The sequence below is a fragment of the Diadema setosum genome, chromosome 4 (genome assembly GCF_964275005.1).
Source record: "Diadema setosum chromosome 4, eeDiaSeto1, whole genome shotgun sequence".
NCBI classification, from domain to species: Eukaryota; Metazoa; Echinodermata; class Echinoidea; order Diadematoida; family Diadematidae; genus Diadema; species Diadema setosum.
In genome coordinates this window covers 45071561-45191431 of record NC_092688.1, presented here as the reverse complement: position 1 = coordinate 45191431, position 119871 = coordinate 45071561, and the positions used below count along the sequence as shown (strand labels likewise).

Here is a 119871-nt window from a genome sequence, read left to right as displayed (position 1 = left end):
CACTAACCTTTCAACTCATTATTATGATTTCATAATGAAGAAAATAAAAAATCAGTCATTTCTTTTTGTTTCCGATGAGTAGGCCTACATCAAATGAAAGTTCCAAGGTTGTTTAAGCTGAATATTCTATTCATTCTTGAAGGTGATTTTTTTTATTGCATTTTACATATTTATATCATTTGCAGTCCATGAAAATAAAAAAAAAAATAAGGTTTCCTCCAGATCGGAAAGGAAAAGTTAACATTTCAAATGAAAAGCAGTGGCTGCATACACAGAGGAGACAAGCTACCTCACCTTTAAGGCATGTTGATCCAACCTATTCACACTGATGTATGTGTTCATAAGATTCCTCTTTCTTGGCCAGAACGTGTCGTCCGGAAGTATTTCTTCGTGACCTCTCCTGAATGCGTCTATACCGAACTTACCGAAGTTATTCTCATCAACAACCAGTCGCACCGAACTGTCAAACATCGATCTGATATTTGTCCCGATGGAAGACGTTGACATATTTCTTGTCGACCTCGACGTCGTCGTCGTCGTTGCCGTCGGAGAAGAAGAATCAGAGGGTAGAGTGGTCATGTGTGATTTACGTTTTTGTCCGCACAGGGGAGACATAAATGGCATTGTGGTTGGATAAGCGGGGCTCACTTCATCCGATCCTGCCCTGGAAGCTCGGCGGGCGTCGCTGGCACGGCGCCGTTGTGTATACCCTTCTTCTGTTGCTGCCTTTGTTTCTCGGGCATTCCTCTCTAGAGCGTGTGTGCTGTCTTCGGCAGCACATGGAGTAGGCCTACTCCTAACTGAAACTCCACCATCAGCAGCTTGCGGGGCGCTGACTCTCGGGAAATGTGTCTCACTGTCACTGTCAACTCTCTCTAGACGCCAAAACGACTTTGAATCAGTACATCCCATCTTCTTTAGCTGCAAAATCTGTTGAAGGCAACAAATCATTCATTTCCAAATCAATTAGGCGTACTATTAAAAGAAAACAAGAAATTTCTAGAACAAAAAGGAAAAATACAGTACACTACTATTTCACTTATTTAGTCAGAAGAAACAAAAATTCCACATGTTACCATGGTTACGATCAGATGAACTTGGAATGAACGCCGACTGACATGCGAGACCATACTGGGTAGTACTCTAGGTAGTTGCACTTCAAGTAGACAGAGTAAGCAAGATGAAACAAGATACGTGTATTTCGAATATTTTCGATAGTATAAAAAGTAGTATACTGTAAGTAACGTGTGTATAATAAAGGGGAAGAAACAGATAGTTCTTACCCTAGGACTCCAGAGCAATTATATCTAGAGACAGAGAGTCAGAAAATTCGGTCCTACTACCGGCCAAGGTAGTTTAGGGTTTCTAGTAATTGCTTTTCTCTGCATGAGTTTGGCCTTCATCTCATCTCCTGAATGTTTAGTCCAAGTGCAATACTACTAACATGTTAAAGGGATGGTACAGCATTCGTGGAGATGAGAATTGGGCGTTAACTTTTTGCGAGATACCAAGAAAACACTTATGATACAGTACAGAGCATACCATTTTAAGAGGAATTCAAAGTTTATTTGATGAAAATCGGATTTGGAATGACTAAAACATCCAAAAACAAAGTAAAACAAAGCAATCGCAATAAAGTGTGGGTCCCACACTTTATTAAAATCGCTCTTTTTTGGATATCTCAGCCATTTCAAAACCAATTTTCATCAAATGAACGTTGAATTCCTCATAGAATTACATGTTCTTTCATAATCATATTTCATAAGAGGTTTCTCCTTATCTCATCAAAAAATGTTAGACACCTGAAATTAGGTCTCAACCAAAACTGTACGATCCCTTTAAATCAAACGGAATCGTCGTGAAATCATTTTCTCAACGTTATAATTTGTCGGCAAACATGACACATGGATTATGTTGAAAATTGCATAAGGCAGTGTACTTTTGCTGTATAGCTCCTCTATAGGCCTAGATCTAGAAATAGAATGTTTGAAAACGGTACTCGGTAGGCCCTCTCACAGTCTCAGATGTAACTGTTAGGTCGGCGCACGTTTTCCAGAGTCATTCTTTGTATTAAACGTCAGATTACTAAAATTCTTTTTAGTAATCTATGATTGAAAAAAAAATTAGGAGTATAGGACACGACACGTGCATGACGTAATTGCATAATCAACTTGAGACAACCCCACCAATATCACTGTAGATTTGTACCATGGTATTGTCATGACATCTCAACACCGTTCAAGAGAATTTTATAGTAAATAGGTAGAGTGAAATTTGCGTTGTGATTGGTTGGATAGCATCACGTGATTGTGCAAAAATTTTGTTATAGTGGCACGACCGTGCCACTATCGAAAACGCTTGTGACAGTGCGAAGAGATTCGCGCAAGGCCTAGGGCGGGCCGCCGAGGGACGTAGTAGTAAGACGAGGCCAAGCATTTCAACGTATGCGCGTGTTGAGCTCTGAATGTAGGAGTTTATAAGCGAGTCTGCTCTGTGATGTGCAATACGCATACACGGCTGTACTAGCGTATCGCACGCTGTGTACGTAAACTACGGTAGGTTGCGGTTTAACTCTGCGTACAACAAGTGCAGTGCCGGCGGTACGGTGAGTCTTGTTAGATCTAAATTAGGGCCTAGACCTACGGAAATGCATGTAGATCGAGGAACTAATGCACCAGGACTGGACTATAGAACTCCAAATACTAAATTATCCCTCGTGCAGTTCTATTCACCTCGGCCTGCGGCCTCGGTGAAACAAAACAGCACTCGGGATAATTTAGTATTTTTGTCGTTCTCTAATCCAGTACTACTAAGCATGCACTATCTGTATACTGTAACGTTAACTGTTAAGTTAGAGTCTAACGTTTAGATCCCCTATGGCCTAACATTAGGCCTAGGCCCTACTCTGATTTTAGTCATGAATTTATGTAACTAGTGTGGATCTAATGCAGCTACTCCATCTAGCCTATATAAAATACTTTTAACACACCTGGAAGTTTGAATGTCACATAATCTGAGAGAGTTCGGAGAACAAAATGTTCACGTCGAATTCGTACATATCGTCGTAATCGCTGTCACGCGCCCCTTGATGTTGATTCGGTATTCCACTGTCTCCTGCGGAGTAACGATATAAAGATCCCCGGGCCGGTAGAACGTGATTTCCTCTTCTTCCTCCGCCTCAGGACCGAACAGAAGATATAACAAGCCAAATAAAAATGTCAGCCACCAGAAGAACGGAACTAGATCCAAATTTTGAGAAGAGTGGATTCCAGTGAGCTCCATCCACGAGCTCATCTTGTTGTAAATCAATCATCTATCCAAAGGTAAAACTTGTGAATGTCCCCTCTTGCATGCACCGTTGTGAATACACGATGAGTATCAAACCAGTCTATTTTAGTTACAAACACTCTGTATGGCAACAACGCGCGAAACAAATACCTAATTACGCGCAGTAGTAGCATGTTAAGCACAGGTCAATCGCCCATACAAGTATTACAAGTGCGCGTGGGCGACATGTGCGCGTCTCCATTGAAGTACACCGCTTGTCCCTTGTGACGTCATGAATACTACACTTCAACGGTAGTACTCTGTAAAAGTGGAAATTTTCGCGCATTTCGCGCAACAAGAAACTAGCGCGAAAATAAAATCACGCGAATATTTTTGCTTGCCATACGTTCCTGTGCGTGATGTCTTGATTCCGCGGAATTAAAAACACGCGAAACTCTTCTGACCCGGCCTAGCGCGAAAAATTAGTCGCGAGAAAATATCCACTTTTACAGGCTAGTAATGTTTTATTTAAAGGGAAAGAGTACTCTGTATGAGCTGTCATTTCCGCTAGTGCTTGATTTTCGCGAATTTCGCGAACCACAGTTGGACCGCGAATTCAACAACATGCGAAGAATATCGCTATGCGTTAAGGTATTAACTGTGCATTAACAATAAGCTTCAATTCTCGAAAACATCATAATACTTTATCATGAAAATGTCTTCGACCTCCCCAGTCGCGAAATGGATCTGCACGCGAAAATAACAGCTTATACAGAGTACTGTAGTATGTAATTGCTTTGCATGAAAAGTGTATCAGAGGTATTTCAGTTAAAATTGTGACAAAATCGATAGCATGAAAACATTTATACATTTTTTACAAGTCTAGAGAGTAGGACATATTTGGCAACCCTGCATGTGTGATCTATATGTTCAGCAACGGCGTAGCCAGGATTTGATCGGGGGGGGGGGGCGGTTAGTCTGCGAGGGAGCGAAGCGACCGAGCCCGAGCGAGCGGAGCGAGCGAGGGGGGGGGGGGGAGGGTGTGGGAGGGGGCTGTCCCCCCTCCCTCGGTAAGAACTTTTTGCATTTTGATATTGTAAATGGTGCAATTTGATGCACGTTTTTGCGCGTTTTATCGACGTGAAACAGTCCCACTTGTTTAAGATGGCAGTATATTTTGATGTAGATTATTATTGAACAATTTGCCTATAAAATGATATAATTTAAATACACTTCTTGTATTAATTCTTTTCACTGAATATCATGAACATGACTGAACCCGAGCGAGCGGAGCGAGCGACAGGGGAGGGGAGGGTGTCCCCCCTCCCACGGTGAGAACTTTTTGCATTTTGATGTTGCAAATGGTGCAATTTGATGCATGTTTTTGCGTGTTTTAACGAGTTGAAACAGTCCCACTTGTTTAAGGTTGCAGTGTATTTTAGTGTATATAGATTATTATTGAACAATATTTGCCTATAAAATGGTATAATTTAAATACACTTCTTGTATTAATTCTTTTCACTGAATATCATGAACGAGACTGAACCCGAGCGAGCGGAGCGAGCGAGGGGGGAGGGGAGGGTGTGGGAGGGGGGCGTCCCCCCTCCCACTGTGAGAACTTTTTGCATTTTGATGTTGCAAATGGTGGAATTTGATGCATGTTTTTGCGTGATTTAAGGAGTTGAAACAATCCCACTTGTTTAAGGCTGCAGTATATTTTAGTGTACATTATTATTGAACAATTTGCCTATAAAATGGTATAATTCAAATACACTTCTTGTATTAATTCTTTTCATTGAATATCATGGACGAGACTGAACCCGAGCGAGCGGAGCGAGCGAGGGGGGAGGGTGTGGGAGGGGGGTGTTGCCCCTCCCACGGTGAGAACTTTTTGCATTTTGATGTTGCAAATGGTGCAATTTAATGCATGTTTTTGCGTGTTTTAACGAGTTGAAACAGTCCCACTTGTTTGAGGTTGCAGTGTATTTTAGTGTAGATTATTATTGAACAATTTACCTATAAAATGGTATAATTTAAATACACTTCTTGTATTAATTCTTTTCACTGAATATCATGAACGAGACTGAACCCGAGCGAGCGGAGCGAGCGAGGGGGGAGGGGAGGGTGTGGGGGGGGGGGGGGCGTCCCCCCTCCCACGGTGAGAACTTTTTGCATTTTAATGTTGCAAATGGTGCAATTTGATGCATGTTTTTGCGTGTTTTAAGGACTTGAAACAATCCCACTTGTTTAAGGCTGCAGTATATTACATCTTAGTGTACATTATTATTGAACAATTTGCCTATAAAATGATATAATTTAAATACACTTCTTGTATTAATTCTTTTCATTGAATATCATGAACGAGACTGAACCCGAGCGAGCGGAGCGAGCGAGGGGGAGGGGAGGGTGTGGGAGGGGGGTGTCCCCCCTCCCACGGTGAGAACTTTTTGCATTTTGATGTTGCAAATGGTGCAATTTGATGCATGTTTTTGCGTGTTTTAACGAGTTGAATCAGTCCCAGTTGTTTAAGGTTGCAGTATTATTTCAGTGTAGATTATTATTGAACAATTTGCCTATAAAATGGTGTCATTTAAATAATCTTCTTGTATTAATTCTTACACTGAATATCATGAACGCTGTCTGTTCAGCAATCAAACAGAAAAAGCATGAAGACGAGGGTGTAGATAGGGGCATATCCCCTCCCACACGAAGATGATTTTGCATTTTCAGATCTGAAATTCAGTGATCTGGTGCAAATTTTTGGTGCAATACTTTTTCACCGAAGTGTTAAAATCACGGAATTCAGCTCTTATTCCGAATGTGCATAATCTGTGTGTATGTTGATGTACAAAGTCTATTGAGGTAGAGCTTAAGGGAAGGGGGATTCCCCCTCCCGCTCGTAGAGCTTTTGCGTTTTTAGAATTGAAATAAAGCGATCTGGAGCACACTTTTTTGTGGAAAATTCAGAAATTGTCATTCCCAAAAATGTACTAAGTCTATAGTGGGTAACAATTAAGCAATGGAATGGTGGCATGATACCTCTCCCATATTCAAGGGAGCCTTTTTTTTTCAGTTTTAAGCTTTTAGAACTGAAAATCAACAAGCTGGCGCTCACTTTTGTTGGAATATCTGGAAATTTGTCAATCAGTAGAGAAGTGTAGCAAGTCTATGGAAAGAGATTCTGTATAATTTTCTGATTGCATTTAAACGTTTTGGTGCACACATTTTGTGTCATATTTGGAAAACTGTTTATGTTCAAAGTGTAGCCACAGTCTTCTTCTGTGCATGGAGGGAGGGGGGGGGGGGGGGGAGGGGCGGGCGAGCAGGGAGAAGGCGTGGGCGAGTGTTATCTCCACCCTTCCCGTGCGATGGAGCTTTTGCCTTTTTCAGGTTGAAATTGAGATATCTCGTAAACGCATATTTGATGAAATATTTGGGAAATCATTTAAAAAAAATGATGGGGGGAGGGACTGAGAGAGGAAAGGGTCGATTAAAAGGGGAAATTCCCCTTGTACATGAGGGAACTTTGAGTTCTCGGAATATAAGTGATAAGTCTTGTGCACTCAGAATTATTCATAATTTTTTGTAAATCTAAAAAGTGTACTAAGCTAGGGAAAGAGGCAGAGAGGGGGAGGGTTTGGGAGGGGGATACCCCCTCCCAAGCACGAGAGATTTTGCATATTTTGAATTGAAATTCAACGATCTGGTGCACACTTTGAGTGAAATATTTAAAAAAAAATATGATCTCATTTGATGAAAGGTTGCAAAGGAGACCCGCTTCATGTGCATGCATACAGTATACACGCATTTTTTTTTTCGCCTCCCAAATCGCCCCCATCGCCCCCCCCCCCCCCCCCCCTGGCTACGCCAGTGATGTTGAGTAGCTCTAAATCTCTTTGGTACATATAATTTCATCGACTCTAGTTTAAAACCTGTAAACACTGCATGTGATTTACCCTTATCATACACCAAAAACATCTCTTAAGATTCGTTTCTCTCAGTAGGAATGTTTTTAAATAATTTTCGAATTTAAACCACGTCACGAACTTACACATGATTGCATTCTTTGCACTCTTTTTCAACACCGTTTCTGAATTATGGACCTTCACTCGTTCTCTTCATCCATGTATATATTCATTCTACAATGTAGATATATGTATATATACATGTATACATGTATATGTATGTATATATATATATATATCTACATTGTAGAATGTATGTACGTTAATGTTCATACACACATACATGCAGTCACCATCAAGCTTGATCAAGTCGCCTTAACTTCAGTTTTGGCATTATTATGTATAATCATTTAGCCCCTCTTTACAAACTTTCAAGCCCCTGCGATACTCCCAATGGTAAGAAAACTACCGGAACTCAGAAGATTTAAAAAGTGTTTTGCGGAGATCGGCGCTGACTTCAAGCGTACACAGCAGATATCCACTAAACCAAATCAATTCAAAACACACTGTGACGTCACGAACTGTAGCGGTCTTCTTATAGTCAGCGCTGCATGGCTGCAGTGAACGGGTCGTCTGCTTACCATCAAACTTTCACTGATGTCGATTATGTGTTCTACTAATATTTCTGCATTTGCGCAATCCATTTGTATATTTGGATTTCATTCCCCCTTTAAAGGACGTTTTTGAATGCACCTACAGTGGATATAATATATGGAACACTATAAATGGCACACATTGAAACAATGAAATTAAACATTAGGCATTTTATTCCAGTAACCAACACGGAATGAACTGATGATACGGAACAACAAAAACCAATGCCAGTTTCCTAACAAGAGCAATCAAATAAGTCCGACCGAATAATGTGAATCAATGACAACAACAAAACAAAATGACTATTTTTCTTTTCTTAAAAAACATCAATCGGTATCAAGGAACCATGAGAAAACATTTTATCCATTTACAAAGTAGTTAAATAGATAGTTCTACGAAATGGAATTGGTTCATCTGATTTGATGCTTTAATCTTTCCTCACTTCTACGAAATCCTGGAAAGAAAACAGTTATACATGTCAATGGCAACTTCAGTACATTACTCACTTTACAAAATAAGCACTATTCTTATAGTAAACAATTGCACTTGGAATTGGCCGCCGGTTACAGTCGCTTTTTGGGGAGGCTGAGGCTGTCTAAAAATGAGACAAAACATAGGATTATAAAATAAAGACAAAATCTCTTCCAACTGTTCCTTAGGAAGTAATTTAGCATATTGTACAGTAGGTACCAAAAGATTACAATCGGATTTCGCATTGATATCTTTGAAAATAATTAAGCAATATTGGTGCTATTTCAGGGTATGAAACTATCACATCTTACCTACATCTTGCAAAAATTCCCATTCAGTTTGGTAAAAGTGGTCACAGAGAAATGTGGATCGTTGTTAAGCATGTCATGGATCGGTTTCCTCCAAGTTTGGCACTTGCATACTCTTTGCGCCCATAACTTAATGGACTACATTCGGAGGGAAGGGATTTTTGACGTGCTCAGCAAGGTCCCCATTTCTCTGTGACCACTGAAGCAAATCGGATGGGGTTTTCTGTAAGATGTTGGTTATAAGTTCTATATAGTTTCATACCTTGAAATTGCATTTGGATTGATTCGCTATTTTTAAAGTTATCGTTGCAGAAAGTCCCGTTGTGATTTTTTGAGACATATTGGTCTTTTGTCGTCAGTTGCCGCTGTCGATTACACGTTTTCAAGTCCGTTTGTCTGATTGAAGTGCTGCTGGTCTACCTCGAACTGTCTTGTCAGTGGGTGTCTTGTTCACTATTCTGTGTCACCGCTTTAAACAAGCCGTTTGTCTGTTCTGTTGAGTAGTAGTCTGTCCGTGAGTCTGTCTGTCTGTTACTTGCTATTTTACTGTCTTTTAGTCACGTGAAATAATGGAACGTATTATATACTTTTTACACCGGGGTGTCCATGATTAAAAAAACCCCAAAGATTTCAATTTCAGAAATCAGAAGTTGTTGACAGCCAATATCACACAAACCTGCTCCTTCCATGAATGAGAGAAAAAAAAAAAATGAATATTGACTATTTCATTTCAAATTTAACGATGTCAACTGGAAGTCTCTCATCCGTTTGGTAGATTGTATAAGAAAAGAGATGAATTTGAGTATGGTTAGATGTAAAGATGTATTAGTTAAAAGAATCAGGAACAAAAAAAAAACAAAAACAAAAACAAAAACAAAAACAACCCAAGCGTCTGTGACAGTCTTGTTACATTAATCCATCATTGCATGCACTCTATCACATCCTGCTTTCCTTCAATTACTATAAGAATGTGAAACAAGAGACCCGCGGGTCTAGCGCTCACCTGAGTATCGCAAGTTCACCTTTCACGCAGTCACTAATCTAAATTATTCACAGCTCTACTAAAATTTGACCAGGCATTTTCAAGTAGAAGATGAAAATGTACAATAAGGGCAGAAATTTTTTAAGATTCCTTAATTTTGGGGATTGGGGCCCCCTGGGGCCCTCTGGGTGGGGCATGGTGCCCATTTTGATAAATTGAGATCCTGACCCCCTAGGGATGCTACCTGCCAAGTTTGACGAAAATCCATCATGAGGTTTTCAGGAAGAAGATGAAAATGTACAATTCAGGCCCCCATTTGGACATTCCCACCCCCGCCCCCAAGAGGGGCACCCCTGGATTTGCTATGAACAAACTTGAAACTACAGTCATTAATGTACTCACTCATAGTATTATCTTAGCTCTGTAACTTCTGATTCTAGAGAAGACTTTTAAAGATTCCTTCATTTTGGGGGGTTTGGGCCCCCCTGGGGGCCCCCTGGGTGGGGCATGGTGCCCATTTTAACAAATTGAGTTCCTAACCCCCTAGGGATGCTACCTGCCAAGTTTGGTGAAAATGGGTCATGGGGTTCTCAAGAAGAAGATGAAAATGTACAATTTAGGCCCCATTAGAGCCCCTCCCCACCCCCTCCCCTGGGTCCCAAGGGGGGCACCCCTGATTCTGCCATGAACAAACTTGAAACTACAGTCATCAATGTACTAACTCATAGTATTAACTTAGCTCTATCACTTCTGGTTCTAGAGAAGAAGATTTTTACAGATAACTTAATTTTGGGGGGTTTGGCCCCCCCCCCCCTTGAGGGCCCCCTGGGTGGGGCATGGTGCCCATTTTAACAAATTGAGTTCCTAACCCCCTAGGGATGCTACCTGCCAAGTTTGATGGAAATCGGTCTTGGAGTTTTCAAGAAGATGATGAAAATGTAAAAAGTTTACGCACGACGGACGACGGACGACGCACGACGGACGACGCACGACGCACGACGCACGACGGACGCCGGACGAAGGGCGATCGCAATAGCTCACTTGAGCCTTTGGCTCAGGTGAGCTAATAAAAGCACTAGAAATGACTCGGACAGGATACAGAAAGCAATGCTCAGGTCAAGACACAGCCTTTTTGTTTTACAGATCTACAAACCCATTAAAGAAAACATTTGTGATTTTGTTATTGTCATGATTGCCATATAAATGCTAATTCTCATAAGTTTGTAAAACTTCCATTGATTTTTTGTTTCATCACTAACGGTCTTAAACGAAGGTCCAATTAAAATGAAAATGTATGAATTCTATTGTGTCTCTCATTCTAATCACAAGCATACGGGATTTCTCCCAACCCCATTACCCTTAGACAAGAAAAGATGTACACGTATACAGAATCAATTCGCCGGTGCAAAGGAAATGCATTTAAAAATCGCGTTCCTTTCCTTCCAATTCAAACAATACCGACTAGATGGGGATCGTTCGGCCATCGATGCTTCTCCTTTCAATACCGATTGAACAAAAAGATTTTCTTTTCCCCATCATCTCTGACGAAACTAGAAAAGGACAGGTATACTGCTTTGGCAAGCAAAATGCAAGAAATTTGTCTTGCGTTTGTTGGAAGTACATTTATGGATTCTGTCTATGGTGAAGTATGTTTATGCTTTCCCTGAATAATAACTATTCGAATGAAAAAAACAAAGCAAAACACAACAAACCTCTCCAGACAATAAAAACTTTCTGATATAGGATTATGGAAGTACCATACATTGTGTCTGGTTAAAATACGGTGTTTATATTCTAATTCATTCAGCATTATGCGTCCTGCAAAAGCCCCCCCCCCCCCCCAACCGCATATAGTTATCACGTCAAATCATATTTTACAGCATTGTCAGCTATGCTATTTACATACATTATATAATACTTTGGTCCACTAAAAGTACTCAAACTCAACGTCTAAGAGTACATCAACGCGTGAGAAGACTGTTGTGACACGAAATGTACTGCCATCAAGTGAATGTTTGTATTTCAGCGATTAACTTTTTATTTGTACAACGTATTCAGTCTGCTAGCTTTTTCAAAAATATGTCCTACGTTTCCTTTACAACAGCAGTCCGCAAGCTCATGTGTGTATAAAAATGTTCGTGTTTATACTCATTGACAAAAACGCGATTCTCGCGGATTGGCAATTCCGTGCACAGAGTTTAACTTCATGAGGTGTCGTTGGTGGAGAATCGCATGCCCTCTACTGTCGAGACGGCGTTCGCGTTTGCCTTTGTGTTCCTCACTGAATTGTTCGGATTCATGGCACAAATACACGGGAACATTTTGGCGAACGTGCGTCGGTATCCCATGCGGAACTCTTTACCGTACGCGTATAGAAACGGGTTGATGGCCGAGTTGGCGTGAGACAGAACAATGGACACGGGCACATAGTTCGGCGGCTGGACCACGTGGGGAAAGAGTGCCGAGATCGAGTTGCTGATGCTGAGCGGTAGCCAGCATATCATGAACACGAGCACGATCACGGCCACGGACTTCACAGCTTGCAGGTCCTTCTTGTAGGTCTGGAACCGCTTCTGTCGTCTGCGCGCCGTCTCCGCCGCCTCCGCCTCCCGCGCCGCAGCCGCCGCCTCATCGTCTGCTGCTGTTCCATTTCTGCCGCTGGTGGCGGGCTTCGAAGTTACCGCTATGGTGACCGGCTCAATTTTTCTCATCTGAAAAGGAAGAAGAAGAAGAAGAAGAAGAAGAAGCAATAAGCATATAGTGAAATTAAACAAAAGCGGGTATAAATCCATCGTCAAAGCAATACTCTGAGTTGACAAACAGAAGATACATTGTAAGACGTGATTTTCCACTGTGGCTGATGTCTCACTCGGGACGCCTGCAAGCAGCAAAGTGAATTAGGAGGAAACTTATGTTGTCGAATACCTCCTTTTCTTCTTTCACAAGTTTTGCCCCCCCCCCCACAAAAACCACACAAAAGTTAATCCTAATAATGGAATTTACCGAGCAGAATCACGCTAACAAAAAACTAGCGAACAAGTGAAAATAAAATCACCATATAGACACGAAAATCCTTGCAAGTTGTAATATTGTTGGATCTCTTTACCGTAGTTTCCACCGAGATTGTTATGCTTCAAGTCTTTAACCTGTTAACTTTATGGATCTAGAAAGACAGGACTCAGGACTGACAAGAAATATTTCAAAGGTTGAGCAAATGCAATTGCAATCGTGTCGAAATCCATTGCTGTCAAGATCATCCTCAAGGGAAATGCAATGCAATCTGATTGCTCCGCAAAAATCAAAAGTTTTCAGATAGTGTTGACAGTCGCTAATAGCCGTAGAATTAAACATGACAATACTGTGATAAGGACAAAAAGGGGACATGTGGGGTGGAGAGGGGTTATTGGAAATGTCGCATGTCTCTCTGCGACAGACCTGACCCGATTGCCTAATTTTCTGATTATTGAATTTGTGGGTTGCAGCGATGAACGTCGCGGGATTAGCCAGCCCGCCCTCACCGGACGGACTAGAGCAGGTGGGTGAAAAGTGACCCCCTATCTTTCCCTCCTCTTTCTCTCGCTTGCTCCCTTGTCTGCCGAGGCAAGGGTTCCATTAGGGGAGCTGGTAGGATCATGTTCGTTCCAACGCTCTATTCGAGGAGCGAAATGCGAGCTGTCAGGGATAAAGACATTAACCACGTGTATATATTTCTGGCCTGATTTAGACGGCAACCGTGTGGCATCAATGCATGAGAAAGTACCCCCATCACTCCGAGTACGAGCGACGCATCATGCCACGGAACAGCTGCATTATGTTTTAAGGCAAATATACACGCCAGTGAAGCTCCTATAGCTCATTGATACGCTGCGGGAGTCGAGTTGATAGAGAGCGATCAGATTCATTCGTGAGTTGCAAAAAGAAAGAAATAAAGAAAGAAAAAGGTGCTCAGCAAAGCGGTGCCCAGAACACATGCAAGCATAAAGAAGACACGCGGAAACAAAGAAAAAGAATACAATAAGATTCCAAACAAGGAGAAGAAGATGAAGGATGAAAGAAATCGGACAAGGAAGAAAGTGAAACAGGAGGACGACAATCAAGGAAACTAACAGATGTTGAAGGAAAAGAACAGGAGAGGTGGAAGAACAGAAGACGCAGAAAAAAAGGATGGAAAATAGAAGAGACATTGAGGAGACGAGGAAGTGACCGGAAGACGTTCAAGGCAAGAAACAAAAAGATGACGAAGAAACAGAAGAGTGGAAGAAAAAGGAACAGAAGTAGAAAAGCTAGTAATGATAGGATAATGAAGAGAGGCGGCAAGGAAGATATTAATGTCTGAAGAGGAAGACAGGCAAGACAGAAACACGAGAAGGTGATGATGTTGGGGGAAGCAGTGGAAAGAAACAATGGAAGAAATGCCACTTGTATCAATTAAATCTGCAGACAAAAACTCAATTGAACAATAGCATCGAGATTCCTTACATGACAATTTACAACCTGCTGAATAGATAATGCATTTCTGACTTGAAATTGACACGGATGATGTGGACTTTGTTCTTTTCATTTTCTTAGCCCCCAAACAGCCATTGGTCGTTTAGTGAATCATCACTCTGGGGGGACCAGCCGTAAGCTAAGTGATCGAGGGGCAGCCACAACAAGACTGATCTGCGGGCCTCTTCTCGGCAGCTTCTGTCCAAGGGTCAAGCCTGATCGGAGATTGGTCCAATTTCTTCACGTCCTCTGCAATTCATCTTCATCTTCTTCTCTTCTTTTTTTTTTTCTTTCTAGCGCTCAAAATAAAATGACTGGTTTAGAGGACGCGAAAGCTTTCTAAGACAGTAGATTCTGTTCTCTGCATATGGCGATTTTCTCTTTTACAGGATGGGCTTGCCAACCTCATGCTTGTCCACGTGTTTTTAAGGGCGGATAAAGAATTAATGTCAGCGTTGCGCTCATGACAGAAGTAGATTTAAAACATCCACATTGTTATCACTATAGTTCCTTGTATATAGAGAAATCAATGATATATTGTATCGCATTTTACTATATACCGGAGTGGATATAATGACTTTTGTTAGTTTTTAGTCCATCTTTTTCTGTTTCTGGCTATTTCAGGATGCTCCGTAGGCTGCAATCATCAAATTGAAGCTACATCCAAGGGGAAGAGGAAGAAAGAAAGAGAGAGAGAGAGAGAGAGAGAGAGAGGGGGGGGGGGGAGGGGCCAGGAGGGTGAGAGAAGTTAAGCCAAGTTGTTTAGGTGAGATGGATGTTGATAGGAATGGGGGTAAAGAAATATAAGCAAAGAGACAGGCAAATAGGTCGATAGTTACCGCAGAGAAATCGCAAGCAATATATGGATGGACAGAAGATAGACAGACAGACACTCGCATGGATAGATAATGTCGATTAACGGGTCAAGATGAAAAGAAAATAGGTAGAAAGAGAGAAGAGAAGAGAAACATACAATGATGGACTGTCGCTATGCGAGAGTGATTACACAAACTAGAAAAGAAATCCTGTGTGTGGGTCTCTGAAGACAGCCGGTCGCACGGACGCACACGAATGATATATTTGCGCAAGAAGTAGTTCCTTCCGATGGGCATCTCCGCCAACAGAGGACGAGGGGTTGGTGGCCGAGCCTCGGGGTGGGCGAATCAGGACTTGGGATTCATTGTCACGTGCGTCAATATTGGCTCTTCCTTTAGATTCCACCGCGGAGTGGCACCTGTGTAACTTTGTGCACGGCGGGGAAAAACGGCAGAAAAACTGCCTAGACCACTACCGACTCATTCGGTTGAAACAACACTCCAAAACAATGAGAAACAAGGACGAAGGAACTATCAAACGGAGGGAACAAAAAGAGAATGGCGAATTGAAAAAAATAACTTACGGATAATTAAGTTCAAGCTGAAGAACTCCGTACCACAGAGTAAGAATATTGACCGTTCACGACGTGACTATTCTTAATTTTCACAAGGCGATTTTCGAGTTTCGAGAACTTTGCCACGTCGTATATGCACTATGAGAAAAGAGAACTGCTTACACTTACAGCCTTAGTTAGATTGTGTACCATAGTTTATTTGGTTGCAGGATCATCGGATTTATAATTGATTCTCAAATTAACATCACATTAAAGAGATTAAAGTTACCGTTTCTGTGTCTAATTGGCAAAAAAAAAAATAGTCAATGTAGGGCAATATTTGTCAATCAGTTGCTATGGCAAATTATTGTAGTTCGTCTTCTGACCTCATGCCGATTTAATAGATTTAACAAGTTCCCCCTCTGTTTTTTTTTCGCCTTGTTTAACATAAGTGGTAAAATTAAGAGTTGCCAATTTAAGAAGCATAAGTGGTAAAATTAAGAATTGCCAACTTAAGGAGCATAAGATGGTCACCTTGCAGCAAAATTACCGCAGAAATCAGTGGGTGAAATGTAACTTTAAACAAAACGTAATGTGGTAATAAATTCACCGAAAATAACCCGACTAACGTTCAACGGAGCGACCTCTTCATCAGAAATCATTCCTCTACCCTTTACATGCGGGATAAACAGGAAACTGGCTCGATCCGTTTGTGATAGATCTTCTGGATACCCCGAGAGATGCCTACGAATTTGAGCGATTGCCTGTGACAAATGGCAGAGGATGATGCCTAAAAATCGAAAGGATATGACTAGATGGGCACTTGTCCATCTCGATTCATCGAAACGCACAGACAGACAGAGAATGAACAAGAAAGTGAAAGTGAATATACGGAGAGAGTGCATGGAGAGAGAGATAGTCAGACAGGAGGAGGAGGAGGAGGAAGAGGAGAAGTAGAAGGATGAGCAGAGCGAGCCCGTCATTCAATACAGTGATTGTCAACCATTATCTAATAGAAGTAATCGTGTCGTTAGGACTGAAATCATTGAATAACGTTTAACGAAAAATCCAAGCAAAACCACACGTATATAACTTTCGTTCATCCAACAGCTCATGTGGCAAGTATAGGTATTGCATAACCTGGCGGACGTCATCTAAAACGAAACATAATGCATTCCATTTTTTGATCATCTAATCTTACTTTTTTAATGGCTACGGAATCAGTGTGTTGGCAGTAAGCTTTTGCCAAAACAAGAAAAATCCCCAAGATCAAGAACAAAACCAAAAAACAAAATCACAACCCCAAACTGATGAATGTCACCATTTGTTATGAACGGTAGGACAAATGCAGTAACATGGAAATAATCCTTGAGAATTGAAAAGTGATTCTTAACCACGTTATATAGGAAAGTTAACCCGGACGAGACCTTGATGAAGACAGGGGAAAGGGCACACAAATCCACAGATCCATGATGGTGTGCGTGAGTGTGTATGAATCAAGGTGGATTTTACAGACGACACAGAATGTTGTGCAATGGGACAAGAGGGATGGGAAGAGACAGAAGTGATAAACAGACATGTTATGAAAGCCAACCTGTGTTCTGAATTCTTAAAGGTACACCAAGTGGTAAGGGAGATGCATACAAACACGATTCTTGAATTTCAGCCGTGTTTGTAGAGATGGTTCAGTTACAACGGTTGACTCTTTCGCGTTTGACTTTTCGATAGTAATATGCGATCGTTTGTATTTTTCTTCTTCTCTTCTTTATCTTCGTCATCATCACCATCTTCTTCTTCTTCTTTTTCTATTTCTTTGTTTTCCCACTTCCACTTCTTCGTTTTATTTTAAGCAGTTACTCCCCAGTTGGATGGCTGTTCTTTTACCTTTTGAAAGTCGAACACGGCTGTACTGATCGATTGTCGAAAGAGTGAATGTTGGCAACGCTTCATTTTCACCTTACAACAGGAGAAAAACAGCCCGAATTTGGTTTATAGCTTTAAGAGTGTTGCTTTATACTAACTTGTATCCTTGATTTAGATTGTGCTCAAGATGGATCACTCTCCATTTTTAGTCTGTCTGTTCCACCTTTCCCTTTATTCTCCTTTTCTCACGGAATATCTCATTTTCTGTTTATGAAGTCAAAACTTTATATCTTCTTGTAAGAGTGTGTTTGTGTGTCAGTGTGTGTGTGTGTTTGTGTGTGTGTGTGTGTGTGTGTGTGTGGATCTATTTCGCTTCTCTCAGCACCAGAGTGATGTGATTCCCACAGGAAATCTTGTACGGATGGATGATCATTTGCGATTTAAAAATGACTTGGTGACTAGTATACCTGGCACGCCGGAAAGAAATGTGATGCTGTGCTTAGCTTGAAAGAACTACTAATGAAAGAAGAGATCTAACACATTCACATAATCCGTCGACCTTGAATACTTTTGACATGCGAGCAAAAGGGAAAAATCAATAAAAAACAACAACTCGAAAACAAAATGCAATTCAGACACGAAGGTCTATGACAAAATGGTCATTGCATGATGTAACTTCGCTTGCCTGCTCGTGTTGTGTCTTCTGAAATTCTAGTTTTCCAAGTACAAACTGCTAAACGGTATAACTTAGTGAGCTTAGCATGGACTGCATCTCCCGCATCAATATTGTTCTCTTCACTGTGTTTCAAGTGAAGCTCTTGTATTCAGGATTGATTCAAAGGCATTGCATATTTATTAGAAAAACCCATTCAATCACGGTGGAAAAGAAACAACACACTCACAAGCACACACACACATACACACACACACACACACACACACACTATTCCAACTTGCATTTCTAACCACCAAAGTCTTTATGCACACACACACACACTAACATTAACACACAAAGAAAGCAAACCATCATGATTCGCCAAGGTTAAAATGCCACATGCAATACGGCGCCCATGCATGCCCAAGTTAATGAATGCCCTCGCCATGTTCTCATCTAACGGAGATAACCATTTGCTTTCGTGACTAGACGCCGCGTTCCGAAGGTTAAAGATTAAGATTTACCAAGGATCCAGACAGGAAGCGGGCGTTTAACGACAGGTGTTCCTGTCGACTTTCTTTCATTCCTTTCGATACGATACTGAAAAGAAAGTTCATTGCCACTGTCTGCTTTGCCACTGCAAACATTGTAAAGCCGGAAAGAAGGAGAGAGTGAAAAGGAAAGAAAGGTGATGGGGGTGGCGAGGAGGAGAGATAGATAGTGCACGTGTAAAGGGAAGAAGTGCGGAAGGGTGTGTGTGCATATATATATATATATATATATATATATATATATATAATATTATGAATATATATATATTTCATATATCTACTCAACGATAGAACAGAACTCCAGAAATATATAATGCTGTCAATATCGATAGGTTATTCAGATAACACACTTATTCTCGGACACCCTGCCCTTTGTAAACAAAATCACTTGACAATGGGAATGGTGCCCAAATTCGCGTCTTTTATAATATATATATCTATATATATCTATCTATCTATATATATATATATATATATATATATATATATATATATATGTGTGTGTGTGTATATATATATATATATATATATATATACATGTATATATGTATATATATATACATGTGTGTGTGTGCGTGAGTAGATAGAAAAAGACAGACACAAAGATACACATAGAGAGACACGGAACGGGAAAGGAAGGAGGAGATGGATAGAAAGAGAGAGAGAGAGAGAGAGATGGTTTGGACAATCAATGGTTTACAGAGAAATGGAGACTGGAGGGACAGATAAAGATATTTGATAATCAGAGAGAGAATGAGAGGAAAGAGAAATAACATTCCTTTTACCATTAAAAAGAAAGGAAAACACCAGGTGCTAGAATGACACTAAAACATCGCACAAAATACCATGAGCAGGGTAGACTGCACGATATGGCAATTTCCGATGTTTCATTTCTTTCAATTCACTTCTATGATGATTTTTCTCTACCTACATGAAACATGAGCAATTCAAACATCCGGTCATGAACAATCCCTACAGTCAGTATCCCAATAGGGATAGCAAGGGATGCTTTTGTGCATTCGTTTTCCCTATAATTTCTCCTCTCTCTATCACCATTTTATACATCAATCGTCATTTTTTTTGTCCTTTTCTCTTTCTGGCAGAACCTCTAGAACGGATGGCACACGTGCACGGTATTGTGTTCTGTGTGCATGACTGTAACATGATAAATGCTCCTAAAGTAAGAGGACGGGAGGGGGGGGGGGAGGGATGAAAAATGAGACAAAAAAGAGGAAAAGGAGGAAGGAAGTGAGAAAACAGATGGGAAGGCAGACGAAAAATCGAAGCTGAAAGCGACTATAAAGCGATAGAAAAATCATACCGTGTCATCTGATCGGGATCCAATCTCCGATCGATCGAGAAATGATGAAAAGGATCGGTTTACCGAAACCCGAGTGGCGCTCGTCCAAGCCAAGCGATCGCCGATATCAATCTTTACTCATCGCATGTCGCAACGAGAAATCCCATCCTTATAAAAATATTATTCTGTTTTCCTTTTCGATAAGAAGAGGTAGATGACAGCTTAAGATGTTTATTGTTGGGATACAAGAAACCACTGGAAAGACAACTAGTTCATGGACTATTAATGATCTCAGATAACAGATGCACATCTTTATGTAAGTGATTTTTTTTTCTTACAAGCTAGGGTCGGATGGCAAAAAAAAAAAAAAGGTAAAAGAAGAGGGAAATAGGTTGGGGAAAACGGAGTGAGGGTTTGAAGAACTAATATCGTTACGGGTCTGCGGATCTTGTTGTCCTATACTTGTACGATCAAGAATGAAACAGATTGAGCAAGTGACATTATTCAAAATCATTTTTTATCATCAACAGAAACTTAATTGATGATTGCAAAACTTTGTGAAGGCATAACTTTTCTTCGTGTAGCCTTTATTTTGAATAGCTTCTTATGAAGAATGTTGGGTCGTTCGCATCACGCTTTCAATCATTTAAGTTTGTTTGTGTAATGGCTTGTTCGTGTTTACCAGTTGGAATGACAATTTACTGAAGGAAGTCCTTTGCTCTTCACATTAAAATCTTGTCTTCTGCCCCATTTTCTTTGATTTCGCCAAAAAGAGATGAATTTCCGCTTAATTTGCCAAAATTCGTCTAGATGTTAAGGTCACGCAATTCGCAGCAATTTTCGGTCATTTCTGGAAAATTTCGTTGACTCGATGATTGCAAGGAAATGGCAATAGATAATGAAATTCCCAGAATATTCTTTTTTTTTTCCACTGAGATGGTATCTTTAGACTTGCTTCTTTAAATTAAAAAAAAAAAATGTTGACTTCAACGTGCACTCCCAGGCGTGCACTGTTAACTTTTTACATCTGAAATCCAAAACCCGTCTGCGTTGCTTGCTTAAAGAAATTTACAACAGTCCTTTTCCCCGATCAGAATATTGATCGAATTTAATCTCGTCTCCTTGAGAACGAAATGCACGCCCCTGCAACGTGCTCACTGAACAATTCACGCCATTCAATCTTTGGAATGGCTTGCAGGTGTTCTTTGCATTCCTTACATCGCTGCATTTGTCTTCTCGTGATCTGTCAAAAACATTCGAAAAACATTAAAGGAGCTCTAGCGGCAAATATTTTCCCCTTGTAAAATTCAGCGTACGAATTGAATGCTATTTTGTGTTTGTTTCCTGTAGCTTTTCAGGTTGAAGGTTAGTCTGACTCGTTAATGGATACGGCAAGTCAATAAAGCATAAACAGACATTGCATTTGCTTTTGAGTGTTTCAAGGAACAAACTTGACAACAGCAACAAGAAAATATAGCTTAGATGGTATACATGTAGAGCTCTTTGTAGTTGCGTAGATGACTCCAAAACTTTTTCAGGTTGAAGGTTAGTATATGACTCGTTAATGGATACAGCGAGTCCATAATGCATACAGACATCATAATAGCATATTGCTTTTGTGTGTTTAATGCAACAGAATTGACAACAACCACAAGAAAATAATAAGTATAGCCTTGATCGCACATAAATACGTAGAGCTCTTTGTATATTTGCATAGCTGACTCCAAAACAATACATTATCATACACCGCAGCTCTCAGATTTTATCGAAGAGGTACCAGGCTTGCCTATAGTACCTCCTTGATTGTGCACAATTAAATGCATGACATCTTCAATTTGACTGACGGTAAGTGAAGTTTACGAAAGAAGATGATGTAATGTGATAAACCTGCCGTCCATGTCAAAATTGTTGGCATCTGGGTTAACTCTCCTGGAAAATATGAACGCTCCTTCACTTTCACGTCACGTTGCCTTCCGCCATTACGCGCCATTACAAGCGAAATCAATCCACGCATTAACTACACCTGCAGAATGCCATACCATTAGAGCGTGAAACGCGAAGCGAGAAATCGCATTAATTTAACGTTCAGTTGGTTCTAATCGGAAAACGCCACTTGTTTATCAATATTATTGACAAACCTGTCTTACTGGCAAAACCACCTGAAACATCCATGATCAATGTTCATGTTTCAGTTCATGATCATTGTGCTCCCTTTCTCAATCTTAAACTCGTTTTTAACCGGGACCTACGCTCAACAAGCTCGCTTTTTAAGTAGGTTCCTTCATATTTCTTTAGCATTCATTCACAGATTCCAAATTGAACAGATCGACCACTATTATGTTTTACATATTTGCAATATTCCATGTACAAACTGTATGTCATGTATTTCATTTAATTTTGTTATATTTGATGTAATTTTTCATCGAGAAATATGAAAATAAATTGAAATTGAAATTGAAATTGAAATTGAATTGTAGGGAAACATCAAAAGATATACAAACCGTATTATGACCAATTTTGGACAATCGTTTCCAAACTTGTACTGCAAGCGATGAAATAAAGAAATCATTTTTCATGTCAGTCCCACATTAACAAATCTGTCTCTTTTAGTGTTGTCAGCACATACCATCTCCTTGAAGATTTTGGAAAGTTTGTTTGCGCTTTGCTGGTTACTATATGTTAAATGTCTAAATGGTAATCAATAGCAATGAGACTGCATTGAAAACCACACAGGGTGAGTAAAAATAATCTGACTCGCTTACTATTCCACTTTACAGGGTCTGTAGACATGAATGGTACATGCTTCTAAAGACCCAACTCCACTTCACCTCATCTCAACCTGTATATTATCAATGCCCAGAAAACATGTCAACAAGCTTCAATTCGAATAGATTCCAACACAACTGAGTCGTTCTAAGGAGGGCCTTCGCCTACATTCTTGTTTACCTCTGTAGAACAAACATCTCTTTGATTTTTTTGGAACAACCACTTTGTTCAGTGAGCTATAGATGAGCTTATCATCCAGCTTCCGACCTTGAGTGGAAATATAAGAACGTTTCATCGGACCGTAACATCAAATACTAGAAGAAGAATTATTTGCTATCTGAATAACTTCCCCTTTGAAGAGACGTTAGAACAGTCTCTCGCTCTATGCCTTGGCCTTCGTGAAGTCGTGGTGTCAATAGAGGGCGGGAGAGAGTTGAAGGGGAATTAGTTAACCGTTTTTAATTTCCTTAAATCCCAAACTGACAAACCAAGGCTTATCTCTCCTTGCATCAGTCCGCCCACTGTCCGTCTGTCTGTGTATGTCCCATGTACTGTCTTTTCTCTGTCTCTGTCATTAATCTCACTTTGTCCCTTCACTTCCCGGTTGATCGCACAACATCGTTTTGACAGCCGTTGCGAGCTCTGCTCTTGATGGGGCTTTTAGTATGCTTCCTCGCCTCGTTACCCCAAGAGTTGCATTTAAACAGCATGCTGTATCCCCCTAATTGGACGCCTTGCCAAGAAACGATGGTTTTTCGTCCGACACTCGTGACTTCTCGGGTACGATATCGCCAACAAGATTGGACCACTGTTACAACATTGTTGGTGATAACATTTGTGTGTGTGTGTGTGTGTGTGTGTGTGTATGTGTGTGTGTGATACCTTTAAACGGCTTGTATTTTCATACGCGAATAGAAATTATTCAAATAAAAAAAACATGGAGATGAATGAGTTGAGGGCAAATCCATGCATCTATATGTCCGCAATTTACCTTTTTAGATAACATTTTCATACTATAAATCTATTTATCACACCATTACTTTCCAGTCACGTACATCAATCTGCAACCAAAACTTATTATCACGGGGACTTGTAAGGTCAACGAACTTGTGATTAAAAGCATTATCATTTCAAAAAACCCTTTTCAGTTTCATATGAATTCACATCATTGCAATTGTTGTATTGTCTTCGTCAATTTATCGCACTGTTAACAAGCAATTACGGTCAAATGGCACCATCAATCGTTAGCATTGGTTATGAATCATAGATTTTGGTTTTATTTTCACTTTTTTAAAAAGTAGTTTCAGGTTCAAGGATCTTTGCACAGCTACCGAGTAAACCAAGAGAAATCAATATACGAGGGGAACTTTTTGATTAACCACGGGAAGCAATGATATTCATAAACTAAGTAAGATAAATCAAAACATAAAACAAGTTTAAGCTCAGAAGGTGACGGTTCATAAGGTTCTTTACATTATTTACACGAAAACGATTTGAACACTATAATCACCAGAACATATAACAATACTCTGAGATTCATTGTGGAAAGTCTACTAGCAGCAAGCCTGCAATACAGTGCATTCTTGTTTTTTGTTGTTGTTGTTGAATGATAATGTTATATCTTCATCTCTTACATGACGATCATTCATCATGACAAATGAAGCAAACTGGTCATTAGCTAGCTCCCCTTTTCAGAGCCACTGACATTTAAAATCAGTATACACACAACGTGTGCACATGTCATAACTAAAACAATACAAACATAACGGATCTAGATTTCATTCAGCTACGACTATACGTTTTTTTTTATGTTCAAAGATACGAACGATACGACCTTGGCATTTTGTGACATGGCATACTGAAAGACGAGCGGAGAATGAGAAGGCTTCTCGGTATTGCCATAATATCATCATTATCATTCATTTTGAAAGAAATGTAATCATCTTCTTCCTTCCTGCACGATTTCCACTCGTCTTGAGAGCGAAATGCAGAGGACGGACATTTATACGACGGTGTAGATGCACTGTCAAGCCGTTGCACCGTTTCTGGAAACCTTAGAGGAGTTTTCTCGTTCAGAAGGCTTTTCTGCACCTTCTGGGTGTCACCGATAATCGCTGTTTTCTTGCTTGTTTTGAATTAATTGAGTTATGACTGAGGAGAGAGGAGGTATTAAATGGGTGCGCGTCACGAGACCAACACCCAAGAGTCATACAGCCCATGAGTTATACAGCCCATAAGTCATCACAGCTCACCAGTTATACAGCCCACGAGTCATACAGCCCATGAGTTCGACACTAAGCAAACAAAGCCCACGAGACTGACACATTAAGCCCCGTGTTGTAATGTCGAACTCGTGGGCTGTTTTTACCTATATTGTCGAACTCATGGGTCTTATTTGCTTAGTGTTGAACTCATAGGTCGTATGACTTGTGGGCTGTATGACTCGGACATGGTCCTTTTTTCAATGTCGAATTCGTGGGCTGTACGACTCGTGGGCGTCGGCCTCGTGGGATGACCCTTGAAAGTTACCCAATCAAGTCTCAGAAAACCACATTTTAGTGGTTTTAGTGCCGTATCTTTTTATTATTTTCTTTAATTAATATTGCTAGTGTTTCGTTAGGGATCAATTAAGCAGTGTCTTTCTTCTGAACCTTGTGTTGCTCATAATTTTTGTGTCTGTTGAAGAATTTGCATTTAAATGCTATACATTTATGACGGATACTTAAACTGGCAACAAATTTAAGAGGATTAACGTTTAGTTTCCTCTTAAATTAACTTTTTACGTGGTGTCCTTGATTTTGTGAAGATTTGCTGAATCTAATCAATCCTAGTTAAGCTATCCCCAACAGAGAACACTTGGTAAAATTCGGAGTTGCCAATTTAATAAGGCTAAAGGTCATAATGTCTGCACCAAATTGTACCAGGACTTGATGGGCTAGTCAAATAAGATCTACGAGCACTGTTGAGTGTGTGTGATTAAAGAAACACGAGGGGCAGGCGATGGGACTAAAAGCAGAGATCAAATCTCATTAGAGAACACGTGACCTTTCTGCATCTACAGCACTGCTCACCGAAGGGAGATTAATGGGCGTACAACTCATCTGGGCTTTCAAAGGAGCTTTTATAGGGATGAGTGGTATTTCCCCATTCTTGTCTCCAGTTTCGTTTTCTTCTATAGTCGACCGCACAGCGCACGCATGCTGAAATGGGATGTGGAAATTACGGAGTCATGTGATGTAATACAAATACAAGAAAGTGGACTACATGGAGTAGTGGTAATGATGACGATGATGGAGAAGTAAGTGATATTGATGGTGATGACAACAACTGTGATGATAATGAAAATAACAATTTTAATGATCGTAGCTAGGAAAGCACTCGGACAGCGCAGACCTCCATAAAGCAATATTCATCTCTACCCATAGGATCCTGACGGTGATCCGGATCACTACCAGAATTTAATGGTCTGTTTCTGGGTGTCATTATCAACTTTTCATGAAACTTTCACGCAAATCCGGTCGTAACTTTTTGGGGTTACTTTTGGAAACAGACAAACAGGCAAACAAAGCATCGCCAGCCAAACCCGACCTCCGTGGCGCAGGTAATAATACTAGTGATAATGACAATAAAAATAATAATAAAGCTACTGTTAATCATGAAAAAAAAAATACAACACTACTGTAATAATTATCACCATGAAGATGGTGTTAACATGATAACCATACAAAACACATAGCGCTTAAATTAGTCAGTATCCGCATACAAATACTAAAAAGATATTGACGTGTTTAATGGAAAACAAAATGGAAGGAAAAAGAGCGGGAAAAGGGGGGGGGGGGATGGGGGAGCAACAGAGACTGCTAGCAAGTGGTTCTTTTTTCTCCATCTTTCCAGCGCCATTGTGAATGACTCTTACTAATGAGAGCTTCATTCCTCGGCAGCCAAAGCGATCTTTGGAGGATGAGGTGGGAGGGAGGGATTGTAAAAGAATTCGACACCTTCCCAGACACCATGTCTCACATAAGGAGGCCGTCCTGAAAAGAAGGTGGAAAATTGCCAGGAATGCAATTCTCTAAAAATCACCCGACTTGCTCTTAATACATCATCGCTTGGCCTGCTCAAATGCCAGTTGATGTTTAGAGGCGCAGTGGAGCGACGGAACACTGCTTAGTATACTGCATGCTTATCAGAAATTTGGCGATGCGAGGTTTTTCGAAGAGGTATTCACAAAATAACGCGAGCGAGAGAGAAAACAATAATCAATAACTCCTCATGAAACTGAATAACAATAATTATTCTTTAAGCTAAAAATATCTTTGAATCCATCTTTACGGGGATAGACTGTTGGAGTAAGCATTAATTTTGATTGACAGCGTTTATCATTACCATTATCATTGCCACTATCTACGATCATTAAAGGAGACCTCCGGATGATTTTCAGATTTTTACATTTGAACAACTATAAATTAGTTATACTGAGGACAGAGTTTCAGAATTTGTGATGATTGGCATGAAGAATAAGAATATTTTCAAAATTTAGAACAAATTGCAATGAACAAGGATGATGACATGGCAGAGTCACCATAAGAATGCATGAGTTGGGGCTCAAGGAAGTAGAACAAAAGAAGAAGGCATGCAAAAATTACACACAGGTGAACTCGCAAGCAAGCGGTATTGTATTGGAATTACACTGCTACATTTCTGAAATATGTGAACCTCCTATGTCATCATCCTTGTTCAGTGTAATTTGTTTAAGGTTTTTCAAAGTATTGTTTCTCTGCACAAGAACCAAAATAAATACCACAAATCTATACAATGGAGTTGTCGATTTATGTACTACATGATGTGAAATTATGAAAATCGCCTGGAATGTCCCTTTAACATCGCTATCGCAATAAGCCGTATACACTGTCATAGATTTTCACAGAGCTGACTTTGAAGGTTCTCGAAGGGTTTTCCTTAAAGGGTCACCACAAGACTTAATTATTGCAACAACTAAAATTAAACTACCTCTTCCTAACCATTTCACTACGTGTGAATTTTTCGGACATCTCCGGTGATGTTTGTTATTCCGAAGGTATGTTAATTCGAAAATTAAATAAGGTTCATTCTTCCGAAGCTTCTTCACTCATAAACACACAAATCCCTATAATGCCGCATAACCAGAAAATGAAATATTTGTGGCGTTATTCCGAAGGTTCATTATTCCGAAGTTTTGTTAATCTGAAGACATGAGGTTCATATTTCCGATGGTTCATTAGCATAATTTTGTATGCACCTTTTTTATCATTTTCGGATTAACGAAGCTTATTTCAGTTTCGGGTTACTTCACCTTCGGAATAACGAACCTTATTTCACTTCAGATTTACAAACCTTCAGAATAATGAACCTTCGGAATAACGAACTGCAACCGACAACTCATATACAGCATGGAGGATGCCATTAATGATCATGCCAGGAGGAGTGCATGGATAATAAACTGAAGACTTTTTGGCAATAGACTGCTAATAAACAATCATTACCAACCTACGATCGTTACGGTTGGACATTATACTTGAGTATTCAATTTAAATTAAGTCATGGCTATATGGGGGTAGGGTAAATTAACCAAGCTGAGCAGAAGCATTTGAATCAAAATCGAGGGAACCTACGTTGTAGACTCGCGTGTATTCGTGAAAACAAAATGTAACGATGATGACGATGTGACGATGGTGTCGCCAATTATAAGAATGGCAATTATGACGACAGCTAAAAGCCTACAGAGTGTTATAATTTCAGCACATTTTACATGAATTTTAAAGTGTCTGATGGCGTGTGTGAAACCGCATGTAAAAAATATGCCCAACACTTATACATCGGATGGAATGATTTACAGTGCAAGACATCGTCATGAGAAGCCTCAACCTATTTCCAGAAAGTGAGTCTCAAAGATCGATCATAGCCGAGAAGTCAATAAGGATGTGCATCGCAACTAACCGAGAAGAAATCAATTCAGAATCAAATCTCATGGAGGCTTAGATGGTGCGTATTTTATACGGCGTGTTCTTTCGCACGAACGATTAACCGAGCGAGAAAATTGACTGCGCAATAAATATTCCACCGATCCGTCTAAATTGACCTTTACACACAATTACAGCACATTATTGAACATTGCGAACTGAAATTAAAGGCTCGAACATTCGCTGAAGGCGCTTTGCAGGTACTTGTCAACAGACAATTAAAGTTTCATAATTTCTTCCAATTACGTCTGAACATTTTCATCTAAACGTTTCTCACCGTGTTTACTCAACTGAAGTTCTCTTGGCTGTTTTCACGGGAACGTAACCATCGTTATTAAACCAGTTGTTGCCTGTTGGGCAAGCCTCACGCAAGCTGTTTGGTTGTCATGGGAACCCTTCATTACGAAAACATGCAGCATTGTTCTGAGGCATCATAAAAGTGGTATTTTGTCTCAGCATGACATCAACTCTTTTCAAATTCGAGTCCTTAATTCCTCGAAAACATCACCTTGAAACACAACTTATAATCCTGGCGACTGTTTGACCTGTAAGGCGACACTTTGTTTTTTCTCTCTCCCCATCTTCTGGCTTTTCTCGTTATATACCTTCAATGTATAGATTTCAAAAAAGTCCTTGGCACAACTATTCAAGACGATTATTTTTCATTTCATTCAATATTTTCTGTCGCACTGAGTGTCAAACTCTAAAAGGTTTTGTACAGAACAATACTCAGCAGAGCGAAAGGAACAATAATGATAATAATAATAATAATAATAATAATGATAATAATAATGATAATAATAATAATAATAACAACAACAACACTGTTTTCCCACAATTGCCCTTTAAGCAGTTTCTGTTCTTGTTTTAACTTCAGTTTTTAAGAATTTACCTTAGTATCTATAATCTATGCATTTACTAAAAGCAACCATCAGTTGTTTTTTTTTTTTTGGTTTTGTTTTTTGTTGCAACCTTGAAAGACAGAGTCCAAGAATTCTGCAGTGATAGGTAGTCAGGAGTAATTCCCTGACAATATTATTCTGTCCGTTATTGTGTTAACGGCGATCTGAAAATGTTCCACTTCACTCACCGCGTGAAAAACTCACTGAGACTAAGCCACAAACGGATTCGAAGTACCGTAACAGCTCTTCGTGTTAAGTGATCTGCATTGGTTTGAACTCTCGGATATGTATAGGGATGAGCCGCGTTTCGAGCGTTAATCCCCCGATGATCTCCCGCTATAGTATGCCCCGCGGCACCCGCCCATACATCCCCCGGAGAGTCAATCCAATCAACCACACGTGTCAAGAGATCGCTCAAGCCGCCCGACTTTAGACGGCTGGACGTGTACTGGGACCTGTATCTAGTTACAACTGATGTACTATAACCGTCTGACAGTCATTTCCAACGTTAGTTTACCGCGTATAACCTCCAGAGTTTATATGCGATGCGGTGCTGTACATCTTCTTCCTTTTCTTTTTCACTTTATATTGCTAATATTTTCGTAAAGGTAGAGTTTTAAAATTATCTTATAATATTTACGTTCTTTGTTGTTAATATTATTTCATTGTTTGTTATAGGTGCTGAATGTCCCAAATCTCTTAATTGATTGCCAAATTATTTACAGACTCTTTAATTGGCACATATTTACGAAGATTGACGTTCCGATTCTCTCCTAAATTGGAAATTTTTGTTATTATGAATTTCTTTGTGATTTTGTGCAGATTGAATTAATGAAACCAGTTCACTTTAATCTTTCTTCTACGTATGATAATTATGCAGTGAAATTTAGATTGCCAATTTGATGATGAAAATTTGATTTTTTTTTGCCCCCAAAAAATCGAAAACAAAAACAAAAACAAAACAGGACTTGATGGGTGAAAGGGGTGATGTTCGTTATTCCGAAGGTCTGTAAATCCGAAAATTAAAAAAAAAAAAAAAAAAAAAACCCACACCAACAAACAAACACACACACAAATTCCGTAAACCTTGATGTTCGTTGATCCGAAAATGAAAAAACAAACACATAAACAAACACGGTTCGTTAATTCGAACATTTCGTGGCTTATTCCGAAGGTTCATCATTCCGGAGGTTCATCACTTTCGAAAATGAAACAAAGATTTGTAATTCCGAAGGTTTGTTAATCCGAAAAGGATATAAGGTTCTCATTTGGAATGTTCTTCAACTCGAAAATGAAAAGAAAGAGCGTTGGTCAGAACCATTTTAATTACGAACCTTATTTCGTTCGGGTTACCGAACCATCGGAATTACGAATACTAGTATTAACCGAGTGAGAGTAAGCTCATAGTGTTAGAAAAAAAAATCTCCCGTTCTGTTTGCAACATGTATACTAGTAATCATACACAGTGATAATGTGCCTGTGAAAAAGAAAACAGAAATACATTGCATGAAAGAAGTATTTAACGCGCAGGCCCCTACGAAGGAACCAACCGTGGATCATAGATTTCGTTTCCAAAACTCTTCATCACGGCTTTACTAATTGTCCCATCATTCAAACTGGGTTCACAAAATAACCAAGGTTTTCATCAATAGAATGGCAAACAATCAATTATCACGTGTTTTGCCTGAAATGATATATCCCTGAATCACGGTATATTACTGCACGTGAGATATACAGATGACTGATAACATTTTTGCAGTCATTTGTCGTGGAAGGAAGTAAGACAAGGAATTTGATTTACACACACACACACACACACACACACACACACACACACACACAAACACATACACATACACATCCAAACACACTCGCAACAAAATCGTTCAGAATAAATCCCTAAATGGTACGATCGATTCCCAAATAGATTTTTGCCAGTAGTGCCTATACGCACAATCTATTTTGCAAACATTAAACCCCTGAATTGAAAACATCGTTTAAAGGCAACTAAATTAATTTTGACACGTAGAATTGAAACATTATCGTAAAAATTGTACAGCTCCAGACGAGCGGAGCAAAAAATTGGCAGACTTCTTTCGGTCGTTATCACTCGTATATTGACATCAGAACCTCCCACATCGACGTTTGTTTTTTTTTTGTTTTTTTCTAACCCGCAGACGATCTGGCTTGGAGGTTTTCAGGCGGCTAGCGGCTAAACCTGTCAAAATAATTGATCGATTTTGTCTTTCTTTCCGCTCTGCTATCCTTAACCTAGTGCATTTTTTCCTTTTTTTTTTGGGGGGGGGGGAATGGAGGTTTTACGTATACTCCCATCCCAGGGAGTGACATAAATTGCCGTTTTGAAGTCTGTTTAAAGAAGAACTCTTGATATTCCGGCGTAAAGGGTTATATCGATGTTGGCATACATCCTGAAGATAAGCAGCCTGGCAATTTCACCGGTGATGGGACCCCACTTAAGGATATCAGTCATTAACGTCGATGAGGTTACGGTCGATCCGCGGGAGGGGGAATGACTGGAAGCCCTGATGGAACCAGCGAATCAATGGAGGAGAAAGTAATGACTTGCAACAGGTTGTATAGAGGAGCGAAGGAAAATGGTAGATCACAATATCAGAAAGTGGGGGGGGGGGAGAAAGTCAAGTGTTAAAGGAAGAAGAGAGAGGGGCAGGGGAGAGAAAGATATAGAAGAGCTAAAGGAAGAAGGAGGAGGAGAAAAGAGAGGGTAAATTATATACGTGCATGGAAAAGACAGAATGAGAAGAGATAGGAAAGAGAGAAAAGAGCAGCTGGATAGAAATATAGTAGAGAACAAGGGGAGGAAGGGAGAGCAAGAGAAACGCAAAAACATAAGCAGACTAATGAGAGGGTAAAGATATAAAAAAAATCACTCGACTTGTACAAATAATACAAAATGAATGAATCCCCCATTAAAAAACAAAACAAAAAACGAATGCGTATGATCACTGATAGTGGCGAATAGATTATACGCGTACATACAGCCTGTCATGTGCCGTCTTTCCTTGTCATCATCGTTAAATATCAGCCGACGAAAACACGAATGGGACAAGGACATAATTAGGATTATTCTTGAAATTGTAGCATGTTTGGCTTGCGGTCTTTTTTTTTTGTGGGGGGGGGGGGAGAGTGAGGAAATATGAATTGGTTTACCTCTCGTTCTTGAGATTCTTTCATTAATCAACCATACATTGATTCAATTCGGTTTTATTAGTCTTACTCATCAAAAAGTCCGAAGACTAACAATGTTTACATTAAAAAAAGATTACAGAAAGAAAATGATATTCAGAGAGTGTTCATAACATAATTGCAAAGCGCATAAAACAAATATACATATCCACAGTTAAAAATCACATCAAAAACGTACTGAAAATTAACATTGAAAATTAGTCCTATTCTAAATTGTTACTGTTTATATTACATTGCGTTATGATGAAAAAGGACATCATGTTCAAGGGAATAAGAACCTCAATAAAATAAGTTAAGTATTTATCAGGAGAAGACGAGTATAGAAAAGCCTACACTGAAGACTACAAGACTTACTTACGACTTATAGGGCGCTAAACGCCAAAATTGCGGAGACTGCAAGACAAGACTACCAACAAGATAATTGCAAGGCGCACTGAGGGAAAACGTTGGGATTCTGTAATTGAATTTAGAATATCATGTGGAACTGTATGCCGAACTCTCATTGGTAAGCACAGCTAAGTCGCTGGGCTTATTTCCCATTATGCGTTGTAACAATATCATTCCGTTTGCTCTGTGTCGCCATGGCCCACTTTTTCCCGCCATGTCCCGCTTTTTTTCCAGCCATTGAGATGTCACTGTTGCCGCCCGATTCTTATCTCGCGTGCAATGATGGAAATGACGTGCGAGAGCGCGATTCGAATGAATGTTTTATGATCATGTTACAAACGATTATGAAGAAGACGGGGTATACGATCAAGCGAAAACGATGCTTTCACCAAGCTCGCCATGAAAGAGATTTTGTGGAATCGCAAAGAGCCCCCAAATATGTGCAAGACGTGCATGCAATTACTATTTACCCTTTCGAGTGAATTCATCTCAAATGGGACGCGGGCGCATAGTGTTGCTAGAAAGTGCTTCTGTAGAGTTCAGTGCATTGTGTCTCGAGTAACAGATATCGGATCGGCAGAGAGAAGTGGCTATCCGACTTCTTTTTTTTTTCTTTCTTTTTGATACATCTATCAATGAAAGGGAGGGCTATTTAAAAAAAGACACCTCAGTCTAGCTCAATGTCCCATCATGTTTTCAAAGAGGAAGAGAGGAGAGATAAAAAGACAGACGGATGAATATTATTCTAATAGTGAAAAAAAAAACCCAGAAAGATAGTTAGACAGATAGATAGATAGATATAGATATAGATAGAGATAGAAAGATAGAGATAGATAGATAGAGAGAGAGAGAGAGAGAGAGAGAGATAGAACAGAGAGGAGGGGGAGAGGAATGAGCATGAAAAGGGAGGACAGCATTTTATGCGATTACCCGGATCTACAGTAGATATGAAACTCTCGGGATTCCACATTCTTTTCTTTTACTTTTTTTAATGGCGTTACTCTAGTTATATGTTTATAACAATATAATTTACAAAAATAAGTAAGTATATATGTTATTATTTAAGAACACAATTCATAATCACCAACACATACGTACGCGCAGCGCATACGCACACACACATTTATAAATGATGTATGTATTGTATCGATATAATCATATCAGCGCTCGACAGTAACTTTTTTTTTGTCTGGTGGCCGGAAATAAAAGTAAAAGTAACAATCCATTTTGAATGTTTTTACCCAATCGGGCCACCAAAAGATACATTTGGTGACCCGACACCAATTTTTAGTGGTCCTGTACATCAAGCCCTGTATGTACACAATCATTTACACATTCACTCACATCTTAGTTACAAGTACAACATTCTTTTTAAACACCTTACCCGCTTATACTCAAGAACAGAGCACACATACACACCTATCATTGAATATCATTGTACAAGTTGATCGTCGTAGAGTGGTGAGGCATGTTAGTAACTGTGATGTACGACATATCAGGCATAATTTAATGAAGTCTGCACATCACAACTTATAGACACTGCATAAATGGAACCATGGAACAAATAGCATCTTAACAGAAACCAAACAGCCCTAAAGATCGGAAAATCAAGATAAATGCTCACACAAAGAAGGTAATGCCTAAAAGACATAATGATTCCGACCTATTTCTTCGGCCCATAATGCTATACTGTTGTACATTAAACATACACCCAAGTTCATCCATGTATGATATACTTTTTCATATGGATTTTGTCATATGCATAATATTCATGTGAAGCAGTTTCGTTAATGAGAGCCCAATAAGAGCCCAATAAAGAAAGTTGTGTTATTTGTTTTCGTTTTCGTTTGTTTGTCTGTTTGGGTTGTTTTGTTTTGTTTGTTTATTTGTTTTGCTCAATGCAGTAGAACCTACAACGGCAATAAAAAGGGTTTCCTCATAAAACACATCAAACTATTGGTGGCGACTGTACGGATGTCGTTCTGTGTGGTTAAGCTAATTGAGTGCGTTCAATCATGAGTATATAGGCATATATCTGCCGAGCGGCTCGACCGACACTGCTTACATTTAACAAATAATCATGTTTAGTCCGAATCCCCTTGAGAAGAACTCTCATGGCGGAACCGTGATTAATGTGTGGAAGTTTGCCATATTGTCACAATCTATAATTCAAACGCAGGGAGCACCTCTTCAACCTGTTTGACTATTCCGTGTTCTCATGTGTCGCATATCGGCACAACCATGACTACGCACACTCAAATCCCACCTCAACACCCATCCTTCTTTCCTTGCCTGTCCCAAGGGGGTCAACATGTTCCCATGACACTTCCCTCCCAATTTATCCACGTCGGCCAAACATAGCAGACGGCTTGTTAACACTCGCTAATGATCGCACCCAGGGAACATGACACGCGACGCTCGCTCTGTGTACAAAGTCACGCCGACATTTCACCGTCGTTAGATGTACGAATCAGCTTCGCACCACCGATCTTCACTCGTTCCGTCTTCTCTTCGTACTACATCTTCGGTTTATCTCGCTTGAGAAGAAAACATTTTGAACGAACCTTGAGCGCAGGATGTAATCGATCTTTCGGCGCCTCGCGCGAATTTCTCTGCTTCTTTTTATTACCACCCGATTTCGTGCAATCACGCCCAGAGTCAGCGGCACGGCGAATTGTCGCATTAAATGCGGTTATATTGATAGCAAGGCGACAGCAATAATGAATACAGATGATAAGAACACCGGTTGGTGCACATGAATGCCAATCTCTCCGTACTTTTTCCTATATGTGTAACAATGATTCAAAGGACTGACGTAAAGAACTAACCTCAAGGGAGTGATAATGACTGTGTAAAACAGAAGATAAAAGGCAAGACAGAAAAAAAGCTACATACACAAGAACACAAGAGATTGACCTTTGGCTGACAAGGGACTAGAGGAAGGAATCAAAATAATGAAACAGACAGAGTCAAAATGAAAGAGAATGAGAAAGGAGATGACAGAAAGAAAGGAGATCAAAAGAAGATTTCGGAGAATCGTGGGTGCATATAGGATAGCCTCCATCATGAGAACTGAGATGACATAAGATGGCGTCATGGAAAAAAAGACCGCTTTAACTCAACCACTACGAGACTCTGAAAACCCCGCTGTCTTCCACTAGGACCAATTCCGTTCCCGTGGGTAAGGAGTTTATATGTGGATGTCATTGGTTCCTTGGTCACTGCCACTTGATGATATTAAACTGTTGTTGTTGGTCAATGCGCAGAAAAAAAAATAATAATAATGATAATAATTTCAATAATGATCAGGAAAATTGACATTATGGTTGCAGGGAACTAGATTTTTCTGAAAATAAATACATGTAAATATTCCCAACAATACCATGAACATTCAAGTCCAATTATACCTGTCTACAGCGGCCACCCAAGATTGACGAAAAAAAGATCGATAACCTTTATATGGAGTTTTAAATGTACCACGATACCACAAGTTACTCTACAGGACAAGACCATGGAGAAGCGCCATTATTTGTGTTACAGAGAAGAATTTTAAACATTTCGACAACAATCGAAACACCTGCCGCAACAATAACAAAGGACTGTCACGCCTCCAGTTCCTTTGATTGTTTTGATGGAATCTACAAAGGTGTTTTTCCATCGCCCGAATGCTGAAAGGATCTGACTCACGTGATAGACTTTAGATTGCAGCTGCCATGAATGAAATTTATCACGTGTTTACCAAGTGATTCTCACGCGTTTAACACGTGAGTCACGCTTTTAGTACAACGAGAGTTCCTCTTGATCGAGATCCCATGTAGGTAAAAAAAAAGTGTTACGACAAACAGGATTTGCCACGAGTTAATCTCGACTCATTCACGACATTTCTGTTAAAGCGACAAACAAGCAAGCAAACTAACTAACAACAGATCAACACAAACAAGAAAAGATGAACGCAAAGAGTGTTTCGGTATTTCTGTTCATTAGACCCTGCACGTGCGCGGAAGAGTTCTGATTTTCACCACCGCCCCTTGGAGCCCATGCAGAGGCAGCGCCTCGCGGACGAAGGCGTTAAAGTAGGTCTTCGTCGCCTGAGGGGTCAATCGATCGATCCGTGTGGGGATTCAGCCATTTAAAGCGGAACCCGCTCGTGGTTGTGCACGGGACTTCTGCTATTCGGCTGGGCTCGCGATGAACCCTCGACTTCCGTCAAGTTTCGCGTCGCCTGACGATTCCCGGAGTATCACGATATCCAGTGTCAACCTGGAGATGATTTTGTCTCAAAGTTGAGTGACTGAGGTATCAAACTGTTTTTCTATAATCTGCTTGTATTTTCTGACTATTGTAAGTCTACTCTGTTCAATAGCCATTGACAGGCCTACATGAAGCCCTGAATTTTAAAGTTTTTGGTATTTGAAATAATGTGAAAATGCGATGAGAACTTGTTGGGAAATCTTTGGCTCATGCCGATGATTATGACTCGCTTTATACAAGAGACAATCTTTAACACCAAGAGTCGGATAGTACGTCCGAGGACTGAGTATGTTGGATTCCGCTGCCTTCTGAATACTGTAATGCCATACTTTATTTCATCGATCTTAATCAATAGTTCAGTTGATCTATCAACGACGTAAATCCTGCTGAGAGGCGGGTCAGTATTTCACAATGAATGCTCAGTAGATATGTGCCTCGAAGAACAGATGAAAGAAAAAAAAAAACCGCCAACGCTTTCCACACACACATACACACACATATAAACACACACAGACACCCCACCCCCACCCCCATATACAACCACACACACATACACATAACGAACGTGTTGACCGCCTTGTTCGTTCTTGTCGTTTTGCTTAATTTTTTGTTCGATTTTTTTTTTTTTTACATGCTCAAATGCTTCACCTTACGGAACAACCCAAGGACATTTCTCGCGTCGATGCCCAAACAGCAAATACATTACTATTCATGCACACTCGAATTTGATCGTCTCACTACATGTGTCCTGATTGTATTTAACACCGTCTGATGCGAGCAGAAAAGTCAAAAAGGCGCGTAACAATTTCATCGATAGCTAAATTCGCCATCACGTCACATCAATTACGCTTCACTGCATTCACGGTCATCAGCTCCCCAGTCAGAGATTTATAGAATGGTATTGGCTACCTCAAGAGCAATGCAACAAGTGAACCTCAGTGTTAAGATTATTATCTCATGGATGATGTTGGGCGAAGGAAGAAATATCTTCCACATCCACCACTAACTTGTCAGTGCTGATGTCACGCACTGATGTACACGTCTTGACTGGAGACACGAGGTACATAGAGCGCCTGAAGTCACCTTTCATCAAGAAGGGGATGTTGGTAAGGTGTGGGCGTTGCATTCGTATTAGCGGAGGCGGTGAATATGATGAAGAGCATAAACTAAAAAATAAAAAAAGAAGAAGAAAATGAAGAAAATGAAACAGACCATATGCATTTTGCTGTTGGTGGGATGCAGGTTTAGAGTGGGCCTCGAGCAGATATAGAACTGGGCTACCCAAAGTTTGCCATTCACAGCAAAATATATTCATTGCGTATTCCAATAATTTGCGGCAATAATGATATCTAAGCACTAGGCCATATAGCAGGCAGAGTAGGTAGGGTACAAAATTAATGATTGAGTGTTTCGAATGGAAATAATGTTGAAGAAGATTGTTCCATAAAAGCGGACCTTGATGTTCAGAGGAAAATGCCCCGTGCCCCTTTGTTGCCTATGTCGTGTATGTAGCGACAATATATGCAAGCACTAGGAGGGTGGTCTTTAGTAAAATTTGAATTCTTCAGCTCGTCACAATGATTTTGTCCTCGTATATATTTTTGCCTTACGCAACCTTTGACAGCGTCGAATATATATATGCATATTTAGCAACCTGCAAATCAGCCAAAGTATTTTTGTAGTAGAACGGATAACTAGCGCAAATTTCTGGCAAATCAAAATATCATGCGATTTCGCTATTTTCAAGCTCTGCTGTGTTTTTCCCTCGGAATATTATGTGACACACCTACGCGCTTCGATGAGGTCAAGTGGTAGATAAAATGGCGGTCTATTGTTTGTATTTGCCCCCCCCCCCAATGTTGATTTCATTTCTTCTTCTTTTTCTTTTCAATCAGAGGATCAGTTAAAAGTTAGTCTTAGATTTCAGGCTTCCTGATGTTATTGTATAAGGACTGCATGACTCATTATACTTTCTCTCTCACTGGCTTCAGTAAGCATGGTAAGCCTGTCTATTCGAGTCCCTGCTCTCTTTTTTCTCACATGTTCCTCTTTAATTTTACACAGTAAAAAAAAAAGAAAAAAATGTCTTGGAAGCATGCGCAATATACCTTGGATATTTTGGAAACAGCAATGAACTTCGCTGAAATAGCATGTTGTATCACCCGGTTATCCACACATGATGAAAACGTTTTTTAAATTTGGCGTTTTTTCTAACTTCGCATTTCTTTCAAAATTTTGATTGTTTGTTTTAATTGGCCCAGTCTGATTGCACAAAAAAAAACACATATTAGTTCATCAGATCGTCATTTGAATTACGATTAATTGGTTACTGTTCTCAGAACTTTGGAGACGACCATGAGGTCTAGAAAAATACAATTCATGTATAATGATTTTACGGAGTAGTGTTTACAAAAACATGCCACGGCGCAGCCGTGGGGGCTCGGGCCCCCACACTTTTTGTGCACCATACAAAGGAATACATAAGGTGTCATCACTTTGGGCCCCCACACTTTTTTTAATAGAAATAGATAGGGATCGTGAAGTGTGGCGGCGGTAAGGTTATGTTTTCTCTAAAGACCTTTTTTTTTTTTTTTTGCTTGTCAGCTGAAGAAATCCGGAAGTGGACGGGTAGAGATGAGCTGAGGACCTTTTTTTTTTGCTTGTTAGCTCATGAAACCCGGAAGTGGGCCCCCACACTTTCGAAAACACTGCGCCGGCCCTGATGATGAACCGCCATCTTTTTCCAGCAGAAACCTTCCCGTGAAGGAGGCGATACACTCCCTCTGTGTCTCAGTGAATAACACATACTAGTATACGGACTCTTGATCCTGATGTCACTGGTTCTATTCCCTGCGCTATCAGCAGTGGTTGCTTTATCCTCATATCCTAGTCCTTCGGAAGGGGCCAACAAAAGCTACAGGTCCCTTGTTGACTTGTTCATAAGCATTCAGTGCTTTCCTAACGACCACGTTAAGCAAACCTTAACTTAAACAAACTATACAAGAAGATGAAAAAAAAAAGGTGACCGGACATTATTTTTGCTCCTGCGACAATCTCTCCGGTCTTATTTTCTCCAAAGACCGATAGGGTTTGGGTTAGGGTTCGGGTTAGGGTTGTGATAGGGTTTTAGGTTTATTTTGATATGAGGATTAGAATTAGGGTTAGGGTTATATTTGTGGGTAGACATTTTGTTTGGCCTATAGCTTGCAGATATTTCATATAGGAGCAATTGTCGCAGGGGCAAAATATCATGGAACCTGAAAAAAAAAAATGAGTTGTAGGCCTAGTAGTAAAAGAGCAATGATAATAAAATTCATGTCGCATGATCGATGAATCACGTGATATATTCAACACATGCCACCTGGTAACTACGAAATCGTATCTTTTTCCATTGGGTTAATGATATTCCACTTTCAGAAATAGTCCACATTACACTCGGGAGAACAAATGAGCGAATATATATTTTACGCCGAGTCAATAATCAAAACCATCTCACGTTTCCCTCCATTTATTGACGAGACACCGCCGCGCAAGAAATGATGTTGTTACAGTTTAGGAATGAGAGAAATGCAAACAAAATGAACGCGCTTTCGAGAGTCTCCGCTACCGGCGGCGTCCATCGAGGGGAGGAGCGAAGCAAATATGTTTGCAATTTTTCACTGCTTGCATTATGGTTTGTCTGTCTGTTAGGCGTCCTTTTTACGAGATCTCTTGGACTTTGAATTCGGCCGTGCCAAAATCAAGTCTTCGCTCGAGAGTTATTATTTTGGCGTTGGTGTCTTCATTGTGGATGGCAAACAAGGCCAAGAGGTTTATTCACCTTGTCTTTGGGTTCTTGGCAGTCTGATCAGAGAGGAATTTATCTTACTATGGCAGTATGACAACATAAACATGAATAGATAATTACATGTGTATGCATACAAATAAGTACTTTTGTTTACACACGCACGCACACACACACACACACTCTCCCTCAGCTCTCTCTCTCTCTATATATCTATCTATCCATACATATATAGATATACATATATAAATATGTATGATATGTACATATATATACAAATTAATACTTTTTTAGGTATGTGCATCCATGGACATGTAGAGAAAAATAAACATGAACATCACACAAAACAAAAAAGACGTTCAATATGTCTTTCTGATGAAACGCAGAAAGACGATAAACCCGCTGTGAACACGGACTCTCGATACGCCTTGTCACTAATCTGAGCTATAGTGATCACAAAGCATCACCAGACAGGTAGCGAATGTGTGACAAGAATCATTCGGCTTGAGAAAGTCCACAGTATGGACGAAAGCTACATCCATCAAACATCAAGGTAAGTTGAATTTTAATTCTGTTATATGATATATATACCTAACAGATTAATTTTTCTGCAACAACACATTATTCTTAATTATGGCGGAAAAACTGATTTTTTTTTTCTCACGCCAGAACTTAACGAAAAAAAGAATAAGGAGAAAGAGAAGGGCGCGATTTTAACTTTGACTCCACCACAATCTGATACTGTGTGACAATTTTATTATGTCGAAATGCTCCAAAAACACTCTTCGCCAGTTGCCTTTACACTGCGCCTACAAATGTTCGTAGTATGGGAGAGAAAGAGAGCGCGAAATATATCTATATCTAATAGGGAGACAGAGGGGAGAGATTAGGAGTGAGAGAAAGATATATTATATATATTTCTATGTTTATATAATATATATATTATATAAGTTTATGATATATTCATAATGTAAGCGAGAAACTTTAAAAGAGGGAAAGAAAAAAGACGAGCATAATAACATATAACATCTAATAGGGAGACAGGGTGGAGAGATAAGGGGTGTGTGTGTGTGAGAGAAAGCGAGGAAGTAATATATAGATATATAATTATATTCATATGTAACTAGGGAACGTGCATAGAGACGGGGGGGGGGGGGAGGATGAAAAAGGAGAGGAGTGGGAGGGGATGGATGGCAGGTCTCTGAAACTCGACCGGACACCCATTAATACCCCTCAGAGGAACACGGGGAGACGGCTGGTGTTTCATTAAATGCAATCATCAAACCCCATAAATTTGCAGGAGATATGGAACCGTCATTCTCACTATCGCGGAGAAAAGAGATATGAGCATGAACGAGGCAGGGAACGCTTGAAATTGCGCCGAGACATTTTCCCGTCCTTTCCTCTTTTTTTTTTTTTTTTTTTTTAAAGGCATAAATTCTGAAATCCGATCTGCGTCACGAAATTAGCGCGGGCTCCTAGGGCTTGCCCGCCGTAAACATTTCTCACTGCGCGCACCGACAATGATGAGGAAGTAGAAAATAGGTTAGGCGTGACTAACAGGTTGATTTCAGAACAGGAAGGGACTATAGGGCACCCACGTGGTTTAATCTTAGTCGTATGGATCCGTATTTAAAACGATCTGCGACTGTAAATACTCCTTGCCTTTAAGTGCGCGTAAAAGGATCCCACCAGTTATAGGCAATTTCAACATCCGAAACGTCACAAATGCACCGACGTCGAAAAACAAAACCCCATTCATGCCTCCAAACATTATCTGACATGTATGAAGTATAGGGAGTCGACACTTGATCCACGTGCCGCAGAAAGCCAATGAAACTCCGTCTGTTTCCGACAGTTGGATTAGCGAACGGCGACTTCGGTGTCATAGTGATATGGCGGTGAGACAAAAATGTCATGATATTATGAGGTATAGGCATTTTGTGATATTATGAGTCAGTTATTTTGTGGTATAGTGCTACGGAAAAAAAAAGTGATATTAAGAGATGCTTCATTTTAGACAGCCTTATCGAGAATACTTCTCACGTAAAAAAGAAGAAGAAAGAAATACAAATGTTATCCAAAGTCATTCTGTACAATATTGCCTTGTCAAATTCAACTTTACTTCGTATTCAAGTTGGCTGATATGAATATAATAATATCAGATATTGTACATTTCGTTGCCAATCCGTTTTGGTTTATTTAGTAATGACATTAAAAGTGGACATAAAATAAGACATCATTTACGGCATTTTAACGTTTCATATTTCTACAAATCAATGATACTCGTCAAATGGCCAAAATGATGATGACATCACCTCACAAGTCTCTAATCAATATGAGTTAGATCTTTGCTTAATCGCGTCAAATCATTATGGTCTTGTATAAAATAGACTAGCATGGATATCTTTTTTGTGTGTTTTTTGGGGCGAGGTACTGTTGCTGTTTGCTGAAACATTGACCAAATTATAACGTAGGTTTGTGTTTTAAGCAGGGACATAGTTATGAGATGAAGACATCATTGCTTCTTTCAGTTTTCGTGTATTTGGCGAAAATATGTGAATTCGTCAATTCCATAACATTTTCATTTACGTTCATTTTTTAAACTTCAATGACTACTTAGACTGCGATTTTACGTTGGATTCTGTATTTGACCAATTCTACTGACATTCTTAAGACATGATATCTTTAAGGTTCTTTTGTCAGGCGCTTTTTATTTAAAATCACAATGCAATAAACTTTTTTTTTAGATTAAAAAAATTAACAACAGAGAGACTGAAATAAGTATCAGCAACACACTTTTTGATCAAAATCACCGATGGCATTACAGGATATTATTATAAGTACTATTGGTATCATCAGTGTCATTGATAATACATGTATATTAATTAAGCCAAATCGAGACATTAATGTACCCTATTCCCAATAGATATAATAATGTTTGTATATTAGTATTAGTATCAAACCTACACGCCTTGTCGTCGTTGTTACCGTTCAATCATCCCGATATCCTGCTATCTTAACAATATCCCTATAAAATGGGCAGGAATCGCACCCTTTGACCTTTACCGTTCATGAATAGTGCATTTTTGTAATAAAAGTTAATGCATTATATACGTAATTCAGTTTTAACAGCCTTATTCCGTCCTGTCCCAACGTGAATATCTTTTGACCTTACATTCAAGAACAAGTTTTCAATCACTGTCCGCACCATAACACTTACATAATCCCAAAAGGAGTTTTATTTTGTTTGTTTCATTTTCCATCTGAGAAGATGGCTGGATAGCCCATATTTATCTACTCCTTGATGGTCTTTCATAGGGTCCATTTGGATGTTGGGCTGGACCACCGGGTTATGCACCCTGCTCTTTTACGGGGCTGTGTCCTAAATGTGAATGAATACCATTCGGAGTTTTGCCTACATAAAGAAAAGTAATAATCATCGACAAAATCAAATTTTAGACCTTCCATTATATATAAATTGCTCCATGGAGCCATTAATACTGCAATTCGAATGCACGCGTACACACATACACACAAACACACCACACTTATACATAACACCCACGTATCATTCACACACAAAAGCATGAAGTCATGGGAGATACGAGATCATATGAAAAGGTCAGTGAACGCATAGAATACACAAATCACTCCTCATATTGGTTGCACGCGATATATGATCGGAAACCCGTGCGCTATCATGCGCTCATCTCCCGCATCACGGAATCACGTTGCTCGCCACGATTCAAGACAGCGATCCCCCCTCCGGGAGAAAGCCACGGGGCTCTAATACGCCTACGGCTTTTTTCCCCGAGGCCTTTCCCAGTAGTTACAGGCCTCGTGATCGCTTCCAGGTAATCTGCTCAGCCCGGCCAGGAGTGATTTCATTTAATCCTGCGCAATTCTTTAAAAGGGGGTCGAGACATCATCATTGGATGAGGGCAAATAGTCGCCGACGGTTCATTTATACTTATCCGAGGCTCGCGGGGGCTTACAGCGCGCGTGAGTGCGTTGCTATGTACGTGAAGAGGAACAATTGAGGGTTTTTAGCTCGAAGTGGAAGGAAATTCCCATGCCTTATGAATAATCACGTCATGATGTAAACTAATAGTAGGTCTAATCCGGGAGTGGAGTATCATTCCTTGGCTAAGGAGATTCATGTTAAAAATTACCCGGGAGTTAAGAGTTTTGTGCTCTCAACCTGGACAAAAATCCTATTTACATTAGAGATGGATAGTAAGGCCAAGCATACTATAGCTAATCCTCCCTTCCCCAAAAACCTTAATTCACTGCAGTGTGTCTGTGTGCGTGTGTGTGGTTTACAGACATGGGCGCATGTGCGATATGAAAGATAATTATGTTCGTGCGGTACAATAATGTTGTTTGTTTTGTTTCGTTTTTGTTTTGATTTTTCCCCTGGATGTCAATGTGGGCAGCATTACTATGATGTTACAATAATCTGGATGAAGAAATCAACATCTTTACTATTCTCCATTCTTTCAGGGATTATTAAAGAAAGAATAAATACGTGTTTTTCATGGCACGCCTTTGCGAAAGAGATCAAAACAACAGCCAAACTAAAATAAATCGAGCTTGCTTTTCTGAGAATTAACTACCACTGCCCAGTGGTAACGTAAGCTCAGTGGAACATTCACGTGTCAAACTGGATCATTATACATTAAAAATTTACTAATATATATTGCTTTTGCCTGATTCGCTTCTTTCACTTTTGTCATTAATTTTACTGATCAACATGCAAAATATTTCCTTCTTTTTTTTCATGAGGACAAGAAGTTCAGAAATACACGGACGAAAAGCTAATTCGAATGTAACAGTCACGCCATGTGAAGAAGTCCCTCTGCGAAGTGTTTCACATCTTGCGAAGATAACAAAAAAGCAACCGCCGTAAATCCGCGATTCACCGACGCTGACGAAATACGAAGAATCTACACCATTCCTCTGACTTGCTCAAAATCTAGAATCGCTTGCAGACAAACACATGAGTCGTGTAGTCGCCATTAAACATCAAATTAACGAGCTTATACTGTCGTTCAAACAGAGATGCTCTAGGAACTTGCAGGCTATTCATTTCTTGGGGTGGACGCTTTTAGGAGAGACAGGACGCTTTTAATGAAAGTGAGCTGTGTCAACTTTCAGGATCCGATGCCTTGTCTTTTTCAGAGGGTTGATTCCGTCTTACTAGATTTATTGTCTGAACTAAAAGTCTGTCCCCTGAGCCTAGAGGGGGTTCGTTCGTCAAGGATTATAGTTTCCACCCAATTTCTTCGACGCGATGTAACGGAAGTCCTGTATACCGCTTTCTCCCCTGTGTATAGGAGCCCAAACCCACAGATGGTTAACCACCGACTTACTTCGGATGTATCTGTGCTTGTTTGGCGTAAAAATATCTTTCTCTGGGGTATCACGCGGTTACTGAATTAGACCATAATTTTTCTTCTGTACACCGCAAACTTTAAATCCCGTCACCAATAGATCATTTTGTGTCCCCAATAGACAATTTAAAGTGTAGTTCGACAAATAGCCATGACTCAATATTTCTTTCTTTTACTTCATTTTTTTTTCTTCTGAATAGGAGATGAAGATGAGGCATTCGTGGTATATAAAAAGGAAAATGCTACCTCAAACGGCACTAAATTACAAATTATTTCATACCGGTTCCATATGAATCTTGGTATCTCTTTCTGTATAGGTCGCCATTGATTAACAAAAGATAAAGAAAATGTGATTTATATAAGTTTATAGCAATTTAAAAAGAAATGCATCCTACATTCTGCCTTGCTTTGCTGGAAGCTAATACTCATAGTTTTATTTGATATTTTTTTTTTATATCTTCCTCTACTATGGCCCTTTTAAATTAACTGTAGGGTATTTCCTACACCTCGTACAATACATTGCAATTGCAGTGTCCCAAAACTGTTTATCCTTATCATAGCAATACATTAATTGTTTGTTATTTGATTTTTTATTTTGATCAAAATGCTAGTCCTGAGAACTTTATCAACTCACAGGGATGCCATGTCCTTACACTCAGTATCGTATATGGATTTTCATGTATATAATAGTCACAATACAAATTCCATCTTCAATCCTTGAATATAATGCACGATGCGACTGTCCCCGAAAGAGAATAACTTGACAGTTGGTCGATGGCTGCTTGATGTCAAGTAACATCGACCGTGTCATGTATGTCACCTGAGACAGACACTTAATCCACAGCACTCCTCTCTTATACACTGGGGAGTTTCACAGCAGGTACCTGATGGGGAAACTGAGCTCCCATGGGGCGGTTGGATTTAGCACGTGTGCCGATGTGTTGTGCCGTAAAGCAGCACCCTATCTAGAATGCTCCCTTATAATATCAAGGAGGGGAGTGGGAGCCTTTCATGATATGCGGGCTTGGTTCCAGAGAGCGGGATGATGATTATGTATTGTTATGAAGCACTATTGTTATGAAGCGCCAAGTTTTTATACTGCGGAAAGGCGATTCATGCAAAAAAAAAAACAAACAACAACAACTACTATACAAAATATCATATCTTTCATAAACGGCCTTCAGTAGTCAGGATATAAAATGATATTCCCAGGTCAGTGCAAACGTGGGAGGGGTGGGTATGTCCCCTTTTGTTTGTTTCATTTCCATCTGTTTAAGACAAGACGACTAGCTAATCCACATTCAAGTGCGCTGTAGTGTTGCTGGTCTTCCATGGGGAACATGTATGAATTGTGTGTAATTTGGGAGGACCACTTCACTGCGTCATGCACCTTCTCTTTGCTATAGAAAAATAGAGCAGAATCTAGTACCTGCGTGTATTGTGACTATCTCACACACGCGGGACCTCCCTTGATTTTGTCCTATCCGAGAGAGGGAGTATTTTGAATCTACTGGAGGAGACGGCGTGATAACACACATTGCTAAGCAAGACTCACAGAGTTTCGAACCCGCGTCCGAACCGTAGCCATGTGATTGCAAGACAGATAAGGGGTCATCCCACGAAACCGACACCAATGAGTTATACTGTCCACGAGAGTTCGACATTGAAAAAAGGTTCATGAGTTTGTTTGTTCATTTTCCATCTGAGAAGATGGCTGGATAGCCCATATTATTCAGCTGTGCTAAGCTGGTCTTCCATGGGGTCCGGTTGGATGTGAGGCGGGACCACTTCACCGGGTTATACACCCTGCTCTTTGCGATGAATGAATCAAGCGGGTTCTTTAACGTGCATGAGTTGTGACTCTCTCACACACGGGACCTCCATTTTATATCCGAGGGACAGAGCGTTTTGCCTCTTGCTAGATGGGACGGTATGATTACATACAACATTGCTCAGTTCAGACTCGGGTTCGAACCCGGGCCGCTTGGGTCGGAGGCACACGCGCTACCGACTGAGCCAACTCACCGCCCTCACATGAGTCATATAGCCCACGAGACACACAGCCCATGAGTTGTACAGTCGACGTGTTATACAGCCCATAAGTCTGACACTCGTAAAACAAGGCTCACAAATTCGACACTAAGCAAAAAAGGCCCACGAGTTTGACACTATATGTGCAAAAATGGCTTATGTGTCGAACTCTAGGGCCTTGTTTGCCGAGTGTCGGACTCATGGACCTTATTCGCTTAGTGTCGAACTCATGGGCTGTATGACTCGTGGGCTGTACAACTCGTAGACTGTGTGATTTATGGATGTCGAACTCGTGACATGCACCCGGCGGATACTCTACCGACTGAGCCACCTCGGCTTCCTATATCTCCGAGGGTAAGACGACCAGGAGCAAATTAAGGAGATTCTCATAAAAATTGAAAGAATGCTATCGATGTCACGGCAAAGAAGCATGGGTCAGGAAAGCAGAGTCTGGGAATACACGTACTCGAACCCATTCACTGGCCTAAAAAAAAAAAAAAAAAAAAAAAGAAGCAAAAATGACGGTCGTATAGGGCTAAGTAATGTTCTAATTGACACAACGTGACAAAGTCGACTTTGATCGCATTACGGCCACCATAGCATTTGAGCTATCCCATCGAAGTATTCATCTGATGTGGTTGTTGTGTGATATAGCGCCAGTGACTCAGATGTATATTTATCGTTTTCCATGTTCAACTCAGCGAACGAGTCTCATATATACTTCATACATGATCAGTAATCATATTAACTATAGCCACAGACAGAGATACACGCAGGGAGCTAGATCACACAGTCAAATGGATCTGTGTATAATGTATAATGCAAAAGCTACTTGGGATGATTAAAATGATTCATTGAAAGATTAAAATCACTAATACACTACACATTCATAAGCAGCCTTCAAGATCTTTCATTTATTTCTAAAAAGGACCTATTTAAGAAGACTTTTTTCCTCTCCAGGATGGTCAACATTTATACCATCAGACGAAGAAATACACTAACGAAGACAAAATGGCGTGTTTTGTTTCAATTTAAAAAAAAACCCCCACCATCAAATAACAACAGCAAATAATAGGGAAATCATGAACAAACGTTTATGAACCAGGAACACCGAAGCTATATCAGTACACACTATATACACACACCCTCACACACACACACACACTCGCACACAATGAAAATAAAGCTAGACACGTTAATGTTCCCCCAAACGTATTATTTTCTCCTCCTGTCAGAAACACACACACAACCAAGAGAAAAAGCTATTCGCCGTATGGTGATATGCCCAGACCGTGTTGTCGTAACTGAGAATAGGATTATTTCTTCATCAACCAACACTTGCTTTCTCTGAACTTCAGGACACAACGAATTGTATTCGTGACCTCTCCGATTCAATTTACGTCAAAACGTGCCTTGAATAATTCAGATGAGAGGCACTCATCCCTTTACCATGATCTCTTATCGTACGATGAGATATCATCCCTTTTGAGACAGGATTACTTTAATACTTCTCCTAAAGAGCTTTCTTACTCATATCCCATATGATTATTTTGAGGAAAGGCCTCTTCCCTTCATACGGGGAATTATAACCTACACGACTAAAACGGCATTCATCACCGAGTATTATATGCTATACCCTGTAAGGAAATGCTCTAGCTCTATCTTCATCGAAAGACAAACAAGAATTTAGAAAAAAAAAACATCAGAAATGTCTAAAAGATAAAAAAAAAATTAAGAAATTAAGAAGTGTCAAAAGGGTATTATGATTGCCTGGGCCCACGACTTATTTGCATGATCAAGTGTAAAGACGAGGTAAAACACGATACGGCACCGCAATAAATTAGACCAACAGCTCCCCCCCCCCCCAAAAAAAAAAAACAAAACACAAAAAACAACAACAAAAAAACCCCACAAAAAACACACACAAAAACACACACACACAACAACAACAACAACAACAAACAAACAAACAAAGCAAATACGTCGCAAGGGATAGCTTTAATAGCAGAATGGTAAAAACAAATGAATCTGTCAATAAAAGTTATCAAAAGCAAACTATAAGGAGAGTGAGCGAATCTGCCTATATTCCAAAAATACACATATTTATTTAGTTACGAGTTCTTTATCAATATTTGTCGTCGGGTACGCTACGTCGTGTATTGGCCAGATAATGATTGTGACCTTAAGATGTGAACTTGGTTGCAGCCTCATGATGTGAGATATGCTTATATGACAGACGAAGAGCTACTGAGCTAGGTCTAGTGCCTGAGACCCCGGGTGCAGCCGGCCAGAGTGCATTAAACGTGTAATGAGAGATTCTTGGTCAGGGAGAAGTGCCCGCCGTATATCGATCTCGAGCAAATGTCATAATACACAGGATCAACATTTTCCCCTGCCGTTTCCCGCCGTCCCAGAAAGGCTGAGGGCCCATGGAGAATTCATTGCACTTTCTGCCCTCCTGGCATTGTGAGGTAATCAAATTGAGTTGCTTCATTTCTTTTTCCTTTCTCCCCTTTACGTCTCGCGCCCTTTCTCGGTTCCCGTGCAACTCAATTGTGCACTCGAATGATGTGAGTGGCCCGATATTTTACTCGCTTTGATCCAAGTACCCACTTCGGTGAACAAGCCGAAGCGTGCAACTCGATACCAACTTATAACATGCCGAAAATAACCACTTTCAACGATGAAATGTCTCGTCAGTTCGTTGCGAGTGTGTATGTCAAGGTTGTATGTACGTGATGCGTGGTGGTGGCGTGGTAGCGATGGCGTGCATGTGTGTGAACATGCTCTTGTAATAGGTGTGCAATAGATGTGAAAGTATCCAATGTGAGCGTGTGGTAGAATCAGGCATATAACGCAATTTATCTATAATCATATTAACTGTCATTAAACTGCACACATTATCCGGAAGCACGCATCACATACACACAAAAACGCTTTAACCACACAGACAGTATAAACCGAAAAACGTCTTGATACTTGCTCTCTTAATATGTGTGTATGTACTTACGTAAACACGAATACTCAGTATACAGATATATGAATCGATATGATGTATATGAATACTGCGTGTCCCTTTTCACCACAATCTTCCTACTTTAAATAGCCAAGGGGTGCAGGTGTCTTGTTAATTGGTTATGTCTCCGTAAACATCCGTGCGCGAGAGTAAGAGTGCAAACCAATCAGACCGGAATCGATCCCTCGTTTTGCCCCCTGGATGCCTCTCTCACGCTCTTGTTTTAACTCCACCACTCCCACCAACAACCTTATTTGCCCACCATTTTAGCGGCACCTTGAGGTGATTATCCTGAGTGGGGTTAACTAGATTGCTCTGTTCAAGCATCATGTCTGGCGTAAGCATCCGAAAGCCGTCACTGTAGCCAATAACGATATATATCTTAGCAAGGCGGGCATTTAATTACATCCTGGCATATGCCCGTCTGTACCTCCTCGCTTCTGAGTTTATACCAAGACAAGATGTTTCCACCCACGATGTTCCTCTCGCTCCAAATGGAAACCAGACGCAGGACTGAAGAGGGTCGTGACATTGGTAGAGACCTCTGGAAGAGCAGTGTGCTGCTGCTACTCCTCTCATAGTAACTTTAGACAATTCTATCATATGATAATGATAATGATAATCAGAATGACGATAATAAGGTGACACCACATTTGCTCCCTCGGCAGTTCCTCCGGTCGTATTTTCTCTAATGACTTTGGTTTAGGGTAAGGGTTGTAATAGGGTTTTAGGTTTAGTTTGATGTGAGGATTAGGGTTAGTAATGTTGATGACAGTAATGAAAACAGCAACAACAATGATAATAATAATGATGATGATGATGATGATAATAATAATAATAATGATAATAATAATAATAATAATAATAATAATAATAATAATAATAATAATAATAATAACAATAATGATAATAATAATAACAGCAATACCGTGCTGAAAAGAGCATAATGTTCAACAGTGTAAAACAAACTGTGAACATATAGGATGCAGTGTGAAATCTCTTCACATTGTTAAATTCGAGCGTTTAACATTGTGAATATACAATGCAGCATCAATTCAGAGCGTGAAACAAATTATTACTATCTAACCACACCATATATGGTGCACCATGGTGTGAAATCATCTTCACACTGTTAAATTCGAGAGTGTTCACATAGCAAAATGTGAACACTATCTAGGAAACGATGATTATGGAAGCGTTTAATGTTACTCTCTGCGCGCAGAGCAACATTGGAAATCACGGAATCAGGATTTTTTTTTTTGCCTTTAAATCGAACAAAATAAAAGAAAACAAAAAATAAAACGGAGGGATTTCAATCAACAGGCAATGCCAGGTAAATCAAGGCTTGCGTGTGACTCGGCTGTTCGCCTGAATACGGCTCAGCCGCGAAACACCTGCCACCGCCGTCTCGGAATTAGTCCGCCTGAACAAACAGAAGATGGGGCAAATTTGTTCACTGCAAACTTTTGATATGGTGTCTTTAAGCGGACCAGAAAGGAAAAACACGCTCAAATCAGCGAACAAATCCTCCCTCTCCCTCTCCTCCCATGATGATAACGATAATAATATATTTTTACTACCCTGTCACTCCCACCAACAAACTTATTTGCCCACCATTTTAGCGGCACCTTGAGGTGGTTATCCTGAGTGGGGTTAACTAGATTGCTCTGTTCAAGCATCATGTCTGGCGTAAGCATCCGAAAGCCTTCACTGTAGCCAATAACGATATATATCTTAGCAAGGCGGGCATTTAATTACATCCTGGTATATGCCCGTCTGTACCTCCTCGCTTCTGAGTTTATACCAAGACAAGATGTTTCCACCCACGATGTTCCTCTCGCTCCAAATGGAAACCAGACGCAGGACTGAAGAGGGTCGTGACATTGGTAGAGACCTCTGGAAGAGCAGTATGCTTACTCCTCTCATAGTAACTTTAGACAATTGAAGGGGTCGGTGCATTATAGTGCTAACCCACACAATGTTCATTTTGAGATAATCGCTTTTAAAAGTTTGAAAAGATCCATAAATCAGGTTAATGACTCGAGAAGGCCAATTTTTTCGTATATGAACCATTACATACTCAAGATTGAATAGTGTCTTGGGGAAATTTACTACACTGATATTTTGGTGGATTCAAGAGGATTTTTGAAGTCACATTTTGAATTTGTGGCTTAGCACTTTATTGCAGCCAAATCCGTAGTATATAAAAGTACTGTTTATTTTTTGAAAACTCACAAAATATCAATATCTCTTCGCTAAAAATGGAAAATTAATGTAATATTTGAGTTTCCCTCCTTTGTGACGTGAAATTAATATAAGATATACTTGTTTTTAACTGTCTGTATTGTATAGTCTGTGTGAATTATGAAGACAAACTTTGCATATATTTCAGACGCGCACACGCGCACAGAATCAATCATATACGCATAAAGACATCTTGAAATGTGGATATTAAACAATTTCAGCAATTCAAGTTTTAAAAGACAAAGCATTCAGAGTCATACAAAATAATAATATGATTTGTTGGGGGGGGGGGGAGGGGTTATATCTCTTTGAGGATTTTACATCTTCCTTGTACCTAAAAGCAGGGAAAGAGTCCCTTCTTCAGCATTATGCATATAACGCATTTTAAATTTAGAGTATCTAGGTCAGAGAAAATAAAGTAAAATGGTACATATCAACATTACTCCAGAGATTATCATGTCTTTTGTTAAAGGGAATAAAATACCATAAAGTAGACATTAAGGCCTTGTTTAGCAATATTGGTTTTCTTGTTTAGGGTATCAAAATCCCCACTAGTACTATAAAATCCTTCTTTGTATGGCAACGGATTTACCAAAAAATAGTGTTGCATGAGAATTATGACTGTACGTGCCTCAATGAATCCTCCTCCTCCATGTTCGTTGGTAAATGCAGGCTGTGTGAAATTATGCAGGAAAGTTCTTATCACAAAATGAATGACTAACTCTTAATGGCCAAAAATCCATGAAAAGAACATTTTTTAAAATTGGGAAAAAATCACTTTGGAAGTCTGAACACTTATAGATTTCGTATATTCGGACAGACCATACATGCTGAAATACAATGTGCCGAATAAGACCAAAATAGTCTACGTATTATACCAAGTTGGTGTGTTTATACACATACATTTTACCCCATATGCACGTTTTCAGACTACATTTGGATCATGAAGATCATTAGGAACAAGAAAAAAATGTTCTCATGTCAAAGCTGTTACGGTGACAAAAACATACACGAAAAAGTGAAAAATCTATATGCTTTCAATAGTTTCATCAATCACAAATCTCCAAATTGATTTGAAGAAAACTTTCTTTTTTGTAAATTAACCTTGAAAACAACCCTGTGAAAAAAAAAATAACTCTGAAATTTGTAATAGAATACAGCAAATACATTTTCTTTCCAACATGGAGACTTCTTCATAAAAATGCATGATAAATACCGAGTTTAAATGGTAAATTCAGTAGTGGAAAAAAGGGAGCTATTGACTCACAATCAAATTATGTTAAATAAACACTATACTATCAGCATTGATGCTTTAAATTCCGCTTTGATTGCTTTCAACGTTTATTGATTTGAATTGAGAAACCGTATAGAGGTATCAACAACGTGGAACTATGAATTTTATACGACAGCGTTAGATTTGAAAAATAATGTTTGCAGTTATATCATAAATGTAACATCCTTTCAAAGGATGTTAAGCATGTAAATATCGTGTCTCGGTTATGTAAGAAACTACAGGGAAGCACAGCTGTATTGACAGCGGCAGGATTTTTTTTTTTTTAAATTTGAGGTAAATTTATCGATATTAACCCGCTGAGGACGGTTTGATTTTGCTACAACACGCATTTCCCATAGACTTCTGCCCGAGTATACTATATCAAATTGCATTTTCTTTCCATCCATTTTTTACTGTCTATAGTTAATCCCCATAAATATGGCTGTGAAAGCATAGCAAAATTGCATTTCATTCAAAAGAAGTTACAAATTAATCAATGACAATTTCAAATGTTGTTTCACTAGTGATCTAACTCTGTTAAGGCAGATAAGGCAGATAAGGCGCATATCCAAACATCCAGCTATCCGTACATTTTTTTACCCATATGAACGTTTTCAGATCACACTTGCATCGGGAAAAAAAATCATAAATTTATTGACAATACACTTATTACAATAAGCCATTTCGATGAAAAGACACACATAACAAATGAAGATTTATATTTTTAATATATTTCATCAGTTATTTAACTACTGATTAATTTTGAGGGAGCTTTCCTTTTGAAGCAAAATGTCAGCATGAATAAAGTGCTAACCCACTAACGAAACTTTAAGATGCTGGGACAGACCATGAATGTTGATTAATTTTCTTATAGGTCATAATGCACAATGCTAAAATACTCCTAAAACCAGTGATTGTGGTATTTTCCTGATAAGTTCAACAAAAATAAAAAACTGGCGAAAAATGTGATGATCAGTAGAACTAGCATGAAAATAGTGCTAACCCCAACAGTACAAAAATGAACAAAAAATACTCATTAAATGCTTAAAATTTCATTAATGTTTATCTAATCTCCATTTTCATAACTGGCAGAAGAGTACAAGTTATGTTATGAACCAGAATCACTTATTTTTGTAGATGAGAAAGTTTCCTCACTGTTCATATTTAGATATTTTTATGACACCCTTCTGTCTGCTACCATGGAGGTCGCCATCTTGAAAAGTGTGGCTTAGCATTATATTCCTGCCTATAAGATGTGATTAATTTTCGGGGCAAAAAGATGTCTGCATTAAAAACCCATTTATTGCTTAAATTTCAAGATGACATTTTTAGGGATTACAGAACTCTGATTCAGGATGGTGTAAATGCATGTAACTCATTTTTCACCAAAGTGTGGGTTAACACTATAATGCACCGACCCCTTCAATTCTATCATATGATAATGATAATGATAATGGTAATGATATTTAGAATGATGATAATAAGGTGACACCACATTTGCTCCTTCGCAGTTTCTCCGGTCGTATTTTCTCTAATGACTTTGGTTTAGGGTAAGGGTTGTAAGAGGGTTTTAGGCTTAGTTTGATGTGAGGATTGGGATTAGGATGACAGTAATGAAAACAACAACAATAATGATGATGATAATAATAGTGATGACGATAGTAATAATAATAATAATAACAATAATAATAATGGTAACAATAATGATAATGATAATAACAGTAATACCGTACTGAAAAGAGCATAATGTTCAACAGTGTGAAACAAACTGTGAACATGGAATGCAGTGTGAAATCTCTTCACATTGTTAAATTCGAGCGTTTGATATTGTGAATATACAATGCGGCATGAATTCAGAGTGTTCACACAGCAATATGTGAACACTATCTAGGAAACGATGATTATGGAAGCGTTTAATGTTACTCTCTGCGCGCAGAGCAACATTGGAAAACACGGAATCAGGATTCTTTTTTTCTTTTTTTTTTCCTTTAAATCGAACACAGTAAAAGAACAAATAAAAAAATAAAACGGAGGGATTTCAATCAACAGGCAATGCCAGGTAAATCGAGGCATGGGTGTGACTCGGCTGTTCGCCTGAATACGGCTCAGCCGCGAAACACCTGCCACCGCGCCGCCGCGGCGGTCTCTGAGACGGCGCGGCGTCTCAGAATTAGTCCGCCTGAACAAACAGAAGATGGGGCAAATTTTTCACTGCGAACTTTTGATATGGTGTCTTTAAGCGGACCAGAAAGGAAAAACACGCTCAAATCAGCGAACAAATCCTCCCTCTCCTCCCATGATGATAACGTTAATAACATCTTTTTACTACCTTGTCACTCTCACCAACAACCTTATTTGCCCACCATTTTAGCGGCACCTTGAGGTGGTTATCCTGAGTGGGGTTAACTAGATTGCTCTGTTCAAGCATCATGTCTGGCCTAAGCATCCCAAAGCCGTCACTGTAGCCAATAACGATATATACACTCAGCAAAAAAAAAAAAAAAAAAAAAAAAAGAAAGTAAACGCTTTTTCAAGGTTAGATTTCTCATAGAATATTTGGCTGAAAGCAGTGTATTATATACCATATTGAAGGTAATTGAATTGGTTATCAACCTGGTAGGTCAACAAAAAGTGAAACTTACGCATGAGTGAACACCATTGTTTTTTTCTTCCAGGGCACAAAAGTAAAAATTGCAAAACTGAACAAGTTGTCATTCATGCCTATGTCCTCTTCCATAGAACAATAAGAACAAACAATACATTTCACACAAAAAGAAACATGAATCAAGTTGCAAAAACAAACCTTTGATCTCTATGATATCTTTATTTACCTAAAAGACCAATGAAGGCTAAAAATAATGGACGAAAATAAAGCATCTTATGTCAAATCTAAATTCAAATGAAATAAGAGAAGTAACAATTAACAAAAATGGTACAAATTTGAGACTTTTTTTGTCAAACTAGGAAATTGTTAATAATGTTTGGTTCTTATAATTGTCACATGGATTGTAAATCACTAGTTTAAATGAAATAGATAAAGAAATTCTGCTCATTTAACCATCTTTATGATTTTTATTCCCTATGTCATTTGAAGTTTGACTTGACAGAAAATTCTTACTTTTCCCCTTTAGTTTCCCACTTTGTTTTTCTTTTAGGTAATAAAGAGATAAAGAGAACAAAAACTTGTTTTTCATATTTCATTCATGTCTCTCATTGTGTTAAACTGGACTTTTGTTGTCAATGTTATCGTGAAGGGCATTTGCAAATTTCGTGCCTTGAAGGACAAAAACGAATGTGCTCACTCAATCGTAAAAATTTCTTTTTAATCAACCTGTTAGCTTAACAGCCAGTTAAATTACCTTTAATATGGTATATAATACATTGATTTTCACAAAAATCTTCTATGAAAAAATATGACCTCGAAAAAGTGTTTTTATACTTTCTTTTTTTGCTGAGTGTATCTTAGCAAGGCGGGCATTAAATCCTGGTATATGCCCATCGGCACCTCCTCGCTGTGTTTATACCAAGACAAGATCCAAATGGAAACCAGACGCAGGACTGAAGAGAGTCGTGATATTGGTAGAGACCTCTGGAAGAGCAGTATGCTTACTCCTCTCATAGTAACTTTAGACAAGTCTATCAATGATAATGATAATGATAATGATAATGATAGTTAGAATGATGATAAGAAGGTGACACCACATTTGCTCCTTCGCAGTTTCTCCGGTCGTATTTTCTCTAGTGACTTTGGTTTAGGGTAAGGGTTGTAATAGGGTTTTAGGTTTAGTTTGATGTGAGGATTAGGATTAGGGTTAGCAATGTCGATGACAGTAATGAAAACAGCAACAATAATGATGATGATAATAATAATGATGATGATAATAATGATAATGATAATAATGATAATTTTAATAGCAATAATGATAATAATAATAACAGTAATACCGTACTGAAAAGAGCATAATGTTCAACAGTGTGAAACAAACTGTGAACATGGCCATGCAGTGTGAAATCTCTTCACATTGTTAAATTCGAGCGTTTGATATTGTGAATATAATTTATTACAATGCGGCATCAATTCAGAGTGTTCACATAGCAATATGTGAACACTATCTAGGAAACGATGATTATGGAAGCGTTTAATGTTACTCTCTGCGCGCAGAGCAACATTGGAAATCACGGAATCAGGATTTCATTTTTTTTTTTTTGCCTTTGAATCGAACAAAGTAAAAAATAAAAAAGAAACCAAAAAATAAAACGGAGGGATTTCAATCAACAGGCAATGCCAGGTAAATCGAGGCATGGGTGTGACTCGGCTGTTCGCCTGAATACGGCTCAGCCGCGAAACACCTGCCACCGCCGCAGCGGTCTCTGAGACGGCGCGGCGTCTCAGAATTAGTACGCCTGAACAAACAGAAGATGGGGCAAAATTTAATGGTAATAATAATAATAATAATAATAATGATAATAATAATAATAATGATAATGATAATAATAATAATAATAATAATAATAATAATAATAATAATAATAATAATAATGACAATAATAATAATGATAATAATAATAACAATAATAATAATAGTGATGACGATAGTAATAATAATAATAATAACAATAATAATAATGGTAACAATAATGATAATGATAATAACAGTAATACCGTGCTGAAAAGAGCATAATGTTCAACAGTGTGAAACAAACTGTGAACATGGGATTCAGTGTGAAATCTCTTCACATTGTTAAAATTCGAGCGTTTAATATTGTGAATATACAATGCGGCATGAATTCAGAGTGTGAAACAAATTATTACTGTCTAACCACACCATGGTGCACCATGGTGTGAAATCATCTTCACATTGTTAAATTCGAGAGTGTTCACATAGCAATATGTGAACACTATCTAGGAAACGATGATTATGGAAGCGTTTAATGTTACTCTCTGCTGCGCGAGCAACATTGAAATCACGGAATCAGAATTGTTTGTTTGTTTGTTTTTTGCCTTTAAATCGAACAAAATAAAAGAAAACAAAAAATAAAACGGAGGGATTTCAATCAACAGGCAATGCCAGGTAAATCAAGGTATGCGTGTGACTCGGCTGCTCGCCTTAGACGGCTCGGCCGCGAAACACCTGCCACTGCCGTCTTAAAATTAGTCCGCCTGAACAAACAGAAGATGGGGGCAAATTTGTTCACTGCGAACTTTTGATATGGTGTTGAAAAACACGCTCAAATCAGCGAACAAATCCTCCCTCTTCCTCTCCTCCCATGATGATAACGATAATAATATCTTTTAACTACCTTGTTTATCACTGCAATTATTATCACCTTTATGATCATCAGTGTTATTAATCATTATTTCTAAATATAATCAATCTTCCCGATCGTTATTTTTATAATATCTGCAGTATTATCAACATTTTACCATTATCGTCATATCATTGTCGTTATTGATATTATAGAAGCAATACTGTTGATAATTCTTAATATCATGTTTGTCCATTCTGAGACCTTGATGTTGTTTCTCAAACATTGCTATATATTGTCCGACTGTGTCGTATTGAAATGACACATTTGATATATTTTCCGAGGATACGTATACTACTAGGGCAGGGCTAAAAAGCATAAACTGGTTGTTCGTACTAAGGAGCAGAAAAGGTTAATGCCACGTTAGCGGAAATAGTTTTCGTTGCCTTAGATTGAATTGGTGCTAAGCAATAATCATATCACAAGTACTATAAAAAGTCAGTTTTTCTTTTTTACACAACAGCAAAAATACATTGTTGGATCCAGCAGAGACCATAGTAAAAGTTATAAGCTTCATCTTGTAGTTGTTTGTTATTTGCATCTTTTCCACACAAAGTCCGCGGTTTTGTGGGTTGGGACTTTGATATGTAGACCGGTAAGGGAGAGAGAAAGGGAGAGCAGCGCGGGGGGGGGGGGGGGGAGAGAATGATCTTACAATGTCATGATGATGTACTACGATGCGTTATAGAGCTGATTTTACTATAATCGTCCCTTCATTTCTGTTGATAGCTCTTTTCTATTTCTATCACCTGGACTCCTTTTCTTACCAAATTTGTCAATTGATTCGACACAATGTATTCTACACTCCATTGCCTCATTTTAAATTTCTGTTGCTAGCAGTTTGCTGCTCTTAAAGCCTTTTCTATGGCCATTAAATTAATTTATTAAAGCATTTACTATAACACTATACACTGCAATTCGGTTAATGAGAACTTGTCAGAAATAGCACATGCATCATGATTGATTAATTACCAATTCTCGGCATGGTAGAATTATTGATTATTATTATTGTCCTGAGCGTGAATGATAATACAACATACACACGCATTCTATGCACACACAAATACACACGCACACACACACACGCACGCGCGCGCACACACACACACACACACACACACACACACACACACACACACACACACAAACGATTTGCAACATGAACAATCCAGGAGGCAATGACTTCTAAACAAACAATTTTGTTGTTTGTGCGTCCCTGGAACATCGCAGAGATTAAGACTGATCCTCCAAACAGATGGAACAGACTGTGGTCGGCAGACGGTACACTTATCCATCTCACTCCATCACCATGGCAACAGCGACACATGGGCAAGGAAGGATGATGCTACAGTCACCCAGGTACGCCAGGGGCTTATACGCATAAATCGCTGTCCTGGAAGAACACCGCGGCGCCGAAGCGACACTTTCAATTTCACTTTGCGATTTAAAGACACCCGATTCATATTCATTAACACAAAGTGAGAGGAGCTTTGTGTGAATATCGGGATCATCCCTATCGAAAACGTCGCTCCAACTTGAATTTGAGAGCGAAGATCCCGAAAATCCTGCCGTACAAAGAACTTTTGCCGCCAAGACCCATTCGTGGATGAGGATCGGACTTGGTCTCTAAAGCCAGTCTTATAAATTTACTGTGCTAACAGTATACCTGTTAAAGTGGTCTAGCTCCCTCGACAATGGGTTATCAACAAGCACGCTGAGTCCGTATAGGTTTAAAGAAAAAAAGAAAGTCATCCAAAAAAACAAAACAAAACAAAACAAAACAAAACACCAATCCCGCTCGATCGCGCTGAACCCTTGTGCCTCCTTTGCCGATTGGCGCAGCTGTCTGGACACTAATCAATGTACAGAGATTACATTAACTATCCCCAAAGCTATTAAAATGTATCTATAGAAGAATGTGCATGGGGGCCCTGTGGCATAGTGGATAAGACTCTCGATTCCCAATCGGAGGACCCGAGTTCGATTCCCGCCCAGTGCTTACGTCCTTGGATAAGATGTTTTTACCCACAATGTCCTTCTCGATCCAGGTGTTTAAACGGGTACCTGGCAATGCTGGGGTAATAACAATGGCAGGGCCCTCTGGTAGAGCAGTGGCAACACTGAAGAGGCTACCCTAGATAAATAAGACCTTATTATTATTATATCATATTATATATACAGTCGTCCTTGATAATGTGTAGCTTTACCTTGTATTACAGACCACACCTAGATTACTTAATGCTGATTAAAAAGCACGGTAAGTTACGTGAAGTGACTTGGCACATAAGGGGGTAAGAGTGTTGTCAGTTTCATGAATGTGAACAGAGCCTTGTAGAAATGTCTGCCAAAATGGTGTGATGGATTCGAATATTTGCAGTGTAAGACATGTAGCTCCTGGCAATTTGGAATTTTTCTTTTGTTTTTCCTTTGCTTTTACTGGAATACCATGTCCAGCGTGAGACATGTAGCTCCTATGGCAATTTGGAATTTTTCTTTTGTTTTTACTGGAATACCATGCCCACGTTGTGGCGAAGTCTTTAAAAGCAAAAACATTGCAACAGATTTTAAAATTTAACCACTAGGAACATGATAACTTTCACGATTGATATTGCCGTCGGGTTTCGTTTCCTGCGTTGATACAACGATGCCGCAGCTGCTGGACAGACTGACCCTAAAAAAATCTGCCATCACCCCCGCAGAATCAGAAAAAAAAATGAAGAAGGAATGCAATCTTAAAAAGGCAAAATTATAAAGAGAACGTAAACAAAATCAACAGGCCACTAACCGAACAAAAAACAAGAACCTTTGTGCTTTAAAGGCTCCAGAATGTGGGCACTTTGACATCTTTCTATCACATTCGACGAAACAAAGAAACAATAACCACATAAATGCTACTAGCACTTCCATTTTCATCTTACTCTTAAAGAGGGAAATCCACTCCAAAATTCTATTGATTTCATTTGAGAGAGGAAAAAAAAAATCCCTCCAGAACAGTGAAAAAATGATCAGAGTCGGAGAAGAAATAAGCAAGTTATGACATTTTGAAATTTTGTTTATTTTCTTCTTTTTTTTTGGGGGGGGGGGGCAATAACTTCTTGATCAGTCGTTAATGAATGTTCAAATCAGCAAGTTGATGATGTCATTCTCTCACAATTTCTCATTCATTTCATGCAGAAATGACAAAATTTCATATTTCAGATGTATAAATGTAAAACTTGCCTTAAAATCACCAAAAATAAGAATGAAAAAATGCTAAATCTTATCTACTCTGGTATGGGAATATACCTTTACCTGTAAGCTAAAAATAACACCCCCCCCCCCCGAATATCATATATAACATACATGAAAATTGTGAGGGCATGACATCATCAAATCGCTCATTGGAATATTCATAAGGACTGGTCAAGAAATGTTTCCGAAGAAATGAAGAATTTCAAAATGTCATATTTTCCTTAATTCTTATTCGATTTTTTTCTTGTCATTTGTAGAACCTTCTGTAGGGAATTGTTCCTCTTTCTTTAAGAGTTAACAATGATTATTCATTTTTGGGGTGGATTTCTTCTTTAAGGGAAGAAAGACTCTTTGGGTTCTGAATGCATCACGATGTTTGAACTGTGCCCATATTTTGTTACTCAGGTAGAAGCAAAGTAACGGTGAGTCTTAAAATGTTTCAGCACGTTTCAACCTTTCCCCTCTCCCCGTCGCTCTAGGAACAGCAAAGGAACAATCAGTAATCTTTAAACTGATTCGGCATATTTGAACTTTGCCCTATTTTTTTATTTGTTACACTTGGGAGAGCAAACAAACCTGTCTCATCAAAATACTTCCGAACTATAGAATTTCATATTGATTCCAAACATGCAAAGAAACAGTCAGTCTCGAAAATTCTCCGCATAATTCATTTCAAGCTTGGTGTCATCTGTCCATCGCCCTCGGGAAGTCATGGAAACGGTGAGCCTTGAAATACGTTCCGGAAGTTTTGGCTCTGCAGACGCAGCATCATTCTCAATATTCAGAAAGACAAAGAGAGAATGAGAGAGAGGGAGAGAGGGGGGGGGGGTGGGGGAGGAGTAAAAGGGAGGGAAACAGACAGATAGATAGACAGACAGACAGATAGAGAGAAAGACAGACAGACAGACAGACAGACAGACAAACAGACAGACAGACTTGGCACACTTTCACTATACTCTCCATCACTACAGACCCACTGCGACGCCATTACTTTCGAACTACTTACTATTCGCAGCTGTCGTTTGCTGAAGCGCGCCTTTCTTCGATCGCAAGCTTTCGAATTCAACCTATTCTCGCGCGCTTCCTCCCATCCACATTAAGATGGCACTATTTCCTCGCCCCTCTTCCCCTCCGGATGAATATTTTATTGGCGGTTACGCGGGGGAGAGATATCAGATTTACTTTTCAACCCATCATCCGACATCTAGGTGGTCGGTGACCAATATTTGGCGCCAAAGACAGACCATGGTCAGGCAGCCAACTAATGATGTCATAGAGATGAATGGTTTCAGAGTCCCTCCAAGCTGCTGGACACCGGTGTTGCCGCGTGTCCGGTTACAAGTCGCAAGAGACACTTGACATCAACGTCCATGAGCAACAAGACACAACCGAGGATTATTCCTGAGCAGTCACGAGAGGCCATGCTTCTCCCTTTACCATGTAGGAAAAAATATTCACCATTATTCAAGATGAGTCCGTGGAGTACGGTTGGATTAAAAGAAATCAAATCTTATTAACCCCTTCCATAAGAGAATCTGAAATTCCTAATGACTTTGCAAAGGGTTAACCAGGTCCCAGATGGCGATTGATTAAAAGTTTAATGCACTTTTCACAAACGAATAAGCGGCTTACTTCAATTACATATCAGAGTTGAGTTCGTTACCACTTGGATTGTGTATAGGCCCAAAATGAATGCTTGCGACATCCATTTCAAGCTTAATCGCTTATGATGGTGGTCTCCTGCATTCAATTATCTCTGTTGTTTACTGAAAAATACTGTATATTTTATTTCATGTTTCTGTGTATCAACATTGCTCAATGCAATCACCTATGTGAATCTATTTATGTACTGTTATCGATTTATTTCACTGCACTTGTTATTCTTTGTCTTTGTATTTTTTGAAGTTTGCATTCAAATTGCATTTGATTGAATGCAGAAATAAAAGCAAACAAACAAACAAACAAACAATTATTAAATCATTTTTATTGCTCGAAATTCATGATTACACAGTGTATTAAAAATGCTCGTTAAGATTAGTGTCCTGACATCTTCAAGCGCATTTTTTTGGCAACTTTTCTTTAGCATTCTTGCACATGTATCAACAACAGTTGTTTCAAATGTTTCACCGCGTATTTAAAATTCCTTTATGTGCAAAATATATGTACTTGTAAATGAATTGACTGTGAGTTCATTTGATTTTGTTTGATTTACTGGTTTCTACGTCATCATTATCATCATCATCATCATCATTACCATGCAAACATAAACGAAGACGTGTAATCGCAGAGAATGCATTTCCCCTCATGGTGTACAACAATAATTGGAAATACCAAAGAGAGTAGTCATCAAACACAAGAGTTGCAGCTTCAGCAGGGCTTGATGTGCGTACAGCCCTCAAGTCAAATGAAATCAGGTTTCACGACTGTTTCCTTTGACTTGTTCTGAGAGGAGAAGAGAAGAAAGAGGACTACTATTCTCTTGTGAATCCAATAAAACATTTCACATCTACAAGCACATCCTCCTTCTTACGTGAGAAGAGAAAGTCTCTGTCATTCTACTTTCGGTTCGCTTAGCCCCACTGTCCAAACTTTCAGTGTGAATACCATATTCAGTCGCTGATTTGAGGCATAGAAAAATACTTCCTTGGAACTAACTTTCATACATGAACACCACTTCTTCACCTATAACTAGAAATATAAGTATAAATGAAGACATGGATGCAAAAATATATATACGGGATTTTCAGGGTTTTTTTTTTCCTACTATAAAGGTCGTAATCAATCAGAGAAAAATAAAATATTTTCAATAAATCTGCACTCGTTACATAACAAGAAATATTTTTGAAGATATTATTGAAATTATCATATACATTTTAATTATTTTCTTTAGTTTAGAGCAGATTAAATATCAAATATCTTAAAGTGAGAAAAAAAATGATATTTTTGTTTTTGCATATAAACCGTTCAAATATTCCTCTTTGTAGACGGGCCTGGCCTGGCGAATGTTCACAACAGCATGAAAATATGAGGGCAATATGAGTGCTGGAATATGAATTAGCCATTATGACGTCATTAGCAAGGCAAGTCTTACGTTTCTGGAAAAATCATTACGATCGACTAACCTCAGCTCAATAATGTTCAATACCAGTCCGAGTACCTCTGTGATGATACAATAAGACCAGATGCCGATATGGATCCGACAATGTCAACCGTACAAAATAACGATCCTGAAAATAAGCCTACCGATGTTAAAAATAATAACATCAGAATTCAGGTGCCACAATATTCAGGGGCAGCATCTGTAACGCTAGTATTTCTGTTCTAGAGTTCCCTGACTTTCTATCATTACCATAGCATTGGCAGATACTCATATATACTCTGGCATAAAAGACGCATATACCGTATGTCCCCCCCCCCCAAAAAAAAAAAAAAAAATGACAACGGGATCTTCCGCAATGATATCTTTCAAAATAGTGAATCAATCTAAATACAAATTCAGGGTATGAAACTATAACTCATTGCCTACATCTTACAGAAAACCCAATTCGATTTGCTTCAGTGGTCAAAGAGAAATGAGGAATTTTGTAGACGATGAATGAAGATAGTAATCAGTTGTCTCACGATGTGCAAACATCTTTTGCACATCGTGAGACAACTGATTACTTTCTTCATTCATTCTTCACCACGATGAATCTCTTCCAATCTATTTGTAGAGGACGTCAGGAATCTCTTCCCTCCAGGTTCTGTCTATTGCATTCATACACGAGCGCTTCGAAGTGCTAAAATTGGAAGAATCAGACTCGTGACATGCTTTACAACAATCTACATTTCTCTGTGACCGCTTTACCAAATTGAATGGGGTTTTCTGCAAAATAGAGCTAAGATGTTATATTTTAAGACCCTGAAGTAGCATTTAGACAGATCAATCACATTGGGTGTTATCAATTCGAAAATCTGATTGTAATTTTTTTGGGGACATACTGTACAGTAAGGTAAACTGTCACCAGATATGAGAGGTCAGCTTCTATGTAGTAGTCTATAGAAACAATTCTGCTATACCCAAAGCTCCCCTACGGTCTAATGACAAAGCCCTTTTTTAACTGCACATAATGTGGCCATAATCGGTTTTTGATGAGGAGCGCTATATAGCCTTTATGCCCTATTTTGATAATTTGTGTATGATAATCAAATACACTTTTAATTAGGGAGAATGCAACAAAATAATGTCATTCTCTTTCTCGTTTCTGAATTTGATCTCCAGTTTGTTAATCTAGGTGAAAAATGCCTTTGTTTTTTCTTATCTACCTGTCGTATATTGTTGAATTCTGTTTGTAATCATTTTCTTCTGGAACCCCTCGGAAGAGCAGCCATGATCAACAGACACAACCGAGTAATATGATGGCCATGCTAACACGTCCAGCAGTGCTGCATATAATAACTTGTTGTGGTTTTATATCATCAGACACAAAACTCTAACTTTCTCGAATACTGTTGCGAATAACAATTAGTCCACGAAATTATGAAACGCTACAAAACCACACACACGACCCCACCTCTCCCCCCCCCCAAAAAAAGAGATAATATCGCAACGCTACGATAGTAAAGGATATGAAAATCGGGTCTTTATAAGTGATAGTCAATAAAGCCAGACCACGTGCATACATACTAAAAAGAGGGGAAGCTCTGGTCTGCGTGCACGCAAGAGAAGGAAGCCTTACGTCTGAATGATCACTTTCCAACTTGATTGGTTTGTGTTGCCAATCGCGCAACCGATTGTAATGATTTTCACGTTGTTTCGAGCCCTCGGGACATGTATGTATGGGATTTACAGGCGGTCAATTGTTTTTCTAACACAAACAGGCACACACATACACAGGCGCGCGCACACACACACACACACACACACACACACACACACAATTACAGAATAAAAAAAACCCGCCAAAACTTCATTATATCACAAGTAGGCGTGTCCTGTGTACCCTAATTTTTTGGATAACGAAAAGAGTAGATAGTGTTTGCAATAACTCCATCTATACGCTTGTATATCATTTGCAGATATATATTCGTTTGTGTGTGTTGTGTATACTGGCCTGAATGTAGATAACACACTCCGTGTTCATTCATGGAATGCGTTTGAACAGTAATCTCACTTCTTTTTAAAGAATCTTCATGTCATTCTATCAGCATGACAGCAAAATCATCTCCTTTTTCTTGAAATCTAATAGACTATTCTAACACTGCTATCTAAAATAGAAGGGACATGTATATATATATATATATATATATATATATATATATATATATATATATATATATATATATATATAACTACATATATATCAAACACATAGATGCTAGAACTGAGGATAGGTATAGGGAGTTAGGGAGAATTAAGAATGGGGATATAACAAACATAAAATTTCGAGCAAACTCTTAGCCTTCATCTACCTCTTTTTCTCTTTAAAATTCTTTCCATACTCTTTTTCCCTTCTTTTTTCTATCTTTCTACCATTCGACATTATCTGTCGCAACCTCCTTCAATGCCTCACCCATTTTGAACCAAAACCTATACCCCTTTACAGATTGTAACACCCCGCTCTCTTCTTTATCACTGGTAATCAATGCAAACAGGCCAAACAGTTTTTGATCCAGGCAAGGCAACTTTGGACAAGCCCGGGGAGTAATCTGTCGATAGAGAGTAACATCATGAGTGGTATATAAAACGATTGATCGGCGTGACAATCGGCAAATGGTTTCTTGCCCAAGATTGAGTGATGAAGTGTGATAATGGACTAAGGAGAATCTTGGTACTAGGTTTACGCGGGAGAGAGAAACAACAGATAGGGATATACACAGAGAAGAAGAACGAAGAGAGAAAGATTGTGTTTGTGAGAGAAAAACGGGAGGGTGGGGGTGGGAGAGGCGAATAAACATTTAGATAAAAATGATTAGGTCTACTTTGGGGACTTGATTGAAGTGAAGGTAAATGGATAAAAGGCATTTGCAAAAAGTTAGATAAGGGATTTCTACATCTTAGAATTCCTGTTCACTCTTTCAAACATGCACTTGGCAATTTGAACAGGTAGTTTCCATGTTCTATATATATATATATATATATATATATATATATATATATATATATATATGTACCTTTCATGCGCGTATTTTTTTTTTTTTTGCGCACCTTGCCAAAATTTCCTTGCCTCCTTCTTCCGATTGTTATCAGGATTGAGGGAATGGTTGGATGAAGAAAGGGGGCCGAGAGACAATTTGGGTTATCGCGCAGGCGACTTGACTTGGTGGTCGGTTGATGGCGTTCAAATATACACCACGTACCACACATAAACAGACAATCGTCACGTGACTAGGATTGGCAGACACTCCCTTGGATTGCAATCAATTATCACGTGATTAATTTTCCCATTTTTAAAATGAAATGGTTTATTCCAAAATTAATAAAATTACTCGAATTGCCTGGCTACCTCAGTGAGTGATTTATGAGGTGAGATAATAATCACAAAGCGAATCCGGCAACATATAAAAACATACAACTGCGCGCGCATACATGCATGGAGTACAGTCTGCAAATTTTATTACTCTACACCATTACTCGTTTTACGAGAAATTTGAACTGTAAATTAGGGAGGATATTCATAAAGCTGACAGATTCCCTTCAGTTTAATCCGCACTGAAGGAAAAATGGAGGCTAATAACAAAAAGACAACATTCGTTATCTCCCCGGAAAAAAAGAGGGAATTGAATAAGAAATTTGTTATATCTGTGCTTGTTCTTTTTATTTTTACTTCTTCTTCGTGACCTGTTTCTTCTTGATATTCTCCTCATTTTATTTCGCACCCCTCTCTCCGTATTCCATTTCTTCTTCTTCTCCTTCTTTCCAGATTTTTTTTTCAATCGTCCTTTTTGTCTTATCATGGCCTCATTAAGTTCTGATTTTGAGTCCTTGAATCTCCGATCGTGTTATTGTCATAATCATATCAATTTACAAATCAACAATGTTAATCCTGCGTTTTCTAATAACCGACAATGTCTTGAATAACTCCTACTGAAAATGAAAAAAAAACACACACATAGCAACTATACAGCAGGATAACTGTCTTTGCTTACTTATTTTCTATTTTGTGTTGTTGTTATTGTTGTTGTTATTGTTGTAATAATTGTAATTAAGGTTGTTGTTTTTGTTATTGTTGTTGTAGTTGTTGTAGTTGTATTTGTAGTTGAAGTTGTTGCCGTTGTTGTTGTTGTTATTGTTGTAGTTGTAGTTGTTGTTGTTGTTGAAGTTGAAGTTGTTGTTGTTGTTGTAGAGTGGAGCAGGGGTGAAACACATCACGATATCTCGAATACTCACACGCGGGGACTCATCGGCAGACAGGCAACGTATAATAAGAGTATAAAGCCCTCCCCTTTCTCAACATTAAGAGATTGGCCCGGGCGATGCGTCGATTTAAAACGATGATGTTGTTGTTGTTGTTTTTTTTTCGTAATAAACACTTCTCCGTCAGGTGCTACATCGCACGGAGCTCAATCAAAGTGGGAGGCGCATAGAGATTTCCATCCGTCTCCAGCTCTAAGTAATGAAAGCTGCTTCTCCTCGGCTCATGAATATTCATAGATTGTGCTTGGAGGAGATTTGGGGAGTAATGTTTAAAGTACCACGGTGGATTCGACGGCAAGATCATTCTCCGAGCTAAATTCAAGGAGCGTATATGGATGGTAGAAATTCGTCAACGTTGTTTTCAGGAGCTGTTTTTATTGTCTCATTTTGAATTCTTTGCGGGATAATAGTAAGATTGTGTCTTCTGAATCTCTCATTATAGCTCCTTCACTCCTTGCAATTTGTCTCTTTATAATGACACGAGTCTCCCTTAGGCGTCGTAAATAAAACTATATATTATCAAGATACCTCGTCACTTTCTATGAACAAACTCATATGAACAGTTCTGCTCCTGTAACCTCAAGCTAAATAAGCTCCCTCACCAGAAAAAAAAAACAAAACAACTGCCTCCTCCCCGAACTGTAACTTTACTGCCATGTAGATGTGCTGTTTAAAAACATGTTACATTGAGTGAACATGAAATAAACTTGACATACAGCGAACATTTCGAGCGTGAAGCGCAAGGGGCGCATCATGCATGTATGAGATTAGGAACACGAACTCTAATAAAGGCGGGTGCTTGGCTACGAAAGGCATTTCAATCATGGTACGCGAAGCTGCACTAACACTGTGCAACAACTTGCTATCTTGTTTCGGGCACTTTCAGAGCACAAAAAAAAGTATGTTCTCTTTATTTGAGATGCGCTCTTTGCAAACGCATCGTCGGAGGAGCAAAATCGTGTATTTTGAAAGGGGGTTCCACGTATAGAGTAAAAAATTCACCAGAATAAACAAGCACAGCTAGCTACTTAATGTCAACTTTTGAAGAGCTATATGCAAATCAAGAAATTCAGGGACGTTCGTTGAATGTTACCATGTACGCACAGAAGATAAAACGTAGACAATTGGAGGATGCATTCAGTTTATGTACATGCCATCGCCCGGCAGTATTCCAGCACTGGTTAGAAAGTGCACTGCTTGTAGCTCCTTGTCTGTACAATCATGGACCTATACTACACATAATGGACTATGAACGAAGGTCTTTCTTTAATCCCATCATCATCACCGCCACCTGATTATGTGCATCTTAATGAGTACATTCAGGCGTTTGGATACTGGCGATTGTGCAATCGTGCATCGTCACTATTAACAACAAAAGAACCATTTCCATCCTTGCGGTCTTGCTTCGCTGATGTGCCTTTTTCAGACGGAAATTGTCTTTGAATAGATACAGATGATGAGAAGCAGCAAAACCTGAGAACATGGCAAATTTTGTGTCAAAAGATGGATAATTGCTAATTCGCACATTTTCGCACACGCATAAGACCTTGCCTAATAGCAAGATACACCTGTTCCCTACCATTACCGTCCCTTTTAGCTCTGGAATAAGCTGGAGAAAAGTGAAATATTGAGATCACAAATGGCAATCATTCTGCCAAAATGTTAGCTTTCTTTTAAAAACTGCCTGCTTCTCCCAAGCGAAATTGTTTGAGGCATGATTTCCTAACATACATCACAACTGCGCATTCACTGTACTTGATTTTTGTGAGTTATTTTCTTCTGCGCATATAGTTTTAGATTTCTCAAATCTCCGTCTTGTTCTTCTCCCGGCTTGCTGGCGGCGACGATCGTAGGGATCAAAGCAGTGAAGCATGTTAAAAGTGTCTTTGTGGCGCTTTTGAGATGTATAGGTGCATGAATTAATTAACGATACGGTGAATGTCCATGTGTAGTAGGTCTATGATACAATGATGCTTGGCACATACATGAATGAAAAAAAAAATTATAAAAAAACATCTAATAGCAGTGCAACTCGTCGCTGTATTCTCTGACACATGGCAACCCTAACGATATTTGAAAAGTGACTCCGAGGCATGGATTCGTAAATATACGTTTAACAGTTTCATCCAGCACACGTAACAGTTCAACAAAACACAAATGATGGATGATAACCCTGGCAAAACCTTCAATCTAGTGATGGGTTGTGTACAATATCGATGAATATTCTAAACGAAGCACTGATGCGTACCTATATAACTTATTACATTTAGGGAATCGTATTAAAAGAAAGAATATTTGTGACTTTGTTAAACGTTATGAGCACGTACCCCTACCAAAGCATTTACTTAACAGATGAGTGTATTCAAATATCAATTTGAATTCATTCACGGACTGACTTAACTCCGCCTATGCACGCAGGAACTAGCAATCACTGTTTTTATTGTAACGTATTCTGTGGCCTAATTAGCCGTGAAGTTTCATCATCAAATTGGCAACGATCTTCTTCCATCTCTGATTTCATCGCCTCATCTGTCACTCTCATTAAGACAATTTCCCCCAATCTCTTTCACCGTCTTCTTTCTACTTGAGTCTCCTTCCATGCCCAGATCCTGCTAATAACTTGTGTAATCCCGAAATGCTAGTCACGTGCAGTTCAATATACAGCCACCCAGTTGGGAGGCGTATAGGTGAATTGATGTGAAACGTAACAATGCGAATCTTTTCCTTACACTATGTAGCGCGTCCGCTATGTGACAAGACTACGAGGATTTTTAAATCTGGGCGACATCGATTTGGTGAAGAGCGATGATTGAAGAATCAATCTAGTGAATAAGCACATTTTAGTGCCTTCCTTGATAATATTTCATTGGAAATAAGAAGAAACAGGCAAACTCTATACCTCACGGGTAAAGGCCATATCATTCTACATCTACATCTAACTTAGATGTAAATGGGGTTGAAATAAATTCATTTAGTGAGATTATCATCATGGTCAACGGGTTTGCTTTAAAGTACTCAAATATCGATGAATATCTGCAGGTTCTTGGAATGTTTGCCTCCCGCTAACACCCCCCCCCCCCCAAAACAAAAACAAAAACAAAAACGACCCTCTCTTTGTGTTCAGTATAGCTCCTTTGCTTTGAACATTATATACAGTAATACTGTCTCTCTTTCTCTCTCAAACATACATGCCCACACACACACACACACACACACACCATCACCACCACCACCACCACCACCGCCACCATCACCACCACCAACACCATCACCACCACCACCATCACCACCACCACCACCATCACCACCATCACCACCACCACCATCACCACCACCACCATCACCACCACCACCACCACCACCACCACCATCACCACCACCACCACCACCACCACCATCACCACCACCACCACCGCCACCATAACCACATTCACACTACATACGCAAAACAAAAGAGCCATACAAAGTATGGTTGCTTGTTTGACTAGTGACTTTTCATTGAAGTGCAATAGGCAAATGTATCAAAAATAAAGGCAAAGTAAACGCCTATCAAACTCGCATTTCCAAAACGGTAAAACGCCTTCAAAATAAACATTGGCGTACTAACTGATTGAGGCTCTGTACAAGCCGATTTCCAGCTCATTGTTGACCCACATCCAATTTTTAACACTATCTCACATTTATAAATGTTTCTTAAGGTCATCGATTCATAATGTGGTCATCCCTCATAAAGGAAGATCGTAGGGGGTTTCTGACAGAGGAAAAGAACCTAATTGCAGTTTGATGATAGCCTGGAAATTGCATCATCCTTCAACTTTCCATTAATGAAAGACATTTAACGTTAACAGCTTCGTACGAAATTAGACTAAACACGCATTTAAAGTGAGATCTAATTAAACGTAAATTCTAATTATCCATCCACACACTGGGACTAGCGTTTAAATTCACAATGGACTCTGATGCCTGTAATTCCGATAAACAACAGTGAACAAAGTCACGTCTGCTCCCTAAATTTCATCCTAGTGCCCATCACATTACATCGCCATTATTACAAAGTATTTAATTTAGGGAACAGCTTGCTCAAAGACTACATGGCCTCATACATCCTTTAGGATTCTCATCAATGATTCCAGACAAATTTTGCCTGCTGTACGGTGTACCGCAGACAATTTATTTTCTACAGCTGACATGATATTATTTTGCAACAGTGTCTGGAAAGACGGTTCCCCAGCTTTTATTGACACTTTATCCGAAGCTTACCGTCGTACGCTTCTCGTCTCGCCTCGGTGCGTTTTACAAAATCGCAGAATCGCGCCCTCACAGTGTACCGCACTACATCATCTGAAATCAAGAAGCGTTGGTTTGCTCACTGCCTCCTGGATACACAGTGGTAAGTGATAGTGCCCTTTATCTATAGTATCTGGCGTCAGCGGGGAATGTTAAGCGAGGCGTGTAGTAATGGCGAGGGGAGGGGAAGTGAGGGGAGGGGGGGGGAAATAATGTTGGAGCGACGAGACAGATTAAGCCTTTTCCTACGTAAACTGGATTATGCTTACAGTCCAAGGGATTATTAGAATCTTGCAGGAAGGCCCCTCCATTTCCAAAGACCAATGTCATCACCATCATGTTCGTCGTCATCGTCACCAGTGGAATTGTCATTACATCAAAGTCATTGCTCGCAACATCCCCTCATCATTAGCATCGATATCATCGCACCCCCAAGAGCAAGCTAAAGTGTTGACTGCTGTGGCGTCAAACTAATTCTAAACCTAAATTTGTCACTGGTATACATACAAGAGTTTTATCGCAAAGCGAGCTAACTCTATTCTCAGATATTTGCTATTAAAACTACATGTATTTGCGATTAAATATGCTAAAGTACAAAGAAAGTAGAAAAGAAATACATGATGTAAACTTCAAGGATATTCTTTGATATGTTTCAATTGCGGTATCACTGGAAAGGTTTTATTTTGTTCTATTTGATGATGAATTTACTTTAAAATGTTTGAAAATGACGCATAGTCCATTTTGTGACAAAACTCTGCACATCATGTTTGGTGAATATTCCACACAGTGACTAGTCGCTACCCTCTTTAGTCCTCATTGCATGCTCTCATGACCGTATGACGCCGGACACACAGACGGATAACTACAGACTGCAACATTTTCTTCGCTGACGATGCAAATAAATGAACTGAATAAGACAACCGTATTCAACGAATATATTGGATGACGCTCTTTAAGAATATTTGGGCATTAATTCGACATGCGCTCATGTTGGACTCAGAAGCGTTCATCGTCATGTCGTATTTTATTTACGAAGATTGTTGTAAATTTGTAAACAATAAGCAGAGTGATATATCTTATTATTTTGTTATGGACGCCAGGATTTGACCGCCTCAAGCGATCTCGCACGTTGGAATGGCTTAAACATGGATTTTAATATGGGGGGGGGGGGGGCAAAAGGGAAGAGACGCAAACAGCAGCAGTAGACAATCTAATCCAAGAACGTCATTATTGCGTGTAAAAGTCATCTTAGTCTTGTGTCAGGCTTGAGGCTATATTTCTTGTCAAGTGGCGTTGTGTTTCCAGCTGAACGAGAAAGCGGTCCGTCATAGACCCTCTTCAGCCGCCCCTCTCATCGGCACCTCCCGAGTTGTGCCCAAGGGGGCGGTGAATGTGGCTCTTGTTGGGTAGAAATCAGTATACGCTGAAGTTCAATAGCCTTGTTTCAAGACGTTCTATGTCAGCAATAATTGTGAAACGTATCACAATCTATAGCGTTGATTTGAATCAAGGTGGTATCCTGTGATAATCGCCTGAACCTTTGCCAGAAGTGTAACATGACTATGCTAGGCGGATGTAAGTGTCAACTCAACGGTGTCACACTTCAAACGGGTAAGGTCGCCGGAAGAGAACGAACCAAGTCTCCTGCAGGTTATTTGTAGCTGAAATTTAGCTTTAAAAATAACAAATTCCGCTCATAGCATAACAATAAAGGTCTCATTCACTTTGAAGGGAAATTTGGCGCGTTCCATCACGAGGCAGATTGTAATCTGAAAAATGAGCGCGTGTGTTGCTTCCTATTATGCGAAGGACGGCAGAACAGATAATTAATTTGTTTGAATCCATGTAACTAGCGAAGTAGAACTATAGCTACGTAATCATGATTGGCAAGAGCTTGTAAGAGATTTGTTGGCATGAATTTTCTCCCTCTCTCCCTCCCCCTCCCTCCCCATCTCTTGAAATGCATTTTCTTCCTGTGCCGAGATTTCAGGGCAGTGTCTTTATTAAGTATGTGCTTCATCATTCGCGCCAAACACAAATATTGGCGCACGTCTGCCGCTTAATGGATACGCAAACGATATTACATCGCTCGCGACATGGCAATTTCCGGGTCAAGGGTCACCAGCTTGCGCCCCCGTTCTTTTCGGAGTGAAAAAAAAAATCCTACGCCATATTTGGAGGGAGAGCCTGCATGTACGCATTCGTCTACTCAGACGTGTTTTTCTACTTACTGAGAGGGACGATGTGTGTTTTACAGGCGCTATGTTATCCTCATACCAAATTCAGAGGAGAGTCCACACAAACACACGGGGTCTATTAAAGGTGGATTTAGACCCAGTTTGAAATTAGGTCATAATCGGCGAAATCGGTGCGATTTATAATATATTTCAAGATGAAAACGACATGAATGAATTAACAAATAAGAAGAAGAAGGAGAAGAAAAAGAAGAAGAAAAGAAGAAGAAGAAGGAGAAAAAGGAGAAGATAAAGATAAAGTTGGGCCGAAGTGGACTGGTGAAGAAAAATCAAATTTTAGCTAGTTACTAAGCATGACGTCATTTCGGGGAGTTTGAAGTAGACCGTTATTATATTTCCATATACTACATGTAGACATCCACATTGGTTTACTCTGTAACAAGGACAATAGCGCCAAATATGCCTGTGACTGTTTATCCTTTCTGAATGTTGAAAAGGAATCAGCACTCGGGGCCTCTTTAAACTTAAGCTGTCTTCGTTGTCACGTGACTGTTCATCACCTGCTCATCTGCTGCTTCATTTCATCGATTTCGTTCAGTCAGTTTGAGCGGGAAAACTTGCTTCAAGCAAAAAGGAAAAAATGCATTCTTTTCCTTGAGTCAATGTATAGTCGTTGCATTTTCTGTTTCTCCTTTGCCAGATCGGCACTCCAGCATAATAATATATGAACATAAATTATCTAATTTTCATCAGATGACAGAGATAAATATAATGCACTCCCGTATAACGAACACGGCTTTGACGAAATTCCCTTTATAACGAGGTAAAAATTCAGGTTTCAAACTTATCATCTATATTTTGTTCGGTTTGTTTCGATATAACGAGAGACAATTTACTACCGGTCCCGATGACTTCGTTATAACGAGTGTTGCCTGTTATCACTGAAATATGATTACGTCGAGTGTATCTTCAAGTCACAGCTGGTTGAATTATCATGATTATGTTTATCTAAAAATACTATAGATAACTCAAACAAGAAGTTCCTTTTTACATGTTTAATTGCCAAAATGAGAGGAAGAGGTATTGATAGGCCTATGTGTAATGACAGTTTTTTATCCTTTGTTTTAATTTCCTTTGTATAGTTTTAATTTCTTTTCTTTTTTTTTTTCGTAAATGTATTATTAAGTCAAATTAATTCACTTACAACATAAGCTGAACCCTCATCCATGGTACCATGATGGCTATTCGCTGAGTGAGGCTATCGAGCCGTATGTATTACGACCAATGTTTAATGTATCATAATCATTGTTCTATTTGCACGACTGTTTCATTTTGACGGATATAAATACGAACCAAACAAAATATAACAGTAACCAGGTAATGGTGACAGGGATGACACTAGTGCTGACAATCAGGGGTGGATCCAGAAATTCTGTAAAGGGGGGGGGGATAGGGCGCAACTAATATTTCTGGTGCCACTTCCGGGTTTCATTTTTCATTTGTTTTCTTTTTAATTCTTTTGTTTTTAACAAAAAATAAAGGGGGCGCCCGGTGCGTCCCCCTCTGGATAAGCCACTGTGTCGATGATAGTGACGATTTCGAAGGAGATGATAAGTATGTTATAATCATAATAGACTTTGTATCATTCTTATTCACCGTCAGGCAGTAAAAATGAATTTCCATTCCATTTCATTTACTATAAAGTTTTCACACAAATTTACAGTGTTGCAGTTGTAACATACATCTAGAGATCAATGAAAGGTAACATAATCTTATATTTTGTAAATTCAGTATTTATAGAGACTTTGAATAATACTTCATGACACAAAATGAATTTAAATCAGTCTATTACTAGAGTACGTTACATTCATATTGGATGATTAAGATTATGTGCGGAGGAATCTACAGCGAAGCAGATGCTTGTGGGGGTAGGTCCCCAGAAAAAAATAAAAACAAAAACACTGACGACAGTTTGTGTTAAGATAATGATCAGTCAAAACAACAATACCATTTACTGGCGTTTTCTCACCCTTGATAGCAACAAGAACTAGAACAACATAATTCTTTTTCAATTAATCTACAAACAATACAGAAAATGACCATCACAACACAATCAGACAAAACAACAGTGTTGGTCATGTTCATCATTACCACAAGCAAACAACCGCTTGAAAGTAGAAAGCCTGGCAAAATTGTCTTCATAAGTTACATCATGTAACCCCCTTGGCGCCTCTGTCCATCGGATATTCCTCTTATCTGGAAAAGTGATCAATTTCGAGTCTTTCTATTTGTGGCGCAAATAAGTGAACGGCAATGTTGTCACCAGGAGTGATTATGTAAGTGATAAAACAGCGATGGTAGAGCGTCATCTAATCAAGGAAGTAGGCCTATACTAGGCGAGCTACTTGGTCTGATGCATTGAAAACGAAATTTTATATATGTATCTCAATATACTAGCAGCTGAGACACGAATGTATTCCTTATTCCATACTCTAATCATCTAATGTATGCATACCCTCTCGCACAGGCAAATAATTAATGTACACATACTCCCTATCCCACATCCAAGACAAGTGTGCAGATCTCATATTCTGATATACCAGTGCATGAGTGTATATCAACAAATTCATCATGTCTTTCATTGAATCTAAGATTTTGTTCGCTTTACATGACAAGAGATTTCTGTAACTTGCCCGATTTAACATACAATATTCAATGCCATTTCCATTCAACGGTTGATGACTTCGCGATACGAGACAGAAAGACAGAGAGAGAGAGAGAAAAAAAAAAAAGAGATTTATCTTCGAGAAAATTACACCTCAGAGCAAAAAAAAAAAAAAAAATAAAAAGGATTCTTCTTCCTCATCAGCCAAACAGCAGCAGCTAACAACAACAACAACAACAACAACAACAACAACAACAACAACAACAACAACAGCAACAACAACAACAACAACAACAACAACAACAACAACATCATCATCAACATCAACAACAACAACAACGAATGATATTAAAAAAACCTAAACAAAAAGGATGTCTCCTCTTCCTTCAAGACAGATCTGCACGGGTTTTACATAATACAGTGTACACAACTCAAACCGGAAGTGATAAGTAGTTCAAACCGGAAATGACATAGAATGATGCAAGCCAGTGTAAAGGGTAACACAAAGATGTGTGTTGTTCATTCCTCCCTCTTCTACTCTTGGCTGCAGATTAACTAACATTACCCCTTCAAGAACCACTTCTTATTCTAGTGCTTTCTTTTTATCCCAGAAGACTGGGGGTCGATAGTTCCATTTTTGGTTTGACGGACACTGGCTCCGTGTCCAAATCACTGCCGACATTAACGATCTGGAAGGTCCATCATGCGTATAACCAGTGACCACTACAATGAAGTAATCATTAACCTCAAACAACCTGCATTAGTAGCGGAGAGCGAGTCTGGTGCTGGTCTAAAAAGAAATGAAGGAAATGAGAGAAAGTTGCGAAGTGCCTGTAGTCTAGACATCAACGACATAGAACAGACACAAGTTAAAGTGATGGATGACTGGATAGTTTGCCTAGCTACTGATTTTTGAAAAGTTTGAAAATGGAAGAGAGGAGGAGAATAATATTTGAATGATTATGCACAGACGACAAAATATCAAGTGCGAGATTGGTGATATCCGTCATCCTGGGAAGAGAAGAGAAGAGACGAGAGATGCAGAGAATGCGAGAGAAAGAGAAAGATATCAGAAACAGAAAGAGGAGAGGGGGGTGGGGGAAGATCTAACCCCTCCCTCATCCTCCTTACCCCGGAGGGGAATAGAGATAACGTATGCTCCAGCCGGGCCAAGTGGATACAATTTCACTAAACGCGAAAGCAGCGGGGTCGCTGCTATGCCTACCGGGGGCGACGTCACGTTCGCCCACCGCACGGTCTGCGGGTGGGGACGCACGCCCGTGCTCATAATTACCATCGATCTCGGCTGGGGGAATCGATGCGGAGGTCGAGATGACACCAGCCTCCAAGATTGATCACGGAAGAGGATGCCGACTCCGCAGGGAGTGGACATCCACAATTCGTTCACGTGATATAGGCTTCAGTTTACTTTGACGGGCTGTTACTAAGTATAGGAACTTTTTGCGGACGCAGTGAACAAACAGGAAAACCCTAAAGAAGCGCCATCCAACGTCACAAAAATCTCTCTCTCAAGCCACAAGAGTTATAGTCTCGACTATCGAACTTCTGGATATAACAGACAAGCGTCCACAACGCGGATGAAAGTAACATAAAGCAGATACATTCTCTCCACAATATTATGAAGATCTAATTGTATGAAAGTGGTCTATTCTTGTAATTCAACGTTGCTAACTTCAATATAATTCTTCAAAATTATTACTGGAAACAAGTGAATACCTTGGTGTTTTAAAGAATTAAGCTATAATACTGTTTTGACTGAAACATTGACTGAAACATAATCAGCATTGCTCAAAACTTCCAGAATTACTTGATCAGAAACAAGTGCATAATTGGGTGTTTGGAAGAATCCTGTGCAAATACCGTTTTGACCAAAACCCAGTCAACATTCTTCAAAACTTTCCGAATTGATGGAAACAAGTGAATTATTTAGTGTTTGTTTTGTTTTCTGATTTATCTGGGGATAAATATCAGAAGGAGAGACACCTTACAACGGAATGACACAGTCCGACAAACATGCACGTTTGCCTGTTACGCCGGAGACGGTAGGGCATCTGTCAATATCAGAAGCGGCTTGTATGATTTACGACCATTATCGATAAGCGATCACGCGTAATCGGCAGTAGACTAAACGACATCAGTCCTGGATGTTAAGTTATTAATGTATACATACCATGGAAAAAAAGAGAGAGACGAGAGGGAGAGGAGATAAAAGAGAGGGAGAGTGAAAGGAGAGAGGGAGAGAAAAAAACTGCATCGTGTGAGAGAAACCAACTTTCCAGAGTAGTCAACATCAGCCTTGCAAAAACATAACATTTATGAAAGAAAGATATTATTCAGAGGGGTGAAGGTGTGAGTTTCCCACTGGTTCCTTTTCCGACATGTTTGTTAATTTACAGATCAGCAGTTGCGATCTTAACAAATTTAATTTGTAGAAACTCACACATAACATTTATGTTTCATCTTTTGTTTATAGGGAAACTTTTATAGTGCTCAATAAAACAATTCAAATAATGGTAAGTACTGCTCCACACAATTTCATGGTCAGAAATGAGCGAGTTCAAATAAATGCATAAATGCAATAGTCTGCCTTAGTTTTGAACACATTCTCAGCGAATTATATGTGAACTTGTCTTCCTACACATCATGGATCATTCTATTTTGTTATATTTGATGCATTTTTATTGAGAAATATGAAAATACATTGGAATTGAAATTGGAATTGAAATACAAAATGAAAACATTAAATTCGAAATAATAGACTAGACTTGGGAAACGACTTTGCAATATCTCTTCCTATCGAAACACTCACACGTCCTAAACACTATACACAAACACTAAACACACACGGACACACATAGCACACACTAGCGCAGAAAAAAAAAAAAAAACCTCCAATATGATACGCTATACACATACAATAAACACACACGGACACACCGAGCACGCAGATAGGACTGGAAAAAAAAAAAATACCGCACGCGGATGACAGTTTCTGCGTTTAAATAGACTATAGATAATGGCGCCTCGATTTACAATTTCGAGATTTCGCATCACGGCTGCAGAATGCATAATTAACCACCACGACCCGCTTACAAGTTCCTCAGGGAATTATGGAATAGACAAATATTTTTGTGTCAGCTGTTTTCATTACTCTCAATCCTCCTCGTATCGTAACAGCTGAATCCTGTAAGTGGGTATCTCACTGAGCGGGGATTGTTTGAGAACGTACAGCGAATTTTAGTGGATTTTAGGTTTCGTCAGGGTTCTTAAATTTTGAACACGTTCAAAATTTCTTTGCGACAATGAAAACTGCCGATTAGATTGCAACTGATTACGAACCCCGACAAAGCTTGAGATTTCGCTAAAATTCGCTCCCTCGGAAGCATTTGCTGCTAGGTGAGATGTCCCTTTGCATAGCGAACATCATCAAACGAAACAGAATTTATTACGTAAACCCGACAAAGACCATAGAAACAGTCGCGCAAAGAAAAGCGATGGTGCGGTGTTGCAAACAAACTCATCAAAACGTGATGATAAACTTTTCTTTTCTGGTTGTTCTTTGCTTCTCTTTATTAACCATTTTCAGCCGTTCGAGTGCTATAGGTGATCAAAATGAAGCGGCAGATATTAAAGGGAATATAAATTACACTATCAGTCAATCTAACAATGGGACATCAAGTCGCACTGATAGATTTCTTCATATTAGAATTCCAATGCATAATGTATTCAACTCAGCGGAGACGTAAAATTACACTATACCGTCCCCTCAGGGTTGAAAATGACCTGTCCATTTCCGAGGTATTGATTTCTGCTGACAGTGTCATCTGGCTTTTTTTTCTCTCGTGAGTGTTCGAACTGACTTAATATTCCGAACTGACTGAGCATTTTGAGCTGACTGCACTGACCTAGGGATTTCGTTAATCAGATCTGATTAATTCTGAGGACACCTGTTAAGAGTGAGGACCCGCAATCGGTGGCGCATCTTTTTTTTTTTTTTTTTGACAATGCGCACATCGATTCATACCGTTAATTGGCAATACTTGACGTCATCGTTATGTATTAACTAAGGAATTACTCCGCGATCATTGTACATCACGTCGTTAGGAGTTTGTAAAATGAGTGACGCTCTAGCTCTAAGTTTTAAACTCTCTTTCTCTCTCTCTCTCTCTCGTCATCTCTATTCGTATTCCTCTCTTTTCTTTCCTGTCTTTCTCTTCTAACTCCCAATTCATTCCATAACTCAATCATCCTCTTACAAGGATCTCTCTCTATCTATCTCTCTCTCTCTTTGTCTCTTCCCACTCGTGTGTCAGTATGTGTGTGTGCGTGTGTATTCGTGTTTTTATGTATGTTTACGTCTTATTTTCAATTTAATTGATTATTTTTTTCTTTATCTATTCTTTATTTATTTTCATTTATTCATTTTTTCATTTTTTTTTTGTATTATGAGATTCATGAAGAATTTCATATCACTTGTATACATGGTATGATGTGTATAAAATATTCTACTGTATGTTTAAAAAAATGTGTGATTCAGCAGCACAAAGAGAATAATACAGCTGCTTATTCGTTTCGTGATTCATTTCGTGTGTGTGTGTGTGTGTGTGTGTGTGTGTGTGTGTGTGTGTCTGTTTCCTCATCCTCATTATTTCTCTTGTCCTTATATTATCCCTCCCCATTTTGGTTTTCCATGCAGGCCATTGGTTCTCTCTGACTACCAGCAAACCACTCTCTACCTCTCCCTCCCCCTCTCCATCTTCCAGGCCTCTCTCCCCCCCCCCCCCTCTCTCTCTCTCTCTTGAGAAAGTGGTGAGACACTTTTCGAGCATGCATTTAATCAAAACTTCGAGACAGCAAAAAAAAAAAAAAAAGACGATAAGAAGCAAAGATAGCGGCAAGAACAACCTCACAAGAAAATGGGTCATCAGTCACACACACAAAAAAGAACGATATGAAGGATATCAGTCAGAACGTGTGGGCAACGTCCGTGGTGCATCGTCGGGGGAAAAAGATAAGAGGAATAGCTTTTAATCTATCATTCCTAATGAATTGGCTACGGATGATGATCGGGCTCTTGTCGCTCAAGACATATCCCGCGCCTGACAATGAAGGGTAATTGAAAAGAGAAATATATATATATGCGGTCCACGTTGTCTCCTTTATTACTATCCATTAATATATTCGCTGATACTCTTTCATTCCTGTTCGCGTCTGATGTATGATGTAAATTGTTTCTTTGTAGGTCATTTCAGCACCGCAGATCACAATATAAGTTTACAAGTACGTAAACCTTTCCATCTGTTAAGAAATAATTGATAGTATAGCATTGATAAGCAATGAAGTTGTTCATGTCTCGTAAAAATAAAAAAATGGCGCCATTTCCTTAAAATCGAGGAGAAATCTAGAAGACGCTTGAGCATCTGACAGAGGCCATTTTAACTTTGGTGTGATTTTTGGTCTGTTCTTTGCTAATAACTTGAACAACCTTTTAATGCTAACAGATTGCTTTGTGTAGGCCTTTAATCAATATACAATCGTAATGACGGTATAGTCACTTTTTGAGCTCTTGAGACCAGCAAGTCCAATGAAATCGCAAAGACACATTCACATTGGTATGATCATGATGAACATATTTGCATACTTTCCACCAAACATTGTCGAACTAAGCATCAGATTTAAAGGGAAAAAATCCACCTATTGATCTATTGCAATCAATCAATAATCTGAGGATACCTCAGGCCAACAACGATGAAAACATGACTTATACCGATAAATGCGCATATCGTAAAAGAGTGTCCAACATTTAGACCGACGAGCAAGTAATTTATTCGGGCAGCTAAAATGAATAAATCATCGTGACCATCAATCATACTGACAACTATATGCGAAGATCAATGACGAATGAAATGAAATATATGATGATATGGGTCCTAAATGCGTTGCTGAGCCCACGATCTACAATATTTCTGTCTCCCTAATTATATGTAGAGGTTTGATGTATCAAAATAAATGGTCAACCAGATTGTTCCACTCGCATATTGCATGTTAATTATCACGTAATACACATTCGATACACATAATTTACACAATTTACATCGTCCTTGCAATTCGTAATGAGCACAGTATATTCTCCTAAAGAAGATTGTCATTTTACATGCTCCTCGAACTCATCGAACTTCATTCCCAACAAGGGACGGTTGGCATACAATGTTTGTAAAATTGTGGGCATGCCTCGATACCGTAAATTAGTCATGACAGAATCATCGAATGTAAAGAATTCCCGTCTCCGTTTGCGGGGGTAATCTATTAAACGGAGACTGAGAAGATCTGGACGTTATGACTCAAATTTTTCATCGATATTATATCAGTGATGGGATTGCTATCAGTAAAGTGAAAAAAGTGAAAAAATTCAACATAATCTTATTTTAAATGGCAGTAATTTGTTGGTTGGTGTTTCGTTATTCTCTTTTTTTCGTGGAACAATGAGTCAATGAAGCATGAAAATGACAAGAAAGAGGATATTACAAAACACATGATGAACGTATACCAATAACAACGAGTAAAGTAAAGGTAAACGCATTGTCTCAATGCTTTCGTTACGATGAATCAATAGAAAAAGCATCATTTCAAAGAAAAAGGTGTGTCATGATCGCTATACAACTTTTCTAGTCAAGAAATGTAAAAGAATTTGCTGTGGAGCAGGGTCTGATATTTGTCACATAATGTTATAATAACTGGCATTCAGGCAATTCAGGTCTACTGTCCTACATCGTTCATGTTCTTCCAAGGAAATGACAGTCTGCGTGCTTGCAAATTCAGTAAAACCGTGGGGGGGGGGGGTAACTGTTCCGCGAACAGAAAAAAAATTGAATAGCATTTTTGCGACACGATTTAATGAACTGCAGCAATACCAAAATTTAAGGAAGTTAGGCGAAAATGGAGGCACAAAAAACAAGGAGCCTATTTCATTAATTGGTCACATCAAAGAAGGTCACATCAAAGAAGGAGACTCAAATTGGCAGCGATAGCATGCGAATGTTGTTTCTGTACTTCGCTTCATTCATAGACTGCAAGACCTGGAATATCTCGTCTCGTCGCAAGAGATCAGCTGAAGGAGCAGACATGCATTAATTCGCGGATGTGAATAGAACAGAGTCTCTCATAACGCTCTGTGCGGGGCAAGATCTCTAACTTTACAAGACCTTTTGCCATTACAGTGTGAACAAAATATCGTCACTGCACGAAGAACGCAATCAAACTCTCTTTAATATTTTTGTTTTATTGCTTGTCTGACTTAGTTAAACTCTCTTTGATTGATTAAACCCTTTGTCTACGGGAAATTGGGGTATCCTGCGCAAAGGCAATGAGAATTTCAGAATCTCGTTTTCATCATCGGGAGCTTCCTCTAACCGGGGAAATCCCGTTTTGAAATTAAGACACGTGACATGTCCAAAATGATAAGGACAACCTAATTCACCGCCCCCACATTAATAGCGCGAGCAAAACTTCACTGGTATGAATGATTCATTAATGTTCTACGGTAAGCCACACAGATGAGAAACTGGTATATCTCCATACGCGCGCAATTCATGAGGAAGCTCGCCGTTTTAAATTTCCTCTCCATCATTTTCTTCATCATTATTCCCCAAACGCAGGGACGAACATTCTAGCTTTCAAGAAGGCATCTTCATTCCCCGGGACGAAAGATCGCTCATGCATATTCATGACAACTTTAGATTCGTTGCGACGACGTCTCCACACTATTCGCCGAACATTTTTGACTTGCCCCGACGGGGGTCAGTAAGAGCCCTTCAACCATTGTCGATGGGTTGGAGAGGTGCATTAACGTCACCCTTCATACTTCCATCCCATAGAAGGATATCAGCCGCTGCTAGTTTCTGCACCTATTCGGTGGAGGGTGTTATTCGTTGGAGAAGGCGAGGCATCCACAGTGAAGATTTTGTAAAAAAACGGGAAAGAGCAATCACGTGGTGATAGTATTACAGACGCCGCACGTCAGTAAATGACCTTTCTCTTCTTCAACTTTCTGATCTTCTTTCCGCAGAGACACAGGCGTGAATCACTACAAGGGAACTGAAGGACTGTTTGGCAGAACCAGAGTGGATTCGATTCATCCAAATGGAAATGCGGTATACCCCGTGACAATTGTTTATTTCTATAATGTATTTCGAAATTCAATAAAATTCTGACATTAAATACAGTTGAAACACTAACTGCAGCACGTCAGGCTATTTAAAATTACTCCAGTTACAGAAAGCATGACCGTTTCTCTAATTCTTAATTGTTACTGAATTTCAGTAGATTTTCCAGAAACAAAAATCGATGGCTTTTATTGAGAGTGAAACTTCAAGGTATGCTTATTCCAGTCTAAATGCACCCTCATCCTACTCTTCTGTGTGACAAAGTTCAATGCTTACGTCATTGGTGACGAAAAAGCTGAAAATAACTCGTTAGTGAGCTTGTGGTGATGGGGTGTGTTGGAGCAGCCCTTGCACGGTCATAAAAAGCAAGAATTCATTTCTATAACGGGCGGACTCGATTGGTCGACTGTGCTCGAACCCGTCCATTTTAAAACCTTTCTGCTATAACATGTATGATCATGTATGTAAGTATGTATGTATGTGTGTATGTACATTAATGCATTTGTGAATGCATATAATATGTATGAATATAAGTAGGCCTACATGTATATGTTTGTATCATGATTACATCATTGAATTCTGCGCTTGTCCTGTTGTTAGTGTGTGGATGATGCGTTACATCACGGAACAGCCACATTGTCTGTTTTTATTTGTCCCATCTTAATGAATTGAACAATAATGGGTGTTCCAGGATCTAAAGGTCAATGCGATAGGTTGGGGGAACCTATATAATCATAGAGCTACAACGAACATCCTTGTTCTGATCGAGGCTCACTAAACACGGTGATAAGTGCTTTGACCTTCAGTTACGTGTACGTCACCCTCCTCTGTTTTGCCTCTATGCAAAAATGGTAAATTAGTTTTCATAATGATAAAGTGACCATGATATGCATGGTTCGCCATATTATTTGTACATCCGTATATATCAATTATGCACACCACATCCAATACAATGTTGACTTATGCAGATTAATACTTCTTTGATGTTATCATGACAATGATAGTGATATTGTATTGATGTATATCTTTTGTATGTCTATCATGTCTATGTATCTATGTTACAATGCATACGTGTGCCTTGTGTATGTCAAAAGGTATCGATGTAACCGGATATGCATGCAAACAAAACAAATTTCCAGAAACGGACAATAAAATTGAATTGAATTGAATTGAATTCCGGGAATTACATTTCATATCTCCGAAATATGAGGTGGAATTGTGTACCGTCAACAGTATCGAGGCATTCATTAATTCCACTACTGGACTGAACATAATAATAGTGAACGCTCGATGACCGCTCTGTTACATTCTGTATACAGCGTACAGTGTACGTGTATGGAACGCAAATTATATTATCATAATCTATTTTGTGTATATATATATATATATATATATATATATATATATATATATATATATATATACGATTTGGAGACCGCTTATGCTTGATAGAGAACTCCACGACGGGTCCTGAAAAAGGGATGAAATGATGTCTGTTTTGCTTGTCGGTTAAAAAAAAAAAGATCGATTCTTGGAAATTCACATCATCGCCATAACGATGCATAACAACTCACGATTTTATTGTCTCTTATTACAATTCTTGTCATGATCCACTCGACTGCAACTATGCCTCGATGAAGTCGAAACCTCCCACCATCAAGAACTTAATTCGTTCATAAAACGATGAAAACAGAACCCGAGTCAGGTAAGATGTTTTGAAAGTCTACTGCATTTACTGGAGTTCTTCTTCTTTTTTTTTTCTTTTTTTCTCAGGGTAATGAAATTGAAATTCCGAGACTATCCCCTTTTGGAGTCGCGCGGGAGAAGAGAAAAAGAGAAATTTATCATGCAAAGAACCCAAGCTGCGGAATCGAGGCACACGATCTGACAGATCACCAATACAACTTCGGACTGTTGGAGATAAAAGTTGTTTAGACCCGCCATTTCGTTCACACTGGGTACATTGCTCTCTTGTAACCTTCATCTGCTACGAGCGCGGAGGAAGACTTCGGGCTGATGTGTTATCTCTTGCATAAACATAAGCCTCCATCTCCGTCGGTACGGTGACTTTTTAGCGCGAACCGGGTTTACTACATAAGTCGAATAAGTGACGCTGACTTACACTAATGTCTGAATCAACGGGTTAAGGACTACAGGAATGGCGGATGGCAAAATGTCACGTGATGCTAACCTGATGTCGCGGCGCCATTTTAAAGATCGTCCCATACAGACATTGTGTTTGAATTCATGAGAAATTCATGTTTATGCGGCGACGCATTCATCAAAACGTAAGCGACGTTCATTAACGCGAATGTGACTTCGTGTTCTCCGAGTCTTGACGTGCGTATAGCCAGGGAGTAAAATAATAAAATTATGTGATTGATGAAACATTCGGAAGCTCGAAAGTCAAATTAGGTTGACAATGCTGCGAAAGCGGAACCGAACTGCACAAGCGGCAATTTATCATGTGCTATGCATGTCAGATTATTCCCTTATCTTCACGATCAGATTTCTGCGTAAACGCAGAGTGAATGAAAGATTTGGCGCCTGGAAATCAATAATGAGTTGACGATACGGAACGGGTTCAACGAAGCAGACAATTTATCATGATCTAGATTTCTATCCTCACCATATCGTGTTATCGCTTTAGTTTAATGACCTTCAGCGCCATTTTGTTACTCGCACAAGCTCAAAAGTGAAATAATGAAACCGAACTGACTGAGGGGGAAAATTCAGAAAGAAATATTGTTGTTTTGATACCGTTGGGTGTCTTTTCAAAGAAGACAAACACATCAATTAGTTGTCAATTTACTTCAGTTCAACGTATATCTTTTCCCTTTTTTGGGGGCTATCGGCGGCTCTGCGATTAAAAGACTTACACGCAAGTACGATTTTACTAACTTATACATAGAAAAAAAATCTTATAATAATCACAAGCAAATGTTTCTATCTTTTGTGATAATAACGAAATGATGATTGAAGAAAATCAAGCAAAAAGCAATGCTTGCATTAAAACTACCTGTCCCCGAAATACACAAAATAAAAAAAGCGAAATAGAGTATATCTATAGGTTTGGATTGAATTAATGTCTACATAGACAGCTGTAAGCAAAAGAGCATACAGCGGACAATAATTGAACAGGTATTGTGCGTACAAAGAAAAAAAGATCCAAGGATAGAGGGGTAAGGAGTAAGGGCAGCGTTATATTCAACTTTATAATTGTTAAGATGTTAAGACTGTTAAACACAAACGGCCATAAATATTGACAAGACAAGTCACTGTTCATGCCTAACTCAAAATTGTGTAGAATATGAGAACAGCATCATTATGGTATAAAGGACCCAGAGAGGATAGTTTTGTTGTATAATTTTTCCTACACATCCATGAAAGTCTAGCTATCCATCTCTGTGGTTTGTATAACACTTTTTGCCCCGCGAACCTTAACCCTCAATGTCGTCAGGAGAGAAAAAAATGACGGATATAGCATTCTCTACTTCCAACGATGTCGAGTCGTCGTCCCAGTTCGACTCGGCCCGTCGGGGATATCGGCCTTGATCATCTCTTCCTTTTTATTTGTTTCCTTTTCCCACCATGAAAATAGTTCTTTGCCTCATTCCTACCTCCCCAACCCCTCCCGTGTTGCTATCAGCAAGTCACGCTGATCTGGGGCACATTTCATGTTTTCAAAAATAGTTTGATGTAACAGCAACACTTGCTGGAAAGGCAAGTGTCGGACAGTGTAGTAACAAGAATCCTGCTTCCTGATTGGCTGTTGCCATGGGAAGCTGCTATTCTATGAAGAGTTGCTGTTCTAACATCTTTTATGAAACAGGGCCCTGGTTAAGTCGTTGTACATGAAACTATGACAAACATCAGAACCCTGTGTTCTACGACGTTCGGCTCTTGCATTACAATCGCCAACGAACCAAAATCCAAGACTTCTCTTGATGAATATAGCCCAAAAGTTCTGAGAAATGTGTATGTATCTCATCGCGTAGACAATAAATTGGTGCCTAAGAAAACAATTCCCCAAACTGCGGTATTTCTAGTGGGTTTTTTTTTTTTTAGATCATTGTGAATGAAATTTAAAATGATTAATTCTAAGCTAATTCTCTTTCTACCGTAAGACAAAATTATCTACCTTCCTTCCATTCCTAGCGCTCCAGTTCAAATGGATTACTCCATCCATAACCTTAATTACTCCGTAAATTAGATTTTGCATGAGGTCATTCCTCATTATCAACTCTTTATTATATACCTCGTAAAAAGAAACACGACAAAACTAACCGCTAATTTAAGAATATGATGCATCAAAGAGATTCGTGAGAATATTTAGAATGTTCCTCTGAGGAAAAAAAAAAAGCAATACAAGAACTATAAATATAGCGCACCCTCTAGAACAAAACAAGTAAAATGACTAATTGTGGTATTCAGACATACACCGGACAAAATTTGACTGTGAAAGTATTAAATGACCCAGTCTTGGTAATGGTTTTTGTTATATGCACTTTTTCTTGGAACGTTGTATTGTTTTTCTTCAATTAAGTCAGCATATTTCTTTTTCAATCCCATAGCAATAATGTGACGCCATGTGTCACGAGTCAACATGCCTTAAAGACTGCAGATGACAGCGACAAGGGCACGGATACCCATATTACACTTACTTTTCACACACACAGAATCGTAACAAACAAAACGCACACACACTGTATACTCTCACACATATACACAAATGGTTACCAACACACACAGTTACACACACACATACCCACACACACAGTCACCATAGAAGGTCACGAAACCTAATGCATTCGCCGCAGCAGCTGACATAGTATACAATGTCACGGCGTCCACGTGGCGTCAATTCGGGATATCGATCATACAGCGAACTTGAGTGGTATCGATCACGAAAATGAGAACATGCCCTCCAAGGACCGCCTATCAACAGAAACCTAAGGCAGAAGACCAGCAGTTCGCTCAGCTTATAGAACTGGAACGTGAGAATGAGAACTCTTCTTCGATAATAGCACAATGGCAATGTGCACCTGCTTGAGTTACTACAATGCTTCGGTCCATCCGTAACCAACGGATCGTGTGTACGACTAGCGACTTTTTTTTTTCTTGTATCTTGGACATGCAGGAGTAGGGATAAAGTTCACTCTACTTTGTGTTACTGAAAAAGCTGTAATGGTTTTGTCAAAAAAATCATGAAGAAATGAGTCTAATCAATAGGTCCTTGGAGAGAACTTTTCACATAACCAAAATTCGACTCACTGTTTATTTCTTGTGGTGTGTGATGCTTAATAAAATAAAGTTGACTAGACTGGGCCAAATGGCACGTATTCTTCATTGTCATCCGTAATACATGCACATCTTATATCAACGTAAAAGATGGAAAGAGTTAAAGGTGATCGTTATTCTATTCTAGTAACCTTAGGTTGCCACCTTATCGAGAAACAATTCGAACAAACAAGACATTAAACATTGTTCTGAGAGACTCTCTTTTTTTCCGGGTAACATGATGTCCGTGGGAAATCGATGAACTGGCCAGGATTGTGAATAAGGAAGAAAATTTAGCCTGAACTGATCACGCCAGTCGTATTTCAATAAAAAAATTAAAAAATAACAGAACATTAGACTGCAATACGTAATGCACGTTTAAAAAGAAGTAAATAAAGGATGATAAAAAAGACCTTATCAAAAACCTATGTCTGAATGTTTTAATACTGAAAAAACAACAACAACAACACTGGTCTGACGTGGCGTGCATCCCAACCATCAATGATTGATTTTAAGATGTAGCAATTCCCTATAGATTTAACGGAATGACACAAGCGATTCTCGTAGTTAAAGAGTTAACTGTGACTGCATTTCTTTTTATCTGTACCTAAAGCCTTAGTCACAGCCAACAGTAGTAATCGCGATGCTGTAACTCGAATCTTGCATCAGAATAGACCGGTAAACATTCCCATTAAAGTACTACATGATGGTGGGAGGCAGAGCGAACCAAAATGAGAAGAGGAGGAGGGGGGGGGGGTAAGGGGGGGGGGTAAGGGGGGGGGGTTGTTTGTCAAAAGTAATGCCGCTGATCCGCTCATCGATCTAGCAATAACAATTTTCAATATTGAGGTTGAAACGTCGACCTATTGCTTGGGGCTGTTCTTCCGATGACCGAACGATAAGTGGGCATCGTAATGCATGTTTGACATTTACTTCACAACCGGTCACTCTGTTTTCATATCTTCCAAAGACGAGCTTGATTATAATACGACTTAACTACAACATATGAAAAAGGGGGCAAACTTATTTCTTCTTCTCCTTTCCCTATCTTTTTGGCGAGTTCTTCTGTACTAATATTGGAAAATTTTATCGAGATTAAGTGGGGCAAAAGTGAAAAGAAGGGTGCTCAAGTTGGGGTCTTATCTGGAACAGCCACAATGCACGAACCTATCTGGTGTAATTCGACAAAGTGCATTACCAAACAAGAATATACCATGTTAGATAATGCATCCGAAGGCTTAACCTTGTTGTAGAATAGTAGACAAGAGCACTGTATATAATGCTGGAGAGACATTTTTTCTGTTTATCATTAATTCAATGGCACAGCTTATGTGTGTGTGTGTGTGTGTGTGTGTGTGTGTGTGTGTGTGTGTGTGTGTGTGTGTGTGTGTGTGCATTCATGTGTGTTTCATTCCCACTTTTCTCACTATTCTGGTAAAATCATTCATATGACAACATTGCGAGAATCAGATTGTCATCTATAATTCAATTTTGTGATTCGTGAGTCGTTGGAGCTGATTTGCTGTATGAATATTCTTGCGCCAAAACCGCGCTTAATCTCGTTACTCTCCAAAGTGGACCCTCCATCTTTTCTTAATTCTATAACAAATTCATACGCACGGGTGCATGCACTTACACTTATCATAATACGTTGAATATCTATACCTATATCAACTGTGTATCATATATATTTCTCTTGCTTTCTATCTTAATGTGTAAGCATGCACGTGTATAATACACACATGTAAATACACGTATCATGTAAATATCTACATACTATACCTATATCTATTTCTCTCGCTTTCTGTCTTTATAAATAAACAATTCATTTCATGTCATGCATTTTAGAAGCATGAACATGTTACAAACGCAGAATATGATAAGATATTATTTTACAGAATTGAACGTTAGTGAAATTATACCGTAACGATTATCGTACAGTGATTATCGTAAACACAATACCAAAGTACTAGTACTTTTAAACTCTCCTCGGAAATAGGGGAAATAATACATTGAAACACTTTGGCTAACTGTTACTTTACGCATGTAAAACATGGTGTATAGATAGCATCTGAGGTTCTCCTCCTGTCTTTGAATTTTGAACATCACTGCAATCAAATTAATTTATATCTATTTACATAGGGATTTTTAGGGATTTTTGTTGTTGTTTCATATATTAGAAATATATCATCAGGTGATCTAAAAATTTTCTATTTTTCTATTTTGTTTCTTTGGGGTCAAATTCAACTGGTGAAAGATAGCGCACAAATATAGCTCAAACCGGAAGATCACAAGGCCTGTCAAATGAAATCTGAGTGTTTTGGTGTATGGACTCTTTCCACGGAGATCGGTATCGGTATAAACTAAGTTTGATATAATTTTCTATTTCGTTTCCGCCATGCTGATATCCGACCAATGCTGACGGCATATAGCTTCCAATGAAAATAGCAGACACGGAAATAAATCGAATGATGGCAGAGCGGCCGGGGGTCCTTCCAAATAAACACACCAGAGACGAATTGCACTGGACTCGAAATCAAAAAGAGATTAATGAAATGATTCAACTTTATTGACAGCGCAGTGCCCTATTTATTACAGCCAATCAACGCTAATGCAAAATTGATTTGAAAATCCACATGGTCCCAAGATCGTTCGGGACGTCGTCTTGAAGCACGTTTTGACGGGATGCAAGCCTATCGGCTAATCGGTAATATCGATATATCGATCGACTCGGGAAGTCGTGGGGTGGTGCTGGATGGAGTTTCGTTTACTAGTATTCCGTTTCTGTGCAATTTATGCAGCACACGCATGCTTGGCTGCACTTCATAATTCTCAGAAAGAAAAGAAAGACATAGGCCTAATTATAGACGTATACCCATCAGAACACAAACCAAGGCAGTACTTGTATTATTGTTCTTTTGTTTTCATAGTATGTGGTACCAGATTTTATTGTTAAATGATTAACTTCAATAAACAATAAAGTACACGAACAAACACACGAACTTGTGAGTATTATTAGGTTTAACTCGTGCACTCTAACTGTATTGCTCTCGATGTCTTGTGTTGTTTTGATATTCTTTGATATTCTTTGATACTCTGATACTCAGAAGGAAGGGAAAAGTGGGGAACAATGACCTTCTTCCATTTGTAAATAGAACTACAGATATAAAAGTAAAGATGTTCCTATCTCTAAACCGACTATAAAGAGTTCGAAACAGTCAAAGCCAAGAAACTCTCATTGCTTTTATAATAACTGAGTATAAGCGCTATTTGGTTTTGGTTTTATTCTTATTTAAAAGTCAGTATACCACTTTAATACTACATGGGGGGGGGGGGTGAAAATATTTAAAAAGTGATCAATATTCGGATACCGTCGGATATCCGACGGCAGAGCGAAGTTAGAACGCCTCGAGACTGATCGTACTGACAAACGAGACCCGGATGTCTTCTAACACCATTGCAAAACCGAATCATGAATCTTCCATGCGAAGGATCTGTCTGTTTGTTTAGGATATCAGTCACACCTTGCTTAGGATTCGCTACATTCTACCAATCTGCCCGTTGGCCGAATAGATTCCTCGTACTTCTTATATACAACAGTGTACGCGGGCAAACATGAATCAACGATTTATTGTTCGCTCGTGAAAAACAGTGATAACTAAAATATCTGTGTTCAACCTGAGATGTTCAGGGTTTTTTTATCGGATTTCCGAAACTTTTCACATCTCATCTCACTCCCGCAGTGCTTGACTTTGATCGAATTGCCGCAGGCTATTACATCTCTGCTCACTCTCTATGCTTTCTCAAAACATACACGCCAGTAGGTGAGTGATATGTTTTTTACCTTCTCAGGCAAACATAGCTCAAAGGAATCAAGGCAAGAGAGACGTGTGTTTCCCGCTTCTTCCTCAACCCTGAACATTAATTACTGAAAAAAAGACGTCTTAAGACGCAGGAAATCCTTACAAATATATCCCGGCCAGATGCATTTCAAATTAAGATGAATGTTTTCTGTACAGTTTAGCTTAAACATGACGAACAAACAGTGCCTTCCGGGATTTCATTGCAAACTAATCGTTTTACGTTTTGCTCACTTACGTGCAAATTTCAAAAGAATTATCTCCCTCACTGTCCAACTTGGTGTTATAATCGTGTTTCTTCAAATAACAAACATGTCTTGCGTGTCATTGGCGCTCGGCGCCAAGGTAAATTCGAGTCTTACAAGATCGTAAGCAAACAATCTTTCCTAACGCTATTTTACACAACGGCTGGGTGGTCAAGACTGCTTGTTACTTGACAACAGAGTTATAAATCTTATCATATTGTAAAATAAGCATGAGGGAAGATTGGAGAAATGAAGGGAAAGAGAGGAGATATTAAGGAACTATGAGTGGAAGCTCTGGGCATACTACACTGACAAAATGGTTGGATCAGACATAAATAAAGATGATCATAAACATGGGATAAAATGAGCTCATCGAAAAATGAATGACCAAAAGCCAAAACAAAACAAAAAAAGCAAAACAAAAACCCTGACTGACTTTTGATTGTCTTAAATCGTCAAAACATATTTCGCTGAGTTTGAAGTTAGCAGTGAATGAAAGTGTCATAGAATATAATTCTTTACACATAGGGCTATAATAAAATTATAATTTGATCATTTCCTGGGAGCTGCATGGAAAATCACGTACAACAAAGGAATTATCAGGAAAGAAACTTTTCTTAGACGGAAAAAAAATTATTTGAAATCCTATAGGGAATATCTTCGCAATATTAATGGCCATCGGAAGGCATTAAGAAACTTTAATTGCAGGCAAATTGATGACAAGGTATCTAATATCCTGTATTATGGTAAATGACGTCAATGGAGATTTTTTTTTTTTTTTTTTTTTTGCTCGGCACAGGGGACCACCATGTAAAGTTCCTTTCGGAGCAATTTCCTTGTTTCATAAAATATAAAATACTGTGCTTTACTTTGTACGCTAAGAGCATATCCTAGACACAGCGAATGATCATTTTTATGACGCAAGTCAATTCATCATCATGTGACCGAGAAGACAATTTTGAAGTGCCGTAGTCATTTAGGAATGCTTATGACCAAGACTGTGTGAATTCAAATATAACCTATTTACCGAAGTCCGGTTCAACTGGGTACTGTATGTATTCCCTTTGTTTCACTTTGCCTAGTCCACAAAGCGTCCTGTCTGTAGAAATCATCATTTTGGCATTTTTGAATCTGTCAGCTCTGAATTCCATATTTAATTTGGAGAAAGTTAAAGGGAATACAGTGTATGGTTGACTCTGCCCAGAAGCAGAAAGAGATTATGAATATTTGCCATTTGGAGAATTGATTTGAAGTTTTATATTCTTCAATGAGTCGCCAATTTTAGAATCAATTGTAAACAGAAAATTTAACAGGCTTTTGAAAATGATACAACCCAAACAGACAATTACAGTTGGACAATAAAATGCTTAATTGAAGCACTAAAATTGAATAGAAAAAAGAAATTATGACTAAAAATGTATATACAGCATCAAAACAAAGAAATGTAGTTTTCAGACAGGACGAGTTAATGGGCGATTGCATCGCCAATCAGCTACATGAAGAGTCGTCTGCCAAACTAATCGCGCCGGTGTACCTAGCCCATATAGCCTAATTTGCAAAATTGAAACGAGCCCTTCAACGGACGCACGTCTATGATAAATTCCCTGCATTGGTCTGTCATTCAACAATTCGACACTCTAAACTGGCCCGGGGGGGGGGGGGGGGGGGGTAGGAAGTCGCTGGAAGCAATATTGCGTTATTCTTTCTCATTTCTGTGATTTCTACTCCATTTGTATGATTGTCATGTTTATCTTTTTTCATTATTCTTCCAGATATTGGAATTTGCTCCACGCAATATTTTTTTTTCCCTCATTAATTATAAAAACATGTCGTGACGGCTCTGATGCGATACAAGACAATGTGCTGAGTCGTTTGGTTTGTTTTTTTTCACTGCCATACTAGTATTAAGGCATCTGCTAGGTAAGGGAAATGAGTTGTATATTGGGCATTGTGTGGTGTTTCGAATCTTATATTTCCTGAGATTGGTTGTTGCTTGTTAAACTCACTACATCTGAATGAAGAAGGCAGGTATAGCGACCAATATTGTCCTCTTTATTAAGCTTAACATGCTTAATGTTTCATTCACGTTTATAATAACATATCTGATGACATAAAACCTTCAAATCAAACTTTAGCGAGTGGCACAGATTTTTCTCACCTTACACCCACCGCCCCCACAAACACGCACACACACATTTTTTTTTTTTTGGTCAATCTTTTCTTCTTTTTTTTTTTCATTTTCATATGAAAAATAATATACAAACTAATTAATTGCAAAATTTTACAAATTTCATTTTGACAACACACACACACACACACACACACACACACGCACACACACACACACACATGCTTACAGTACTTTCGTTCTAACTGGTAAAATCCATTCAACCTTGACACCTGAGTGATTACTATTTAATATATTACAATGAATGTGTTGAATATTGAATATCTAAATGTCGATGGTATTTTTTTTTTTTGGGGGGGGGGCGTGTGGTACCAGGGATTAACATAAAATTATGGAATCATGACCCATGACCCATCATGACCCATGCTGACCTGATGTGTAGCTGCAAATCTAGAGACATGCATAGATTTCAACGGAAGTTGGACATGAGAAAACTACTCGACACCTTTAAGGAAGAGGAAAAATTATTATCAATGAGATGAAATCCAATGACCATCGTCTTTCCGCTCCATACAACACACCGGAAGTGGGACGACCACCAACAGGGCACGTAACTATACCAACATCAATCTACAAAACTCTACAACCCTCAAAATACATGCTGCCACGATATCCGATGCAGAGGTCCTGGAAACAATTTTATTCATGACAACCTCACAACCCTACAAACAAGAAATATATAGAACAAGAAAGTATATAGGTCAGACTGAATTTCTGCGTATTTTCAATCACCAACAGTGACGCCACGGCTTGTCGTCGCTAAAAGAGTAGTAATCATTAAAAAAAAAACCAGTAACTGTGAATAAATGTGGCGGTTTCACTTAAGATGGTTAAGAACTATAAAAAGTTTAACATGCATGTTGTCAAAGAAACAGTGATACTGTAGCGGTCACATTTGCAATTATAGATGAGATGATAATGGCACAGCCTGGCACCAATTTTCATAAGAAACAGGCTGTATCCCCCCTTTTTCAAAACATAATTATGATGCTATCTAGGGGGAAAGAGTTCTGGTTGTAATTTCTATCGACCTAAGATTTGGTCTTTATGACATAATTTGTGTTCAATCCTATTTATGAGAACAGTGAGTTGAATGCCGTCAGCCAGGGGCGGATCCAGGAATTTTGTGAAAAGGGGGTGCCTACACAAAATTAAAGGGGGAGGGGGCACTCACCCCACCCCAACCCCATTTTTTCTTTTTTATTTCTCTTGTTTTAAAAAAAAAAGGGGGGGGGGGCACCCGGTGTACTTCTGCGTGGATCCGCCACTGGTCAGCTAATATGAATATCTAGTTGAAACCAACGCCACTATAGGCGGCGAGAATGTTCAAAAATATTAGCTTCGTTATGTTATGTTTTAATTTCATTCATTCATTCATTCATTTAAACATTCATTCATTCATTCATTCACTTGTTCGTTTATTTCAATTTCTAACTAAAATACGAATGGCCTACAATAAAGTATTACCTATATATAGCCCACAAAATTAATGCAACAACGTAATTTAAAAAAAAAAAATGTGAATTGAAGTACAATAATTCCGTGCTGTGAATTTTGTAACTGTGCCGAAAAAAAAAAAGTTGTTGGAAATGGAGGGAGCTGCTGAAAGCAGGACTTGTATTTCTCAGTCTCCTCATAGCAAAACTTCTGTGGATTGCCTAAGAAATAAAGAAACACAAAAAAGGAATAACAGGCAAGACAGGAAGAGACTGAAAAGGAGAGGGAAAATCAAAATTCCGTCTTTCTGTCCATCTCATTACATGCACTCGACGGATTTAAGTCAGCTCCGATCTGGTTTGGAATCGCGTTTACATGCACTCGAGGGATTTAAGTCAGCTCCGATCTGGTTTGGAATCGCGCTTAAGATCAAATTGCTTTCAATTATCTTTCTTTTTCGATGATTGGTGAAAGCGGGGGAAAAAAAGTCAGCTATGAAGCACATGGGGGCTGAGCAGATATTATAATGTTAACACGCAACAATGATATAATTACGAATGCAACACCAGCAATCAAAAAATCCGAACGTTGATCTCAACCTTGCCGTTTTATTATCACTCTCTGTACTGTCAATCACAATTGCACCAGTCGTATTAATCAAATTATTCACCTAATCATCACCATAACGACGATTTTTCGTACCTCCAAATGCCACAAAAACAGGCTAAATTGATTTCATATATGTCATACATGATAAATTGTGTACGAATGAGAGGAGCGCAGAAGAGAGAAGAAAATATCCCCCGAGGGATAGAATCCGACCAAGGAGACATCAAATACTGTTTCATATTGACGAGAAATGACACAATTTTTATTCAATTCGAGCTCTACGTTACTTATCGTTCTAGTGCAGACACTATAGCGCATTTCAAAACGCCATTCGCAAGAACAAGATAAAGAGCTACATAAGCAAGGACAAGAACTACATGCACATCAAGAACAACCACAAAAGATCAAGAACATCAGAAGAGCCTACTGGCTGGTTCTCATGCATGTGAAGCAGGGTGTCATGAATGTCATGAATGTCATGGATGTCATGAATGTATTTTCTGACTGCTCCTAGGTCATTTTTTTCACCTTTATTTTCTTCTTATCATTTTCTTCTCGTATTTATGTACAATATTTCCGTGTACGAAAGAGCGCAAAGGGGCTTCACAAGTTCCTTGGTATCGGTGATGTACTTTCGGTCCCATTTCACGTCACCACCACGACTTCTCGACATGTGGCCTCTGAAGTTGATATCAATCATGTGAATGCTCGCTGGTTTTCTTTGACAGTGGACCTAAAATGTGTCGAAAAGGTTATATCAAGGAGGTATATGTGATACCTCCTTGGCTTTACTAAACGTGAAAATCCACTCGTTGTTTGGAAATTAAATCTACAGAGTGGAGGTTTCGGCAAAAATTAGACCAGAAATGAAGTTATGAATGGCAAAATCTCAAGCTTACCGGGATTGATGTCATTTTTCAATGATACAATTTCGAGGAATTAATGATGTCACGACCGCACAATTCCCTTATTCTCATTCGTTCACTGTTGATGTGATACAACTAGAACAAATGGCATCCTTCACATAAAATATTTCTGGAGTTGCAAGGATTTAGCAATGGCGATTCTGAAGACGGGGACTTATTGACCCCCCCCCCCCCCTAAAAAAAAAAAAAATGAAATTTATTGTAAAACCAATGAAAGAGTTATAATTTCGTATGTATGTAATGTGCTTGAAATCGACACCGCAGTGTTTTGTGACTACATGTTAGCGGTCCAGAGTTTTTAATTTAGTTATTTTGCATCCGATTTCAATGAAACATTCAGTGTTCTGGTTGTGTGACGTAATACTCGTCTTGCTACAACCAATTGGACCACAGAAAGGAATTTCCCTTTAAACCGCGCTGATGAGAAACAGCTGATAACCTTTGACCAAATCATGAGCATACAAATCTTGTCAGTGACACCCGCCAATCATCTTTGAGCCATAATATTATTTCCCCAAGGAACTTTCGACTCTAGGTGTCTCTGTCACGATTGCGCGTCACAGATTGTTTCGTCTCCAAGACAATGGTACCAGCCAACAAAGTGTTTTTAGTGGTATTTACTTTCCTATCTTTCGCTTCCCATGTCTCTCTTCTGTATAATTATGCTCCATCTCTCCTTCTCTCCCCATATCTCCTCTTTCAGTCTATCCCTCTCTTTTTGGCCACGTCACAATCCTGGTATTAAGGTTCTCTCATTTGCACCTCTGTTTACATAATTGATAAACATCGAGAATGTCATACTTGCCTTGAAATGGATTACCTCAATGGCTTAACGAGTCATTCATCATTTCGGTTCAAGGTTCACTCGCACTCAATGTGATTTCAAATTTGTAGTCGCCATTTTAAATGAACCACGCCGTTATCTGTTGCTGTCGCATCTTTTCATCAAGCAGTGTCGAGCTTTTTTCCCTCTTTGTTCTGGTTTGGTTTCGTTTAGTTTCTCTAGGCTTCTCCTCCCTGCCTTCGTCTCTGCATTCGGCTTCGGTTGTTGTTGAGGCTCTCCAGATTACGCGGACCATCTAATATCGACATCAATGCAAACAGGACCGGTGCACCCAATTTGTTGCAGATTGTGGAGGAGATTTCAGTCTGCTGCTGAATACGAGGAGGAGGGAAATACGAATGGAGATGAGGAGGGGGGGGGGGAACCAAAATAGATGGGGGATGACGGCAAATAGAGGTTATGGAGAACCCCAAGATGGATGCATTGTTTGGCCAATATATTGACTCGGGGTGTCATCGGAGTATATCATTTACGCACTCAAAACCCTCCCGCGCGAGCTGGTGGTACGTCGCCTAACTCAATTATTTGTTGTGGACTTGTCATAACCCTGCGTCCTCAAACTCACGGGTTGTAGAATTATTCTGTGGTGCAAGCACTCCCGCATTTTATGATATAATTGCTATACCGCTGGAAGTAGGACAGTTTGAGTCGAACTACAGATGCTGCTGTTTTCAGTTATAACATTTCGAAACAGCAGCATCTGATCATCAATATCCTTTTACGATATATGTATATACATGTATATATATATATATAATTATTTATATATATTATGTGTGTATAAATTTATGTATATATTTATGTATATATATATATATATATATATATAATGTTTCTACGTTCATCTATTTTGTTTTATCGTATTTCCAGATATTTGTACATGTACGTTCACTTCATTTTTATACTTAACTGTATCATGTGTCCCGTTGTTAATTTGCCACAAATATTTTTTATTTTTAAACAAATTTACCTCTTATTGTTGGTGTTGTTGGTGTTGTTCATGTTGTTGTTCATGTTCCATGGATTTTTACGAAAACAGAGCCCTGAGGAAGACCGGCAGCTAGTCTATCTTAAATCTGTGTATGATTGTATGATATTATTATTTAAATACTTGATGTGTGTGACTACTTTATAAAGTTTTCAAATGTATTTGTCCATTTTATGTTGTTTATATATTTTATGCTGATCAGGCTACTCTGGATAAAGATTTGCAATAAATAAAAATAAATAAACATTCCTACACATATTATGCACCATCCGGTGTTTTGACTAAATTTGTTATGCAATATTTCGGGAATGATAAGGGCAGGAAGAGCTGTGACTGCGGGAACTCAGTAGGACTCCTGCAAAGTCTAGGTGCATTTCAAAATCTCGCAGGACAATAAGGGTCAACGGGAGAGAGAGAGAGAGTCAATGAGTTGAATTCCTGTCACCAACCCATGGTTATCTTCACAAAGTGAGATCAAGTTCCTCTAATATATTTGAATAGTGACTGCGCTGACATGTTATAAGCCTTGATCTCTATACATTGGTATAGACTAGGCGAGGAAATGGAGTATTCATTGATCAAAAAGTATATGACAAAATTGAATCGAAAAGCATACGAAATGAGAGGAGAATGAAGGTCAAAGAAAACTACATGAATGACAGTGATTTTTAATGAATGTATAAAACTTTGAATTGGGTGACGTGAATTCGGTAACAGACAGTGATCTTGGATGGATGGATCAATGAAGAGCCACTGGCAAAATCAAATCTGAGGAAGAAAACCCCAAACGTTTACCAAAGATAGATCATTAGGCCCCAGCAAAAGTTTGCAGCACCGAAAGCTACGCAAAAATTAGTACACATTGGAAACTCTGTATTGCGACGAGATCCTTGGGATCGTCAATAAACGATACAAAACAAAGGAAATTAATTCATTTTGACCGGAAAATAGTTTGTTATAAGTATTTTGTTATATGAGATCTCCTTTAACAATAGGCCTAGAAATACATCGAGTTTCCACGATACTCGGGAAGGAAAGTTCGAACGCTTTTCACCTGCACATATACTGCAGTGCACATCAATACACGAACAGAAACTCACCTCTTCCTTGCAGAAAAATGATGCAATAACGTTACAAAAAAACACACACACAACACTCTAAAAATCATTTCGTAGTAGAGAAAAAGAAGCAGACATTGCACAACGGAGCGCTTCTACCCCGACTCAAAACGAAACAGGGTACTGTTTATAGTGGCAGCTGGCTAGTGTGTAGCTTAGCTACTATACTCACGCTCCCCAGCCGGCCATACATGGGGATACCACGGCGATCGATGTAGACATCAGGGTCCGTAGGCGACAGAGATTCAGGCGCGCGAAGTTCCGTTCGGTGTACACAGTACGCAAGCATCGAATTGCATGTGCGCACACTATTCTACAATAGAAGATACGAACACACACACGTCGGGTACACACAGACACACACACATGCGGGCAACGTGGGCCGGCTGGAAAATGAAACATGTACAGTGTGTAGTCTATATTGCAATTGCAGGGATAATAACTTCGAGCGTCAGGGCTCGCTGCGCGCGCCGTGGCCGCTCGCGCTCGTCAATATTGTGAGTGTGTACATAAACTATGATTCTGTCTTGCAACGTGAGGCTATACGGCAAAAAAACTTAAGGAGCCAGCCGGGCTTTTTTCATACATTTCTGGGGAGCCCGTAGCGATTCTGGGGAGCCAATGGTCCCCGGGCTCCCGCTAAGGTCGAGCCCTGGAACCCCATAATTTATTATCATGGCAAGGGAAAAGTTGAAGAGAACATGGAGGGACGAATCGATAGAAAAGAAATGAAATATGAAACGGTGTAAGATTTTCAGTATCGAGGTTGCAGGCATATATCAGAGCATAACAATCCAGATTACGAAGAGCAAGACAATGAAGAGAAACGGAGTAGAAAAGAAAGATAAACTTTTGAAGAAAACAAATAAACCTCGCTTCTCACGCACGTATGTTGACAGCCAGAAAAATATACACGCCTACATGGGACCACAGAAAAATCCTTGGCGCGTGTTCTCGGGGTGACGCCAGTGAGTAGTTTGCCGTGATTTTGGCACTGCTACATCTCATATCATTTTGGAGACAGCACACATTTACACGCATGCTCCCATATCACTCGTTTTCCGAGAAACTCTCATCCTCGAATCAACAAATCTGTGTACCTACATTAATCAATCAGATATTGCGGCATTGCATTTCTCGGCAGCCGAAATAAAAACCATTTGCAGAAAAAACAAAGAATAGGACCTACATATCAAAACAAAATACCACCTCCCAAGATCGCATTTCACTTTGAGGCTGTCATCTCTTCAAGAGTTTTCCATCATGAAATTGTTTAGAATATATCAAACAAAATCGTTAGCCGGTTTTACAAATTGTTTTCAGAGCGAGATGAAACGCAGGTGCACTACACCTGAAAATGCCAAGGTGTGATTCGTCATACAGGTTCACAAAAGGGTAAACTGTCGTTCGATGGATGTCCGACGTGGATTTCCAATCCAATCAGTGTGCTCTGCTTTACACGTACAAATTACGACAGGTAGAAAACGTTAGATGGAAAATGTATAGATCGCTCGAAATCACTTGTGAAGTGTTTTTTTTTTTCTTTTCGTTGTCTGCTCAACCTACAAAACAGTAAGTTTAGGAGTGAAGGAAGGTATGCAAGACATCCCACAAAAATCTGAAAACGCACCAGCTTTGTGCGGTTCTGCCATTAAGTGACGTTTTGGAGTTTTGGAACTTTGACAAGTAAACTGCCTCGTTTCAAGAGTCAACAGCATGCCATCATAAGTAACATTAAGTTGACAGGGTATTGAATATTTGGGTGCTGTTCGTTATTCCGAAGGTTCGCTATTCCGAAGGGTCATTATTCCGAAGGGTCGTTAATCCGAAACACGCAATTCCATATACCTAGAGGTTCGTTAATCCAAAAATTTGTGGCGTTATTCCGAAGGTTCGTTATTCCGAAGATTGGTTAATCCGAAAATGAAATTCGGAACAGTGAACCTTCGGAATAACGAATTTTAGGAATAAAGAGCCTTCGGAATAACGGCCCTTCGGAATAACGAGCTGTAACTGAATATTTTCTCTAACTTCATGGACCTGACTCTTTGCGACTTTCATCACAGGGGCACGCCCTTCGGCCAATCAGGCCTAAGGTTAGCCGAGAAAGAGAAAATCGATTACGCATACACGTATATTTGTGGACATGCTGCTGTTGGAGAGTAATCAATCACATCAGGACTGGAGATCGAAATCTAAAAAAAAAAAAAAAAAAATGGTTAAGGAAAAGATACACCGTGCAGTTTTCAGGTGTCCTCAACTCATCTCAATAGACGACCTGTTTCCCCTTTGTACACCTTCACGTCCCCCTTCTCTTATTCTCATCTCTGTTGACACAAGAAGATGAAGAGCACCTCAGCGAGAAGGGAGGACTAGCCGACTTCACGGGTAACGTTGCAGACGATAAACATCACTCTCAAGAAGCTGTATAATTATCGCGAATAACAATCTTCCCAGGATCTTTCGCGGAGAGGAGCGCCTCGTCTCGCCACAAAATTGCGAGCGGCGAGCGATGCATCATCTGCGAGGGGACAAAATGAATCCCCTCAGCCTCAACCCAACCAGCTGACGAGTCGCTTAGCTTTGCCTCGCCATCCTTTTCCTTATGTCCGCGGCCTCGTCGATAGATAATGAATCATTTTATACTGCCCCGTTCGGCCATCACTAAGAGAGACTAACACGGACGTGATTTGTCGATAAATAACCAGCCGCTACGGCCGCCGTTGCTTCGCCCGACATCACCGAGAGCCGAGGAGAAGGAAGAAGATTAAGAAGAAGAAGGAGATGGATGGGAAGAAAAAGAGGAGGAAGATGAGGGGGAGGAGGAAGAAAAACAATGACATCGGCAGTTGCTTCGGGCAGTGACTGACGATATCGTAATTAGGGTCGCCTCTGTGATGGTTTGAGAGCGGAAATGCTAGGGGTGCTGGGAAGGATTCATGCGGCTACAAGTGGCAAAGATGACTTTGGCATAAAGAATAGGGAAACAGAGTGTTATCAACGATACGCGGCCTAAACACGCACTGGAGATGCAAATTATACAAGAATGGCGAACTGGGACATCTTTCTAATCTCAGTGTGCATTTCATTCGATGTTGAGATTGGCTGCCATAAAAGGAGTAAAATCAAGCGAAGTAGAAGCTTCATCAAAATCGAATGTAAGATAAGAACGTTAATGGATGAAAACACGTAACAGTGCTACGGTCGAAAGAACACACTTATGCAAATCAGATGAAGTGGCTACTTTAACGATAGCCTCACAAATTTTGCGCAGACCCCCATACGAGTCTTCACTCAAATTCTTCCTTTAACAAGGAAAAGTAGAAATGACGCGGTGCGTAATATATGTCCCCGCCGGAAGTAGCATTTAGTAGCAAAATGTACAATATAGGTAAAAAGATCAAGGTCAAAGGTCAAAGAAGTCAAAGGTCAAAATTCTATGTAGAAGTTTTGAAGCCCTCACCTAGTGCCATCACATAAAGCAAACGGAATCGAAATCGGGTTAGAAATGGCGAAGGAGTAGCATTTTGTAGCCAATGTACAATATAGGTAAAAAAATCAAGGTCAAAGGTCAAAGAAGTCAAAGGTCAAAATTCTGTGTAGAAGTTTTGAAGCCCTCACCTAGTGCCATCACATAAAGGAAACAGAATCGAAATCGGGTTACAAATGGCGAAGGAGTAGCATTTGGTAGCAAAATGTACAATACAGGTCAAAAATCAAGGTCAAAGGTCAAAGAAGTCAAAGGTCAAAATTCTGTGTAGAAGTTTTGAAGCCCTCACCTAGTGCCATCACTTAAAGCAAACGGAATTGAAATCGGGTTACAAATGGCGAAGGAGTAGCATTTTGTAGCAAAATGTACAATATAGGTCAAAAATCAAGGTCAAAGGTCAAAGAAGTCAAAGGTCAAAATTCTGCGTAGAAGTTTTGAAGCCCTCACCTAGTGCCATCACATAAAGCAAACGGAATCGAAATCGGGTTAGAAATGGCGAAGGAGTAGCATTTTGTAGGCAATGTACAATATAGGTCAAAAATCAAGGTCAAAGGTCAAAGAAGTCAAAGGTCAAAATTCTGCGTAGAAGTTTTGAAGCCCTCACCTAGTGCCATCATATAAAGCAAACGGAATCAAAATCGGGTTAGAAATGGCGAAGGAGTAGCATTTTGAAGCAAAATGTACAATATAGGTCAAAGGTCAAGGTCAAAGGTCACAACTGAAATTCTGTATACAAGTTTCAAAGCTCTCATGTAGTGCTATCATATAAAGCAAACAGAATCAAAATCGGGTTAGAAATGGCGAAGGAGTAGCATTTTGAACATTTTGATCACACACGGACGCACGGACGGACACACGGGCACACGGACGGACACACGGACGGACACACGGACACACGGACACACGGACACACACACGTACGGAGCCCGTTTCATAGTCCCCTGCTCGAACTCGTTCGGCGGGGACAAAAATATGGAATAACAATTTTCAAGACTTCGGGGGAAGAAGTTGGATCTACAGATATTGTTGTAAAATTAATGACCAATGCTCTGTTTTCGTTTATCGTATTTTGTATATAAAATTAACAGAGTTGGGGATTGGAGACGTCATCATCTCATCCAAGTTGCGCATGGGGTTGCCAATAGCACACTCTTTTGGCAACATTTGTGCACTTAATAATTCCATAACTTCTTATGCTTTGTCCAAGTTACATGAAGATGAAAACAACAAGTACTACTTGTTGATGACGGCAACTTCCATACACTGAAACTACTTCTATTACTACTACTACTACTACTACTATTACTACTACTACTACTACTACTACTACTACTACTTCTACTGCTACTACTTCTACTACTACTACTTTTACTTACTATACAACAACAACGACTACCACTACTACTACTACTACTACTACTACTACTACTACTACTACTACTACCACTTCTACTGCTGATACTACTCCTGCTGCTGCTACTGCTACTACTACTACTACTACTGCTACTTCTTATTAGGATCATTACTACTCACACAGGTAGTTAGGATTCGAGTATTTCTTTTATTACTACGGTACCAGTGACAACAACAGCATTAATGCAATGACGCTACTTCGTCTTCATAATAGCCATATTCCGGTTAATGCTAGCAGCGTTGCGGCATGTTCTATATAACTTGTCTCTCTGCAGACACAAAAACCCTATACTCAGGAATGAATCAGCACCGGCGAGAGGGCTCAGTCCATCTCGCTAGTCATCATGTGTGTGTTGACGCCGGCAACAATCGTGAAATCTGTGCAAATAGCAGTGCACGTGTCGGCTGCCCATCACTGACGGCGCCCTGCGCCCTGGATCTGTCACTTTACCTGCCGACATTTGGGATTTGCTACGTATTTGATCCGCCTGCAGCGCGTGAAAAAGAAGGTGCGTTAATGGAGAGGTCTTTAAGGTGACAACTTCATTCCGTGTTCAGGCTGACCTTAATAAAAAAAGGAGTCATGCCAGATAATAACGCATGGCTTGCATAATAACGAATCTACACTTAGCTAGTTAGCGGGTGTCATAAATGGCCCAAGGGAAATGCCGGATGATATTTAAATGGACGTAAAATGTTGCGTCTTTTTTTTTTTTTTTTTTACAATGTTTGTTTTCTTTGTAAGTGGGTGGGTTTGTGTGTGTAGGTTGTTCACCGTTCCTATAGTTGGGTTATCTGAGAATTTTATAATGACTCAGCTTCAATATTACCATTTGATGAGGGCCGAGATGCAATCGCTTATTTTTCGATGTCGATACACACAAAAAACACAAAAACTAAATGTATTGTAATATTTTAGGCACATACCTATAGGAATCAACAAGACAATGAAGTTATCACCTCCTATAATTCAATGTGATTGAGAAAGCATCGAAACTTTCAAATTTAATAAATCCATTATATTTTTCTCATTGAAATGACACTCTCATTGTTCTCTTAGCTTGACATTAGTCTTGTTAGTCAACGTCACTTGAAGAAGAAGGTTTTTTTTTTTCTCTCTCTCTCTCTCGTAAGTAACAAGTTAAACTGTATACGCCACGTCCTCACCGGCGCGGTCACTAGCTATCTGTTGGTTGTTTTGGTGTGGCGACCATTGGTAGAATTTGCGAAGTAAAACCTCGCGACCCCATTCACAAGTTCGAAATTGGTGCCTGCTCGCCAAGATCGCTCTCAAATTATTCCGCCGGCGCCTGCAGGCAAACCGGACGAAACACTCGAGAGCGAAGATTTCACCCAAAGCGCCCTCGCAGACGCCCAAGAATGAAATGCTCCGACGCGCTTTTTCCGGACTACTCTACCAACTTTGTAAAGGTGTATTTATACAAAGCATGCGGAAGCTGCTTTTCTTTTAAATGTCTTACTGCTATCTAGTCAGACTGACAACTAAATGTTCATGTTTCTGCTGAGAAAGACAGAAAACCCTCACTGTTGGATGTTTCCTCTTTCTGACTCGAGAAGGCGGTCGTCTAATCCTCAGGTGTACATGAATCAGGTCATAACATACGAGTAGCACATCCATGGAGTAGAGAGAGAGAGAGGGAGAGAGAGACTTAAGGAGACGATCGAGGTTTATTGCTCTCCAAGGAGACGGATGGGTGAGCGGGGCATGACGAAACTCGACGTCACGCAAAAACTTTTGACGATATTCCCGCCAAACGATCAGTCACTGACTACTCTAAGCCAGCAGCAATCATTCCCCAATGAGTCATTTCGCTTTCTCCCACGTGGGTTGTGTGTGTGTGTGTGTGTGTATTCCTCACCCCACAGATTTTGTTTGTGTTGTTTGTTTGTGTCTTGATGTGTAGGCGGTGAATACTCTGTCATGTTACTATACTCAGCAGGTTCTGCACTCCACATCTTTACTTGCAGAAAAAGCGCGGATATCCGACAAAAGTGTGACAGTCCTGTTGTCCATGGTATCAGGATGGATTTTAGAGGAAAGAGAGAAAGCGAGGGAAACAGAAACGGGAGGAATGAGAGAGAGAGGGGGAGTGTGTGTGTGTGTGTGTGTGTACGTGTGTATGTGTATGTGTGTGTGTGTGTGTGTGTGTGTGTGTGCGTATGTGTGAAAGAGGGAGAGAGCGCGTGGCGGGTGAAGAAAAATCTTTGCACCTCTCAATTCTAAATTTCCATTCCCGCAATCTCGGCGAAACTTGATTCGACAATCTGTAACGGCGGTCCTTCAAAGCTCATGGCTCCCTATATGATTCACACCTAAAGAGGGGAATCGATCGATTTGAAATTCTAGGGCAGATTAATCAACATGCGACCTAGTAATGTTTCCTTATATTCCCGGAGTCTGCAAACAGTCGTCATATCCCATCTCGTCAATTCCCGTAAACCGCTCCGGGACCAATAATCCCGTGGGCGATGAGTGTCATCCGTGATCGTGTTTCTCGTCGCTTGACACACATTGATAAGAACCGATACGGGGGGCGACTTGCACGCTGAAATGTCAGGAAAGTCACCTCCCCCCCCCCCCTTTTCTCTGGATATCCCGCAAGGAGTGAAACACTTCAAATCCGTGGATTCTCAAATGGAATATATTCAAAGTGAGGGAACGCTCATCTGCCTTACTCTGCCTTAACCTTCCTTCCCTTCCTTTTATATGAATTCAGGCAGTTGAGACACCTCGCTGAAAACTTTGCTTTATAGTTGAGAACCGTCACCACGAATACCTGATACTCCTGCCAATTATTCATTTGTGATTTTCCTGTTATTTTCAAATTGTCAAGACTATGAGCTTTCCAGTACTATATAATTCGCCCCAGTTTATTTCCACCAATTACCACAGAAACGATATGAAAGACAGTCATCGGATTAGCATGGTTTGAAAGAAAAGAGTTTTGGAGTTTAGATGCAGTCATACTTGAAGATTGGTCATTGGAATACAATATGCCAATTCAAATTCAAACAGTACAACGACATGTATCACGAAACAAATCCCGTGTAGCAGTTGAATAGCATTATGTTTCGTAACAATGTTAGACTTTAAAGAGCAATCATTTACCCGTCAAAAGTTATTCAGAAAAGAAAAGGTTTATATTCAATAAGCACAGCAGTGAAAATAAGATCAAAATCGAAAAAAAAAGTTATCAAAGTTACGACATCCTGAAGTTTTGCTTGTTTTTACACAATAGTTCTTGAACAGTCAATACATTATGAATGAGGAAATGAGTGAGTTAATGGTGTCATCGCCTTACAACTTGCCTTTATAGACAAAATAAATAATGTCCAGATTTTGGTTCAAAATAATATGTCCAACAGGAATATCATCATGTTCTATACTTTCACTTTCAGCACAAATATCAAATATTTCCGCCATTTTTTTTTCTTTGTACGCGATCAAAGGTAAATTGTGATGTGATGATGTTTTTGAAATAAGCGAAACTTCAAAGATTTCGTGACTCCCCTGAGTTTTATCCGATTTTGATCAAACGTTCACTGCTGTGTTTAAAAACTTTCTCTTTTCAGATAAACGTTTAACTATTCCGGAATGATCCTCTACTTTCGGGCTGATGTTATGTAATGTTAAATAAACTTCGATATTCACATTTTTTTCGAAGGTTACCCCATCTGTCACAGGGGTTTGCAATTTTATCGGGGTTTGCGTGCTGAAGGAACATAATTATTGTTCCTATATCCACACAATGCACTTTGTTTGATGGTTCGATAATAAAATTGTCATAAATTTTAGCTTGCTATACATTATTAACAGAAATAATGTCGGTCCTGAATCTACGCTGATAATATCGTAAAATCTGACCTTCCGAGTCAGCCATAGCGGACGCTTTGTGAAAGTCGAGATATGGTTGTTGCTAAAGACACATGGACTCGCGCTCAGCAAAATTTGGGTTCATGGGGACAAAAATGTTTGCTATGGTGAAAGCTGTAAACGGAGACTTCTGTGTTTCTATATTGAGATGATATAACCTTTTCTACCTCCCAATGGCGTTTAAGTAGAACAATTTCATCAAGTAAGAATGCCTTTTATTTCTTCAGTCGTATGACGTCACAATCAATAAAGACGAAACGTCACTGGTTCAACGACAGACGGACCTATTCTTTATCAGCCAACCAAAACTCCGTGTTTCAACTTTAGCTGACTCCATGAGCGCCCCCCCTCCTTACTGCCCAGTAGTGCAGCAAAAACAATATGGGGAAATAACTATTTTGTATTCATTCTAGAGTACAGTATCACACGTGAAATCAGTTTCCTGCAATATCGTGCAAAGTTTCATGTGCTGAACAAAACGCAGATAATAATGCTGTGTGCACTGCCAGTATCAATTGATAATTGCTTTGAACAATATTGTGGGAAAATATCACAATCATAATCTAGTGCATGCAAAATGTATTAGGTTTGTAAGGGTAATGAATAATTCATGATCGAATGCTACCCCTTTTGTTTCGTCATTACGTTTTATATAGGGGCGGCGCGTGGGCGAAGGGACGTGTTTTGCAAGCACCCCATGGACTATTGATTGTCTATAGGTAAACGTGCTTTGGTGTTTTCACAGCATAATCGCAGCAATAAAAATGCGGCAGCGTTTACCTCATTACACACATTGAAACGTGGATTGTGAAACCTGCGTTATTAAAGTCATCCCACAAATAACTTTTCTGTGGTTGGGCTAATGAGTCAAGAGAGGATGGATAATCGGTAGTTATGTGGAAATTATGACGTTATTATCATAAGACGATATGAATAGTAAATTAACATTTTACGTTTTCCTCGTCATGTTTTACTGTTACGATTCGTCTTCAGTTACAGTGTAACTCATATTTTCCTGTTCTTTCAGCATTCAGTAATCATGTTACATTTCTGTCGACCTACATATTTGAAGTTATTCCAGAGAAAGGAAACTTTATCATCTTTCCTTTCAGCTCTGCTTCATTGTCGTCCTCTTGTAGGTGGCTATGCAACGAAAGAAAATAACCCCCCTCCCCCAAGAAAATGACAAGAAAAGTCATGAAAGCGATCATACGTCATGCCTGGACACAGTTAACCCTTTTTTTTCCTCGAGTCAGTTTGCAAAACTTCAAGTTGCCATGGTCTTGCGTAGGAGTTAATTAAATGATAATAATTGAAATAACTGAAATGGTTAATCATGTATTGTATTCCCTTTCTGGGAACATTCAAGGGTGTTTTTAAAGGATCGACGTGTCGAAGTGTCTTTGCGTCAATGCATTACAATGGAAGGTGTTTGTATGTGTATACATAACATAACAAACACCTCGTCTTTTTGAACAAGCATAATTATTGATAATGCCAGGCCGGGAGGGGGGGGGGGGGGGGGGGGGGAGGAGAGACATTCGCGCAGTTGGCTTGCGAGAGTAAACCGTTGAAACATAATATAGTGGAAAATGAAATCGGGTGTGTGTGTATAAGAGCGTGCATGACTTGAAAACATGACCTCACCTGTTTTCTAACGGCACGGAAGATGAAGACGTAGATGACAATCATGACGACGAGGGGGATGTAAATGACCATGATGGCATTGAAAAGCATGTAGTTCATGTCGATGATTTCGATGAATACGCAGGCGGGTGTTTCCGGCCGCCCGCGGTGCCATCCGACCACGGGTAGGAACCCGACGATGGCCGCCATAATCCAGCACACGACGATGGCGACCAGGGCTCGGAGAGGGGTGATGAAGACGTTGTAGCGCAGCGGGTAGGAGATGGCGACGTAGCGGTCGAGCGACACTCCGATGAGGCTAAACGTGGAGGCTCCGCAGAGCCAGAGAAGAAAGTTCAGCATGATGACGCAGCCGATGAAGTCGCGGGGAAGTCCCTCCGACGTCAGGATGGCGAACGGCACTCCGAACAACCCTACGAAGAGATCAGCGATGGCCAGCGACACGATGAAGTAGTTGGTGACAGAATGCAGCCTCTGGTTGCTGGCGTAGACGTATAGCACCAGACCGTTGCCCAACACGGACATGACCGCAATGCTAATCTCGCACACAGTGTAAAACGTGGACATAGTTTGATTTAGTCCTCGTCCCGACTGCACAAGAACAAAACACACAATAATTGTGAAGACGAGATTGGTCAGCCGAATGCCTTTACTAGAAAGCGGCAGTCTTAAAAACGTGATAATTTCCAAATATTCACTTCGCCTGAGCTGCCCATGGTTGTCGTCCCCGACATGGTCGATTCCGTGGCGGTGCACGAGTCCTTGATGTCCCCGCTTCAAGGCTCCTGGCCGTCAGTGAAGCGCCCAGCCGTCGGTAACACTGCACGGGATGTCAAACACGAGAATGGGTGATTCAATAACGCATCGCGCAAAAGCGTGAAGTCACTTTTGTCAATAAGGAATAAATCTAATCAGAACCAATGAAAAAAAGTCAAAGAGGACTTTCTTTACTTCTCACAATTCAGAGACAGAGACGATGTGTCCGCTCTATCATTTTGAAGAATCATATCATTGCCGCTCATACCATGCAATCATAAGTAGATGTTAAAGTCACGCGGGAACGCTTGAAAGACAAACAAATTTTGAGCATTCGCTTATGGAATGTCTATTTTGATTTCCCGGCGGATTTATGCTGGGTAATATTCCGATGGTTCTGAGGAACTCTCTCAGTCTTTTTTTATTTTCCCCCGAGAGCACCAAAGTAGAGACGGAATTTTGAAAAGGTCGAACTCCGCGACTTTGGTTGAGGACACGATGGAGAAGAGACTGACTCGCGTGTGCTCACGACGAACGATGGTAATGCAAATGACGTAACAGATCGTGCGCGTTTTTCTCGCAGACTTCGCGAGCTTTATCCTGCGTGTATTAACCTCTAATCAGAAATGCGCGAGGAGAAGGGAGAGGAAGGGGCGGACACGAGTTTCATTTCGCTGAAGTACTATCGGAAAGAAGAAAGGAAAAACCCTTCATTTGTCTTTCAACATCCGTCTCCCCTCATCACGCAACATTGAGAGAAAAAAATCATGATTTTGGCACTGCGGTTTTTCCGCTAATTAGAATGCTCAGAGTTTCCCAGCGTCATTCTTCACGCATTCTGCATTTCGCACTCGGTTTTGCTGTCGTTACTTTTCCTACCACGTAGTATCACGTCATGTCATGCATTATGCAAAGAGTAATCCATGTCGATAAGGACAGTAATCTGGCAAATTAGAGATAATGTGCCAGTGTTTCATTTCTTGTAATGAGGCGCAATTCAGTGGGATAAATTTAATGACATCATTATATACTTCTTCACGGTTGAACAGTTAACTATGCATGCTTGCGTGCGTGTTCATGTGCATGTATGCTCAACAGTCTATTTTGTTCTCTGTATGGATTTCTCTGCTGCATTCTACTGTATAGCAAGTGGCAGGATTTCATATTAATCTTTTCTTTCATCTTCTGTGTCCTTCTATCCCCTTTTTCTTCTTCTTCTCCCTTCTTCTTCTGCTTCCGCCTCGTTCTCCTCCTCCTCCGCATCCTTCTCCTCTACCTCTTTTTTCCCTCTCCTCCGTCTCCTCCATCACCTCTTCTCCTTTTCCTCCTCCTCTTCTTCCCCTCCTCTTCTCCCTCATCCTCCTCTTCCTCCTTCTCCTCCTCCTCCACCTCTTCTTTCTCCTCCACCTTGGACAACATTACCTTTGTCGTAATCACTTTCCTTTTGTTTCTTCTTCCCCTTCTTGTTTTTGGCTCTCCTTTCCACCATCTTCCTCCTTATCTTCTTCCTTCTCATTCTCCTCCTCCTCCTCCTCCTCCTCCTCCTCCTCCTCCTCCTTCTCCTCCTCAATCCCCTCCGCCTCATAATTGAGACCGTACTTTGCTATCAATGGAACGGTATATAGTACCGGTGGCCAATAAAGTGCAGTCATTATAAACTATAAATCAGTTGTAACACTAATGATAAAAGTAGCCATTATATTATACTCAGACGTCTGTAGTTGCTGTAGCAGCATGTGGTCATTTTAGATTCAGTGTAAGTGAAGCCGTACATACAATAACACGAAAATGCAGTTGCGGATGTTTAGTAATATTGGTTTGTCGTTGTTATGGTAACATAATCCAATACGGGCACGCGGAAATCTTAGCCCAGAATGACTTGTATAATAAACAGACAGATACATAGAAAGGGGATTTGGATCAATACAATACGTACAGTTCTCTTTGTCGATATCATTCTTTTATATCTTTTCTTTTTCGGTAGATTTGAATGATTTTGATTGTAAACAAGCCGCCGGGAGTGTAACAGCTCCGCGGTATGGAATTGTGTTTTCTGTGTCAAGTTATCCCTGGCGAAAATTCCGCATCCCCGTAGCGGAGGATGAACCAAATGCAATAATCGAGGCCTGATGAAGCTTGGACCTGTGCAACACGCGAACCGCTCGCCGGCTGATAATCGAATCGGTTCTCCTCGGTTTAATGGAAATGTGACATTTTACATTAGCCATAGCAAATGTCAGAGCACGGACTTCTGCCCGCTTTTTTCCCCGGCATAATCTCTCTCTTTATCTCTTTTTGTCGTCTGTCTTCATGTTCTCCTTTATCGCTCCTTCATTCCATGTTTTTTTTTTCCTCGTTCTTTGTTTGTTTGTTCTACTTTCCTCCACTGATGACGTCATGCTCTTAATAAACAATTGCCTTCCTCTTCACAACGTAACTGGTGCTTTTTGCTTCATTGCTTTCCCTCTTCACCGTTTTTCTTTTGCTATGACATAATTATACACAGACCCTCAAAACATACACACACACACACACACACACACACACACACACACACACATATAGGGCCTATATATCGGGGAACAGGTTTTTTTTTTCATACTGATTTAGATCATTCTCTGAAATCAATCAAAGGGTTGAGTTCGGTTAAAGGTAAAGTAGACTTTGATTTACAGATCAAAAGTTGTAGTTAACACTCCAGAACCCTCCTTTATTGGCTAACCCAGATAATCACGGGGAAGAAAACCCCACAAAATTCGTCATTTTGTAGCGGTATGAATAGCCATTTTACAGACAAATTCAGTACTTAGCAATGATATTTAAA

The 119871-nt window shown here is 39.5% G+C and overlaps 1 protein-coding gene across 1 annotated transcript; it reads right to left on the bottom strand.

Annotated features, from left to right (window-relative positions):
• Positions 1-11650: 11650 nt before the first annotated feature.
• Positions 11651-116858, bottom strand: LOC140227333 (adenosine receptor A2b-like). The gene is made up of 2 exons (XM_072307750.1): positions 116292-116858; positions 11651-12298 (listed from the first exon to the last, which is right to left on the bottom strand). Exons 1-2 carry the CDS (start codon positions 116856-116858, stop codon positions 11792-11794), a joined length of 1074 nt encoding a protein of 357 aa, XP_072163851.1. The 3' UTR covers positions 11651-11791.
• Between the last annotated feature and the right edge of the window lie 3013 nt (positions 116859-119871).

Coding starts and splice junctions, on each gene's coding strand:
- LOC140227333 (XM_072307750.1), bottom strand. CDS start 116,858: ATGTCCACGTTTTACACTGTGTGCGAGATTAGCATTGCGGTCATGTCC. Junction 12,299..116,291: donor TCCGTGCCGTTAGAAAACAG/GTGAGGTCATGT, acceptor CTTCCTTTTCAG/ATGAGAAAAATTGAGCCGGT.